This window comes from Zea mays, chromosome 2 (genome assembly GCF_902167145.1).
Source record: "Zea mays cultivar B73 chromosome 2, Zm-B73-REFERENCE-NAM-5.0, whole genome shotgun sequence".
Taxonomy (NCBI): Eukaryota; Viridiplantae; Streptophyta; class Magnoliopsida; order Poales; family Poaceae; genus Zea; species Zea mays.
Window position 1 is genome coordinate 58648023 of NC_050097.1, and position 144179 is coordinate 58792201.

Sequence of the window (144179 nt, forward strand, 5' to 3'; positions counted from 1 at the left end):
ATTACATAATTGACTAACGGACAACAAGTTATACCCGAGCAATTCAACTAAGAACACATTAGATATGGAATGCTCGGATGAAATAGCTATTTTTCCTAGTCCTTTAACCTTGCCTTGATTGCCGTCTCCAAAGATGATCGAATCTTGGGAATCTTTGTTCTTGACGTAGGAGGTGAACATCTTCTTCTCCTCCGTCATGTGGTTTGTGCATCCGCTGTCGATAATCCAGCTTGAGCCCCCGGATGCATAAACCTGCAAGGCAAATTAGGCTTGGGTTTTAGGTACCCAACTCTTGTTGGGTCCTACAAGGTTAGTAACAATAGTCTTAGGGACCCAAATGCAAGTTTTATCTCCCTTGCATTTTGCCCACAATTTCCTAGCAACCACTTTCTTATTTTTACATGAAAGTACAAAATCAGTGTTGCAGGCATGAAAAACAGTAGGAGATTTATTTTGCATTTTCTTAGGCACATGATGAACAACATTGTTTCTAGGCATATTTCTACTATGCACAAAGGAAGAATTTGAAACAATCATGGCATGTGAATCATAAGCATTATAACTCCTATTATGATGAGCATTCCTAGAATATTTTCTATCATAAATAAATGCATGATTCTTTTGACTACTACTAGCCATAGGAGCCTTCCCTTTTTCCTTGTTGAAAATGGGAGCCCTTTGGCTTGTTAAGTTCTTGGCTTCCCTCTTAAAGCCAAGCCCATCCTTAATTGAGGGGTGTCTACCAACAGTGTAGGCATCCCTAGCAAATTTTAATTTATCAAAATCACTTTTGCAAGTCTTAAGTTGAGCATTAAGACTTGCTACTTCATCATTTAATTTAGAAATAGAAATTAAATGTTCATCACAAGCATCAACATTAAAATCCTTGCATCTATTGCAAATTACAACATGCTCTACACAAGGACTAGATTTATTAACTACCTCTAGCTTAGCATTTAAACCATCATTCAAAATCTTCAAGCTAGAAATAGATTAATTGCAAATAGATAATTCAGAAGATAGTAATTCATTCCTTTTAATCTCTAAGGCAAGAGACTTTTGAACACTAACAAATTTGTCATGTTCCTCATACAAGATGTCCTCTTGCCTCTCCAGCAGTCTATCTTTTTCATTCAATGCATCAATCAAATCAATAATCTTTTCTACTTTAGCTCTATCTAATCCTTTGAACAAGCTAGTGTAATCTACTTCATCATCACTAGAGTCCTCATCACTAGAAGTAGAGTACTTAGGAGTTTCTTGAGCGTTTACCTTCTTCTCCTTTGCCATTAGGCAAGTATGGCGCTCGTTGGGAAAGAGCGACAATTTGTTGAAGGCCGAGGCGGCGAGTCCTTCGTCGTCGGAGTCGGACGAAGAACAATCCGAGTCCCACTCTTTGCCAAGGTGTGCCTCGCCCTTCGCCTTCTTGTAAACCTTCTTGTTCTCTCTCTTCCCATGTCTTTCGTCTCCCTGGTCATTTTCATTATCGGGACATTGAGCAATAAAATGACCTGTCTTACCGCACTTGAAGCAGGAACACTTTCCCTTTCCCTTGTTCTTGTTTGAGTACTCCTTGCGTCCCTTCAATGCGGTCTTGAAGCGCTTGATAATAAGGGACATTTCATCCTCATTTAACCCGGCCGCCTCAACTTGCGCCACCTTGCTAGGTAGTGCCTCCCTGCTACTTGTTGCTTTGAGAGCAACTGTTTGAGGCTCGTAGATGGGGATTGGGCCATTCAATGCCTCATCAACGTACCTTGCTTCCTTGATCATCATACGCCCGCTTACGAACTTTCCGAGTATTTCCTCGGGCGTCATCTTGGTGTACCTAGGATTTTCACGGATAGAATTCACAAGATGAGGATCAAGTACAGTGAAGGACCTGAGCATAAGTCGGACGACGTCGTGGTCCGTCCATCTCGTGCTTCCATAGCTCCTGATCTTGTTGACCAGGGTCTTGAACCTGTTGTACGTTTGGGTTGGCTCCTCCCCCCTGATCATTGCGAACCTTCCTAGTTTTCCTTCCACCAACTCCATTTTGGTGATCATGGTGGCGTCATTCCCCTCATGAGAGATCTTGAGGGTGTCCCAAATTTGCTTGGCATTATCCAAGCCGCTCACCTTGTGGTACTCATCCCTGCACAAGCATGCTAGCAAAACAGTGGTAGCTTGTGCATTTTTATGGATTTGCTCATTAATGAAAACGAGATTGTCAGTACTATCAAAAAGCATTCCGTTTTCAACGATCTCCCAAATACTTGGATGGAGAGAGAATAGGTGACTACGCATTTTGTGACTCCAAAATGAGTAGTCTTCTCCATCAAAGTGCGGAGGTTTCCCAAGTGGAATCGAAAGTAAATGAGCATTGGAGTTAGACGGAATACGAGAATAGTCAAAAGAAAAGTTTGAGTTAACCGTTTTCTTTTTCTCGTCGTCGTCGTCTCTTTGGGAAGAGGAAGACTCATCGCTGTCGTAGTAGACTATCTTCTTGATGCGCCTCTTCTTCTTTTCGTCCTTCTTCTTGTGACTTGAGCCAGAGTTAGTGGGCTTATCGTTTCTTGGCTCGTTGAAGACGGATTCCTTCTCCTTATCGTTGACCACCATCCCCTTTCCCTTAGGATCCATCTCTTCGGGCGATTAGTCCCTTTCGTGAAGAGAACGGCTCTGATACCAATTGAGAGCACCTAGAAGGGGGGTGAATAGGTGATCCTGTAAAAAACTTAAAACTTATAGCCACAAAATTTGTTTAAGTGTTAGCACAATGGAATCAAGCGGCTAAAGGACCGAGCTCTTGTGAAACACAATAGTCACAAGGAAAACAAGCACAAGAGACACGGTGATTTATCCCGTGGTTTGGCCAAGTATAACACTTGCCTACTCCACGTTGTGGCGTCCCAATGGACGAGGGTTGCACTCAACCCCTCTCAAGTGATCCAATGATCGACTTGAATACCACGGTGTTTTTCTTTCTTTTACTCTTTCCCGTTTGCAAGGAATCTCCACAACTTGGAGCCTCTCGCCCTTACAATTGTTGATCACAAAGAAGCATGAAAGTAAGGCTGGGAAGAGCAACACACACAAGACTCAAAGCACGAGCACAATCACGCACACAAGCCACAACTTGAGCTCACAACACAACTCAAAGAGTTCTCTACTCAAATGGAGCTCAAGTCACTATCTCAAAGAATCGAATGCGCGAGAATGAAGTCTTTGTGCTTAGGAATGATCAATGAATGCTTGGATGACTCCTCCATGCACTTAGTGGTCCCTTTTATAGCCCCAAGGCAGCTAGGAGCCATTGGAGGCATTCTTGGAAGGCAATTCTTGCCTTCTATCGGGTGGCGCACCGGACATTCCGGTGCACCACCGGACATCCATTGTTCATTGTCCGGTGCGGATCTCCTTCCTAAAATGGCACAGCCGACCATTGCAGAATTGTAGCCGTTGGCGCACCGGACACTGTCCGGTGCACACTGGACAGTCTGGTGCCCCCAGCTGACTGTTGGCTGGGGCCACGCGTCGCGCGTGGATTGCGCGGCCGACTGTTGCGCCAGCGGCTGTTGGCTCACCGAACAGTCCAGTGAATTATAGTCGTACGCCGCCGATGAATTCCCAAGAGTGGCCAGTTCGCCAGAGCTGGCCTGGCGCACCGGACAGTCTGGTGTGCCAGACCGAGCTGAGTCTTGGCTGCTTCCAGCCAAGTCCTTTTCTCTTTCTCTTTTCTCTGATTCTAGCACTTAGACAAATATATTAGTACACAAAAACCAATGTACTAAGTCTAGAGTCATATCTTCTTGTTGATTTGCACTTCATTCATCATTTGGCACGTAATTACTCACTCAATACGTGTTGGGCACTTAATCACCAAAATGTATTAGAAATAGCCCAAGGGCACATTTCCCTTTCAGTAATAAGACTCAAGACTTGCCTCCATCATATATAAAATCGTCATCCTCTGTTTACAAAGTTGTCAGCAACCAAGTGTTTGATCACAAGTGACTGAACACATATAGGTATATGTAGAATATAAACTTCCATTAATTCACATGGCAAAGAGAACTCTTGGTCACATTGAGACATGCAGCCAAGTAGCATAACGAAATCATACAGACACTTTATTTGTAGTTTATATCTAAGTCTAAGATACATATATTAGGATCCCTAAACAATGAGGCCTTTTCAAGAAATCATGTTGCTCATCCGTGTGGACACCATGATGACTTCACTGAAGTGACTAGCAAACCTGATGAACTGAAAGAATATGGCAGATAAGTAGACATAAAAAATTAAATGTTATAGTTGACTACAACAATTAGTTCACATCTCAGATTATTCTTGTAGCTGAAAGTAAATGTTCTAGGTGTCTATCTCATATGGTGTGTCAAAAAATACCCACACTCAAAGCTAGTTTGATGCACGACGAGCAATAATCTCGGTTTGTAGGCTCTTGTAGTATTGCTACAAATTGTCTGCCATTGAAGTAATATTCATTGTCATAATCCTCTCTTCCTCTAACATTCTCTTCACTTGCATTTCATTTTCCTTTATCTCTAACTCTTTTGCCTCATTTGCAGCCCGTACTTGTGAAAGGGAAATGTGCCCTTGGGCCATTTCTAAGTATTTTGGTGATTGAGTGCCAACACAAGTGGTCATGTGTTAATCTATGCCAAATGATGGACAAAGTGAAAATCAACATAAGGGTATGTTTCTAAGACTTAGTACTTTGTTTTAAGGACTAATGTATTGTGTCTAAGTACTGGAAACAGGAGAAATCAATTTGGAAAATACTTGGCTCGAGCAGCCAAAGGCAGTTCAGTCTGGGAGCACCGGACTATCCGGTGGTGCACCGAACTGTGTCCGGTGCGCCAGGCTGGCTCTGGTGAAAAGGCCACTCTCGGGAATTCGCCGGCGGCGTACGACTATAAATCACCGGATGTCCGGTGGTGCACCGGACAGTGTCCGGTGTGTCGGCTGCGGCGAAGTCGCCGCTCTCGGGAACTAAGTCAACAGCGTACGGCTATAATTCACCAGACTGTCCGGTGAGTCACCGGACTGTCCGATGAGCCAACGGTCGGCCGCGCAATCCGCGCGTGACGCGTGGCCGGGCCAACGGTCTGAAGGGGGCACCGGACTGTCCGGTGCGCCAACGGCTCCAAGCCTCCAACGGTCGGCTGCCCTAGAATAGGAAAGAAATCCGCATCGGACAGTGTCCGGTGGTGCACCGGACTGTCCGGTGCGCCAGGCGACAGAAGGCAAGAATTGCCTTCTTGGAATGCTCTCAACGGCTCCTAGCTGCCTTGGGGCTATAAAAGGGACCCCTAGGCGCATGGAGGAAGACACCAAGCATTCTCTAAGCATTCCTAAGCACCAAGGCTCCAATTCCGCACATTTGATTCCTTGTGATAGCAACTAGAGCTCCATTTGAGTAGAGAACTCTTCGGGTTGTGTTGTGAGCTCGAGTTGTGACTTGTGTGCGTATTTGTGCTCTGATTTTGTGTCTTGTGTGTGTTGGTCATCCCAACCTTACTTCCGTGCTTCTTTGTGAACATCAAATTGTAAGGGCGAGAGGCTCCAAGTTGTGGAGATTCCTCGCAAACGGGATATAGTGAAACAAAGCAAAACACCGTGGTATTCAAGTGGGTCTTTGGACCGCTTGAGAGGGGTTGAGTGCAACCCTCGTCCGTTGGGACGCCACAACGTGGAGTAGGCAAGTGTTGGACTTGGCCGAACTACGGGATAAACCACTGTGCCTCTCTGTGTTGATCTCCTTGTGGTTATTGTGTTTTGCAAGAACTCCTCTCTAGCCACTTGGCTTTATTATGCTAACTCCTAATCAAGTTTTGTGACATTAAGTTTCAAGTTTTTACAGGATCACCTATTCACCCCCCCCCCCCCCTCTAGGTGCTCTCAATTGGTATCGGAGACGTTCTCTTCAAAGAAGGGACTAATCGCCCGAAGGGATGGATCCTAAGGGAAAGGGGATAGTGATCAATGACAAGGAGAAGGAGTCCTTCATCAATGAGCCGAAAGACGATAAGCCCACTGACTCAGGCTCAAGTCATAAGAAGAAGGACGGGAAGAAGAAGAGGTGCATCAAGAAGATCATCTACTACGACGACAGCGACGAGTCCTCTTCTTCCCAAAAGGACAACGACGACAACGACTATGAGAAAAAGAAGACGGTTAACTCAAACTTTTCTTTTGATTACTCTCGTATTTCGCATAGTTCAAATGCACATTTGCTTTCCATTCCTCTTGGCAAACCTCCACACTTTGATGGAGAGGACTACGGATTTTGGAGTCACAAAATGCGTAGTCACTTGTTCTCTCTCCATCCAAGTATATGGGAGATAGTAGAAAATGGAATGCAATTTGATAGCACGGAGAGTCCCTTATTCATCAATGAGCAGATTCATAAAAATGCACAAGCTACTACTGTGTTGTTAGCCTCATTGTGCAGGGATGAGTACCATAAGGTGAGCGACTTGGACAATGCCAAGCAGATTTGGGACACCCTCAAGATCTCTCATGAGGGAAATGACGTCACCATGCTCACTAAGATGGAGTTGGTAGAGGGCGAACTTGGGAGATTCGCAATGATCAGGGGAGAGGAGCCAACCCAAACATACAACAGGCTAAAGACCCTCGTCAACAAAATAAGGAGCTATGGAAGCACGCGATGGACGGACCACGACGTCGTCCGCCTAATGCTAAGCTCTTTCACTGTCCTTGATCCACATCTTGTAAATAATATTCGTGAAAATCCTAGGTACACCAAGATGTCGCCCGAAGAAATACTTGGAAAGTTCATAAGCGGGCGGGTGATGATCAAGGAGGCAAGATACGTCGATGAGGCATTGAATGGTCCAATTCATGAGCCTCAAGCCATTGCTCTCAAGGCAACAAATAGCAAGGAGATGCTACCTAGCAAGGTGGCACAAGTTGAGGCGGCGGGGCTCAATGAGGAAGAAATGGCACTCATCATCAAGCGCTTCAAGACGGCGCTAAAGGGTCGCAAGGAGCATCCCAAAAAGAGCAAGACGAAGGGAAAGCGCTCCTGCTTCAAGTGTGGTAAGATTGGTCACTTTATTGCTAAATGTCCCGATAATGATAGTGACCAGGAACAAGGAAAGAATGGGAAAAGAGAGAACAATAAGGTTTACAAGAAGGCTAAAGGCGAGGCACACCTTGGAAAGGAGTGGGATTCGGATTGCTCTTCGTCCGACTCCGACGACGAAGGACTCGCCGCCACCACCTTCAACAAATCGTCTCTCTTCCCCAACGAGCATCACACCTGCCTCATGGCAAAGGAGAAGAAGGTAAGTACTCGAAATGTTGTTACTTATGCTTCTTCTAGTGATGATGAATCTAGCGATGATGAAATAGACTACGCTAGTTTGTTCAAGGGCTTAGATAGAACTAAAATCGATAAGATCAATGAATTGATTGATGCTTTGAATGATAAGAATAGATTGTTAGAAAAGCAAGAGGATCTTTTGTATGAAGAACATGATAAATTGGTAGAGGCACAAAAATCTCTTGCTTTAGAAGTTAAAAGAAATGAAATGCTCTCTTGTGAACTATCTACTTGCCATGAGACCATTTCTAGTTTAAAAAGTATTAATGATGATTTAAATGCTAAACTAGAAGTACCAAATAGATCTAACTCTTGTGTAGAACATGTTGTGATTTGCAATAGGTGTAAAGATCTTAATATTGATGCTTGTAGTGAACACCTAGTTTCTATTGCAAAATTAAAGGATGAAGTGGCTAGTCTTAATGCTCAACTTAAGACTAGCAAAAGTGAATTTGATAAACTAAAATTTGCAAGGGATGCCTACACGATTGGTAGACACCCCTCAATTAAGGATGGACTTGGCTTTAAGAGGGAAGCCAAAAACTTAACCAGTCATAAGGCTCCCATCTCCGCCAAGGAGAAAGGGAAGGCCCCTGTGGCTAATAGCGCTCAAAAGAACCATGCTTTCATGTACCATGACAGGAGATATTCTAGGAATGGTCATAGAAGTTATGATACTTTTGATTCTCATGCCATGATTGCTTCAAGTTCTTCTATTATGCATGATAGAAATTTTGCTAGAAAAAATTTTGTTCATCATATGCCTAGAAGAAATGTTGTTCATGTACCTAGGAAAGTAAGTAATGAACATTCTACAATTTACCATGCTTGCAATGCTTCTTTTGCTATTTGTAGAAAGGATAAGAAAGTGATTGCTAGGAAATTAGGGGCAAAATGCAAGGGAGACAAAACTTGCATTTGGGTTCCTAAGACTATTGTCACTAACCTTGTAGGACCCAACAAGAGTTGGGTACCTAAGACCCAAGCCTAATTTGCCTTGCAGGTTTATGCATCCGGGGGATCTGGATTATCGACAGCGGATGCACAAACCACATGACGGGGGAGAAGAAGATGTTCACCTCCTATGTCAAGAATAAAGATTCCCAAGATTCAATCATATTCAGTGACGGGAATCAAGGCAAGGTTAAAGGCTTAGGCAAGATTGCCATCTCAAATGAGCACTCTATCTCCAATGTATTTCTAGTAGAGTCGCTAGGTTATAATCTTTTATCTGTTAGTCAATTATGCAAAATGGGATATAATTGCTTATTCACAAATGTAGATGTGTCTGTCTTTAGAAGGAGTGACGGTTCATTAGCTTTCAAGGGTGTACTAGACGGCAAACTCTATTTAGTTGATTTTGCAAATGAGGAGGCTGGTCTAGATGCATGCTTAATTGCTAAGACTAGCATGGGCTGGCTGTGGCATCGCCGTCTAGCACATGTGGGGATGAAGAACCTTCACAAACTTCTAAAGGGAGAACATGTGTTAGGACTAACAAATGTGCATTTCGAAAAAGATAGACCTTGTGCAGCTTGTCAAGCAGGTAAACAAGTGGGAAGTGCACATCACAGCAAGAATGTGATGACCACATCAAGACCCCTGGAGCTGTTGCATATGGACCTCTTCGGACCTGTCGCCTACCTCAGCATCGGGGGAAGTAAGTATGGTTTAGTAATTGTTGATGATTTTTCCCGCTTCACTTGGGTATTCTTTTTGCAGGATAAATCTGAAACCCAAGGGACCCTCAAGCGCTTCCTAAGGAGAGCTCAAAATGAGTTTGAGCTCAAGGTGAAGAAGATAAGGAGCGACAACGGGTCCGAATTCAAGAACCTTCAAGTGGAGGAGTACCTTGAGGAGGAAGGAATCAAGCACGAGTTCTCCGCTCCCTACACACCACAGCAAAATGGTGTGGTAGAGAGGAAGAACAGGACACTCATAGACATGGCGAGGACAATGCTTGGAGAATTCAAGACGCCCGAGCGGTTTTGGTCGGACGCCGTGAACACGGCTTGCCACGCCATAAACCGGGTCTACCTTCATCGCCTCCTCAAGAAGACGTCATAGCTACTAACCGGTAACAAACCCAATGTTTCGTATTTTCGAGTTTTTGGGAGTAAATGCTACATTCTAGTAAAGAAGGGTAGGAATTCCAAATTTGCTCCCAAAGCTGTAGAAGGGTTTTTGTTAGGTTATGACTCAAATACAAAGGCGTATAGAGTCTTCAACAAATCATCGGGTTTGGTTGAAGTCTCTAGCGACGTTGTATTTGATGAGACTAATGGCTCTCCAAGAGAGCAAGTTGAGCTTGATGATGTAGATGAGGAAGATGTTCCAACGGACGCGATTCGTACCATGGCGATTGGAGACGTGCGACCGCAGGAACACAAGGAACAAGAGCAGCCTTCTTCCTCAACAACGGTGCACCCCCCAACCCAAGATGATGAACAGGTACCTCAAGAGGAGGCGTGTGATCAAGGGGGAGCACAAGATGTCCAAGTTGAAGAGGAAGAAGCACCACAGGCCCCTCCAACTCAAGTTCGAGCGATGATTCAAAGGAACCATCCCGTCGACCAGATTTTGGGTGACATTAGCAAGGGAGTAACCACTCGCTCTAGATTAGTTAATTTTTGTGAGCATTACTCTTTTGTCTCTTCTATTGAGCCTTTCAGGGTAGAAGAGGCCTTGCTAGATCCGAACTGGGTGTTGGCCATGCAGGAAGAGCTCAACAACTTCAAGCGTAATGAAGTTTGGACACTAGTGCCGCGTCCCAAGCAAAATGTTATGGGAACCAAGTGGGTATTCCGCAATAAACAGGACGAGCACGGGGTGGTGACGAGGAACAAGGCTCGACTTGTGGCAAAAGGTTATGCCCAAGTCGCAGGTTTGGACTTTGAGGAGACTTTTGCTCCTGTGGCTAGGCTAGAGTCGATTCGTATTCTGTTAGCCTATGCCGCTCACCATTCTTTCAGGTTGTACCAAATGGATGTTAAGAGCGCTTTCCTCAACGGGCCAATCAAGGAGGAGGTGTACGTGGAGCAACCCCCTGGCTTTGAGGATGAACGGTACCCCGACCATGTGTGTAAGCTCTCTAAGGCGCTCTATGGACTTAAGCAAGCCCCAAGAGCATGGTATGAATGCCTTAGAGACTTTTTAATTGCTAATGCTTTCAAGGTTGGGAAAGACGATCCAACTCTTTTCACTAAGACATGTGATGGTGACTTATTTGTGTGCCAAATTTATGTCGATGACATAATATTTGGTTCTACTAACCAAAAGTCTTGTGAAGAGTTTAGCAGGGCGATGACTCAAAAATTTGAAATGTCGATGATGGGCGAGTTGAACTACTTCCTTGGGTTCCAAGTGAAGCAACTCAAGGACGGCACTTTCATCTCCCAAACGAAGTATACGCAAGACTTGCTCAAGCGGTTTGGGATGAAGGACGCCAAGCCCACAAAGACTCCAATGGGAACTGACGGACACGTTGACCTCAACAAAGGAGGTAAGTCCGTTGATCAAAAAGCATACCGGTCCATGATAGGTTCCTTGCTTTATTTATGTGCTAGTAGACCGGATATTATGCTTAGTGTATGCATGTGTGCTAGATTTCAATCCGATCCAAGGGAATGTCACTTAATGGCCGTGAAGCGAATTCTTAGATATTTAGTCACTACGCCTTGCTTCGGGATCTGGTATCCAAAGGGGTCTACCTTTGACTTAATTGGATATTCAGACTCCGATTATGCTGGATGTAAGGTCGATAGGAAGAGTACATCAGGGACGTGCCAATTTCTAGGAAGGTCACTGGTGTCATGGAGTTCTAAGAAACAAACCTCCGTTGCCCTGTCCACCGCTGAGGCCGAGTACGTTGCCGCATGACAGTGTTGCGCGCAACTACTTTGGATGAGGCAAACCCTCAGGGACTTTGGCTAGAATCTGAGCAAAGTCCCACTCCTATGTGACAATGAGAGTGCTATCCGCATGGTGGACAATCCTATTGAGCACAGCCGCACAAAGCACATTGACATCCGGCATCACTTTTTAAGAGACCACCAGCAAAAGGGAGATATCGAAGTGTTTTATATTAGCACCGAGAACCAGCTAACCGATATCTTTACCAAGCCTCTAGATGAGAAGACCTTTTGCAGGCTGCGTAGCGAGCTAAATGTCTTAGATTCGCGGAACTTGGATTGATTTATAGCTAACCGATATCTTTACCAAGAAGACCTTTTGCTGGCTGCGTAGCGAGCTAAATGTCTTAGATTCGCGGAACTTGGATTGATTTATAGCATACATGTGTTTTATGCCTTGATCATGTTCTTTATGCATTTTGTTATGTATTTGTGGTGTTCAAGTTGTACAAACACTCCTCGGACCTCACAAGTCCATTTGCAAGTGATGCACACATTTAGGGGGAGTTGTGTTACAACTTGATCCTTTGAGACTAACCATGTGCTTGAGTGTTCGTAATTTAGTTTCAAAGGCAGATTGAAAGGGAAAGGTGGACTTGGACCATGAAAGACTTCCACTGCACTCCGATGAGAGGGTAACTTACTCCAAGTTCATCTCCGTGTCTCTTATTGCCTTTTGCTCTTAATTGACAATTTTGGTGAGGCAATGAGGTTTTAAGGCCAAAAATTATCCCGTTTTGGTGCTTGATGCCAAAGGGGGAGAAATTAAGGCCAAAGCAATAAATGGATTAGCTACCACTTGAGGATTTTGAAAAGAGTAGAGTTAGAGCTTTTGTTTTGGCAAAATACTCTTATTGTCTCTTAGTGCTAAAAGTCTGTCTCTTGTGGGAAGAATGCTTGATTATGGGAAAAAGGGGGAGTTTTTGAATCTTTGATCAATTTCTCTTGGAATACCTCTCTTTATGTCTCTGCAAGTGAATTTGACTTAGAGATAGGAAATTGAGTTTGATTTGCAAAAACAAAACCAAGTGGTGGCAAAGAATGATCCAAATATGCCAAATTTGATTCAAAACAAATCTGTGTTCTTATTTGCATTGATGTTGCACATCTTTGTATTGCTTTTGTTGTGTTGGCATAAATCACCAAAAAGGGGGAGATTGAAAGGAAAATGTGCCCTTGGGCCATTTCTAAGTATTTTGGTGATTGAGTGCCAACACAAGTGGTCATGTGTTAATCTATGCCAAATGATGGACAAAGTGAAAATCAACATAAAGGTATGTTTCTAAGACTTAGTACTTTGTTTTAAGGACTAATGTATTGTGTCTAAGTACTGGAAACAGGAGAAATCAATTTGGAAAATACTTGGCTCGAGCAGCCAAAGACAGTTCAGTCTGGGAGCACCAGGCTGTCCGATGGTGCACCGGACAGTGTCCGGTGGTGCACCGGACAGTGTCCGGTGCGCCAGGCTGGCTCTGGTGAAAAGGCCGCTCTCGGGAATTCGCCGGCGGCGTACGGCTATAAATCACCGGACTATCCGGTGGTGCACCAGACAGTGTCCGGTGTGTCGGCTGTGGCGAAGTCGCCGCTCTCGGGAACTAAGTCAACAGCGTACTGCTATAATTCATCGGACTGTCCGGTGAGTCACCGGACTGTCCGGTGAGCCAACGGTCGGCCGTGCAATCCGCGCGTGACGCGTGGCCGGGCCAACGGTCTGAAGGGGGCACCGGACTGTCCGGTGTGCACCGGACAGTGTCCGAGGCACCAACGGCTCCAAGCCTCCAACGGTCGGCTGCGCCAGAATAGGAAAGAAATCTGCACCGGACAGTGTCCGGTGGTGCACCGGACTGTCCGGTGCGCCATGCGATAGAAGGCAAGAATTGCCTTCTTGGAATGCTCTCAACGGCTCCTAGCTGCCTTGGGGCTATAAAAGGGACCCCTAGGCGCATGGAGGAAGACACCAAGCATTCCTAAGCACCAAGGCTCCAATTCCGTGCATTTGATTCCTTGTGATAGCAACTATAGCTCCATTTGAGTAGAGAACTCTTCGGGTTGTGTTGTGAGCTCGAGTTGTGACTTGTGTGCGTATTTGTGCTCTGATTTTGTGTCTTGTGTGCGTTGGTCATCCCAACCTTACTTCCGTGCTTCTTTGTGAACATCAAATTGTAAGGGCGAGAGGCTCCAAGTTGTGGAAATTCCTCGCAAACGGGATATAGTGAAACGAAGCAAAACACTGTGGTATTCAAGTGGGTCTTTGGACCGCTTGAGAGGGGTTGAGTGCAACCCTCATCCGTTGGGACGCCACAACGTGGAGTAGGCAAGTGTTGGACTTGGCCGAACCACGGGATAAACCACTGTGCCTCTCTGTGTTGATCTCCTTGTGGTTATTGTGTTTTGCAAGAACTCCTCTCTAGCCACTTGGCTTTATTGTGCTAACTCCTAATCAAGTTTTGTGACCTTAAGTTTCAAGTTTTTACAGGATCACCTATCCACCCCCCCCCCCTCTAGGTGCTCTCAACTTGTTCTATAAGAAGCCTCTCTTTTTCTAGTTCATATGATTGATTGAATCTTTCCTGTTTATTCCTTTCTTTCTCTGCATCAACCTCCTTTTTTGCCCAAAAATAATCTGAAGCCTCGATGTAAGCGTCACCACATCGCACTGCTTCTTTGGCCTTCTTTGTACCATTTGGTCTCTTGGGGGCATTAGCTTCTAGAGATGCATTGACATCTACATCTTTGTTCGTACTATCAACAACAATGGTGATTGCATTTCCTGGACTTGAGTTCAAGTTCGACTTCATTTTTTTATTCGGTACTTGTTTAATAGCCTCTATATGCTTGCGCTTCTCATTCCATTTGGGTTGATTCCGCAATACATTCCAACAATGCATGAATTGGAATGATTTATTGTCTTTGTCTTTCCTCTTAAACAAAGCCATTGCTTGAACAAGGTACATATGTCAATCAAAGTATATGTAGTTAACAAAACTTTGTATGTGTCATTTAGCTGTTTCAAAAAACTGAAACAAACATTACCTTATCTTGAAAAGTAACCCCACTTTGCCTTCTATCCTCAATATTTGATACACAGCCACTGTTGGGGGCCTTCGGCTTCCGAAGGTCCTCAAAAACATAATTTGACAATGTTTACCAAGTATGCGAGCAGGTATCTTCGGAATCAGGTTGCGGGTATACAAGAGCATGGTCAAGACGAAGCTTGACTGAAATGGAAGACGATCATGACGAAAGATGAAACGATCACGAAGCTATGTGCAGAAAAGCTTCGGCCTGACAGCAGAAAAGGGGAACCGACTTAAAGATGAAAAGCCAAATTAGACCTCAGAGAATTACTATAGAGTTATTGATAAAAGCAAAGGGCATTAATGTAATTTTACACGGGCTGCGACTCGTGCCTATAAATAGATGAACAGTACCCCCGCACTGTTCACGCTGACTTGGCATTCGCTTTTTGCATCATGCCTGTACCTTTACCTTTCGTCAAACCGAAGGTGCATTTGTAATTAATTGTTGTGAATATGATAATACAAATAAAAGAGAGTTGATGATAATGTTTATATTATTTTTCCTATCTGGTATATAAATTTTTCCTCATTGCTTATTGTGCTCATGAAAGCTTTTCCTTCACAACCTTCGTCCGAAATTCATTATATCCGAAGGGAAATAATGTTCTGAAGGACGAAGGAATTTGATATTTAACATTTTATGTTGCCTTGTTCTTAATTCATAGCATTTGAGAACAAGTCCCCAACATTGGCGCCCACCTCCGGTGAACTCACTTCCATTTCTTGAGCTTTGAACACCTTCGGCAAGCATCACCTTCGTCATGCCGCCGAAAAAAGCTTCAGCGACAGGGGCTGCCACTCTGCAGCCGCTGGACCCCAATCAGGACGTCCTTTCTCTTAGAGAGGCCCGAAGCCAGAAGAGGAAGGCCACCAGTCCAACGCCTCCGGAGGACGACTTGGACCAGGAAATCCAAAACCTGGAGATGCTCCATCAAGAGGTGCAACGAAAGAAGGAGAAGATGGCTCGTCTAGCTGACCTTCAGAGGCAGATAGATGAAGCTTCGGAAGAGGTTCATCATCTTGCTCAAGATGACCAGAACCGAAGGCCTCCGCGCAGAGAGCTTCATCAGGAGGGCTTTTACAATGAGGACGAGTGGTACGAAGATTTCCATCTTGGAAATTTTGCTTTTGATGATGCTTCTCCTCTATCAACAGAATTGCAGGCTACACCATGGCCCCAGTCTTACAAGCCACCCCAGCTCCCCATGTACGACGGTCATTCAGACCCGAAGCAATTCTTGATGAGCTATGAAACAACCATATCTTCGTATGGTGGCAATACTGCAGTCATGGCAAAGTCTTTTGTCATGGCTGTCAAGAGTGTCGCTCAAACCTGGTACTCCTCTCTTCGGCCAGGGACAATCACCTCATGGCAGAAGCTGAAGGATATGTTGATAACCAGCTTCCAAGGGTTTCAGACGAAGCCAGTTACTACTCAAGCTTTATTCCAGTGTACCCAGGACCATGAAGAATACCTTCAGGCGTATGTCCGAAGGTTTCTGCGTCTCAGGGCACAGGCGCCAACAGTGCCCAATGAAATTGTCATTGAGGCCATGATTAAGGGACTTCGGCCGGGACCTTCAGCGCAATACTTTGCCAGGAAGCCACCACAAACTTTGGAGAAGCTGCTCCAGAAGATGGACGAGTATATCCGAGCTGACAATGACTTCCGCCAAAGAAGGGAGGAGGCATTCAGGTTCTCTGAAATGACCAGGGGCTTCGGAGGAAGATTTCATCCGAGGCACGTCAGGTCAATTCATAACTCCACTCAAAGTGATGATAGAGGGAGCCAACAGAAAAGGCCACAATACTCTTCGCAAGCTTCGGGGCAACAGCAAAGCTCTGTTCGGCCACCAGCGCCAAGGGGCAGAGGCGCCAGGGGCTTCGGGGGAAATTTGGGGATCAGCCAAGAAGAATTTATTGCCTATTCTGTGGTGAAGACAAGGGCCATACCACCAGGATGTGCCATGTCACTATCCAGAAGCAAAAGGAGATAGCAGAAGCTGCAGCACAACAGAGTCAGCCGAAGCAGGTCATGCACACTGCTTCGTACCATTCGCCTTACATTCCAGAATATGTAGGCAATCACCCTGCAGCTTCTGTTGCTTCGGCAAGTCAACCCCAAGCATCTTGGCAACAGCCTCCACCGCCACCACCAACGCAGCGGGGTCAGCAGCCAGAAGGGAGTCAGCACACTCACCTTCAGCGGGACTTCAGAGAGGAGTCCGAAGCTCGCACAGTCAATAGCACTGTGCCAGAGTCGAAGCACATTTACTGACAGATATCCTACCTCGACAGCAGTTTTTTTCGCATTTTCACATTCAGTATTACTTTCTTGTTAATAAGGAACAATTATGGGAAGTCTAAGTGTCTTTTATTATTTTTCAATTTCTTGTAACAGTTTCGCCTTTTTGCCATAATGAAAATATATCTTCTCCATAGGCTTCAGTTGCCGAAGCATAAGAATTTATGGTGGCACGAAGGACCTTTGAATTATCAAAAATTTGTTCCAAGGAACACAGCGCAATTTATTCGAAGCAGTAAAAAGTCGTTCCTAAGGGAGCGCAGTGTAAGTTTTCTAAGCCTACAGCGAAAAATAAGCGCTGATTCCACTGAAAGTAAAAGGCGAAGAAGCTCTTAAGGGAGGCTTACAGCGAAAAATAAACGATGATTCCGCTGAAAGTAAAAGGCGAAGAAGCTCCTAAGGGAGGCTTACAGCAAAAAATAAACGCTGATTCCGCTGAAGTAAAAGGCGAAGAAGCTCCTAAGGGAGGCTTACAGCGAAAAGTCAGCGCTGATATAAAAAGATTGTGTGCTCTACTGCACGGATGTGTGTATCTTCGGCATAAATATCATTTTGCATAACATAACATCATCACATCATTTTGCATAACATAAGCATCATACATCATATTGCATGTGGAACAAGAAGGGGATACAGTATTGATCTTCGGAGAATGCTTCGAAAAAGAGAAAATCGTGCTAAGGCACAAGATAAATTGAGAAGAAGTGTAGCTTCATTAAAGAGACAACATAAAACTTTTTTATAGCTTCGGAGAATGTTTTCACGAAGCTTGGATATTCTTCATCAGAGAAGTATGGAAATTCTTGTGATATATAAAAGATTTTCTTCACGAAGCATGAAAAGAAGGGAAGGTGTTTTTTCGCCGAAGGCTCAAAAAATGGTATGTATGCAAAATTTCATGCATCGTAAAGAATTGAACCATAAATAGATTATATATTACATTCAAAGTTACAAAGTGTTACACATGTTGCATTCCAAATGTTTTTACAATAGCATTTAATCTTCCCTAAGAACTACTTCCGCAGCTTCGTTCAGTAGTTGCTCGACAACTTTGTCCATGATGGCTTCGGCCATTTTTCTAATTTCATCGTCCCCCTTCAGGTGGGGGCCCGGAGATGCCTCAGCAGGTTCTGAGGGAGGAGAAGATACGGCTATATTACTATTACAAACCGCGTACAAAGTTTGAAATCAAAAATTACAACACAATAAAAACCACTAGTTAATACCTATTTGCCCTTCGGGCTCTGCGCTTTTCTCAGCAGCCTCTGCTACCTTCCTACCATCATGGATGCCTTTTTCGCTTTTTTGAATGATTTCTTAAGCCATTTCTCGGCCGCCATTGTCCCAGATGTCGGTGAAAAATTTTCCACCAACCAGGCTTGCTTCGGCCGAGGGGTCCTTTATATCTTCGGAAGACAAGGCGGTTTCGGATTGCGCTAAAGATTTCACATGATCACAGCCTTTTCTTTCCAAAACAGTAGCAATCCCCCTGGCGCCTGAAAAAGCACATATGTCTCCGCGGCTATTCAAGATTTCCTCGAAGGCCTCAGTTTCGTGACTGATCCATTCAATCGGACCTTCTGGATTCCCCCTTGTGAAATTTTCTTCGCTAGAGAATGCGCCAACGCTGGCGAAGCTGGATTTTATCTTCTTAACACACTCTATGGATTTATCATAGCACCTTTTCTTGGAAGCACGAAGCTCTTCAACATTTATTTCCAAATGATTTGCCCATTGATCACTAAGTTCTCGTTTTGTTTCTTCAAGTATGCGTTCTTCTTTAGCTCTGGCCAGCTATTTCCGAAGATCCTGAATTTCATGTTTTTGGGCTTCAGCTTGAACCTTAGAGGTAGCTTCGTCTTCCTTTATTTTATCCACCAGTGTAAGCAGAATTTTATCTTTTTCCAAAGCTTCATTCCTCAGCTTAATAACCTCGGTTCGTAGGTTGTTGAAAGCAATATTATAGCTCTCGTCTTCGGCATTCTTTTGCGCTCTCAAAGCGTTGCTTAGTATTAAACCCTATATGAAAAAAGAATTAGTATAAGAATAAAAGAATGATTCAAAAATTGCAAATTTCCAAATATACAATTCTCATACCTTCAGACTATTATATGCAAGGCTATCCGCAAGATCATCTTTCGTCATAGCGCAGAGCCCAGCAGACAGATAATTCTTTGTTGTCTGGGAGGCAGTATAAGAAGTCATCTTCATCGGTGCCGTTGAATACTAAGGCCCCTTTCGGATACTTCAATTCTCGGGCATAGTGATTAGCTTCAAAAATTTCTTCTTCAGATAATTTCTTCCCCGAAGCATGTCGTACAATATAATCAAGTACTTTGGAAGATGCTTCGGGGGCAGCAGTGCCAGCTTCTTCACCCAAAATTTGTTCTGCTATTTCTGCTTTTTCGGCTTCCAGGGATTTCACCTTGGCGGGCTCTGAAGGCCCGGTTTCAATTTCAGATTGTTGCTTTGAAGCTTCGGCGACAAAGGATTCAGTATGTGCTTCGGAAGTTTTAATAATTTTCTTTGGGGTTGTGCTTGAAGATTTAATTGTCTCTAAAACATCTAGCACATTAACCATCCTTTTTCTTTTAGGGGTCACTGCTGGACCCTTTTGGCTTTTTGTTGCCTTAGTTTTTGCCGAAGGACTCAAGATTTCTGATGTCTTTACTTCTTCAGCCCTCGTTTCTTCAGCCCTCGTTTCTTCTATTTTTTCAGTCACTGGCACTTCGGCCAGCCCTTCAATATTTGGCAAGGGAGCTGTCTCTTTAGCTTCAGTGGCCGAGGGAGTTCCACCGACAAATGCAGGCACTGTGGCCGGTTCAATATAACGTGGCCGGTGTGTGAGAACTTTTACCCTTCTCCTCTTCGGCGCCGGCTCGCTAGGAATGGCTAAAGTAGTTTCCTTCACAGAAGATGTTTTCTTTCTTTTTTCACCCCGTGCTGAATAATGGTAGTCGGGGTAGACAAACCCAACTGCATCAAATACTCGGTTAAGCCTCTTCCTTTTTCGGCCTCCGAAGGCCACCGACAATGCAGTATCTTCGGCTTTTGAGTATACACCAAGTAATTCATCACTGATGGCCTCAATGCTTTTCAACCAGTCATCATCTGGCTCAACGAATTTATCTCCGTATTTAAATGTGTATTTCAACCTGACTAGTTCACCTTCGTCAGTTTCTTTAATGGTCTCCTTCGGCATTTCCCATTTTTCCACAAGTGGCCATATTCTGAAGGCAATATGTTCTTGAACTAGGTCCCTTGTCCCAATAAAAGAGCAAACAACACCGAAGGCTCTCTGGCATTTCTCGGCTGCTTCATTCATTTCCACCTTCGGCCTCCGCAGTCCGAAGTGTTGCCAAATGGGACGCATAATGATATTTTTAATATCTTCCTGTAATTTCAAATCATTCTTCACGTAAAACCATTCTGTCATCCAGTCGCTGGGCCACCTCTTTCGAAAGGTTGGCACGGGGCAGCTTGACCCAGACCGGGAGCCGAAGCTGTAGCAGCCGAAGTTGTTGTGATACTGTTCTTTACCCCAGGGCTTTGTCTCGTACAATAACTCATGTATGTTGCAGAAACTTTTTGCATTTGGTTCTAAACCTTGGCTCCTCACAGCCCAGACGAAGATGCCCATCCTTATGATTGATTCCGGAGTAAGTTGATGAAGGTAGATTTCAAATATCTTCAGTACTTCCACGATAAAACTGCTCAAAAGAAAATCGCAGCCCAGCCTTCAAGAAGCTTCGAAAGATTACGACTTCGTTCTCTTCGGGAGTAGGCGTAGTCTTCTCCCCGGCATCTGCCCTCACAATAGACATGTCTCGAAAATACCTTCCCTTCATGCTATCAAGATGACTCTGCTTGATGCTCGATTTTCCGAAGACTGTGTGACTTGGTCGCCACGGTCGATCTTCGGACTCTTCACCACCACTATCCGCATCAAAACTGTCACTGTCACTGGTATCTTCAGATAAACCCTCCAAAATTTCCTTAGTAATCTTCTCTGTATTAGTCTTTGACATTGATTGAAGAAAGCCCAGATGCATCTCCTCAGAAAGACTTAGCTTCGAATCACTAACAGCTTTTTTATCTTCAGACATCCTTGCAAACGCTGAGAAAGTGTTCTCGAAACTGAAGCTTAAAAATCTAAAAAGTCAAGCAAGTGTTGTTGCGCACAGGCTAAAAGTAGGGTGAGTAAAAGCAGTGGGCAAGAGAGCGTGTCAAATAAACTTGTGATGAGCTCTTATTTATACACCCAGTACGTTGAAAACTGGAGGGTCCCGCTTGTCAAAGGTTGTTGCTATTCTAGCAAAGAGAAGGTGTTTTTTCGGACCTTCGGCTTAAGGCCTTCGTCTATATCGCAATATGAATTTATCATTACAGCAAATTAATATTACGAGGGGCTACTATTGGGGGCCTTCGGCTTCCGAAGGTCCTCAAAAACATAATTTGACAATGTTTACCAAGTATGCGAGCAGGTATCTTCGGAATCAGGTTGCGGGTATACAAGAGCATGGTCAAGACGAAGCTTGACTGAAATGGAAGACGATCATGACGAAGGATGAAACGATCACGAAGCTATGTGCAGAAAAGCTTCGGCCTGACAGCAGAAAAGGGGAACCGACTTAAAGATGAAAAGCCAAATTAGACCTCAGAGAATTACTATAGAGTTATTGATAAAAGCAAAGGGCATTAATGTAATTTTACACGGGCTGCGTCCCGTGCCTATAAATAGATGAACAGTACCCCCGCACTGTTCACGCTGACTTGGCATTCGCTTTTTGCATCACGCCTGTACCTTTACCTTTCGTCAAACCGAAGGTGCATTTGTAATTAATTGTTGTGAATATGATAATACAAATAAAAGAGAGTTGATGATAATGTTTATATTATTTTTCCTATCTGGTATATAAATTTTTCCTCATTGCTTATTGTGCTCATGAAAGCTTTTCCTTCACAACCTTCGTCCGAAATTCATTATATCCGAAGGGAAATAATGTTCTGAAGGACGAAGGAATTTGATATTTAACATTTTATGTTGCCTTGTTCTTAATTCATAGCATTTGAGAACAAGTCCCCAACAGCCACAAAACTTGTTCACATTCTCCTGAATGAGTCCCCATCAATGCAATAGTGAACTCTCAGTTCGAGACGATTCGAAAGTCTTGTTCCTGTGGAAGAACTCATAAACTCGCTTCCAAAAAATACCACGAGTCTGATTAGTGCCATGACTTCTTGTTCACTAAAATTATTTGTCATTTTTTGATTGGGTCTTGATAATGGAGTACTCTGAACAATGGGCGATTCCTGCTCATTACTTATTGGATTTCCCTCTAGCAGGAAACTGATGTCATCCAAAGACAAGTTATTATTCGCCTCATCCATCAAACTAGAAAAGTATTTGTATCCTTCCATGGTCAATAACACCTACCAATAATATGAAACAATTCCTAGAATAAGTACAATCTATAGGAAAAACAATAAAGTTGAGCTCAATGTATCAACAAAATTTGAGTGTGTCATATCGCCTCGCCTTGGCTCTCCACATGGCCCCTGTCTCTGCATTCACCCTCACCCACAATAATCCACGACGAACCAAATCGCTTAAGGCACACAACCAACAACTCCCAAGGAACCGAGCCGTTAGCAGGAGAATCCAACAGATTTAGATCACCCATTATGTGAATCCAACAAGTTAAGTGAAACAACAACCCAAAATTTGCACACATGAAATAGGTTGGCTACCTGTTGTTCTCGTCGTCGAGGTGGTGGACCTTTGAGGGCTGCGATGAACAAACTTCCTCTACCGGTCGCAGGTACCTTCCTCCCCTGCTCTCGCACTGAGCTAGCCGCTAGGTACCGTAGGAGGTGGTCCGACGACGTCTAGGCAACGACGTATGCGAAGTGGATGGCCTCGTCGAGGCCGGTGAATTTGTGGCCTGCTCGGCGACGGCAGCACCCTGCAATGAGCTAGCTGCCAGGTACCGTGGGAGGTGGTCCAGCGGCGTCTAGGCAACGACGTACGCGGCATGGATTGCCTCCTCGAGGCCGGCAAATTTGTGGGCTGCATGGCGACGGCGGGGCCCTGCGACACCGACACACAGGAGGTCGACCTGCTGGAACAGGATGAAGAGCGGGGGGCAACGGTCCTGTAGCGGCAGTTCCCTTTCTTGGCACGTAGATGGAGGGAGAAGGTGGGATTTTCTGTTGATTTGCGCTGCAAAGGCGTGAATCGACCGACTGTGCGCGGGAAATCAACAGAAAAAATGAGATTGGGAAGCCTAGGCACGGGCGGTAATTTGAGAAGCCCGACTGCGAATTTGGAGAGCACAGCGAGAAAGGGAATACACATATAGAACTGTTGAAGGCCTTGTTTTTTTTCCTAAAGCGTGAATTTGGAATCGAATTAAATAATTGTTGGAGATGCCCTTAGTTAGTACTAATATGAGAAATAAAGTCATCTCACCAAATTTGAGTAAGCGATTCCTCAAACCAAACACGTCTAAACGTCTACCTCCAAACTCTCATTCCCTATTATCAATTACCTTCAACCAAATGAGCCGGTATGGCCATTTTAAAGAAGGTGTTTGTAATTGCGCTAGCATGAAAATCACATCGAGTCGCTGATGATGCTTCACATGATGAGTATCACGAGAGTCTTCTCTGGCCTTTTGGATTGTTTTAGCTATTGGTGTTCATAAAAGAGCCACGTAGGATATGGCCATAGAGGGTGCCTAACACTTTATTATGCCTTTATCTATCAATCGTGGTTTCCTGGGACAGTTTGGTTAGGTTTGGACTGTGATTCATTTGGCTCCACGTACCTTTACTGCCTCTGTTGGGGAAAGTGGGGTTTTTTCCTTGTCCTTTTGGCTACATTTTGCTTTGTTCCTCTGTTTGTGCACGCCCTTTCCCCCGTGTCAGTTTCAGATCGTGGGTGCAGCAGTGCTTTGTTTGATTGCTGGACCACCATTCAGCACGCAAAGGATCAACACGATGATGAATCGCATGTGCCATGATTTACCGCATACCGCTGTCCGTGCTTCATCCGTGGGGATTTGTTGGACGTCAATTGGCTGCTGTGTTTTTTTTTCGATCAGGCTATGTTCGTTTGATCCTAAAACCATAGAGATTAAGGGTGATTGGAAGAGATTGAAGAGGGTTTTGACTTATAGAGGATTTAATTCCTCTCAATCGCTATATAGATTGGCACAAAACGAAGAGGGCCTCAACGAGAACTGACAGGGGCATCCTTGTGTCTGCTATGTACTATCTGGCCTGGGGCATGACAATTCATGCGCCTGTTTGTTGGTCTAAACTGCCTGAAATATGCAGGGTTAGTATCTAATCGAGGATTCGAGCAAAACCCACATTGGAATTGTGACATCTCACAGCGCTATTCTGAATGTCTTCAGATAATACAGCTAAAAGTTAGTTGAGCTCGAGCTAATACCAATGTTATTAAGAGGATCCAAATAGAGCTTAAGGCCCTATTTGGTCAGTTGCGCACATTGTCTCGCCGCATGTTAGTCATGCTATACCCCGTTTAGATGTAGATGTTGTAGCATAGAATTAAAAATTAAAATCAGTTTTCCTAAATTCTATTGTTTGGTTCCGCGTGGAATTGTGATTTGGAATCAGAGACCCAATTCTCTGGAATTGTAAAACCCTCTCTCCTAATACAAAGCCTCACCCCTCAGTATTGTTATTGTGTGGAATTAGAACGCCTAATTTCAAACTCAAATTCAATGACATCCAAACAATAGAATTGGAATTACATCTCATTTCAATACCATGCCTGATTTGGTATTCAACCCAATTCAAGTCCATCCTCTCCCATATCGACATCCAAACAGAGCACTATAGTTTTTAGACAATTAATTCATTCACAATCATGGCAATGACTATTGCACAAGTCTTAGGTACAAGCGTGTAAACGAGTTTTTTGGATTTTTAGATCATGATTCAACCATAGATTAAATGTTAAGGCAATCTCCAGCAGATCCCTTATCTCATCCCCTATTTCAAACTTCACTCTTCAAACAGTATCATCTGCCGTTCCGCGTCTTCTATTTTACACGATCCACCGAAAACAGCCTAAATATACAACTGCTATTGAATCACGATCTAAAAGTCCAGGTGGTATGCTTGCATGTAAGCCTTACTTGCACAACCGTCGTTGTCATATTTATTTAAGCCTCTTATCTAGGAGGAGTCCCACAGTTGTGTATCTATCTGATCTCTAGAGATTTCTACCTAGCATCAAGCATGGTCACTAAAGGAAACTTAATAACTTCTAAGAGCCTGCACTCTTAGAAGTTTGTTAAAAACATTCGGAAGTTAAACTTCGTCTCGAAAGTTAGGTGATATCGTCAGAAGTTAGCCTCTCAGAATAATACGACTGGAAATGACTCATGGACGGGTGCATGGACGGTCGTAGACGCGAGGGCAGTACGGGGCCATGCTCGGGCATAGGGGAGTTGCAACAGCGTGCACTACGTCGTGGGAGTGGCACAGTGACGGCGCTGTTATCGCAACAGGGTGGAGCTACAACAGCGAGGCGGGCATGATGGGGTGCAGATCATGGGGGTGGCGCGACGGCATGGGAGGTGGCAACAGGAGGCTACAGTGGTGGCGGTAGGCACAAAAAGCCGGGGGCGTGGCCGTCGAATAGCTGGGCTCCGTCTTCGCCCGTTAGGTCATAATAGCTAACTTCAGAAAGTTAGCGATGGTCATCGGAAGTTAGAGAGTAATGGAAGTTACTTAACTTGCGAGAGCTATAATAACCCGTCAGAAGTTAACATGTTGTTGAAAGTTTATGGTTTTGATGTAGTAGATATGATTTTTGTATCCGCTTTTGTTAGAATAACTAGAATATCATGAATATACTATATGTTTTGAAATAGTATGATAATTTATACCTCCTCCATTCCAATTTATAATTTGTTTGACTTTTGTATCCAAATTTGATCGACTTGTCTTATTCAAGAAAGTTATAATTATTGTTAGTTCTTACTATGATATCGTCTACTCTACAATATACTTTAAGTATGGCTTTCAATTTTTCATTTTTTTGCAAATTTTTTTAATAAGACGAGTAGACCAAACTTGGCACAAAAATTAAACGAATTATAAATTGGGACAGAGTGAGTATAAGTTAGTATTAAAGAGCGAGTGACAGAGACAACTTTAAAAACTTGAGAAAACTAAAAATATTAAATTCAAAAAGTAATCATAAGAACTAATTCATGAGTAATTTACAAATATGCTAATTATGTCTAACAAAATGTAGACTCATCTTTTGAGTTTTTATGCTCTACAGCCATCATGTTATAGTAGTATTGTTGAGTATTTTGAATTATTTTCGCTTAATGTAATACACCATTAAATATTGAACAATTAATCTAAAATCATGTTGCACAGTTTACTCTTTTTTTATATTACATAGAAGGCTTTTTAACTGATGTAGAATATGGAAGTAATAATGTGAGGAGTAATAATGTGAGGCCTTAGCTCTCTAAGCCCAGCGGCCCATGCACTACAGTGGTTCTAGGTCTCGTGTGTGTCCCTATGCGGATGAAGGTCTGGGCCAACCCAGCACCCATGCTGCACTGCACCCCTGCCATGTCCCGTGCCACCACAAGATGGCCCGACCAGTAAGGCTGGCACTAGCGCACCTACCCGCGACAGCCTCCCATTTAGAAAAACTAGGTCGTGGTCCAAATTTCAGTTGAGAGGCCACGCTGCCAATAAAAAGGGCCCGCTCAAACATTTCTGTGGGCTCTTGGAAGTTCCGAGCCAGCAACTCGCACGTCTATATAGAAGCTCTTGGCCTGAAATTTCATAAGGGTCTTACAAATTTTGTCCTAAAGAGTAGCAAGCCATCGACGACAATCGTTTTCCACCTTTACTCTATGGTTTTTGCCATCGATTTTAACACTTTTTAGTGCTACCTCAACTAGAAGTGCTAAAGCAAATTAAGCACTAGATAAATCTTTTTGCAAATAATTTTAACGACCTTTCTCATGCACCTCACCACATCAATAAGTGCTTATGCGTATGCAAAAATAAATATACACTTAGTGAAACTAGATAACCATTACAACTAAGAGATTTCCCCTCTTTATAGTGCATCTATCTATTCTAAACGAAGTTAATTATTTCTCTACACAGCCTTTGACGGGTGAAATAATATTCCTACAAGCATGTCTTTCCTTTGCGCGTTCCATTCTATCTCCATGTTGCTGAAGCCACACAAGTCTTCGACCTCCATCAACAGATGATGAACAATGATCATCCATAGGTGTAGCCAATGACTCTACCTTTGATCATTGCCCATAACATGAAGTTTCTTCATCATCCACCCAAAAATGGTATGATCCACTTTATATCATCACATGATCTTATTGTTTCATGAATCAAAACTTCGTGTGCTCTTCACCGTTGCATTTGGTCCATCAGCTCCAAGTCCTTGCTCTAGCTTCACCTCCACATAGTCCATCACACCTAAGTCTCCAACTTGCCCTTTATACTAGCAATTGGTCTATGGTAGCGAAGCCATCTCTCTTGATTTTCTTCACCAAGCCATATGACATCATGTCATATCTTATATGTATTAAGCTCCTATAATCAACATTGTTTGAGCATTGTAACATCGGCGCCAAGTCCTTGTTGTATATTTATCGCCACACGGTTTCACATTCTAGCCTCCACTTGCGGTTCACTATAGCAACATGTTTGTCACAGCCAAGCCATGTATTTTGATCTTCTTCACCTTGCCACATATGATCATGTCATGTCTCATTTGAAATAAACTCCTTCAATGAACAATAGTTTAAGCATTGCAACATAACCAAGCCACATCACTACCATGACTCATATTGCTCACACTAGTGTACGTGTGAACTAATCAACTAAATACCTACGCACCTCAACTCAAACATATATTAGCCTATATAGGTTGTCACTTAATTACCAAAACCAAACTAGGACTTCACCCACCTTCCCTGCCAACTAATTGATTATGATTTCTGTTTTGTACATGGGAGGGACCTTATGGATCTGAATCCAAACTTGCACCTTGCTAGGAATCGCCATCGATGTTGTCATCCCACCATCGAACTTTTCCAACATTTATACATTCCCCTGAAAGATCTAGGGTCTTTCCTAAACAATGGTCTTCAAATCTCGCAAGCATAATGCATGGATCAGAAAACAAGTTTTTCCCTATCGGTCAGAAAGAGATGTGTCATGCGGCCATGTTGTACTCCATGTTGCCATCATGGTTGAAATCAGGAACTGTTCGTTGAACCGCTTTGTCGTTAGTAGCGATGCCACCACCATTCACTTCACTCTAATAGATTGTTCGTGTTTTCATTTGCCAAGATGACACCCTTCCTCTCTATGTCGCTTGAACAACTTCCTTGTGAATCATTCTTAAAAATCCGAATTATATAACAAATCTTATATTTAACATAGAATTTGGTGTTAATTTTTAGTCATGTTACTAAGAATATTATGAAGTACAAGAATAAAGTTTTTGTATAATTTTTTACGTGCATTATTTTCTACCTGCATTAAAAAGGTGGAAAAACACCTGAATCATTATTCGAATTTTATATCAATTGTTTAAAAAAATATAGAACGAAATTGAGGTTTACTTTTTTCGAATATTAATAGGCTCAATACTAAAAACAAGAATATAAATTTATATAGCAAATTATATATGCTATTTGTTCATAATTAAAGAAAGAAGACCTAGTTGTCACACTAGCCAAGCCGATTCTTGTGCTGGGCCCTTTTTCTACCCGTAAAAGGCACACTTCGTACATTTTCTCTATTATTGGGCTGGGAGATCAATGTCATTGTCCATTCCTATTTTTTTTCTCGGGGCAAAGTTTTTTGATTATCCTATCAACTTCCGCTATGGTTCAATTTCCCCCCTTACATGCATAAAAATGGACATTTACCTCTTTAAACTAACTTCTAAAATAATTTGGTTTTCCAAACTCTAGATAGTTTTGAACGGTGTTTTTTGTATGATGTGGCATTACGTCAGCCGTGATGGAGGTAAATCAGCATTGTTGATAGTACAAACTACAAAGGTAAGTCAATCAATAAATACTTTTATCCATAAAAAATATGCAATTAAAATTCTAAAATCTATCTTAATCTTAGAAACTTGATAACGTTATGAAATCATGAACGTTTTTTAAGATTAACAGAAGATAAAAAAACTAGTTTATAAGTGAGGGGGAAATCGACACGAAAAGGTGGGGAGTTGAGAAAAACTTTTTTTTTATCTCCACAAGAGCAGATATATATTGCACAGAGCAAAATGCGAAACTTTCATGCATGCATGGCCCTCCGCGCCTTGTGCATACGCCTCTATGCCTGCTTGGCTTCTTCTCGACACGTTGAAAACCCCACTAGCTAGCCGTCCACGGTCTCATCTCGTGTCATCGGCAGGTGATCTTTGTCGCATGCAGCGCCGCGGAACGGACGGCAGGTGCCCAGTGAACTATCGGTGTCACCAGTCACCACCGAACTGAACAACGTCCAGGTTTGGCGTTGCGCTGTTGCCCATTTGTTGCCACCTTCCAATCTTCCATCAAAGGCAGGTCGACGGCAGCACAACGTCGGGGCAGTATCTCCTCTCCCTCCTCAAATCCTCCATCTGCAGCGTACATGTACACGTGGGTCGGTCTGGTTCGGTACAACACAAGCCCAGTGGCGGAGGACGAACAGAATTTGAGGTATGGCGGATTTTGTACATAACTATATGTACAAATATATATATATATATATATATATATATATATATATATATATATATATATATATATATATATATATATATATATATATATTCTAGTTAAAAACAATTTAAAATGAAACAGTAATTTAAAGTACTTAACAACAAAACAAATGTAAATAAGGACATTGCGATAAAGTATTTAAAACAAAACAAGAGTAACTAAGAGATATGCCTAGTTACGTCTAGGAGACTGAGGCAATTGCATTTGTCTATCTTTCTTCTTTTGAAAAGCCTTTTTAATTTTTTGAAGATCAAGTCCTTTGAATATGTCCCTCTCAATATAGCAAACCATTAAATCATTTAACCAACCATCAGACATCTTATTACGTAATTCAGTCTTGATAACCTTCATTGCTGAGAAGGCCCTTTCAACCGTTGCCGTCGCCACCGGTAATAGCAATGCCAACTCAATAAGACGAAAGACCAATGGGAAAACAATATGTCTTTCAAGTCTAACCATTATTTTGGATAGACTTGCAAGATCATAACAAACTTTGAACTCCTCAAGTCTTCGCACATGAATAATGAAAGTGCGTAACTGATCCTTTATTATCTTGCGATCATCAAAAGAGAAGTCGTCACAATAGATATCCGCAAGCCGAGAAAGCTTATCTACATCAAACTTGGAGAATGAGTCTCTTGGATCAAGACAAGCAAAACAAACCAACAACTCCGAGGATGTCTCATTGAAGCGATGATCAAACTCAGTGGTAATAGCATCTATAGCAGCATAGAAGGTATCAATACGAAAAAAATGATCTTGAGTGATATTGTTTCTCCCACCTTTTCTTGATCGACCAAATCGTGGTACCATATCCTCCATATTTGGTATTGGGATATCATTTTCCAAACAAAATGTTTTGGTTTCTTCAAACAATGGCTCCCAACCTTCACTTCTCAAATTAATCAAAAGTGTCTTCACATCAACAACTAAAGACATAGCTTGAACAATATTTTGATGTTTCCTTTGCAAGATCAAAGACAACTCATTTGATCAATGCATCTTTGCTATAACTTGAAACCTTATGTTTTATGCTTGACCTTTGGTTATCAAAATCATGAAATGATGTTGATGCAACATTGTGTATGCTACTAGGCCCACCAACATGTTTTGGAAGTGCAAGATAAGCATTTTTCCATTGTGAGAACCCAGCTTTTGTAAAGGCATCATAACCAAATTTGTCATCCATTCGATCATTCTTAAAAAGGTAGCAATAGAAGCAATATGCCTTATTCTTCTCCACACTATATTCCAACCAACTATATTGACTAAACCACTTTTTCTGAAAGCTCCTTTTATCACTTGATGGAGGAAATCTATGACCGGTTGGTTGGGTTGGACCTTTAGCTATAAAAGCTCTCCTAACTTCATCTCTAATATTTGCATAAAATCTTTCGATTGGAATACGAAGACCCGGACCAGAAATAATGTGATTCGGGTTGAAGTCAGTTATACCTTCTTGAACTTGTTCTTCTTCTTCATCATGTTCTACAGATGGCAATACATTTTCTTCTAAAGGCACATCTTCTACAATAGCAACTACGCCGCTGCCATGAGTACTTAGACTTGAGCCACTGGAACCTTGGCTAAAATAGCTCTTCAAATCTGTAAAAAAATCAATCATACATGTTTAGTACTTTACTAGCTTAATAAAGTAGCTCAAATATTTCTTCACAAATTACATAATATACCTTTTTGTGAAGCCTTATTCTTTCCCTTCTTATTTCCAACCATTGCTCAAATAATTAAATCACCAGTTTAAATCTAGGCAACAGAAATACTTAATCAGTTCACTTCACACATTTGTAATTTATATTTTGACTACATCTAAACTGAACAAAGGGGTTCAGGAAATAAGGGTTCTGCTTACCCAGTTGTCCACAGCTGACAGCAGCGAGCGACAGTGCTGAAACTGAAACCTTGTCGGTCTGCTGTCTGCAGAGGGCCAGCGACTCGTTTGGCGCCTTGGCGGGGTGAGGACAGACCGGCAATGAGCTGCGAGCACCGAGCAGGTCTGCAGCCGTGCAGGTGAGGAGAGCAGGAGGCAGGAGCAGAGTAGCAGCGAGCGAGCAGGAGCAAGGAAGAAAGGCGGCGTCAGGCGAGCAGGGAAGAAAGGCGGCGGCCGGTGCGGTGCAGAGTTGCTATTGCTAATGATTAAATGAGTAATGACCTAGATACTAATTGCTAATTGGGCTGGGCCAAGGTATGGCTTGGGCCATACCTCGCCACATAGGGTCCTCCGCCCCTGCACAAGCCTATCTAGACACGGCCCGCTAAAACACAATCTTAATTATAAACCGTGCCGTGCCGGCACATGGGCCGAGCCAGCGGTCCATGGTACGACCCACAATTACTTATGTGTGCCGGATCGGCTCAAAAAGACTAAGGTGTCGTATTGTGCTAGTGTTGGAACTTGCTCTCAGTTGCAAGGGGATCCAACAAGGGAGAACAATGACGTAAGCAGGGCTCTCGCGCGTGTGGGCAATAGCTCTGTTAATCTGGCCTCTCACGGGCACTGTGCGGGGGTATTTATAGGTACCTGAGCGCCCAGCGCCTTGTGTTAAGGACGCATGTGCCCTCAGCTACCTAGGTTATCCCCAGAATATTCCCATAAAGCAGGGTTACATACTGTAATTACAGGGACGCCTTTACAAATTAGGCCCGTAACACGCGGCGGCCACGCAGGGCCCGTTACAATGGGCCGGATCGCACGTGGGCCTCTGAGTTGGGCGAGGCTGCACTGTGGGATGACGCCGTCGCAGGCCTTCGTCTGGTGCCGAATAGAGCGAAGGGTGTCCCTGCCCGTTTTGTCTCTGTCAGTCCAGCGACTGCAGCGAAGGCCTCGAGCGAAGGGTGGCGTCTTTGCCTTCGCCCCAACATTTGCCCTCCGAGGGACCAGTTCGACAAAGTCACCTGGTGCCAAAGACGTCGCTAGATGGCGGAGACACTGCCCTCGCTCGAAGTGGTTCCGCGGGGGTTTTTGACATGACCGTTGATTCACAGCGTATTGTTGGATTGCGGGTTTCCCGAAGCACCGCGCCCTGTTGGACTGTGGGTTTCCCGAAGAGCCGCGCCCTGTCTATAAAAGGGGGCGGGGGTCGGTGCTTTTTGAACTTCACTTTCCGCGCTCCGTGAAAACCCTAGCCGCCTTTTTTCACCGTCTTGTTGCTCGTCTGCCCGTCGTGCTCTTGTTCGCCGGAGATCTGGCTCGAGTGAAGCAGACCGCCCGCCGCCGCCGACGGTACGTAGCGATGCTGACCTCCTCTTCTTCCGCTGCCGCTACGCCGCCGGCCGACGCCTCGCCGCCGGCCAACGCCTCGTCTGAGGAGACGCTGAGTAGTTTGATGGCGGAGGAGTTGCGCGCCGGCGATTCTGTGGATTTTGGCGTGTCGCTGATGTCGTCGGTCCGCGTGCAAGATATGCAGCGGTTGGGTTACTTCAGCGGCGGAGTTGCTCGTGTCCCGGGGACGGAGGAAGTCCCCGAGCCGGAGGGCGAGTTGGTTGTGTTCGAGGCGTTCTTCGCCGCCGGTCTCCGCCTGCCTGCGCACCGATTTGTTGGCGAAGTCCTGCGCAGGTTTAACGTTCAGATACATCAGCTGACACCGAACGCCGTGGTGGCTCTGTCGAAGTATGTCTGGGCGACGACTTCGTACGGCGGACAGCCATCGGTCGAAGTCTTTGCGAAGTATTATTGCTTGCACTGGCAGAAGAGGATGATTGGAGATGAAGTTGCTCAGTTTGGGTCCTGCACGTTTACGCCGAAGACCGGCAAGACCACGATGCAGGTAGTCGAGTTGGTTCCTTGCGCCCGCAACAAGTGGGGCAACTGGAATGAGTTTTGGTTTTACGTTGCTGAGGGTACCGTCGAAGACCATGAGGGACTCCCCGTGTCCGAGATGTGTTCTCATTTTTACTCAGCGTACCCGCCCTTTGAGGTGGCGGAGGAGGATGCGGACAAAGGGGCCCTTCGGTGCGCCGCCGGCCTGAGCAGTGGGCGCGATTTGGTGGAAGAATTTGTGGCGTACGGGGTATGGCCCTTGGCGCATGGCTGGGCGTTGGGCGAAGTGTGCCCTCGCCAGATGCCTTTCCACGGTGGGAGGGTGGTGCGAAGTCCCGCCTTCGCGCTGAATCTGCAAAGCCGCGATCCGGCCGCCTTTGTGCGTGAGGCAGGGGATGGGGTGGTGCGGCTCGTTGGTCGTTACGTGCCGAGGACAGAGGGCCAGCGTAGCTGGGAAATCCGCGGGTCGAATGACCGTCTGAACAGGGTTTTTGAATTGAATCAACTGCCGTATGATGGCTATCCTGGTCAAGACGATGTGGACCGCCGTGGGAAGAAGCCGGTGGTGGAGACTAGAGACGACCCTGCGCCGGCGGCCGCCCCATCCTCTAAGAAGAGGAAACTAGGTACTGCCATGGGAGGACTTGGGGTTTCCGATGGTTTTGCTAGAGAATTGATGAGGACATGCGCGGCCCCGGGGGGAAGGATGTCTTCGCCCGAGCTCCGGGAGTCTTCGGCTCGGATGCTGAGGGTTACCGGGGGTTGTTGGCCTAGGAATGTTCCTATCCCCCGCGCGGCTGGCGAGGACTTTTTTACATATCGCATGGTTCGTGAATGGAGAGTTTTTCCTTACGGGCGGAATATTGCTGCTGTTGTGTCGGCAGTGATGGACAAGGATCGCCAGGGAGCTGCACAAAAGCGCCAGGCGGTTGTCAGGCTCGTTGAAGCCAGGCCGAAGAGGCAGCGGGGGGCTGCGAAGGCTTTGGCCCCCGGCGGAGGCAAGCCGCCGCTGGCGGCGAAGTTGGGCGTCCCTGCATCTAGCAAGGCGCCGGAGGCAACGGCAGGCGCCGGAGGCTCCAAATCGACGAAGGTTGTGCTGCCGTCCAGCAGAGTGCCGGAGGTCGCGAAGGCGGCCCGAGCGTTGCCGTCGTCAGGCAAGCGTGTCGCCGACTTCGCCACCGATATTAGTGTGGATGACTATCTTGGTGGTAAGTCGTTGGCTCGTTTTTTTAATTTATTCGTTGATACGTCGCAGGGTCGGACGAAGGCCAACTTGCTATAGTTGCGCCTGCCGCGGCGACCACGACGGCTGCCGTGGTGCCGAAGGCGAAGGGCGGGGCTCTTAGCGCCGGAGGCGAGGTGTCGGCCCTCGCGGCTGTCAGGGATGAGGCGGGCGCTGTGTCCCGCTGGCTGAAGGAGGTGAAGGAGGCACTAAGTCAGGTCCGTTGAGCTAGGCTTCGGGGTTTTTTTTGTTGGCTTTGCTGGGGCCGCGGTCTTACGTGTGTTTTGCAGGAGGCTGACTTCGTCGACCGTACAGCGTCGGGGGCGCTCACGGCAGTTGTGTCTGCCGAAGTCGAGAGACTTCGGACGCAACATGCTGACGCCGTCCGTGAAAAATCAGCCGCCGACAGTAAGTGCCGCAAGCTGGCGGACAAGGTGGCCGCACTGGAGAGGGAGAAGACTGACCTCCAGCGCCAACTGGCGGGGGAGAGGAGGGAGACCAACGAGGCCCTCGCCAAGGCGCAGGCTGCGCAGGCGAAGGCTAAATTGGCGCGGGCGGAGGGCAATGTTGCCAGGGAGCGTGCCGAGCAGCTGCAGGAGCGGCTCACCGCCCTGGAGAGCCGCGTGGAGAGGGCCGAGGCCGCGTCGCGCGCGGAGGCAGAGCGGACGCGCAAACAGCTTATGGATACATACCATGAGCTGGGCGCGCGGACCGGTGACTTCGAAGTGCCGGACCGAGAGCCCGGACTTCGCTGCCTGGAATGGGTGCAGGAGGAGTTGCAGGCACTCCCCACTGTCGTGGAGGGGTTTATGTCGTATGCCTCCCTGGTCACCTGCGAGGGGGCGATGAACGCGCTCTCCCGCGAAGGGTGCCAGCACTTCGAGGTCTTCGACCAAGCCGATGAAGATTTTGAGCGAGATATATATAAGGTTGAGGACCCCATAGTGAAGGAATCCGCCGGAGCTATCTACGACCGGATGTGGGGTCCGCACAGTCGCGAGATGGTCAGGGAGCGGGCCGAGACGGCGAGGGCTCAGGTAACGTTTTCGTTTGTTTGGCGTTTGCTGGATGTGGGCAATGTGTGGGTTTGCTGAATTTTGTGTGTTGTGTCTTAGGCGGCGCGTGGCGAGAGGGTGGACGACTTCGGGGCGTTGAACAGCGCGCTGCCTGACCCAGAGCCGACCCCGGCGGAGGCCACGTCCGGGGCCGCCCTGGAGCCGCCCCTGGAGACTGCGGAAGGCGCACCGGATGCCCCCGCATCCACTGCGGCCGGCGGAGACCTGCCCCCAGAGACCGCCCAAGGCGCGCCTGATGCCCCCGCAGCCGCTGCGCCGAGTGCTGAAGATCCTGCGACGGTGGCGGCGGAAGCGACAGCGGAGGCAACGACGGAGTCTCCCGCAACGACAGGGTCTTCGCAGGTGGCGTAGTGGGTGTAGATAGTTAGGGAATTTTGGATATGTTGCTGAATTTTGGTTGCTGCGCAGGTTCAAGATTTTGGGCCTGCGCACGCAACCGCCACTACTAAATTTTTGGCGGCTTCGACCGTGGATGGTGGTAATAAATGTGATGGTTCTGCATCTGAGTTTTCTGATTTTGCTGACTCTGGGAGCTCGGTTGAGTGGACTGAGGAGTCGTCGGAGGAGGATTTGGACTATTTTGCGGCCTTGGATGTGGCTGCGGCGGAGGCTTCACCGCACGCTGCGGACACAGAAGATGTGCCTGGTCCTAGTACTGGGCGCCGGCGACGAAGGGCGGTTGCGAAACGCAGAGTGAGTGAAGCGGAGGGAGGTCGGCTTCGTGTGAGTAGGGCTGGCCGGCAGGAACTATTGTCTTTGCCAGCCGCCGTGAGTACAGGTGAAGGGGAATTGCGAAGTCTTTTTGCGGGTGAGGAGCTTAGGATAATGTTATTTAATTATAGGGAGATGGGAATTAATTCCTAAGGTTGAGCCGATGTAGAGTGTGGTGCCCTCGCTTGTACATGTGTAAAGGCTTGTATGATGAGGTTGTGTGCCCCCGCACACTTGGCTATGCTTGCAAAGGCTTTATTCCTCTGGTGTGTTTTGTTATGCTGTGCTGGTGCGCATATAGTGGGTCTTGGCGCGGACAGTTTGGTGTTGTCGTTTTTGCTTTTGTTGTGCTAGTCCGGCTGCACCCTTAGGCGACTTCTGTGCGGATAGTCTTCGCGGTAGACTTCGGTTTTTACGCACTTGTTGTGCTAGTCCGGCTGCACCCTTAGGCGACTTCTGCGCGGGTAGTCTTCGCGGTAGACTTCGGTTTTTACGCACTTGTTGTGCTAGTCCGGCTGCACCCTTAGGCGACTTCTGCGCGGATAGTCTTCGCGGAAGACTTCGATTTTTGCGCACTTGTTGTGCTAGTCCGGCTGCACCCTTAGGCGACTTCTGCGCGGATAGTCTTCGCGGAAGACTTCGATTTTTACGCACTTGTTGTGCTAGTCCGGCTGCACCCTTAGGCGACTTCTGCGCGGATAGTCTTCGCGGAAGACTTCGATTTTTACGCACTTGTTGTGCTAGTCCGACTGCACCCTTAGGCGACTTCTGCGCGGATTTGTCGCACGCGAGGGTGGCTAGCGCTGAGCCTCGCGGTGACCTCGTAGTGGTCGAATGTCGAAGGCCGTCGTCGCGGTCTTTTTTCGACGCATGTTTTTGCGGGGGATTTTTCACTTGTATATTACATGGCTCCGCCTCGTAAAAAACCTCACCCCCCGGGAGGAAAAGAGTGCGGGCCAGAATAAAATTGTTTTTACGAATTACAAGGGCGAATCGGCCCTGATGAGTCAAACAAAAAATTTGCGGAGGTTGTCAATATTCCAGGAGTGCTCCAAGTCTTCGCCGTTTGGCGTCGCGAGCCTGTAAGCGCTGGGGGAAGCTTTCGTCTTGACAATGAAGGGGCCTTCCCACTTGGGCTCTAGCTTGCCCCTGGACTCTGTCCGAGCTGTTCGGACGAGTACGAGGTCTCCTTCGCTGAACTCCCTCGGGATGACTGAGTGGTCGCGCCATGCTTTTGTCTGGGCTTGGTATTTGTTTAGTGCCTGTAAGGCGAAGACTCGGTCTCCGTCGATGAGATCCTTTGAGGTTGGCTCGTCCACGTCGGGGACGGCTGACGGAGCCGTTCGTGGGGACCCATGTTTTATTTCTTGTGGGGTCATGGCCTCCGATCCGTATAGAAGGCGGAAAGGAGTGAACCCGGTCGCCCTGCACTCAGTCGTGTTTAGTGCCCAGACCGCCTCGGGTAATAATTCGGTCCATCTGCCCTTCTTTTCGTCGAGGAGCATCTTTTTGACGGCTGTGAAGATTTTTCCATTGGCGCGCTCCACAACTCCGTTGGACTGCAGGTGGTAAACTGAAGCGAAGGCAAGCTTGGTGCCAATGGAGAAACAAAAATCCTTGAAGTCTTGGCTGTCAAACTGCTTGTCGTTGTCAACTGTTAGTTCGGACGGTACTCCGAAGCGGCAAACAATGTTTTGCCAGAAGAATTTTTGGGCAGTCTTTGATGTTATTGTGGAAACAGCCCTTGCCTCGATCCATTTGGTGAAGTACTCGACAGCGACGAAGGCGAACTTAAGGTTCCCCTGAGCGGTGGGCAGGGGCCCGACAATGTCCAGGCCCCAGCGCTGGAGAGGCCATGTGTGGGCGATCAGCTTTGTATACTGCGAGGGGCTGCCTGACCGAGGAGAAAACTTCTGGCAGGCTTCGCAGGACCTTGTGACCCGATTTGCGGCGCAGATTATTGCGGGCCAGTAAAAGCCTTGGCAGATCACCTTGGCAGCTAGGGCCCTTGGCCCTGCGTGTGAGCCGCACGTGCCACTGTGGACTTCGCGTAGGATCTGGATGCCTTCGGTTTCGGTGACGCACTTAAGCATTGGCTGACTGACCCCTTTCTTGTAGAGTTGGCCTTCGATCAATGCAAAGTCCCGGCTTCGATGTCTGAGGCGCTTGGCCTCGCTGATGTCGGTTGGATGATAGTACCCCTGTAGGAACAGGGTTATTGGTGCCCGCCAGTCTTCGGTCATGATTAGGTTGACTATGCGGTGGCCCTCACTGTCATTAGTTATTTGGAGCCCTTCGGGGCTCCGGACGGCTGGCGTGCCGATGATGTGAAAGAACACGTCGGAGGGCAAGAACTCGCCCCTGGCGGCGGCCTTGGCCAATGCGTCGGCCTCTTCATTCTTGGCCCTATCCACATGCTGCAAGGTGAATCCCTTGAATTGTCTCTCGAGACTTCGGATAGCCGCGAGGTATTGCATAAGTGCGGGGTCCTTTGCTGCGTAGTCTTTCTCGACCTGGCCGGCAACTACCTTGGAGTCTGTTTTGATGATGCAGGTGGTGACTCCGAGGGCCCTTAGCTTGCGGAGGCCGAGGATGACTGCTTCATATTCTGCTATATTATTTGTGCTTCTGTCGGATTCCAGAGCGAAGCTGAGGCGTGCTGCATATCTGTGCTTGACCCCGGTTGGTGAGGTGATGACTGCAGCGGCGCCTGCCCCCGCATGGCACCATGCGCCGTCGCAATGGATCGTCCAAACCTTCTCTGCGGACGGGTCTGGTTGTGTTATTGGCCCAGTCCAGTCGACGACGAAGTCTGCCAGGACTTGTGACTTGATGGCTGTCCTGGGCTCAAAGCTGATGTGGTAGCCGGATAGTTCGGCTGCCCACTTGGCAATCCTCACCGATGCCTCTGGGTTTCTGAATAATTCGCCGAGTCCCCTGTCTGAGGTGACTCGGACCTTGAATGCTTCGAAGTAGTGGCGCAGTTTACGCGAAGACATAACGACCGCGTAGGCAATCTTCTCCAGCTCTGTCATGTTGCACTTGGACGGTGTCAGTACTTCAGAGACATAGTAAACAGGGCACTGCCTGACCACGCCCTCAATTGTCTGCTCCTGCACTAGTGCCGCGCTGACCGCATGCGGCGAAGCCGCGACGTAGAGCAATAGGGGGAGCGAGGAGTCGGGGCTTGTGAGGACGGCCAACTCCGACTGGTACTGTTTTAGCGAGGCGAAGGCCGCTGCCTGCTCTGGTCCCCAGGCGAAGTCTTTTGCACCGCGGAGTGTTTTGAGGAAGGGGAGACTTCGCTCGGCAGACCTGGAGATGAATCTGTTGAGAGCGGCCAATCTGCCTGTCAGGCGCTGGACGTCCCTGGCGGACTGCGGAGGCGTCATGTTTATGATGGCCTGGATCTTGGTTGGGCTGGCCTCGATGCCGCGGTGTGATACCAGGTAGCCCAATATTTTGCCTTGGCGAACGCCGAAGACGCACTTTTCCGGGTTTAGGCGGAGTCGTGCGTCTCGCATGTTCGCGAATGTCTCGACGAGGTCAGCGAGATGGTCCTCCTTGCTCTTGCTGGCGACGACGATGTCGTCCACATATGTAAATATATTTCTGCCAACTTGCCCTTCGAGCACTGTTTTGGTGAGTCTGGAGAAGGTGGACCCGGCGTTCTTGAGTCCCTCCGGCATTCTGATGAAGCAATATGTGCCGAAGGGTGTTATAAAGCTGGTGCTAGCCTTGTCTTCCTCCTTCATGTATATCTGGTGGTAACCGGAGAAGCAGTCGAGGAGTGACATGACCTCGCATCCGGCCGCGCTATCGACTATTTTGTCGATCCGCAGCAACGGGAAATTGTCCTTTGGGCAGGCCTTGTTGAGACTGGTGAAGTCTATGCACATTCGCCACTTCCCACTTTTTTTCTGCACCATTACAACATTGGAGAGCCACGTGGGGTAAGCCACCGGCTCGATGAATTTAGCCTCCAGGAGGCGGTGCACCTCCGCCTTGGCGGCCTCTGTCTTTTCGTCGGACATTTTGCAAAGCCTCTGCTTTTTTGGTCGCACCGAAGGGTCAATTCCCAAGCTGTGCTCAATTATGGATCGGCTGACTCCGACCAGGTCGAGGGTGGACCAGGCGAAGACATCTTTATTCTTGGACAGGCAGCAGAGGAGTTTCTCTTCTTCATGCGAGGTGAGGTCTTCGTTGATAGTGACTGTCTGCTTGGGCGTGGCCTGATCGAGGGGGACAGTCTTGGTCCCGTCTTGGCTCTGCAGCTGTGCCTTGTCATGCTGTTTATCGGTTGTGCTGGCGGGCGCGGGGACCTCGCGCTGGGTCGTGAGGCAGTGCACGTTTCTCTGACCGGGCACGAAGTCCCGCTCTATGTTGCGCGCCGTCTGTTGGTTGCCGTAGACCGTAATGACGCCTAGCGGACCTGGTATCTTCATACATAGGTACAGTCCGTGAATGGCGGCTTCGAACTTATTGATGGAGCCCCGACCCATGATGGCGTTGTATGGATATACCATATCCACGATATCAAAAGTCACTTGCTCACTTCGGGCATTGGGTGCTACACCGAAGGAGAGGGGCAACTCTATTTTGCCGACAAGAAAAGTGCCCTTGCCGCCGAAGCCATACAACGGGTTGTCCGAAGGCTTGAGCAGGCTGTGGCTTATACCCATGCGGTCGAAGGCGTGGAGGAAGATGATGTCCGCCTGACTGCCATTGTCGACTAGAACTTTGTGTAGGTCCTAGCCTGCCACGCTGCAATTGATAACCATGGTGTCGATGTGGGGGGCGCTGCGCAGGTCGACGTCTCGTGCGTCGAAGGTTAGCGGTATGTGGGACCACTTTGTCTGCACGACTGGGCCAGTGACGGCGACGTGGTTGATGCTGCGGTAGTGGTCCCGCTTCTGCCGCTTGGTGTCGAAGTCAGTGCTGGACCCCCCCCCCGTTATCATGTGAATGACTCCGCGATACGGTTGATCGGCGAAGTCTTCCTGCTTTGGGGCGTGGGGGATGTTTTGGTGTTGCTGGTGTGGTGGTGGGGGTGGGGGAGGTATGATTTGTACTTCCTGATGGTGTTGGTAAGCGTGGTGCGGTGGATGCGGGGCGGGGGCGTGGATATATGGTGGAGGGGGTTGCTGGTAAGTGTGTGCGACAACTCTGGGGTTGTCAGCTGGCTGCGCCCGTGCCATTCTGTCTCTGGTGGCCTTCGTTTCGAGGCAGTCTTTGGTTTGGTGGGCGCAGTCTTCGCCATGGAAGAGGCAGTAGAATCGGCGTGGCGGCTGCGCACGCCCTCGACCCCTACCACGAGTCCCATTTCTGCGGCCCTCAGGGGGATATTCCTGGCGACGAGAGGGGTCAGCAGCGGGGTGCTGGTTGGCGATGTTGTGCACTTGCTGCTGACTGCGGCCGTCTCGATCGGAGTCTGGCTGCGGAGGCCTCGTCCACGTGCGGCTGGACTGTGGAGCATCTTTGGGTTTCCGCTGCGACTCAACCTTGCGCTGGTGGAGCTCTTCGGATTTGGCATATTTTTCAAAGAGCTGGTATAGTTCCTGGAGGTTCTTGGGTGGATCTCTGATACAGTGGCTGTAGAGGACGCCGGCGCGAAGGCCACTGATAGCGTAGTGGATAGCGATCTGATCATCGATTGAGGGCAGCTGTGACTTGAGTGTTAAAAATTTGCGGTAATACTCCCGCAGAGTCTCCTTTTCCAGCTGCTTGCAGAGCGAGAGTTCGGCCAATGCGTCGGTGTCTGGGCGGTACCCTTGGAAGTTGAGCAGGAACTTGTCCCTGAGGCTTCTCCAGGAATCAATGGACAACGGAGGCAACCTGGTGAACCAGGTGAGAGCTGGGCTCTCTAGGGCGATGATGAAAGACTTCGCCATTGTGGCGTCGTCCCCTCTGGAAGATGCAACGGCGACCTGATAACTCATTATGTATTGCGCCGGGTCGGTGCTGCCGTTGTACTTGGGATAGGTCCCTGCCCGGAAGTTAGCTGGCCAAGGCGTCACTTGCAGGTGTGGCGCCAGGGGACTTCGCTCGTCGAGATAGTTGACCCCTTGGAATGGCGCGGCGTGCGGGAAAGTGTGATCGCGCTGGGGGAAACGCGGGTCTTCCGGTTGTGCGCGGTGTTGCAGGGGTGGCCCATGCTGCAGGCTGAGGTGGCCTTCGCGCGTGTCTTCTAGTTGTGCGCGCTGCTGGAGGGGTGGCCCTTGCTGCAGGCCAAGGTGGCCTTCGCGCTGCATCAGCGCGATCTCCCGCTCGAGGTCCTGGGCCTTCTGCTCTTCGTCGCGTATCATTTGCCGCACTTTGGCTAGTGCGGACACGCGCTGGCGCTTGGCCTCGAGTATCTCCTTCTGCCTCTAGAGATTGCGGTTCTTGAGGCGCAGGGCGCGCAGCTGTAGCTGTTCTTCCGCTGAGACGCCGAGGACTTCACCATCCTCGGTGAGGTCCGCGCCCTCCAGTGGGGCGAAGCCTGAGGGTGGCTGCGATTGTCCTTCAGGGCCGCAGGTGCGGGGAGTGTCGTCTTCGCAGGTGCGGGGAACGTTGTCTTCAGTGGCCTCTTGGTGGGTGGATTGGGTGAGGGCGAGGGCCTTGCCCTTTCTTGCAGCGAGCAGTGCTGCCTTCGCAGCCTCGTCAGCCTTCGGGATAGCTCTCTAGGGTGCCATCGTGGGTGGTTTTCTCGTAGCACGAATGGTGGGCGCCAAATGTTGGAACTTGCTCTCAGTTGCAAGGGGATCCAACAAGGGAGAACAATGACGTAAGCAGGGCTCTCGCGCGTGTGGGCAATAGCTCTGTTAATCTGGCCTCTCACGGGCACTGTGCGGGGGTATTTATAGGTACCTAAGTGCCCAGCGCCTTGTGTTAAGGACGCATATGCCCTCAGCTACCTAGGTTATCCCCAGAATATTCCCATAAAGCAGGGTTACAGACTGTAATTACAGGGACGCCTTTACAAATTAGGCTCGTAACACGCGGCGGCCACGCAGGGCCCGTTACAATGGGCCAGATCGCACGTGGGCCTCTGAGCTGGGCGAGGCTGCACTATGGGATGACGCCTTGCGCAGGCCTTTGTCTGGTGCCGAATAGAGCGAAGGGTGTCCCTACCCGTTTTGTCTCTGTCAGACCAGCGACTGCAGCGAAGGCCTCGAGCGAAGGGTGGCGTCTTTGCCTTCGCCCCAACAGCTAGGCAGTGGCAGAGCACCCATTATGGCTTACTATGGCTGAAGCCATACCTAAAAAACATGTTTGGTGTAGTGGTAAGTACATACTGTTGGTGATCAATAGGTTCCAAGTTTCGAACCTATGTGTTGCATTTTTTCTTCTTTTTTATCCTTTTTCAGCCATACCTAATTATTATTCCGTCCTCCACCACTGGTGCTAGGGCGCTCCATGTATATAAAACAGTAATACATATACATATAAGATACAAAAATAATACAAAATAGAGGTACAAAACATATATGACCAAATAAAATTAAGCTATTTTGTGGTTGACTCATTAAAAACCTTTGATGAGAAGGGAAAAATAGTACAGCCAGCTCAAAAATAATATTTAGTTCGATGTTTAGACGGGGGACAGGATAGGGAAGAGCCGGCGCCGAGAGCGAGCGGGTCGAGACGAGGGGACAGGAGGGGAGAGCCGACGCCGAGGACGTCGGGTCAGTCGGACGAGGACGCCGAGAGCGAGTGGATCGAGGAGGGCCGGAGGAGATGGCCGGATGAGGGAACATGAGGGGAGGGGAGGATGAAAGTCGCCTAGAGGGGGGTGAATAGGGCGAATCTGAAATTTACAAACTTGATCACAACTACAAGCCGGGTTAGCGTTAGAAATATAATCAAGTCTGAGAGAGAGGATGCAAAACAAATCGCAAGCGAACAAAGAGTGTGACACGCGGATTTGTTTTACCGAGGTTCGGTTCTCGCAAACCTACTCCCCGTTGAGGCGGTCACAAAGACCGGGTCTCTTTCAACCCTTTCCCTCTCTCAAACGGTCCCTCGAACCGAGTGAGCTTCTCTTCTCAAATCAAATGGGAATCAAACTTCCCGCAAGGACCACCACACAATTGGTGTCTCTTGCCTTGCTTACAAATGAGATGATCGCAAGAAAGAATGAAAGAAAGAAGCAATCCAAGCACAAGAGCTCAAAAGAACACAATAAATCTCTCTCACTAATCACTAAAGCCTTGTGTGGAATTGGGAGAGGATTTGATCACTTGGGTGTGTCTTGTATTGAATGCTTAGCTCTTGTAAGTAGTTGGAAGGTGGAAAACTTGGATAACTTGAATGTGGGGTGGTTAGGGGTATTTATAACCCCAACCACCAAACTAGCTGTTTGGTGGAGGCTGCTGTCGCATGGTGCACCGGACAGTCCGGTGCGCCACCGGACACTGTCCGGTGCGCCAGCCACGTCACCAGGCCATTGGGTTCCGACCGTTGGAGCTCTGACTTGTGGGCCCACATGGCTGTCCGGTGGCGCACCGGACAAGTCCTGTAGACTGTCCGGTGTGCCACCCGCGCGTGCACTGCTCCTCTACGCGCCCAGGCGCGCATTTAATGCGTTGCAGTCGACCGTTAGCGCGAAGTAGTCGTTGCTCCGCTAGCTCACCGGACAGTCCGGTGTGCACCGGACATGTCCGGTGAATTATAGCGGAGCGGATTCCCGAAGCTGGTGAGTTCAGAGTCGCTCTTCCTTGGAGCACCGGACAGTCCGGTGAATTATAGCGAAGCGCTTCTGAAAATTCCCGAAGGTGATGAGTTGAGCTTGGAGTTCCCTGGTGCACCGGACATTGTCCGGTGGCACACCGGACAGTCCGGTGCGCCAGACCAGGGCACACTTCGGTTGTCCCTTGCTCTCTTTGTTGAACCCTTTTCTCGGTCTTTTTATTGGCTTATTGTGAACCTTTGGCACCTGTATAACTTATAGACTAGAGCAAACTAGTTAGTCCAATTATTTGTGTTGGGCAATTCAGCCACCAAAATCAATTAGGAAATAGGTGTAAGCCTAATTCCCTTTCATTCTCCCCCTTTTTGGTGATTGATGCCAACACAAACCAAAGCAAGTATAGAAGTGCATAATTTAACTAGTTTGCATAATGTAAGTGCAAAGGTTACTTAGAATTGAGCCAATATAACTACTCATAGGATATGCATGGATTGTTCCTTTGTTTTTAACATTTTGGACCACGCTTGCACCACATGTTTTGTTTTTGCAAATTCTTTTGTAAATCCTTTTCAAAGTCCTTTTGCAATATAGTCAAAGGTAAATGAATAAGATTTTGAGAAGCATTTTCAAGATTTGAAATTTTATCCCCTTGTTTCAAATGCTTTTCCTTTGACTAGACAAAACTCCCCCTTAATGAAATCCTCCTCTTAGTGTTCAAGAGGGTATACCAATTTGAAAATACTTCTTTAAACCAAATTGAAAGACTAAAATTTTTGAAATTGGTGGTGGTGCGGTCCTTTTGCTTTGGGCTCATGCTCTCTCCCCCTTTGGCATAAATCGCCAAAACGGAACCATTATAGCCCTTTTCTAGCTACTTCTTCCCCTTTGGCAAATAAAACATGAGTGAAGATTATACCAAAGGCGGAGAGTTGCCCGGAGCTACGGCGAAGGATTAGTTACGGAGTGGAAGCCTTTGTCTTCGCCGAAGACTCCAATTCCCTTTCAATACACCTATGACTTGGTTTGAAATTCACTTGAAAACACATTAGTCATAGCATATGAAAGATACATGATCAAGGGTATATTGATGAGCTATATGTGCAAAATATCAAAAGAAATTCCTAGAATCAAGAATATTTAGCTCATGCCTAAGTTTGTTAAAAGTTTGTTCATCTAGTGGCTTGGTAAAGATATCGGCTAATTGATCTTTAGTGTTAATATATGCAATCTCGATATCTCCCTTTTTTTGGTGATCCCTTAGAAAATGATATTGAATGGCTATTTGTTTAGTGCGGCTATGCTCAACGGGATTATCCGCCATGCGGATTGCACTCTCATTATCACATAGAAGAGGAACTTCGGTTAATTTGTAACCATAATCCCTAAGGGTTTGCCTCATCCAAAGCAATTGCGCGCAACAATGACCTGCGGCAATATACTCGGCTTCGGCGGTAGAAAGAGCTACGAAATTTTGCTTCTTTGAAGCCCAAGACACCAAGGATCTTCCCAAGAACTGGCAAGTCCCCGATGTGCTCTTTCTATTGATTTTACACCCCGCCCAATCGGCATCTGAGTAACCAATTAAATCAAAATTGGATCCCCTAGGATACCAAAGCCCAAACATAGGAGTATAAGCCAAATATCTCAAGATTCGTTTTACGGCCGTAAGGTGAGCTTCCTTAGGGTCGGCTTGGAATCTTGCACACATGCATACGAAAAGCATAATGTCCGGTCGAGATGCACATAAATAAAGTAAAGAGCCTATCATCGACCGGTATACCTTTTGATCGACGGATTTACCTTCCGTGTCGAGGTCGAGATGCCCATTGGTTCCCATGGGTGTCTTGATGGGTTTGGCATCCTTCATCCCAAACTTGCTTAGAATATCTTGAATATACTTTGTTTGGCTAATGAAGGTGCCCTCTTGGAGTTGCTTCACTTGAAATCCTAAGAAGTACTTTAACTCCCCCATCATAGACATCTCGAATTTATGTGTCATGATCCTACTAAACTCTTCACATGTAGATTCGTTAGTAGACCCAAATATAATATCATCAACATAAATTTGGCATACAAACAAATCATTTTCAAGTGTTTTGGTAAAGAGTGTAGGATCGGCCTTTCCGACTTTGAATCCATTAGTGATAAGGAAATCTCTAAGGCATTCATACCATGCTCTTGGGGCTTGCTTGAGCCCATAAAGCGCCTTAGAGAGTTTATAGACATGGTTAGGGTACTCACTATCTTCAAAGCCGGGAGGTTGCTCAACATAGACTTCTTCTTTGATTGGTCCATTGAGGAAGGCACTTTTCACGTCCATGTGATAGAGCTTAAAGCCATGGTAAGTAGCATAGGCAAGTAATATACGAATTGATTCAAGCCTAGCTACGGGTGCATAGGTTTCACCAAAATCCAAACCTTCGACGTGTGAGTGTCCTTTGGCCATAAGTCGGGCTTTGTTCCTTGTCACCACACCATGCTCGTCTTGCTTGTTGCGGAACACCCATTTGGTTCCTACAACATTTTGATTAGGACGTGGAACCAAATGTCATACCTCATTCCTAGTGAAATTGTTGAGCTCCTCTTGCATTGCCACCACCCAATCCGAATCTTGTAGTGATTCCTCTATCCTGTGTGGCTCAATAGAGGAAACAAAAGAGTAATGTTGACAAAAATGAGCAACACGAGATCTAGTGGTTACCCCCTTATGAATGTCGCCGAGGATGGTGTCGACGGGGTGATCTCGTTGGATTGCTTGGTGGACTCTTGGGTGTGGCGGCCTTGGTTCTTCATCCTCCTTGTCTTGATCATTTGCATCTCCCCCTTGATCATTGCCGTCATCTTGAGGTGGCTCATTTTCTTGATCTTCTTCTTCATCAACTTGAGCCTCATCCTCATTTTGAGTTGGTGGAGATGCTTGCGTGGAGGAGGATGGTTGATCTTGTGCATTTGGAGGCTCTTTGGATTCCTTAGGACACACATCCCCAATGGACATATTTCTTAGAGCGATGCACGGAGCCTCTTCATCAACTATCTCATCAAGATCAACTTGCTCTACTTGAGAGCCGTTAGTCTCATCAAACACAACGTCACAAGAAACTTCAACTTGTCCAGTGGACTTGTTAAAGACTCTATATGCCCTTGTGTTTGAATCATATCCTAGTAAAAAGCCTTCTAAAGTCTTAGGAGCAAATTTAGATTTTCTACCTCTTTTAATAAGAATAAAGCATTTGCTACCAAAGACACTAAAATATGAAATATTGGGCTTTTTACCGGTTAGGAGTTCGTATGATGTCTTCTTGAGGATTCGGTGTAGATACAACCGGTTGATGGCATAGCAGGCGGTGTTGACTGCCTCGGCCCAAAACTGATCCAAAGTCTTGTACTCATCAAGCATGGTTCTTGCCATGTCCAAAAGAGTTCTATTTTTCCTCTCCACTACACCATTTTGTTGTGGCGTGTAGGGAAAAGAGAACTCATGCTTGATGCCTTCCTCCTCAAGGAAGCCTTCGATTTGTGAGTTCTTGAACTTCGTCCCGTTGTCGCTTCTAATTTTCTTGATCCTTAAGCCGAACTCGTTTTGAGCCCGTCTCAAGAATCCCTTTAATGTCTCTTGGGTATGAGATTTTTCCTGCAAAAAAGAATACCCAAGTGAAGCGAGAATAATCATCCACAATAACTAGACAGTACTTACTCCCACCGATGCTTATGTAAGCTATCGGGTCGAATAGGTCTATGTGTAGGAGCTCCAGTGGCCTGTCAGTCGTCATGATGTTCTTATGTGGATGATGAGCACCAACTTGCTTTCCTTCTTGGCATGCGCTACAAATCCTGTCTTTCTCAAAAGGAACATTTGTTAATCCTAAAATGTGCTCTCCCTTTAGAAGCTTATGAAGATTCTTCATCCCAACATGGGCTAGTCGGTGGTGCCAAAGCCAACCCATGTTAGTCTTAGCAATTAAGCAAGTGTCGAGTTCAGCTCTATCAAAATCTACCAAGTATAGCTGACCCTCTAACACTCCCTTAAATGCTACTAAATCATCACTTCTTCTAAAGACAGTGACACCTACATTAGTAAAAAGACAGTTGTAGCCCATTTGACATAATTGTGAAACGGAAAGCAAATTATAATCTAAGGAATCTACAAGAAAAACATTGGAAATTGAATGGTCAGGAGATATAGCAATTTTACCCAATCCTTTGACCAAACCTTGGTTTCCATCCCCGAATGTGATAGCTCGTTGGGGATCTTGGTTTTTCTCGTAGGAGGAGAACATCTTCTTCTCCCCTGTCATGTGGTTTGTGCACCCGCTATCGATGATCCAACTTGAGCCCCCGGATGCATAAACCGACAAAACAATTTTAGTTCTTGACTTTAGGTACCCAAATGGTTTTGGGTCCTTTGGCATTAGACACAAGAACTTTGAGTACCCAAACACAAGTTTTTGACCCCTTGTGCTTGCCCCCAACATACTTGGCAACTACCTTGCCGGATTTGTTAGTTAAAACATATGAAGCTTCAAAAGTTTTAAATGAAATGCTATGTTCATTTGATGCACTAGGAGTTTTCTTCATAGGCAACTTAGCACGGGTTGGTTGCCTAGAGCTAGATGTCTCACCCTTATACATAAAAGCATAATTAGGGCCAGAGTGAGACTTCCTAGAGTGAATTCTCCTAATTTTGCTCTCGGGATAACCGGCAGGGTACAAAATGTACCCTTGTTATCCTGAGGCATGGGAGCCTTGCCCTTAACAAAATTAGACAATCTTTTAGGAGGGGCATTAAGTTTGACATTGTCTCCCCTTTGGAAACCAATGCCATCCTTTATGCCAGGGCGTCTCCCACTATAGAGCATGCTTCTAGCAAATTTAAATTTTTCATTTTCTAAGTCATGCTCACTAATCTTAGCATTAAGTTGAGCTATGTGATCATTTTGTTTCTTAATTAAGGCTAGGTGATCATGGATAGCATCAACATTAATATCTCTACATCTAGTACAAATAGTGACATGCTCAATGGTAGATGTAGAGGGTTTGCAAGAATTAAGTTCAACAATCTTAGCACGCAATATATCATTTTTATCTCTAAGATTGGAAATTGTAATATTGCAAACATCAAGTTCTTTAGCCTTAGCAAGCAATTTTTCATTCTCAATCCTAAGGCTAGCAAGAGAAATGTTTAATTCTTCAATCTTAGCAAGCAAATCATCATTATCATTTCTAAGATTGGGAATTGAAACATCACAAACATTTGAATCAACCTTAGTTAACAAATTAGCATTCTCATTTCTAAGGTTGTCTATAGTCTCATGGCAAGTGCTTAGCTCACTAGATAGTTTTTCACATTTTTCTACTTCTAGAGCGTAAGCATTTTTAACCTTAACATGCTTTTTGTTCTCTTTAATAAGGAAGTCCTCGTGGGTGTCCAAGAGATCATCCTTCTCATGAATAGCACTAATCAATTCATTTAATTTTTCTTTTTGTTGCATGTTTAGGTTGGCAAAAAGAATGCGCAAGTTATCCTCCTCATTGCTAGCATCATCCTCATCACTAGAGGTTTCATATTTAGTGGAGGATCTCGATTTTACCTTCTTCTTTTTGCCATCCTTTGCCATGAGACACTTGTGGCCGACGTTGGGGAAGAGAAGACCCTTGGTGACGGCGATGTTTGCGGCGTCTTCATCGGAGGAGGAGTCGGTGGAGCTCTCGTCGGAGTCCCACTCCCGGCAAACATGGGCATCGCCGCCCTTCTTCTTGTAGTACTTCTTCTTCTCCTTTCTTCTCCCCTTCTTGTCGCCGCCCCTGTCACTATCACTAGAAATAGGACATTTTGCAATAAAATGACCAAGCTTACCACATTTGTAGCATACTTTCTTGGCGCGGGGCTTGTAATCCTTCCCCCTCCTTTGCTTGAGGATTTGGCGGAAGCTCTTGATGACGAGCGCCATCTCCTCATTGTCGAGCTTTGAGGCGTCGATTGGTTGTCTACTTGATGTAGACTCCTCTTTCTTTTCCTCCGTCGCCTTGAATGCGACCGGTTGAGCTTCGGACGTGGAGGGGCCGTCAAGCTCATTGATCTTCTTTGAGCCTTTGATCATCAATTCAAAGCTCACAAAATTCCCTATTACTTCCTCGGGAGTCATTAGTGTATATCTAGGATTGCCACGAATTAATTGAACTTGAGTAGGGTTAAGGAAAACAAGTGATCTTAAAATAACCTTAACCATTTCGTGGTCATCCCATTTTTTGCTCCCGAGGTTGCGCACTTGGTTCACCAAGGTTTTGAGCCGGTTGTACATGTCTTGTGGCTCCTCCCCTTGGCGAAGTCGGAAGCGACCGAGCTCCCCCTCGATCGTTTCCCGCTTGGTGATTTTGGTCACCTCGTCTCCTTCGTGCGCGGTCTTTAACGTGTCCCAAATCTCCTTAGCATTTTTCAACCCTTGCACCTTATTATACTCCTCTCGACTTAGAGAGGCGAGGAGTATAGTTGAGGCTTGGGAGTTGAAGTGTTGGATTTGAGCCACTTCGTCCTCATCATAATCCTCATCCCCTACGGATGGTACCTGTACACCAAACTCAACAACATCCCATATACTTTTGTGGAGTGAGGTTAGATGAAATCGCATCAAATCACTCCACCTAGCATAATCTTCACCATCAAACGTTGGTGGTTTGCCTAATGGGACGGAAAGTAAAGGCGTATGTTTAGGAATGTGAGGATAGCATAGGGGGATCTTACTAAACTTCTTGCGCTCATGGCGCTTAGAAGTGATGGACGACGCATCGGAGCCGGAGGTGGGTGGCGATGAGGTGTCGGTTTCGTAGTAGACCACCTTCCTCATCTTCTTTTTCTTGTCGCCACTCCGATGCGACTTGTGGGAAGAGGATTTCTTCTCCTTCCCCTTGTTGCGGGACTCTTCCGATGAAGCTTTCTCGTGGCTTGTAGTGGGCTTGTCTCCGGTCACCATTTCCTTCTTGGGTGATCTCCCAACATCACTTCGAGCGGTTAGGCTCTAATGAAGCACCGGGCTCCGATACCAATTGAAAGTCGCCTAGAGGGGGGGTGAATAGGGCGAATCTGAAATTTACAAACTTAATCACAACTACAAGCCGGGTTAGCGTTAGAAATATAATCAAGTCCGAGAGAGAGGGTGCAAAACAAATCGCAAGCGAATAAAGAGTGTGACACGCGGATTTGTTTTACCGAGGTTCGGTTCTCGCAAACCTACTCCCCGTTGAGGTGGTCACAAAGACCAGGTCTCTTTCAACCCTTTCTCTCTCTCAAACGGTCCCTCGGACCGAGTGAGCTTCTCTTCTCAAATCAAATGGGAATCAAACTTCCCGCAAGGACCACCACACAATTGGTATCTCTTGCCTTGCTTACAAATGAGATGATCTCAAGAAAGAATGAAAGAAAGAAGCAATCCAAGCGCAAGAGCTCAAAAGAACACAATAAATCTCTCTCACTAATCACTAAAGCCTTGTGTGGAATTGGGAGAGGATTTGATCACTTGGGTGTGTCTTGTATTGAATGCTTAGCTCTTGTAAGTAGTTGGAAGGTGGAAAACTTGGATGACTTGAATGTGGGGTGGTTGGGGGTATTTATAACCCCAACCACCAAACTAGTCGTTTGGTGGCGGCTGCTGTTGCATGGCGCACCGGACAGTCCGGTGCGCCAGCCACGTCACCAGGCCGTTGGGTTTCGACCGTTGGAGCTCTGACTTGTGGGCCCGCCTGGCTGTGCGGTGGCGCACCGGACAAGTCCTGTAGACTGTCCGGTGTGCCACCCGCGCGTGCACTGCTCCTCTGCACGCGCAGACGCGCATTTAATGCGTTGCAGTCGACCGTTGGCGCGAAGTAGTCGTTGCTCCGCTGGCTCACCGGACAGTCCGGTGTGCACCGGACATGTCCGGTGAATTATAGCGGAGCGGATTCCCGAAGCTTGCGAGTTCAGAGTCGCTCTTCCTTGGAGCACCGGACACTGTCCGGTGGTGCACCGGACAGTCCGGTGAATTATAGCGAAGCGCTTCTAAAAATTCCCGAAGGTGATGAGTTGAGCTTGGAGTTCCCTGGTGCACCGGACACTGTCCGGTGCGCCAGACCAGGGCACACTTCGGTTGTCCCTTGCTCTCTTTGTTGAACCCTTTTCTCGGTCTTTTTATTGGCTTATTGTGAACCTTTGGCACCTTTATAACTTATAGACTAGAGCAAACTAGTTAGTCCAATTATTTGTGTTGGGCAATTCAGCCACCAAAATCAATTAGGAAATAGGTGTAAGCCTAATTCCCTTTCAGAGGAGATAACCGGACGAGGGGAGGGACCGAGACGGCGAGACCGAGGGAGAAGACCGGGATTGTAATTTCGCGATTTAGGGTTAGGAGAATACCAGGTGGGTGGGCGGTGGGCGGCTGACGGATGGAATGGACTGCACATACTTAGGGTTTCTATCACAATTTTTATATACAGTCTATGTTTAGTGGGACTTAGTTAAATGGGTCGTATCAGGTCAGCCTGTGGGCTTGAGTTGAGGCCCTGGCATGACCAATACATTGTGCCAGGCCGGCCCAGATCCACAAATAGGTTGGGTTGTGCTAGGCCTGGGTCGTGCCTGGAATTATGTGCTTTGGGCCAGCCTATTAGGTACAGCCTAAATGTACATCTATAATCATGGTGTCTATCGCATGGTTATAGTGTAGACAGATTTCAGCAGAGTCCGGTAAACCTCTCATAAGTCATATCCTATATAAGATTTTTCCCTCTATACGTTTCAACAATGATTCCTCAAACATATAGAGGACGTTCTCCATATGTGTATACATAGAGAGAGTGCTCTTCTTCTCGATCTGTTTTTATACTTTAGATAATAGATTAAGCAAAACAAAAATATATAAGACATTTACGAGTATAACAAATATGTATGTACATAAATTAGAGCAAAATATATCTCTAATATGTGTGTTTAACTTATATAGGACTAGATATAGAAGACATTGTTAGAGGAAAAAGATATAGAGGATGTTGTTCACTTGTTCTCGAATGTTGTAGATCAAGAACAATACAACATAATCGTCAATTATTATGGACCTTCATCTTCCGAAGCTTTATCCTCACATGGGAATAACGCTCATCAGACGAAGGTCGAGAAGGACTTACCTTCCTCATTTAATATGTAAAGGGAAATGTAAAATGGTGAGGACAGTAACTGCATTTCATTAATTCATACATATTTGCATCCCATAAAACATGTATGAATACAGAAAGTATTAGTATTACATTGATACCTTCGGCTTGTTTGAAGGTGATGGCGCGACAGAGTGATTACAATTCAGCGTGAACAATACGATGTTACTGTTCATCTATTTATAGACACGGGACACAGCCCGAGAAAAATTACATTCATGCCCTCGAGCATTTGTTTATAAACAACTTAAACTAAGAAGGTCTATCTAGTCTTTTCCTTCTTTGCTTGATCTGAGCTGAAGTTATTGGTGGCTTCGGCGTTCTGCATTGTTGCTCCTTCCCGAGGTCTTTGTCTTGAGAACCTTCGGCATAAGGCAGGCGGACTTCTTGTTGCACTTTGACGAAGGTGTTTATGTCTTGAGGACCTTCGTCGGAGAAGAAGACCCCCAATAGTAGCCCATTCGCGGTGCTAGATCGTTTTTTCGTAACGAGCTCAGTCCGCGAAAACACGACAACTTCGGAATGCCGAAGGTCCAAAAAACACCTTCCCTGAGCTTGTTATTAAAAACGATTAAAATATTCCGAGCGTTGATCGGTCCACCGTTCAGCCAATGTACACGTTCTGGCGGTTCGCCTTCTTCACATGCAGCACTATATAAACAGACATGTTAGTGAGAAGTTACCACAACATTCATTGCCATCGCACTGTTGCGCTGTTGAAAATTTTAACCGGAGCCGAAGCTTTCTGCTTTACGCTTTCGAAAAAGTGCTTCGCTGCTTGAGATCAGCTTCATCTTAAAGAGACTGAAAACTGAAATGGCCAGAGTAAGATCCACTGCTAGGGTGTCTCGTGAGGGAGACGAAACCGAAGTATCTGAGATAGCACCGATACCAGAGGTGATGAGACGATCAGGTTTGGTTGTACTAGAAGAAACTACTGCCAAAGGTGATACTGCCGACACTAAACAGACTATGGCCGAAGACAGAAGTGACGACGAAAGTGAGGAAGACAGCAGCATTCTGAATCCAATGAAGCCTAGCCATATTGAGTTTGGGAGATCCACCGTAACATCAGGGGCTTGGTTGTGATGAAAAAGTTGTGCTATTTTGGGGAAAGCGATGATAAACTGATCCGCTTTGCTAAGGAAGAAATAGTTCCAGAGCCAAAGAAAGATGAGGTCGTTGTGTTTAAAAGCTTCTTCAGAGCAGGGCTTCGGTTCCCCCTGTACGATATGATAGGGGAGGTTTTGAAAAGGTTTGAAATATATCTCCATTAGCTGACACTGAATGCCATTGTTAGGCTCAGTATTTACATATGGGCTCTCCAAAGCCAAGGCAAAAGTGTGAATGACGAAGGGTTTTGCCGAGTGCATGAACTGCACTATCAGACGAAGGCCAGAGCCGATGGTCTACATAAGAACTTCGGGTGCTATAATTTTGCATACCGGAAGGGTACCAAGGCCCCGATGATTGGCTACCATACTAAATGGCCAACCGGGTGGACTAGTGAATGGTTTTACGTGAAGGCTGGTGAGAAAAGGAGAGAAAAGCTCATGACTATGGTAATGAGTCCTCTGAGATTAAGCTTCGGCATGACGAGGCCTTTATGCAACATGTAACTTGGCTCCCCATGCCAGCTGGCCGAGGTAGAATTCAGGGTGGTAGCTGGTCATATTAGCACAGAGACTTAGTGCAGGAATACCTGGCAAACAAAACTTTCCCAACTTCTAGCGGATGGGGGATGCCGAAGAAGAAGGATGGAGGGAAAAATATGAACTTGTTCGACTTCCCTACCGTTTCAAATTTCAGAAGAGATTTAAAGAACCATGCTCTGAATGGTTAGAAATAATAGAAACCATGTGCAATGAGATCCTCGAAAATTATACAAAGAAAGAAGACCAGTTAATGACTGCTGCCTTCGGCACCTTGCCAAAACGAAGGTTGAATATGGTGATGGATGCTCTGAACTTTGAATACCCAAACTACGACATACTTGATGAAGGGGCCGGGGGGCGAAAATAAAGAGGATTGTGAGTATTCTGGTCAGTCAAGCCATCCGGTCCGTCAAATAAGACCAAGAAACTTTGAAGAAGATGAAAACAATGACGGAGCCGAAGGTGTCGGCTCCTAAAAAACAGAAACTTGCTGAAAAAACTTCTGAGAAGATGAAGACACAAGATGCGGTGGAACCAACTGCAAGCCCTTTGTCTTCTGCTGCTGAAGTCTCAGAAATTTTGAAGGTAATGATCGAGTCCTTCCCATTCACACTGCTAAGTCCTCTGGGATTGGAACTGACCAGCCTCTTACAGAAAAAGGAAATCTCTTCGGCTGCTGATCGGAGAGACAAGGGCCAGAAAAAGCAGCGCATGATGAATATACTACAAGCGATTGAGCAAATGCCGCCCCCAGCTTCGGCAAATAAAGCTACCAAACCGATCGATGCCAAAGCAACCGCTACAGTCGAAGATGAAAACCTCATAACCACTCTGTCTGAAATTGACAGACTGATATCAGATGTGGTTGTGGAGAAGGAGGTGGTCACGGCAGCTTCAGACAAGGGAAAGAAAATTGATGAAACCTCTTCAGAGGGAGCGGATTTCGACCTACGGCACTTGGGCGGCCAACAACTCTCTAAAGAGGACAAATCGGAGTTGAAAGAATTTGCGATGTCCTATGGTTACCAGCCGGGGTCAATGCTCTTTGGCGGAGTCAACGAAGAGGTTGTGGGATGCATCCGCGGCCATGTTGGTGCTAAAATTATAAGTACCCTGTCTAAGAGTGTTGGATTCCCGAAGCTTGAGAGGGACATCAGTTGCTATAGGCGTCAACATATCATAGGCAGCCTGTTTTATTCTAACTTCAAAGTAAGAACCTTTTTTACATGTTATCAGAGATATGTGCGTACTATCTTAAGTATTCTAATTTTGAGTTTGCTTTTTCCAGAGTTTGTTACTAAGCAAAGCTCTAAAGATGCAACAAGATGATGAAGATAGGAAGAATGAAGTTATTGTAAAGGGTTTGGAGGACAAAATCAAAAAACTTGAGGATTCTTTAAAAGAAAAAATATGAATTGTTGTGCTCAGCCGAAGGCTCCCTTGCTGAAGCGCAAGTTCAAAATAAGAAGTTGGGCAAGGAGCTAGTGGATGCCCAGACACTTTTAGAGGAAACTTCCGGCCGATTCAACCGTGAATCTGAAGCTTTGAAAATGACACTTAAGGTTGAGGTTGAGAAGAACACGAAGATCAGTGAAGCATTGAGAGCTCTTAAGGAGAGATGCTTTAAATTTGCAAGCCAATGCACCACTCGATTGAAAAGCATATTCAATTCAGTTGGAGTTGCATCTGAAGAAGCTAGCTTATCTGTCGAAGATATCCTCGGGGCCCTTGAATGGGTAGAGAAAGAAGTTGATGTCCTTGATGAAGTTATCACCGGCCATGGAGACTTCTGTGTGCTAGTGGCTTCTCGTGGTACAGCCGCTGCTTTCATAAAGGCTGGGTGTAATCACACAAAGGTTGTCAATAGGACGAACTTTAGCCTTTCATCATCGCATCTAGTTAACGTTCTAGCCTAAGCCTAAAGCATAGGGAACAGGTTCATTACTCAAATTTGGGCTAAGGGCGGATGCGAGTTGGCTGGAGACGAAGCCCGGAACCTACTTAACAAAGTATAGCTCCTTTACCTTTGTTATTTTTACCTGGCTCCTTATCAGATTCCTCATTACCCAGTTCCTTCGTCATTCTCCAGGGTGACGGCGTCGAAGGTCAATGAACTGAAGCTAAATCTGAAGCTTTAGGGTATGTTTGGTACGGCTCTGCTCCACCCCAGAGCAGCTCTACTCTAAAACTCCGGGTGAAGCAGCTCTGCTCCAGAGTTTAGATTGTTTCTCATAACAGGTGGCAATGACGGGTAAATAACTCCAAACTCCATGACTAGGTTGCTTTTTTGGAGTTTTCAGAGCAGCAAAAGAGGTACTCCAAAAAATGTACTGTAGCTCCAAAAACTCCATAGAGTTTACAACTCTGGAGTTAGGGTGTTTGGCATGCCCTGGCCAGCTCCTCCTTAGAGTTTAGCTCTGGAGCCATTCCAAACACGCCCTTAGAGTAGTCTTTTTAGAATCCTCCTTGATTTCTGTATAGACACTCTGGGAATTCTTTTGCGCAAGAAATGTAATATTTGTAACTGAAATGCGTATAGAATTGTAAATGTTTGTAAATACTTTGTAATACTTTTTTACCTTGCATTCGTGTACCTACTGCTTTGTTATGGACGAAACCAATGCTTGTAATTTTTGAGCCGAAGGCGAAAAACACCTTCCCTTCTTTTCGTTCACGTCAAAGCATCTCTTGTGTAAAATCAAGAGTCGGGTTCTTGTGATCAACGAAATTTTCTCTGAGGCGAAGCTTCTTTGTATACACAAAGGTTTATCTCGTTGAAGGCAGAAATCCTCGCTTTTCCTGTTAATGCATTATGCTTTATGTCATGATGATGATCCTACTAATGTCTAATGTATGTTTGTATGAATGCAAAAGATGATGTGATGAAGTATGCAAATGTATGCCAAAAGTAAAAAACTCACACGAATACACATCCAGACTCTGCATCCCCTTAGGAATGACTTTGGAGTCTCCTCACCTTTTACTTAGGTGGTATTTCAGCTCTACATTCCCTTAGTAACGACTTTGGAGCTAAGCTCTGCATCCCCTTAGGAACGACTTTGAAGCTTCTTCACCTTTGACTTAGGTGGCATTTAAGCTCTGCATCCCCTTAGGAACGACTTTGGAGCTTCTTCACCTTTGACTTAGGTGGCATTTAAGCTCTGCATCCCCTTAGAAACGACTTTGGAGATTCTTTGTAGTTTCTTACACTCGATGGTGTAGTCCCAGATTTTATATTTTACATGTGGGGGAATTTGGCCCTTGTATTGCACAGGGCTGCACAAGAAAAAATGACAATTACAACCTATGGCCCTATTAAAAACCTTTCTCCCCTTCTGAAAGGAAAAGGGTGTCATAGGGAAGAAGTAAGAAAATTACATGGTTTACACATAATATCTCCGAAGCTCATTCGCATTCCAAGACCTTGGAATGTCGTTGCCGTCCAAGTCTTTCAATCTGTATGATCCAGGTCTTGACGAGGATATCACCAAGAAGGGACCTTCCCACTTAAGCTGAAGCTTCCCCACTGTATCCAGGTTGGCCATCCTCCGAAGCACTAGGTGCCCTAGCCTGATGTTCTTCAATTTTACCTTCTGAACACGCCATTTAATTGTTTCAGCCTAATACTTATTGATGTGGTCTACTGCTTGAAGCCTGGTCCCTTCTATGGTGTCTTTTGTTATTTTGCAGTTCTCTTCATCTTCTGTCGAAGCTAAGGTCCTTATTGAGCCTTTTCTTGCTTCTTCCGGTGTTATTGCTTCGTCACCGAACAAAAGCTTGAACGGGGTAAAATTCGTTGACCTAGAGACAGCAGTGTTGTGGTTCCACACCATTCACCTTTATTAGTATTACATTGATACCTTCGGCTTGTTTGAAGGTGATGACGCGATAGAGTGATTACAATTCAGCGTGAACAGTACGATGTTACTGTTCATATATTTATAGGCACGGGACACAGGCCGGGAAAAATTACATCCATGCCCTCGAGCATTTGTTTATAAACAACTTAAACTAATAAGGTCTATCTAGTCTTTTTCTTCTTTGCTTGATCTAAGCCGAAGATATTGGTGGCTTCTGCGTTCTGCATTGTTGATCCTTCCTGAGGTCTTTGTCTTGAGAACCTTCGGCATAAGGAGGGCGGACTTCTTGTGGCACTTTGCCAAAGGTGTTTATGTCTTGAGGACCTTCGGCGGAGAAGAAGACCCCCAACAGAAGAGAATATATTTTTTGAGGAGTCTGTAAATAAGATATACATAAGGAATATAGAGTATATGGTTGGAGATAGTCTTACACTCACCGCAAACTACATTGTTGGGGAGAAGGCTTTTACAAAGGTCCTCTTGTAACAAAACATGTTATCTTAAGTATGTTTCAGGAAGCAAGTCATCGAGTCTTCAGACTTCTGCTTCGGGTTTATAGAGGGTGAAATGAAGTCGCATCGTCAAATGAACACCTGCTTTGGGAGCGGAGGGCCAAGCACCTCTTCCCGCTCTAGACCATAGAGAGATATAGGGAGCTACAAGAGACATATATAACACGTCTTGGCAAAAGGATGAAAACACCCTTCAATGATCTTATAGATCATGTATATAGGATCTGTTGCATTGATGTAAATATCATACAAAGTTGTATCAACGTGCCCCTATAAATAGATGAATAGTACCCATGAAGAGGGATGAGTTTTTTTACTCCTGAGCATGTGCAACCTTCGAAGAGCTCTGCCTTCAAAGCTCAATTGTTGTATTCTCCTTTGAACTCCTTGTACACATTTCAAAGGTACATGTAATTAATGTTGTATATGCAGTAACATCTAAAGGAAGTTTAAAAAAAGAGAGAGAAAAGAATATGCAATATCTCATTTATTGGTCTGTTTCACCATGTGTGATTTAAGTGTGTTTATCTCTTTATTGCTTTGCCCATCTCCTTTTACCCTTTTACTTATAAGGGCAAGGACATAAGGTTCTATCGTATTAATTGTGTTGTCCTATTATGGTTCCTTGCATGAACTTTAATAGGTTACCAACATTTGGTGCCCACCTTCGGTGAACTCACAAACAACTATGATCATCATGCCTCTCAAGAGGTCTAGGCTAGCCATACCAATTCTAATCTCAATCAAGAAGATCACGAGCAACTCGAAGTTGTTTATCCACCTAAGGTCAAAAACCAAAGGTGGGAGAAGAGAAATGCACTAATGTCGCCACCACAGGACAATGTCAATGAGGAGATCGAAAGCTTTGCAATCATTCTGATTCATGCCATCTCTATAGCACGAAGGACGAACGAACGTAAAACATAGTGTGTTGTGGGAACAAGATTATGCGAGCTTCAGAGACATAGCAAAACAAAACAGCAAGGTGATTGAAAAGCAATAAATGCTATGTGCCCTATAGTGGGGGTCGTTGGCTTATATAGAGAAAACAACACGACAAATGAGGGTTGAGGAGTCATGACCCTTATACCATCTTTTTTTGCAATTTAGCCCTTTTTGGGTTCTATTTTCACAAATATGCCCTTTCCAGTTTCATTTCAAAAAATGGACCCCTAGCTCGGTGCCGTCACTATTGGCGTCGAGTTACAACGTGTCGGTGCCAATTATTTTGGCGTGTACATGTAAGACTCGACGCCAATGTGGACCTGACGTGGCAGCACATCAGCGCCATGGATCTTGGCGCCGACCTACGTGTCTATAAATATCTCACTTCGTTCGTCAGTTCTTTCTACTCATTTCTCTTCTTCCAAACGACAAACATCAACCTAAATCAGCGACCTAGATCCATTGTTCCTATGTATCAAGGTAATCTCCCTCCCTTTTTCCTCTTTTGTTATGTCTGATTAATTGGCTAATTTAATACCTCGTTCAACGACGCAGACTCGGAGGTCAATGACGATTGCGGGTATGGCGGCCAGCCGGGGGCGACGAGGGCGGCGAAGCCAGCTGGGGGCGTGGGCAACGCAGCCGGGGCTAGGGGCGGGCACAGCTGGTGGCGGGGTCGGCGAGGGTGGCTGGGGGCGTGGGAGGCGAGGTCGGTCGGTGGGGAACGGAGAAGAGTGACTTGGAGAGAGAGAGGGAGTAGAACCGGTATATAGGGGGTCGGCGCTAAGATCCATGGCATCGACCCCCCCCCCGCATCGATCTGCGCCCAAGATCCATGGCGCCGAGATAGGGGCCATTGATCTTGGTGCCTGCCTCGGCGCCAAGGGTCATGGCGCTGAGGTGCTGCCACATTAGCGTCGATTCTTATATGTACACGCCAAAATAATTGGTGTCGATACGTTGTAGCTCGGCGCCGAGCTAGGGGTCCATTTTTTTAAAATGAAGCTGGAAAGGGCGTATTTGTGAAAATAAAACCCCAAAAGGGCTAAATTCCAAAAAAGGGAAGCTTATACATGCTACCCGGTGGCTTGTTTATGTCTTCTCTGTTTTCAATCGCATGAAGCGTATCTGATAAGTATCTATTATCAATAACGAACTCAATGGAAGGTGTTTTTTGACCTTCGTTGTAAAGCCCTCTACGTTTGTGTTTCATGCTTTGAGCTCGTTAAAGAAAACAAACTAATCCCATGAGACTGTAGTTGAGGAGCTTCTCCTTTGGTGCAGGTCCTCATGTAACAAAACCTGTTGTCTTAAGTCTGTTTTAGGAGGCAAGTCATCCAGGCTTCAGACATTTGCTTCGTGTTTATAGAGGATGAAATGAATCTGTGTCGCCAAATGAACACCTGCTTCGAGGAGCGGAGGGCCAAACAAGGCTTCGCGACTCCAAACCATAAATAGACAATAAGAGCTAGAAGTGATGACACGACATGTCTTGTTGGCAAAAAAAATGAAAACGCCCTTCAATGGTCTCATAGATCATGTATATAGGATATATGGCATTGATATAATTTCATACAAATGTGTATATCGTTATGCCCCTATAAATAGGTGAACAATATCTATACAGAGGGACAGTTTTTTGGACTCTTAAGCCTATGCAATCATGGAAGAGCTCTACCTTTGAAGCTCAATCGTTGTATTGTCCTTCTAACGCCCTGTGCGCATTTTGAAGGTACCTGTAATTAATGTTGTGTATGCAATAACATCTTAAAAAAGTTTAATAAAAGAGAGAACATGATATGCAATATCTCATTTCTTGGTTGATCTCATCATGTATGATTTTAGCATGTTTATCTCTTCATTGCTTTGCCCTTCTTTTGCCCTTTTACCTATAATGGCAAGGGAGAAGATTCTATCATCTTAATTGTGTTGCCCTGTTATGGTTCCTTACTAAAGCTTTAACCAACATGCACTAAGTGGTGAGGGAGGCTAAACTACATCTTCCTCTCATATCGCTTGTTTTAAAGAATTAGTCACGATCTTCTAAAAATAAGTTAATTACGGTGGAGATCTCGACGTTAACCATTTAAGGCTTTGAGCGAATGACTTATCATAATCAATACACCACTACTCCATTAGTTATCACCCATGCCACTCGGATTACCACACCAAGAAAACTTATCCATATAGGAGCAATCAAGAACATCAAAAAGAACAGAAAACATGCAATCAACGGTATTCATTATGAAAGTGGGGTTTAACAAAACGATAATCGATGATATTGTTCTTGACAGATTGAATCTAAGCTAAAATCTGAATCTTAACATGGGTGACGAAGACTAAATATATAGTCTAAAGAGCATGCAAGGGCCCCTATTCATGCATCTAAGAGCTCCAACACGTTAGGCTGACTCCAGTAGCTCTCCTATGTGAATGTGTAGTATGCAAAGTGTGTGGCTGCATGCGACCACGTAAAAATGTAGCGCTTCTAGGAGTATGTGCATCGGATATTCGGATGTGCATCGTCACCGCAAAGGAGAGAGAAACATGCAGATATGCGCGACTGAGTGGTTGAACACTCATTTTACGCATCCTCGTTAGCGATTTGCTGGAAGCGTGAATAGTTCAATATGGTCGCGAAACTTGTGCATCTGCGACCGAACACGTGATTTGATGGGGATAGCCTTACAAGGACCAAACAACCCAAAATAAGGTAATGACACATGAAAGTCGCCTAGAGGGGGGTGAATAGGGCGAAACTGAAATTTACAAAGTTAATCACAACTACAAGTCGGGTTAGCGTTAGAAATATAATCGAGTCTGAGAGAGGGCGTAAAAACAAATCGCAATCGAATAAGGAAGTGAGACACAAGGATTTGTTTTACCGAGGTTCGGTTCTCGCAAACCTACTCCCCGTTGAGGAGGCCACAAAGGTCGGGTCTTTTTCAACCCTTTCCCTCTCTCAAACGGTCCCTCGGACCGAGTGAGCTTTCTCTTCTCAAATCAACCGGGAACAAAACTTCCCCGCAAGGACCACCACACAATTGATGTCTCTTGCCTCGGTTACAAGTGAGTATTGATCTCAAGAAAGATTGAGAAAGAAGAAAGCAATCCAAGCGCAAGAGCTCAAAAGAACACAACAAATCACTCTCACTTAACACTAAAGCTTTTGTGGAATTTGGAGAGGATTTGATCACTTGGGTGTGTCTTGTATTGAATGCCTAGCTCTTGTAAGAGGTTGGAAGGTTGAAAACTTGGATGACTTGAATGTGGGGTGGTTGGGGGTATTTATAACCCCAACCACCAAACTAGCCGTTTGGTGGAGGCTGTCTGTCGCATGGTGCACCGGACAGTCCGGTGCGCCAGCCACGTCACCAGGCCGTTGGGTTCCGACCGTTGGAGCTCTGACTGCTGGGCCCGCCTGGATGTCCGGTGGCACACCGGACATGTACTGTAGAGTGTCCGGTGCGCCACTTCGCGCGTGCCTAACTTCTGCGCACTCTGGCGCGCATTAAATGACTCTGCAGGTGACCGTTGGCGCGAAGTAGTCGTTGCTCCGCTGGCTCACCGGACAGTCCGGTGTACACCGGACATGTCCGGTGAATTATAGCGGAGCGGATTCCCGAAGTTGGCGAGTTCAGAGTCGCTCTCCTCTGGAGCACCGGACAGTCCGGTGAATTATAGTGAAGCGCCTCTGAAAATTCCTGAAGGTGAAGAGTTTGGCTTGGAGTTCCCTGGTGCACCGAACACTGTCCGGTGGCACACCGGACAGTCCGGTGCGCCAGACCAGGGCTGCCTTCGGTTATTCCTTGCTCTCTTTGTTGAACTCAATTCTTGGTCTTTTTATTGGCTAAGTGTGAACCTTTGGCACCTATATAACTTATAGACTAAAGCAAGCTAGTTAGTCCAATTATTTGTGTTGGGCAATTCAACCACCAAAATTAATTAGGAAATAGGTGTAAGCGTAATTCTCTTTCAATCTCCCCCTTTTTGGTGATTGATGCCAACACAAACCAAAGCAAATATAGAAGTGCATAATTGAACTAGCTTGCATAATGTAAGTGCAAATGTTGCTTGGAATTGAGCCAATATAAATACTTATAAGATACGCATGGATTGTTTCTTCAATTTTTTGACATTTTGGACCACGCTTGCACCACGTGTTTTGGTTTTGCAAATTATTTTGTAAATTCTTTTCAAAGTCCTTTTGCAAATAGTCAACGGTGAAAGAATAAGATTTTGCTAAGCATTTTCAAGATTTGAAATTTTCTCCCCTTGATTCAAATGTTTTTCCTTTGACTAAACAAAACTCCCCCTTGATAAATTCCTCCTCTTAGTGTTCAAGAGGGTTTTAAGATATTGATTTTGAAAATACTACTCTCTCCCCTTTTTGAACACAAGGAGACACCAATTTGAAAAACATACCAATTGAAAAACTCTTTTAAAATTAGGGTGGTGGTGCGGTCCTTTTGCTTTGGGCTAATACACTCTCCCCCTTTGGCATGAATCGCCAAAAATGGAGTCATTAGAGCCCTTCCATAAATACTTTCTCACCTTTGGCAAATAGAACATATGAGTGAAGATTATACCAAAGCCGGAGAGATGCTCGGAGCGACGGCGAAGGATGAGTTACGGAGTGGAAGCCTTTGTCTTCGCCGAAGACTCCAATTCCCTTTCAATACACCTATGACTTGTTTTGAAATATACTTGAAAACACATTAGTCATGGCATATAAAAGAGACAAGATCAAAGGTATATGAACGAGCTATGTGTGTAAATCAACAAAAGAAGTTCCTAGAATCAAGAACATTTAGCTCATGCCTAAGTTTGTTAAAGGTTTGTTCATCGAGTGGCTTGGTAAAGATATCGGTTAATTGATCTTTAGTATTAATGTATGAAATCTCGATATCTCCCTTTTGTTGGTGATCCCTTAGAAAATGATACCGAATGGCTATGTGTTTAGTGCGACTATGCTCAACGGGATTATCCGCCATGCGGATTGCACTCTCATTATCACATAAAAGAGGAACTTTGGTTAATTTGTAACCATAGTCCCTGAGGGTTTGCCTCATCCAAAGCAATTGCGCGCAACAATGGCCTGCGGCAATATACTCGGCTTCGGTGGTAGAAAGAGCAACGGAATTTTGCTTCTTTGAAGCCTAAGACACCAAGGATCTTCCCAAGAACTGGCAAGTCCCTGACGTGCTCTTTCTATTGATCTTACACCCCGCCCAATCGGCATCCGAATAACCAATCAAATCAAATGTGAATCTCTAGGATACCAAAGCCCAAACTTAGGAGTATAAACTAAATATCTCAAGATTCGTTTTACGACCGTAAGGTGAGCTTCCTTAGGGTCGGCTTGGAATCTTGCACACATGCATACGGAGAGCATAATATCCGGTCGAGATGCACATAAGTAGAGTAAAGAACCTATCATCGACCGGTATACCTTTTGATCCATGGACTTACCTTCCGTGTCGAGGTCGAGATGCCCATTGGTTCCCATGGGTGTCTTGATGGGTTTGGCATCCTTCATCCCAAACTTGCTTAGAATATCTTGAGTATACTTCGTTTGGCTTAGGAAGGTGCCCTCTTGGAGTTGCTTCACTTGAAATCCTAAGAAATACTTCAACTCCCCCATCATAGACATCTCGAATTTTTGTGTCATGATCCTACTAAATTCTTCACATGTAGACTCGTTAGTAGACCCAAATATAATATCATCAACATAAATTTGGCATACGAACAAGTCATTTTCAAGAGTTTTAGTGAATAGAGTAGGATCGGCTTTTCCGACTTTGAATCCATTAGTGATAAGAAAATCTCTTAGGCATTCATACCATACTCTTGGGGCTTGCTTGAGCCCATAAAGCGCCTTAGATAGTTTATAAACATGGTTAGGGTACTCACTATCTTCAAAGCCGGGAGGTTGCTCAACATAGACCTCTTCCTTGATCGGTCCATTAAGGAAGGCACTTTTCACGTCCATTTGATAAAGCTTGAAGCCATGGTAAGTAGCATAGGCTAATAATATACGAATTGACTCAAGCCTAGCTACAGGTGCATAGGTTTCACCGAAATCCAAACCTTCGACTTGGGAGTATCCCTTGGCCACAAGTCAGGCTTTGTTCCTTGTCACCACACCATGCTCGTCTTGCTTGTTGCGGAACACCCATTTGGTTCCTACAACATTTTGATTAGAACGTGGAACTAAATGCCATACCTCATTCCTAGTGAAGTTGTTGAGCTCCTCTTGCATCGCCACCACTCAATCTGAATCTTGAAGTGCTTCCTCTATCCTGTGTGGCTCAATAGAGGAAACGAAAGAGTAATGCTCACAAAAATGTGCAACACGAGATCTAGTGGTTACCCCCTTATGAATGTCGCCTAGGATGGTGTCGACGGGGTGATCTCGTTGGATTGCTTGGTGGACTCTTGGGTGTGGCGGCCTTGGTTCTTCATCCTCCTTGTTTTGATCATTTGCATCTCCCCCTTGATCATTGTCGTCATCTTGAGGTGGCTCATTTGTTTGATTTTCTCCTTCATCAACTTGAGCCTCATCCTCATTTTGAGTTGGTGGAGATGCTTGCGTGGAGGAGGATGGTTGATCTTGTGCATTTGGAGGCTCTTCGGATTCCTTAGGACACACATCCCCAATGGACATGTTCCTTAGCGCGATGCACGGAGCCTCTTCATCACCTATCTCATCAAGATCAACTTGCTCTACTTGAGAGCCGTTAGTCTCATCAAACACAACGTCACAAGAAACTTCAACTTGTCCAGAGGACTTGTTAAAGACTCTATATGCCCTTGTGTTTGAATCATATCCTAATAAAAAGCCTTCTACAGTCTTAGGAGCAAATTTAGATTTTCTTCCTCTTTTAACAAGAATAAAGCATTTGCTACCAAAGACTCTAAAATATGAAATATTGGGCTTTTTACCGGTAAGGAGTTCGTATGATGTCTTCTTGAGGATTCAGTGTAGATATAATCAGTTGATGGCGTAGCAAGCAGTGTTGACCGCCTCGGCCCAAAACCGATCCGAAGTATTGTACTCATCAAGCATGGTTCTTGCCATGTCCAATAGAGTTCTATTCTTCCTCTCCACTACACCATTTTGTTGTGGAGTGTAGGGAGAAGAGAACTCATGCTTGATGCCCTCCTCCTCAAGGAAGCCTTCAATTTGAGAGTTCTTGAACTCCGTCCCGTTGTCGCTTCTAATTTTCTTGATCCTTAAGCCGAACTCATTTTGAGCCTGTCTCAAGAATCCCTTTAAGATATCTTGGGTATGAGATTTTTCCTGCAAAAAGAACACCCAAGTGAAGCGAGAATAATCATCCACAATAACTAGACAATACTTACTCCCGTCGATGCTTATGTAAGCTATCGGGCCGAATAGATCCATGTGTAGGAGCTCCAGTGGCCTGTCAGTCGTCATGATGTTCTTGTGTGGATGATGGGTTCCAACTTGCTTCCCTGCTTGGAATGCGCTACAAATCCTGTGTTTCTCAAAATGAACATTTGCTAATCCTAAAATGTGTTCTCCCTTTAGAAGCTTATGAAGATTCTTCATCCCAACATGGGCTAGTCGGCGGTGCCAGAGCCAACCCATGTTAGTCTTAGCAATTAAGCAAGTGTCGAGTTCAGCTCTATCAAAATCTACCAAGTATAGCTGACCCTCTAACACTCCCTTAAATGCTATTGAATCATCACTTCTTCTAAAGACAGTGACACCTACATCAGTGAATAGACAGTTGTAGCCCATTTGACATAATTGAGAAACGGAAAGCAAATTGTAATCTAAAGAATCTACAAGAAAAACATTGGAAATGGAATGGTCAGGTGATATAGCAATTTTACCCAATCCTTTGACCAAACCTTGGTTTCCATCCCCGAATGTGATAGCTCTTTGGGGATCTTGGTTTTTCTCGTAGGAGGAGAACATCTTCTTCTCCCCTGTCATGTGGTTTGTGCACTCGCTGTCGATGATCCAACTTGAGCCCCCGGATGCATAAACCTACAAAACATGTTTAGTTCTTGACTTTAGGTACCCAAATGGTTTTGGGTCCTTTGGCATTAGATACAAGAACTTTGGGTACCCAAACACAAGTCTTTGACCCCTTGTGCTTGCCCCCAACATACTTGGCAACTATCTTGCCCGATTTGTTAGTTAAAACATATGATGCATCAAAAGTTTTTAATGAAATGTTATGATCTTTTGATGCACTAGGAGTTTTCTTCTTAGGCAACTTAGCACGGGTTGGTTGCCTAGAACTAGATGTCTCACCCTTATATATAAATGCATGGTTAGGGCCAGAGTGAGACTTCCTAGAGTGAATTCTCCTAATTTTGCTCTCGGGATAACCGGCAGGGTATAAAATGTAACCCTCGTTATCCTAAGGCATGGGAGTCTTGCCCTTAACAAAGTTGGACAATTTCTTAGGAGGGGCATTAAGTTTGACATTGTCTCCCTTTTGGAAGCCAATGCCATCCTTGATGCCAGGGCGTCTCCCACTATAGAGCATGCTTCTAGCAAATTTAAACTTTTCATTTTCTAAGTCATGCTCGGCAATTTTAGCATCTAAAATTCTATATCCTCTAGCTCTTCGTGACCTGTTGTGTCTGCCCTCGACTTAGCCTAGCCGTCTTAGAATAGAAAGGTTTCTAACCGTTGAAAAAAGGATACTTCTAAACGTTAAGGGGCGCTCAACCTTCCACTCAAATCCTTTTTGGAGTGAGCTGTGCGATGAACCTGCTGATATACTCTATCCTTCCCAGGAATCCTCTTCTTTCCTTTCTTTTCGGATCAATGAGACAAATCTTTGAGGTAGTTCAAGCTGTCGTTAGGGTCTTTGGCAAAGGAATGGAAATGGGACCCCCTCGACTTCTTTTGCTATATGATCATTTTGTTGTTTAATTAAAGCCATGTGATCATGAATAGCATCAATGTTAATATCTCTACATCTAGTACAAATGGAAAAATGTTCAACGGTAGCTGTAGAGGGTTTGCAAGATTTTAATTCTACAACCTTAGCATGCAATATATCATTTTTACTTCTAAGGTCGAAAATTGTAACATTGCAAACATCTAGTTCTTTAGCCTTAGCAAGCATTTTTTTTATTTTCAATTCTAAGGCTAGCAAGAGAAATGTTCAATTCTTTAATCTTAGCAAGCAAATCATCATTATTATTTCTAGGATTGGGAATTGAAACATTACAAACATTTGAATCAACCTTAGCCACCAAATTAGCATTTTCATTTCTAAGGTTGTCCATAGTCTTATGGCAAGTGCTTAGCTCACTAGATAGTTTTTCACATTTCTCTACTTCTAGAGCGTAAGCATTTTTAACTTTAACATGCTTCTTGTTTTCTTTAATAAGGAAGTCCTCTTGGGAGTCCAAGAGATCATCCTTCTCATGGATAACACTAATCAATTCATTTAATTTTTCTTTTTGTTGCATGTTTAAGTTGGCAAAAAGCGTACACAAATTATCTTCCTCATCACTAGCATTATCATCGCTAGAGGACTCATATCTAGTGAAGGATTTGGATTTAACCTTCTTTTTGTCGTCCTTTGCCATGAGACACTTGTGGCCGACGTTGGGGAAGAGAAGTCCCTTGGTGATGGCGATGTTGGCGGCGTCCTCGTCGTCGGAGGAGTCGGAGGAGCTCTCGTCCGAGTCCCACTCGCGGCATACGTGGACGTCGCCACCCTTCTTCTTGTAGTATTTCTTCTTCTCCTTTCTTCTCCCCTTCTTGTCGTCGCCCCTGTCACTGTCACTAGATATAGGACACTTTGCAATAAAATGACCGGGCTTACCACATTTGTAGCAAACCTTCTTGGAGCGGGGCTTGTAATCTTTCCCCCTCCTTTGCTTGAGGATTTGGCGGAAGCTCTTGATGACGAGCGCCATTTCCTCGTTGTCGAGCTTTGAGGCGTCGATTGGTTGTCTACTTGGTGTAGACTCCTCCTTCTTCTCCTTCGTCGCCTTGAATGCGACCGGTTGTGCTTCGGACGTGGAGGGATCATCTAGCTCGTTGATTTTCTTTGAGCCCTTGATCATGTACTCAAAGCTCACAAAATTCCCGATTACTTCCTCAGGGGTCATTAGTGTATATCTAGGATTACCACGAATTAATTGAACTTGAGTAGGGTTAAGAAAAATAAGTGATCTAAGAATAACCTTAACCATTTCGTGGTCATCCCACTTTTTGCTCCCGAGGTTGCGCACTTGGTTCACCAAGGTTTTGAGCCGGTTGTACATATCTTGTGGCTCTTCCCCTTTGCGAAGCCAGAAGCGACCGAGCTCCCCCTCGATCGTCTCCCGCTTGGTGATCTTGGTTAGCTCATCTCCTTCGTGCGCGGTCTTGAGCACGTCCCATACTTCATTGGCGCTCTTTAAACCTTGCACCTTGTTGTACTCCTCTCTACTTAGAGAGGCAAGGAGTATGGTTATGGCTTGGGAGTTGAAGTGCTGATTTGGGCCACTTCATCCACATCATAATCTTCATCCCCTACGGATGGTACCTGTACACCAAACTCAACAACATCCCATATACTTTTGTGGAGTGAGGTTAGATGAAATCGCATTAAATCACTCCACCTAGCATAATCTTCACCATCAAAAGTTGGTGGTTTGCCTAATGGGACGGAAAGTAGAGGTGTATGTTTAGGAATGCGAGGGTAGCGTAAGGGGATCTTACTAAACTTCTTGCGCTCATGGCGCTTAGAAGTTACGGAGGGCGCATCGGAGCTGGAGGTGGAAGGTGATGAAGTGTCGGTCTCGTAGTAGACCACCTTCCTCATCTTCTTTATCTTGTCGCCACTCCGATGCGACTTGTGGGAAGAGGCTTTCTTCTCCTTCCCCTTTCCCTTTTTGCGGGACTCTTCCGATGAAGCCTTCCCGTGGCTTGTAGTGGGCTTTTCGCCGGTCTCCATCTCCTTCTTGGCGTGATCTCCCGACATCACTTCAAGCGGTTAGGCTCTAATGAAGCACCGGGCTCTGATACCAATTGAAAGTCGCCTAGAGGGGGGTGAATAGGGCGAAACTGAAATTTACAAAGTTAATCACAACTACAAGCCGGGTTAGCGTTAGAAATATAATCGAGTCCGAGAGAGGGCGTAAAAACAAATCGCAATCGAATAAGGAAGTGAGACACAAGGATTTGTTTTACCGTGGTTCGGTTCTCGCAAACCTACTCCCCGTTGAGGAGGCCACAAAGGCCGGGTCTTTTTCAACCCTTTCCCTCTCTCAAACGGTCCCTCGGACCGAGTGAGCTTTCTCTTCTCAAATCAACCGGGAACAAAACTTCCCCGCAAGGACCACCACACAATTGGTGTCTCTTGCCTCGGTTATAAGTGAGTATTGATCTCAAGAAAGATTGAGAAAGAAGAAAGCAATCCAAGCGCAAGAGCTCAAAAGAACACAACAAATCACTCTCACTTAACACTAAAGCTTTTGTGGAATTTGGAGAGGATTTGATCACTTGGGTGTATCTTGTATTGAATGCCTAGCTCTTGTAAGAGGTTGGAAGGTTGAAAACTTGGATGACTTGAATGTGGGGTGGTTGGGGGTATTTATAACTCCAACCACCAAACTAGTCGTTTGGTGGAGGCTGTCTGTCGCATGGTGCACCGGACAGTCCGGTGCACACCGGACAGTGTCTGGTGCGCCAGCCACGTCACCAGGCTGTTGGGTTCCGACCGTTGGAGCTCTGACTGCTGGGCCCGCCTGGATGTCCGGTGGCACACCGGACATGTACTGTAGAGTGTCCGGTGCGCCACTTTGCGCGTGCCTGACTTCTGCGCGCTCTGGCGCGCATTAAATGACTCTGCAGGTGACCGTTGGCGCGAAGTAGCCGTTGCTCCGGACACCGGACATGTCCGGTGAATTATAGCGGAGCGGATTCCCGAAGCTGGCGAGTTCAAAGTTGCTCTCCTCTGGAGCACCGGACACTGTCCGGTGGAGCACCAGACAGTCCGGTGAATTATAGCGAAGCGCCTCTGAAAATTCCCGAAGGTGAAGAGTTTGGCTTGGAGTTCCCTGCACCGGACAGTGTCCGGTGCACCAGACGAGGGCTGCCTTCGGTCATTCCTTGCTCTCTTCGTTGAACCCAATTCTTGGTCTTTTTATTGGCTAAGTGTGAATCTTTGGCACCTGTATAACTTATAGACTAAAGCAAGCTAGTTAGTCCAATTATTTGTGTTGGGCAATTCAACCACCAAAATTAATTAAGAAATAGATGTAAGCCTAATTCCCTTTCAACACACCCTAACAAATTCTAGATGCTGACTTATTTTATCAATTTCTATTGACTCCCATAAAATTTGGACCTCAAACCAACTCCATTAGTTCGGTATTGAAATTGGGTTTCTACTCATATGTGGATCATCGAAAATGAAGTATGTATGTATCCTGAGCGTCCATTTTTACTACAGGTTACTTCTGAATTCCGAGAAGAACTCTAACAAGACAAAGATTGTGACTCTAACGTTCCAAAGATGGTGGGTAATGAGGAGAACGTCCAGAAACTTTTCTTTTGTGTTTGTCATCTTCTTGGGACATGATTCGACTTAGGCTAGGATTCCAGGACTGAATGGTAAGCATATGAAGATGTCACAACGCCCAACAGAACTAGTAGTAGATTATCGTGATAATTTGAAGACCTTTGTGATGTGATATTAAGGTAGGTTCTGGTTTATTTGAAAACCTATCAAATAAGTTTTTCATGAAATGCTCATGGACACCGATGACAAACTAAAACTTAAATTTTGATAGACTTGTACTTTAAAATTTATATTATCGCTGTGGCTTGTTGCGTCTTTAATCTGGCTGCGGTTGCGGCTTCTACGCTATTTTGTCTCTATAGATTGCAGCTCCGGCAGTCTGAACAGCTGTAGCAGGTGTGGCTGCAGGTGCAGGACAACCGAACAACTAATTTTAAAAATATTACTAATCATATTTATATCATCCTTATATATGTCAATGTTACTAATCATATTTGAAATGTCAATATTATGTAACAACTATTTTTTGGTTTTATGTAAATATAGAAATGAGTTTACCATTATATCGATAGATGTTAAGTTTTCACCGTTTAGGGCATATTCGTTTTAGGGTGGATTATAGAGGTTTGGAGGAGATTAAATCCATTTCTATTCATTTTCCTTCAAACCCCTTACAACCGAACATGGCCTTAATCAGAGATCTACTAAATGGTTGACACAAGCGGAGCAGCAACTGGGCGCCGTCAGACTGCGTGCAACTTGCGCTGGTTCACCTACTCGCCGGACGACAAGCATCTTCGAGCTGGCGGGCACCACCTACCCGATCGAGCTCCCTGCACTTTCGCCACAGCCACTTCGCCACGATCCCGCCGTCCGTGGACTGTCGCGTCGGCGGTGACTCGTTCTGCTGTGGTCCGTCCATTCGTCACGGTAGCTAGCTATGGCCGCAATTTGGCGTCCGCCGGCTCGGCCTGCAACGCTCCACTTCCCCAAGCCGGATCTTTGTTGGCAATCAATCGTTTGGCGTGGCGTGCGTACACTTGCATACATGCCGGAATTGGGTATAGGAGGCCTGCTCTGCCGTGCCCTGCCCTGCCCTGCCCTGCCCACGATGCTGCATGCCGCAGAGGCAGATGAGATGAGATGAGAGCGGTGGGGGCTGCGTGCCACTAGGAGCCGGCCGGCCAGGTCTCGCGGCTAGTGGGCGTGCGGCGGTGCGTGCGTGCGTGCTACTTGGGATTCAGCGTAGTGGAGGAGCGGGACCGGATCTGGAACGACGCAAGGAGTACGCCTGGATGCTTCCGATGTGCCTTCGCTCTGAATTTCTGAATCTGTTCCTCCATGGTGCCTTGGACACGGGCGGATTGGCGGCCTCTCATCGGCTGGAACCAGAACCACCCCCTTTCAAACGGGGCTGCTGCCATGAGCATGCCTGCATGGCTGCATATGTCGAGCCGATCAGACCAATAAACCCTACGTACGTGCGGGTTTGGTAACTAAAAATAACTAGTAAACTAACCTTCACGTACGGCTTCACCTTAATGTTGCGAATGAGCTAGATTATCGATATCCAAATTGGAGCAAGATCGACGATTATAAAAAATAATTGTTAGGGCAGGGCAACAGAGGACGATCGAATGCTCACCATGAAAAGGAGAAAAAGAGAAAAGCAAGTATATATATATATATATATATATATATATATATATATATATATATATATATATATATATATATATATATATATATATATATATATATATATAAAGGATTCAAGAGGAGTCAAGACAAAGCTAGGCATAGCTATGGCATTTCATTTTTGTCAATCAAGACATAATAGCGCGCGTGATCGGATTTAGGACAAATATAGTTGTACCGCTAAAAAGAAGAGCTAGATAATTCAGTATGCGTGTCGGAATCATACACATTACGTACAGACCTAAGCGGCACACACATAAGAGCAACCGATTGCTTTCATAAGATACATGTGCACGCTTGGTAAAATATTTTGAGAATTAGAATGCTTGACAAGACATGGGAAAATATTTTCATAAGATACATGTGCACCGGCTACAAAGTCAACTCATACATATTGCACAGATTTCAACCGAGCACAGTGCATGCAGTCCGATGTTTGTACGTGGTGCATTATACATGGTTGTTGCATCTCGTGATACTAGCTGAGCAGATTAGACTAGTTCTACTCTTATTACTCTTAGTGATTACTGTCACCTAGACGATCCCGGATTTATGGGACCATTGAATGACTATTTTGTAGCGGAGAAGGATAAGCCAGTATAGAGCATTTGGTCTATGTGTGTGGATCAAGGAGGCAACTAGCTAGACCCTTGCATGTGTGCTTCAATATGAGACAACTTGGGAGTCTTGACCCTTCGATATCTCACAAAACATCAAAGTTTTCATAACCCTCTTTATATTACGCATTTATTTTTATGCATTTTACATTCCTAGAGTTATCATGTTAGTGTAGGGTTGGTACCTAAGGTGCAAAGCTTATGTATAAGCAATAGAACACCGGTTAGGAACAACAGGTCAATTTAGCTAAGCGATACATCCCATGAAAATTTTAGATTAGTCGAATTCACCCCATCCTCTTATCTTGGACATCTTGATCCTTTTATAATGGTCTCCAAAAAGTGGATTCTCGAAGAGTCACAGTCACATATGATTGTTTGGCTTCTAATTTGTCTCCACTAATTCGGTCTTTACTCTATATTGATAAGCCCGAATGATGTATCATTTGTTGAGTTGTAAACCAGATTTGACAAGCATTCTATCAAATACACATGGACATATAGAGCTATTAGTAATAAATAGTCATGGTCCCTCTATTGTGCTTTGAACTTTGCATCCTATTGGTCCAATTATAGGAGTCCAAAATTATTGTTGTTGATCTCCCATGTCACATATTCTCATCCTCTTCATATGTAAACCTAAGCACCACCAATGTAGAATATTAATTAGGTAGCATAATATGCTCATAATATGCTCATAATATGCTCAGATATATTCAAATCAGATTTAGCTAGGAGTGAATTCACGTACTGTCATAGTTTTTGGCATAACTTTGTGTAAGTGACCCTTGATTTATATATCATTTGTGTGTGATGGTGAATGGTTGACATACGATGTATGATGTACCTATCACAAGGTGTCTTCTATGTTTTTTTAAAAAAACAATATAGTACTTCTTTTGGTCATAAATATGACATTCAAGGAGTATGTCCTGTTGGTAAAGCAACTATATTTACTCTAAATATCAGATAATAAAAAACGAGATATGTTAACAGTGTATGATTGAGTTGAATAAATTCATCGTGTAAATATATTTTTATATATGGTCATGAATAAGGCATAGATCATAATAAAGGTGGCTTTCAATATATTGATAAAAAATAGTTAGTGTCGTAAACATTGGTACCCTGTGTAAAGTTGGTTGAATTTGAGATAATTTGAATTACAACAAAGCTAAAATGCCACTCTTTTGCGGGATGGATATAATAAAATGACTACTCCCTCCACCCTAAAATAAACGCATATTTTACGTCGTTTGAATAGAAACCTAGAAAATAATATCATATTTATATCTCTAAATAAATTTGTTATAAAATTACATTTTGTCGGGGACCATAATTAGGGGTACCCTCAAGACTCCTACAGCGGGTAACCCCCATCAGCATAAAGCTGCTAAGGCCTGATGGGTGCGATTAAGTCAGGGATCAGTCCGTTCGAGCGACTCGATCACGCCTCGCCCGAGCCTAGCCTCGGACAAGGGCAGCCGACCCCGGAGGATTTCCGTCTCGCCCGAGGCCCCCCTCCAATGGCGAACATATTTCCGGCTCGCCCGAGGCCCTGCCTTCGCTAAGAAGCAACCCTGACTAAATCACTGCACTGACCGACCAAATCGCAGGAGCATTTAATGCAAAGGTGGTCTGACACCTTTATCCTGACGCGCGCGCCCCGGCAGAGCCGAAGTGACCGCCGTCACTTCGCTGCTCCACTGACCGGCCTGACAGAAGGACAGTGCCGCCTGCGCCACTCCGACTGCAGTGCCACTTGATAGAGTGAGACTGACAGGCAGTCAGGCCCTGCCGAAGGCACCATAGGAAGCTCCGCTTCGCCCGACCCAGGGCTCGGACTCGGGCTAAGTCCCGGAAGACGGTGAACTCCGCTCCGCCCGACCCAGGGCTCGGACTCGGGCTAAGTCCCGGAAGACGGCGAACTCCGCTCCGCCCGACCCAGGGCTCGGACTCGGGCTAAGTCCCGGAAAACGGCGAACTCCGCTCCGCCCGACCCAGGGCTCGGACTCGGGCTAAGTCCCGGAAGACGGCGAACTCCGCTCCGCCCGACCCAGGGCTCGGACTCGGGCTCAGCCCCAGAAGACGACGAACTCCGCTCCGCCCGACCCAGGGCTCGGACTCGGGCTCAGCCCCAGAAGACGACGAACTCCGCTTCGCCCAACCCCAGGGCTCGGACTCCGCCCTGGCCTCAGCCGACGGCCTCTGCCTCACCCGACCCAGGGGCTCGGACTCGGCCTCGGCCACAGAAGACAGACTCGACCTCGGCTTCGGAGGAGCCTCCACATCGCCCAACCTAGGGCGCAGGCCAGCCACATCAACAGGAGGCGCCATCATCACCCTACCCCGAGCTGACTCGGGCCGCAGGGAACAAGACCGGCGTCCCATCTGGCTAGCTCCGCCAGATAGGCAATGATGGCGCCCGCATACTCTGTGACGACGGCGGCTCTCAGCCCCCTTACGGAAGCAAGAGGACGTCAGCAAGGACCCAACCGCTCCGACAGCTGTCCCTCCGCCAGGCTCCATCGCTCCTCCGACGGCCACGACATCACACCAGCTGGGTGCCAAAGTCTCCCCGGCTGCCACAACGGCATGTACTTAGGGCGCTAGCTCTCCTCCGCTAGACACGTAGCACTCTGCTACACCCCCCATTGTACACCTGGATCCTCTCCTTACGCCTATAAAAGGAAGGACTAGGGCCCTCTTAGAGAGGGTTGGCCGCGCGGGGACGAGGACGAGACAGGCGCTCGCCTGGAGCCGCTCGCTCCCTCTCCCGCGTGGACGCTTGTAACCCCCTACTGCAAGCGCACCCGACCGGGGCGCGGGACGAACATGAAGGCCGCGGGATTCCCACCTCTCTCACGCCGGTCTCCGGCCGCCTCGCTCTCCCCCCTTCGCGCTCGCCCTCGCTCTCGACCCATCTGGGCTGGGGCACGCGGCGACACTCACTCGTCGGCCCAGGGACCCCCCGGTCTCGAAACGCCGACAGTTGGCGCGCCAGGTAGGGGCCTGCTGCGTGTTGACGAACAGCTTCCCGTCAAGCTCCAGATGGGCAGTCTCCAGCAACCTCTCCAACCCGGGACGGTGCTCCGTTTCGGGAGTCTTGAGTTCATGTCCCTCGACGGCAGCTACGACATGATACTCCTTCCACCGCCGCGCGACAACGACAATGGTGGCCGACAGCCCGCCCGCCGGCGGCGGAATCGACGACGTCTTCCCCGCGTGGTGGAAGAACAACCTTCGAGCTCATTCCGCCCTCTTCCCCGCCGACGGAGGGGAAGGCAGGGCAACCAAGGCCAAGCAGGAGGCAGCGCCTCGTCGGCTGTCGAGCAAGTCGACAGCGCCGGCACCCCAACGGGGGGCGCACCGGGTATCGACTTCGCGCTTGAGACGAAGACGAACGCCGTCTCCCCGCGACACGCCAATCCCGAGCAAGCGGACGACGCCAGCGCGCTTGCGAAAAGCTTGTTGGGCGTCGCCCTCGTACCTGAGACGACGGTGTAGTCAGTCCCCGACGTGACTTTATCGCCGCTCGTCGACCAAGAGGTACCGACCGATTCCCATCCCACATCATTTGGATTCAGCCTCAACCCGCCTAGCGACCTCGCTTTGGCGGGCGCTCTCGTAGAGGCGAGTCCAAACCCTCTGGGGTTTCGCATGCGGTCGCCTTGGGACCGGCTGACGGACGTCTCGACCTACGGGCCCTCTGGGTCCGAGGAAGACGACGAGCCCAGCATCTGTTGGGATTTCTCTGGACTTGGCAACCCCATGGCCATGCGGGACTTCATGACCGCATGTGACTACTGCCTCTCCGACTGTTCCGACGGTAGCCGCAGCCTCGGCGACGAGGACTGCGGTCCAAGCCGCGAGTTTTTCCACGTCGATCTAGGGGGTCCCTCCGAAGGCAATCATCTCGGCATGCCGGAGGACGGTGATCTCCCTAGGCCGGTACCCCGCGTTGACATCCCACGGGAGCTAGCTGTGGTCCCCGTTCGGGCGGGGGGGCATGACCCACAGCTCGAGCAAATCCGCGGGGTGCAGGCCAGGCTCGACGAGGGAGCAGGAGCGCTTGAGCCGATCCGCCGGGACGTCGGGCAGGCATGGGCGGGCCAACCCCCGGCCGGAGAAATACGTCATCTGCCCCAGGGCTTCCAGCACCGCGTCGCCGACGACGTCAGGGTCAGGCCACCACCCGCATCTAGTGGGGTCGGCCAGAACCTGGCCGCAGCAGCGATGCTTCTCCGCGCGATGCCGGAGCCACCAACCACCGAGGGCCGGTGAATCCAGGGGGAGCTCAAGAATCTCCTGGAAGGCGCTGCGGTCCGACGGGCCGAGAGTTCTGCCTCCCGAAGGCAGGGGTACCCCTCGGAACCTCATGCCGCGACTTCCCGATTCATGCGGGAAGCCTCGGTCTACACCGGGCGCACGCGCAACACCGCGCCTGCGGCTCCGGGCCGCCTCGGCAACGAGCACCATCACCGCGACCGTCGGGCCCACCTCGACGAGAGGGTGCGCCGAGGCTACCACCCCAGGCGTGGGGGACGCTACGACAGCGGGGAGGATCGGAGTCCCTCGCCCGAGCCACCCGGTCCGCAGGCCTTCAGCCGGGCCATCCGACGGGCACCGTTCCCGACCCGGTTCCGACCCCCGACTACTATCACAAAGTACTCGGGGGAGATGAGACCGGAACTGTGGCTCGCGGACTACCGTCTGGCCTGCCAGCTGGGTGGAACGGACGATGACAACCTCGTCATCCGCAACCTCCCCCTGTTCCTCTCCGACACCGCTCGCGCCTGGTTGGAGCACCTGCCTCCGGGGCAGATCTCCAACTGGGACGACCTAGTCCAAGCTTTCGCCGGCAATTTCCAGGGCACGTACGTGCGCCCCGGGAATTCTTGGGACCTCCGAAGCTACCGGCAGCAGCCGGGAGAGTCTCTCCGGGACTACATCCGGCGATTCTCGAAGCAGCGCACCGAGCTGCCCAACATCACCGACTCGGATATCATCGGCGTGTTCCTCGCCAGCACCACCTGCCGTGACCTGGTGAGCAAGTTGGGTCGCAAGACCCCCACCAGAGCGAGCGAGCTGATGGACATCGCCACCAAGTTCGCCTCCGGCCAGGAGGCGGTCGAGGCTATCTTTCGAAAGGACAAGCAGCCCCAGGGCCGCCCATCGGAAGATGCTCCGGAGGCGTCGACTCAGCGCGGCACCAAGAAGAAAGGCAAAAAGAAGTCGCAAGCGAAACGCGACGCCGCCGACGCGGACCTTGTCGCCGCCGCCGAGTACAAGAACCCTCGGAAGCCCCCCGGAGGTGCCAACCTCTTCGACAAGATGCTCAAGGAGCCGTGCCCCTATCACCAGGGGCCCGTCAAGCACACCCTTGAGGAGTGCGTCATGCTTCGGCGCCACTTCCACAGGGCCGGGCCACCCGCGGAGGGTGGCAGGGCCCGCGACGATGACAAGAAGGAAGATCACCAAGCAGGAGAGTTCCCCGAGGTCCGCGACTGCTTCATGATCTACGGTGGGCAAGCGGCGAACGCCTCGGCTCGGCACCGCAAACAAGAGCGTCGGGAGGTCTGCTCGGTGAAGGTGGCGGCGCCAGTCTACCTAGACTGGTCCGACAAGCCCATCACCTTCGACCAAGCCGACCACCCCGACCACGTGCCGAGCCCGGGGAAATACCCGCTCGTCGTCGACCCCGTCATCGGCGACGTCAGGCTCACCAAGGTCCTTATGGATGGAGGCAGCAGCCTCAACATCATCTACGCCGAGACCCTCGGGCTCCTGTGTGTCGATCTGTCCTCCGTCCGAGCAGGCGCTGCGCCCTTCCATGGGATGATTCCCGGGAAGCGCGTCCAGCCCCTCGGACAACTCGACCTCCCCGTCTGCTTCGGAACACCCTCCAACTTTCGAAGGGAGACCCTGACGTTCGAGGTGGTCGGGTTCCGAGGAACCTACCACGCGGTACTGGGAAGACCATGCTACGCGAAGTTCATGGCCGTCCCCAACTACACCTACCTGAAGCTCAAGATGCCGGGCCCCAACGGGGTCATCACCGTCGGCCCCACGTACAAACACGCGTTCGAATGCGACGTGGAGTGCGTGGAGTACGCCGAGGCCCTCGCCGAGTCCGAGGCCCTCATCGCCGACTTGGAAAACCTCTCTAAGGAGGTGCCAGACGTGAAGCGTCATGCCGGCAACTTCGAGCCAGTGGAGACGGTTAAGGCCGTCCCCCTCGACCCCAGCGGCGACACCTCCAAGCAGATCCGGATCGGCTCCGGGCTCGATCCCAAATAGGAAGCAGTGCTCGTCGACTTTCTCCGCGCGAACGCCGACGTCTTCGCGTGGAGTCCCTCGGACATGCCCGGCATACCGAGGGATGTCGCCGAGCACTCGCTGGACATTCGAGCCGGAGCTCGACCCGTCAAGCAGCCTCTGCGCCGATTCGACGAAGAGAAGCGCAGAGCCATAGGCGAGGAGATCCACAAGCTAATGGCGGCAGGGTTCATCAAAGAGGTATTCCATCCCGAATGGCTTGCCAACCCTGTGCTTGTGAGAAAGAAAGGGGGGAAATGGCGGATGTGTGTAGACTACACTGGTCTCAACAAAGCATGTCCGAAGGTTCCCTACCCTCTGCCTCGCATCGATCAAATCGTGGATTCCACTGCTGGGTGTGAAACCCTGTCTTTCCTCGATGCCTACTCAGGGTATCATCAAATCAGGATGAAAGAGTCCGACCAGCTCGCGACTTCTTTCATCACGCCCTTCGGCATGTACTGCTATGTCACCATGCCGTTCGGTTTGAGGAATGCGGGCACGACGTACCAGCGGTGCATGAACCATGTGTTCGGCGAACACATTGGCCGCACGGTCGAAGCCTACGTCGATGACATCGTAGTCAAGACGAGGGAAGCTTCCGACCTCCTTTCCGACCTTTAAGTGACATTCCGATGCCTCAAGGCGAAAGGCGTCAAGCTCAATCCCGAGAAGTGTGTCTTCGGGGTGCCCCGAGGCATGCTCTTGGGGTTCATCGTCTCCGAGCGGGGCATCGAAGCCAACCCGGAGAAGATCGCAGCCATCACCAGCATGGGGCCTATCAAGGACTTGAAAGGCGTACAGAGGGTCATGGGATGTCTCGCGGCTCTGAGCCGTTTCATCTCACGCCTCGGCGAAAGAGGTCTACCTCTGTACCGCCTCTTAAGGAAGGCCGAGTGCTTCACTTGGACCCCCGAGGCCGAGGAAGCTCTCGAGAACTTGAAGGCGCTCCTCACAAAGGCGCCTATCTTGGTGCCTCCAGCTGCCGGAGAAGCCCTCTTGGTCTACGTCGCCGCGACCACTCAGGTGGTTAGCGCCGCGATTGTGATCGAGAGGCAGGAAGAGGGGCATGCGCTGCCCGTTCAGAGGCCAGTTTACTTCGTCAGCGAAGTACTGTCCGAAACCAAGGTCCGCTACCCACAAGTTCAGAAGCTGCTGTATGCAGTGATCCTGACACGACGGAAGTTGCGACACTACTTCGAGTCTCATCCAGTAACTGTGGTGTCATCCTTCCCCCTAGGGGAGATCATCCAGTGTCGAGAGGCCTCGGGTAGGATTGCAAAGTGGGCGGTGGAAATCATGGGCGAGACAATCTCGTTCGCCCCTCGGAAGGCCATCAAGTCCCAGGTCTTGGCGGACTTCGTAGCCGAATGGGTCGACACCCAGCTACCGATGGCTCCAATCCAACCAGAGCTCTAGACCATATTTTTCGACGGGTCGTTGATGAAGACGGGAGCCGGCGCAGGCCTACTCTTCATCTCGCCCCTCGGGAAACACCTACGCTATGTGCTACGCCTCCACTTCCCGGCGTCCAACAATGTGGCTGAGTATGAGGCTCTGGTCAACGGGTTGCGAATCGCCATCGAGCTAGGGGTCCGGCGCCTCGACGCCCGCGGTGACTCGCAGCTCGTCATCGACCAAGTCATGAAGAACTCCCACTGTCGCGACCCGAAGATGGAGGCCTACTGCGATGAGGTTCGGCGCCTGGAAGACAAGTTCTACGGGCTCGAGCTCAACCACATCGCTCGGCGCTACAACGAGACTGCGGACGAGCTGGCTAAAATAGCCTCAGGGCGAACAACGGTTCCCCCGGACGTCTTCTCCCGGGATCTGCACCAACCCTCCATCAAGATCGACGACACGCCCGAGCCTGAGGCGCCCTCGGCCCAGTCCGAGGTACCTTCGGCCCAGCCCGAGGTACCCTCGGCACAGCCTGAGGCACCCTCAGCTTGGCCCGAGGCGCCCTCGGTTCAGCCCGAGGTACCCTCGGCCCCCGAGGGTGAGGCACTGCGCGTCGAGGAGGAGCGAAGCGGGGCCACGCCTGATCGAGACTGGCAGACCCCGTACCTGCAATTTCTCCACCAAGGAGAGCTACCCCTCGACCGAGCCGAGGCTCGACGGGTGGCGCGGCGCGCCAAGTCATTCGTCTTGCTGGGCGAAGAGAAGGAGCTCTACCACCGCAGCCCCTCATGCATCCTCCAGCGATGCATCTCCGTCGCCGAAGGTCAGGAACTCCTGCGGGAGATACACTCGGGGGCTTGCGGCCATCACGCAGCGCCTCGAGCCCTTGTCGGGAATGCTTTCCGACAAGGCTTCTACTGGCCCACGGCGGTGGCCGACGCCACTAGAATTGTCCGCACCTGCGAAGGGTGTCAATTCTATGCGAAGCAGACCCACCTGCCCGCTCAGGCTCTGCAGACGATACCCATCACCTGGCCCTTTGCTGTGTGGGGTCTGGACCTCGTCGGCCCCTTACAGAAGGCGCCCGGGGGCTACACGCACCTGCTGGTCGCCATCGACAAATTCTCCAAGTGGATCGAGGTCCGACCTCTGAACAGCATCAGGTCCGAGCAGGCAGTGGTGTTCTTCACCAACATCATCCATCGCTTCGGGGTCCCAAACTCCATCATCACCGACAACGGCACCCAGTTCACCGGCAGAAAGTTCTTGGACTTCTGCGAGGATCACCACATCCGGGTGGACTGGGCCGCCGTGGCTCATCCCAGGTCAAATGGGCAAGTAGAGCGTGCCAACGGCATGATTCTACAAGGGCTCAAGCCTCGGATCTACAACGACCTCAACAAGTTCGGCAAGCGATGAATGAAGGAACTCCCCTCGGTGGTCTGGAGCCTGAGGACAACGCCGAGCCGAGCCACGGGTTTCACGCCGTTCTTCCTAGTCTACGGGGCCGAGGCCGTCTTGCCCATAGACCTGGAATACGGCTCCCCGAGGACGAAGGCCTACAGCGATCAAAGCAACCAAGCTAGCCGAGAAGACTCGCTGGACCAGCTGGAAGAGGCTCGGGACAAGGCCTTACTACACTCGGCGCGGTACCAGCAGTCCCTGCGACGCTACCACGCCCGAGGGGTCCGGTCCCGAGACCTCCAGGTGGGCGACCTGGTGCTTCGGCTGCGACAAGACGCCCGAGGGAGGCACAAGCTCACACCCCCCTGGGAGGGACCGTTCGTCATCGCCAAGGTTCTGAAGCCCGGAACGTACAAGCTGGCCAACAGTCAAGGCGAGGTCTACGGCAACGCTTGGAACATCCAACAGCTATGTCGCTTCTACCCTTAAGCTGTTTTCAAGTTGTTCATATACCTCGCACCCACGCAAAGTTTAGTCATCAAGGAAGGGTCGGCCTCGCCTCGGCAAAGCCCGACCCTCCCTCGGGGGCTAAAGGGGGGGGAACCCCCTCTGCGTTGAAATTTTCCTCGAAAAAAGATCTCTTCTGCCAGAATGTCTTTCGTGCTTTTTGACTACTTCGAAAAGTGGATCCTGAAAACGACGGAGTACACGTAAGCAGCCAAGGCTGACCGAGCTGAGGGACTCCTACGCCTCCAGGATACGGATACCTCACTCATCACCTTCTGCGATAAGTAACTCACGTTCGGATAAGTGATTCCGCGGACCGAACAAGTCTTCACGTTCGGAAGTTCTTCTGCCGAAGCGATCCTTCGAACCTTCTCGACTGAGTCGGTGACAGAGCCTCATGGACGGGTAAAAGGGCGCGTAAGCGGCAAGGCCGACCGAGCCGAGGGACTCCTATGCCTCCGAGATATGGATACCTCACTCATCACCTTCCGCGAGAAGCAACTCTCGCTCGCACAAACATCCCTGTTGCCGACAAAAAAGTCCAGATACTCGAAACAAGAGGAAAAGAGACGCAGCTTTACAACACAGCGAGGGTGTGTGTTATGGCCTCAGCGGCCGCAGGAGACACACGCTACAAGACAATCCGATCCTGCAGGCTCGGGTCTTGACGCTGGAAGGGGGCAGCAACACCCTCGGCATCGACGACATCTTCGGCGAGGTCCGACCTAGCCTCGGACGGCGACGCGGTCCGAGGATCTCCGCTCTAAAGGACGACGTCATCACCACGCCCGGGCAATCGCTGCCAGGGTCTTCTCCGGGAATCCGGCCCGAGCAGGCGGCTCGGCCGGTCGCCCCGGGGCCTCGGCCAGCCGTCCTCAGAGGGCGCCAGCCCGACCCGAGGCTTCGGCTGGTCAACTCCAACATCGGTCCCGCCGACGGACGACCCGGCTAGGCTCCGGCCAACCAGGTTTCATTTTCGAGCCAACTCTGCCCCTGTTCATGCTGATATCGCTACCCCTGGCCTCGGCTCATCCAAGAGCGGCCAAGGGGTCCCTTTAACTAAGCTAGAGGAGCCTCAGACAACAAGGCCGACCGAGCCGAGGGACTCCTACGCCTCCGGGATACGGATACCTCACTCGTCACCTTGACACGGGGCGACTCACGCTTGGTGAAGCGGTTCAGACAACCAACAGGCGAGTCTTAGTGCTCGAAAATGAGGAAAAAACACGGCTCCGTGCCAAAATTACATACATGTTCAGGCCTCGACAGCCACAATGAACAAAAACACTGGCATTCAAAGTGCCATTACAAACGGAACTCCGGTTCCACCTCCGCAGGTACGAACAACCCCACTCGATGGGGGAGGGCCTGCGGAGCAACAGAAGACCGACGAACGGCGCGCCGTCGCCCGCTCCAGCAGCAGCGACGACGACGACTTCTGCTCCGGGGGACCGAACAGCGGCAGCACTGACCTCAGGGCGGATGCTGCTGCCAAGAGGCCCCCGCCCATGCCCAAACTCGTGAGGCAAGGACGGGCAGAAGGCCGTAGAGTTGGAGGTCGGTCCGTGGGCGGCCCTGGCTATCTCGTCGGCGGAAGAACCTCTTCCAGCTGTCGTGGCAGACGCCGGCGCCGCGAGCGGCTCCGAAGCCACTCGCGTCCGAGAGCCAGGCACGGTGCAGCTGCCAGCGCCACGGACGACGACCGCCCTTCCCTCCGATCACTGAGTGAAGGAGCGGGCCACCACCCACGCAGGGGCCGACCCCAACTCGGCACACTCCCCTCCCCAGCCCTGGTGATGAAAATCCTTGAGGCTGAGGGAGGGGCAGAGGCCGCAGCCCGGCTCGCTTTCCCCCACCATCAAGCTGGAGGTCACCATCTTGGGTGACCGCCGGCGGAGGGGTGCAGCTGGGCTGCATGATGAAAATCCTTGAAGCCGAACAATGGCTTAAAGGTACCAACTCCCACGGAGTTGCGTTCCTCCGACGATGAGGCGGAAAGACGGCGGGTATCCCCCATCCGGGGGCTTGGAAGGTGGAAAGACACGATGCATAAGGGAGAGCGAAGACATGGTCGCCTTCCGAAGGGGGTCACCCTCCTTTTAAAGGCAACTCTCCCTACTTGCGCCCCCGACCGTCGCGGGCTGAGTCTTCTCCAACACACTCCAAGGTCCTCCCCTGCGGCGCGGGGGCTGGGTCCCACACGTCATGCAAACCGGCTGAGAGCAGAAGAAGCCAAACCGCCGTGCGCGGTGCGCCCAAGCGCCCAGCGGTTGCAAGTGACCCTCCACTTTTGCCCAGACCAACGGGCGAAAGGGGCGGGCAGCCATGCAGGCGGCATGCAACCGCGCCAAATGGGCGCGCTTCTCCGACTCCCGACACGCCCAGCATGGAGGCCCAGGCCCACGCGTCACGCAACCGGTGCGCCGGATGCTTCGTGCAAGCAACTGCACCGCCGCTCGCGCCACTACCGCGCCTCCTCGACTGCGGAACCAATACCGCGGCTCGAGGCGACCCAGCGCACGACCCAGCAGCGCCAGCCTGGCGCGACGGTCAATGCGGCCAAAAATGGGCCGGCCGTAACGGCGGTAGCAGGCGGGCAGGAGCAGCAGTCACGTCGTCAGCCAAGCTCACGTCCCATCTGGGGGCAGCGAGAGAACCCTCTCTCACGGCGTGAAGACAATGCGCCCGTGTTCCGTTCCTCGAACGGCTCGCGCATGCGCAACGATCGCCCCGCCAACCACTCGCCCCGTCGCATTAACTCCGCGGCGGGACAGGCGGCGCCTCAGGCAGAAGAAGCGGGCGACACTTCGCCCTCGCCGTAATGACCGCGTCAGTAAAGGTACGCCGCGTCGTTCGATTTCGTATCCTTTTCCTTTTTTCCTCTTTCTCTCTCTTGCAACAGGGACCGGGAAAGGGGGATACCCCGAAAAGGATCCTTCCCCGTGAAGAAACCAGGCTCCGAGCCTCCCTACTGATCAGAGGTTCGAAGGCTGGCCCCCTGGAAGGGTTCGACAGCCGCCTCAGATCGCGTGGACCCTACACCCACTACTGGTCAGAGGTTCGAAGGCCGGCCCCTCGGAAGGGTACCACGGCCGCCTCAGGCTACTCGGGCTCCGCGCCCATTATTGATCAGGGGTTCGAAGGCTGGCCCCCGAAGGGTTCACAGCCGCCTCAGACGCCGAGCGAGGGATGACCATGGGTACGTTCGATACATAACCAAGGCTCGGGCTACGCTCCCGAGGTACCCTAGGACATTTCCGAGACCAGCGGGAGCGATCTTGTAACGGAATCCCATCAGAGGGAGGCATCGAGCCCTCGGACCCCGTCGCCAGGGGACCGGGTCCGGCAGATCACCCGCAGGTACTTTTGGGCGTGCCTCTGGGCCCCTAGCCGACCCCTAACGAACGGGGCACGGACGTCCACTCGGATTACCCGCTTGCAGCTCACCGGAGACACCATGTTCGGCGCCCATCGAGGGCAACATGGCGCTTCCCCCCCCTCTTCCTTGCGGGAAGGCGACGCAGGGGCGTATGTAAAAAAGCCGAGTCTGTCCCTGATCGCCCTCTCGCCCTGTGCGGAGGCTCGGGGGCTGCTCTCGCAAACCCGGCCCCGGCCGAACCGTTGACAGCGTCAACATACCAGCCCGAGAACTTGGGACCCGACCGTACACCCGGGCTACGGCCAGCTCGCATGAGAGAACAACCAGACCAGCCGAAGCATTACGCGAGGCATTAAGACCTCAAAGGAGTGAAACCACTCCTCCGAGGCCTCGGGGGCTACACCCGGCGGGTGCGCTCGCGCGCACCCACCGGAACAAAATGCAACCGAGAAAGGCTGGTCCCCTTGCAAAAAAGTGCGACGAAAGCCTCCAAGCGAGTGCTAACACTCCCTTCGAGGCTCGGGGGCTACTGTCGGGGACCATAATTAGGGGTACCCTCAAGACTCCTAATTCTCAGCTGGTAACCCCCATCAGCATAAAGCTGCTAAGGCCTGATGGGTGCGATTAAGTCAGGGATTAGTCCGTTCGAGCGACTCGATCACGCCTCGCCCGAGCCTAGCCTCGGACAAGGGCAGCCGACCCCGAAGGATTTCCGTCTCGCCCGAGGCCCCCCTCCAACGGCGAACATATTTCCGGCTCGCCCGAGCCCTGCCTTCGCTAAGAAGCAACCCTGACTAAATCACCGCACCGACCGACCAAATCGCAGGAGCATTTAATGCAAAGGTGGCCTGACACCTTTATCCTGACGCGCGCCCCCCGGCAGAGCCGAAGTGACCGCCGTCACTTCGCCGCTCCACTGACCGGCCTGACAGAAGGACAGCGTCGCCTGCGCCACTCTGACTGCAGTGCCACTTGACAGAGTGAGACTGACAGGCAGTCAGGCCCTGCCGAAGGCACCATAGGAAGCTCCGCTTCGCCCGACCCAGGGCTCGGACTCGGGCTAAGTCCCGGAAGACGGCGAACTCCGCTCCGCCCGACCCAGGGCTCGGACTCGGGCTAAGTCCCGGAAGACGGCGAACTCCGCTCCGCCCGACCCAGGGCTCGGACTCGGGCTAAGTCCCGGAAGACGGCGAACTCCGCTCCGCCCGACCCAGGGCTCGGACTCGGGCTCAGCCCCAGAAGACGACGAACTCCGCTTCGCCCGACCCAGGGCTCGGACTCCGCCCTGGCCTCAGCCGACGGCCTCCGCCTCGCCCGACCCAGGGGCTCGGACTCGGCCTCGGCCACGGAAGACAGACTCGACCTCGGCTTCGGAGGAGCCTCCACATCGCCCAACCTAGGGCGCAGGCCAGCCACGTCAACAGGAGGCGCCATCATCACCCTACCCCGAGCTGACTCGGGCCGCAGGGAACAAGACCGGCGTCCCATCTGGCTAGCTCCGCCAGATAGGCAATGATGGCGCCCCGCATACTCTGTAACGACGGCGGCTCTCAGCCCCCTTACGGAAGCAAGAGGACGTCAGCAAGGACCCAACCGCTCCGACAGCTGTCCCTCCGCCAGGCTCCATCGCTCCTCCGACGGCCACGACATCACACCAGCTGGGTGCCAAAGTCTCTCCGTCTGCCACAACGGCATGTACTTAGGGCGCTAGCTCTCCTCCGCTAGACACGTAGCACTCTGCTACACCCCCCATTGTACACCTGGATCCTCTCCTTACGCCTATAAAAGGAAGGACCAGGGCCCTCTTGGAGAGGGTTGGCCGCGCGGGGACGAGGACGAGACAGGCGCTCGCCTGGAGCCGCTCGCTCCCTCTCCCGCGTGGACGCTTGTAACCCCCTACTGCAAGCGCACCCGACCGGGGCGCGGGACGAACATGAAGGCCGCGGGATTCCCACCTCTCTCACGCCGGTCTCCGGCCGCCTCGCTCTCCCCCCTTCGCGCTCGCCCTCGCGCTCGACCCATCTGGGCTGGGGCACGCGGCGACACTCACTCGTCGGCCCAGGGACCCCCCGGTCTCGAAACGTCGACACATTTAATGCTTAATCTAACAATAATTACTTTTATATATTTGATCGAACTTTAAAAGATTTGGCTCCTCAGAAAGATAGACGATGTGCATTTATTTTAGAAATGATAGGATATATTTAAGGCGACATATGGAATAGACAGGTTGGGATGGAGTAGATATATATAGATTCATACGACTAAAGTTGTGTTCAGCAGATCATATATATAGCTATGCAAAACACTATTTTACACTGTAGATAGCAATATTTATGTTGTTTAGAGAGTGAATTTTGAAATAAGAGGTGAGATAGAGAATGTGATATGGCAGCTAAGAGCTAGTTTTCAACAAGTTTGTTTCTATAATAGTATAGCTAGATAGACAGACACGTAGCTAAAATGGTCAACTGACCTTCGTACAAAAAAAAACTTTAATCCAGAGATATAGCAATATATGCTTATAACTCCAGACCTCAGAGTCAACCCACAGATTTTTGTATATTCGTCAAAAAGATCCACAGATTTGTGGTAGAGAGTATGTTTTAGTAGTAGTGGTATATCTCCCTTGTGGGACGACGAAGCAGCCGGTCAGCCGGCGCTCCGGCCGGCCGGCCGGCCTGCGCCTGCACAGTACAAATAGCACCCCCCGTCCTCCAGTTGGCTGCATCCTTCTAGCTTCGATCTCTATATACCTCTGTATGTGAGTGAGGCCAATGAGAGCCCTCGTAGTCGTAAGTTTCGCTTCGGCGTGCTTGCTGCTGCTGTTGCAGCTCGCAGGAGCGTCGCATGTCGTCTACAACTACAAGGACCTCGAAGCCGAGGCTGCTGCGGCGACGGACCAGGTGCCGCCGTCCATCGTCAACCCCCTGCTCAGGACGGGGTACCACTTCCAGCCCCCCAAGAACTGGATCAATGGTAATGTAAAGCTACTAACTAATCCACCACCCAACGTCGTTTGAAGGTGATGTGTGTGTTAAGCATCTCCTGAAATATATAAGAGAGCGAGGCTAGTAATCGGCTTGTTGTTCAGGGTTTTGGTTTACCACTTGTAGCCTCAACTAATAAAGCTATATATATGAGAGCGACGAGAGAGAAGAGACAAAACATTCATGAGTATGGTCAGACAGACTAGCTAGCTAGACACGGCAGAGAAATTACGAGAGTTAAAAAAAATGCGCTTGAAGGGTGAACCAAAACAAAACAACTTTAGTACTATGCGTCAACAAAGCTGTGTTCATGTGTCAGCTAGCACTAGAGTCATAGTGCGTGGCCAGTGAGCTGTTGTCTAGCAACCAACGCGAACTGAAGTTTGAGAGCGTACTCGTGTTCTCGATCTCTTGCAGCGCAAAGGTCTTCGTACGTGATCAGGAATATTGCACCATTTACTGCTTAATTAATTAAGTACGTACGTACTGTACGTTTGGCTCTACCTCATCTTCTAATCTTTTCGGTGCTGTCTTGTGCTCTCTCGGCTCTGATTGCATCGATCGGCGGCGGCGTGAACTTTGCAACGGCGGCAGATCCCAACGGTAATAAGTCGTTTTCCCCACCCTTTTTATTTCCTCTAATAATGCATCAATATTCCAACTGGGTGCATATGCATGCGCGCAGCGCCCATGTACTACAAGGGGTGGTACCATTTCTTCTACCAATACAATCCCAAGGGCGCCGTATGGGGCAACATCGTGTGGGCGCACTCGGTGTCGCGAGACCTCATCAACTGGGTGGCGCTAGAGCCGGCGCTCAGACCAAGCATCCCGGGCGACAGGTACGGCTGCTGGTCCGGGTCGGCGACGGTGCTGCCCGACGGCGGCGGCCCGGTGATCATGTACACGGGCGTGGACCACCCGGACATCAACTACCAGGTCCAGAACGTGGCGTACCCGAAGAACGTGTCGGACCCGCTGCTCCGGGAGTGGGTGAAGCCCTCGCACAACCCCGTCATCGTCCCCGAGGGCGGCATCAACGCGACGCAGTTCCGCGACCCGACCACGGCCTGGCGCGGCCCCGGCCCCGAGCAGTGGCGGCTGCTCGTGGGCAGCGCGGCGGGGTCGTCGCCCCGCGGCGTGGCGTACGTGTACCGCAGCCGCGACTTCCGGCGGTGGAGGCGGGTGCGGCGGCCGCTGCACTCGGCGGCCACGGGGATGTGGGAGTGCCCCGACTTCTACCCGGTGAGCAAGGGCGGCGCGCCGCGCGCGGGGCTCGAGACGTCCGTGCCGCCCGGCCCAAGGGTGAAGCACGTGCTCAAGAACAGCCTCGACCTCCGGCGGTACGACTACTACACCGTGGGCACGTACCACCCGAGGGCCGAGCGGTACGTGCCGGACGACCCCGCCGGCGACGAGCACCGCCTGCGCTACGACTACGGCAACTTCTACGCGTCCAAGACGTTCTACGACCCGGCCAAGCGGCGCCGCATCCTGTGGGGCTGGGCTAACGAGTCCGACTCCGCCGCCGACGATGTGGCCAAAGGCTGGGCTGGAATCCAGGTGCGTGCGTGCATGCCTGCGCTAGCTCGGCTGTTCATCCATACGTATATGACTGCACTGCACGGTTGTCACGTTGACTCCTTTCAACGACGATGATATGACAGGCGATTCCAAGGACGGTGTGGCTGGACCCCAGCGGGAAGCAGCTGCTGCAGTGGCCTATCGAGGAGGTGGAGGCGCTGAGAGAAAAGTCGGTCACTCTCAAGAACAGGTTAATCAAGGCAGGACATCACGTCGAGGTGACCGGGATACAAACGGCACAGGTACGTACGTACGCGTCTACTTTTTTTTTTTTTGTTCCTTTGCGTGGCCACAGAACTACACCGAGCTTCCTGTTCGCCTGCATGCAGGCTGACGTGGAGGTGAGCTTCGAGGTGTCGCCGGCGGCCCTGGCCGGTGCCGAGACGCTGGACCCGGCGCTGGCCTACGACGCGGAGAAGCTGTGCGGCGTGAAGCGCGCGGACGTGAGGGGCGGCGTGGGGCCGTTCGGGCTGTGGGTGCTGGCCTCCGCCAACCGCAAGGAGAGAACCGCCGTGTTCTTCAGGGTGTTCAAGCCCGCCGCCGGCAGCGACAAGCCCGTGGTGCTCATGTGCACCGACCCTACCAAGTAAGTGCTAGCGCTGTAGCTGAGCGCAAACCAGCAGCAAAAGCCCGTGGTCGTCCATGCACACTGACTTGTGTTTTTTTTTTGTTGCTCGCACAACTGCAGGTCGTCCCTGAACCCGAACCTGTACCGCCCGACATTTGCAGGATTTGTCGACACGGACATCTCGAACGGCAAGATATCCCTGAGAAGCCTGGTACGCGTAGCAGTACAACAAGTTTTTTTTTTCGTGCAACAACTCCGCCGCGTTTACGACGTTTTCATTCTCAGCGCTGTGTCGGCTCGTTACTTCTTCTTCCTGCTGCAGATCGACCGGTCGGTCGTTGAGAGCTTCGGAGCCGGGGGCAAGACCTGCATCCTCTCCAGGGTCTACCCGTCGCTGGCCATCGGCAAGGACGCTCGCCTCTACGTGTTCAACAACGGGAGGGCGCACGTCAAGGTGTCCCGTCTCACCGCGTGGGAGATGAAGAAGCCGGTCATGAACGGGGCCTGAAGATCTTGAATAAATATATCACCCATGCATGACATAGTGGCGCCTGAGGAATCTTTCCTTTTTTTAAAAAACATATTTTAGATGTCGTTTATTAAGAGTTGATTGTCCATACTAAAGGGCGCCCCGTTATATGTTACAATGGTACCAGCTGCACTTCTAGTAACAAAGACAAATTGACTATTTGTTGTTCACTTGCACCGTTGCACAATATTTAAAGTACTTTTCAATTTCAGATGCCTACAGAAAAACACAAAGTTCTAATAAAGTACATCTCGGACTCATAAAGGATATGTGAAATAATATTATGACTAGTGTTCGAACAAATGGTGGAGACAACTCTGACGACTTTCCAATTAGAATAGGACATCGAAGATCAAGTTTGAGCCCCTTACCTTTTTTTCTTTGATAATAGATAATGTCACAAGGGACATAAAATGAGATATCATTTGGTGTATGCCTTTTGCATACGTGAATGCTAGTTGATAAAAGTCCGTCAGAAGTAATTTGGAAGCTAGAGTTACGGTAGGATACTCTAGAGTCCAAAGAATTTATACTTAGTAGAACTAAAGCTGAATCTATGAGATGTAACTTCGTCACTACTACATATAAGGAAGGAGATGTAAGTTTGGAACGTCAAGTAGTGTCTAAAAAGATTTTTTTTAAAAAAAAAAATAGGATCAATGCTACAAATAGACAAATATTATGATAAAAATATTAAACATAGAATCAAAGAAGGATGAATAAAGCTATCCATGAAAATAAGCATATTCAAGCTATCCATTCAAAAACAAAAGGGAGACGATGGGCTTTTTCGTTGTCCATTTAGCTCTCGCTTGCGACTAGATTATCCAAGCATTCGATCCTCCGAAAATATTAATTATCCAGCTTTATAGTTTTTTCAATATCCGCAGCATATCCAGATTTCTTATCTGGATAGAATAGTTCGGATATAAGATATGGATATGGGATGACCGATATCCATCATATTTCGGATATCTTTCCGTATATTCGGATATATTTTTTCGAATGGTTGTGCGCATTTTGAAGATTTTTTAATAAAAAAATTAATAATACACAAATAGTCTCAAGAATTCATAACATTTTATAGAGGCGTAACATATATCCATATATTTTCCTAAAAAATGTTTGGACCCTAAAATCCATAAGATGCCATCGTTTTTCCATTTCACTTTCACTTGTTGAGTGAGTTACACATGAAATCACTCTAAGTATCCAAGTTTTAACATAATCAATACTTCACTTTATCATTTTCATGTGAGGACTTGATGTTATCTTATTATAGATTGTTTATTAGTCTTGGTAACTTATTTATAATTTTTGGTCGACTCTACAATATTTTATGAATTTGTTTGTTTTTATGATTTTCTGCATAAAGAAATTAATAATAGACTTATAAATTCATGATTTTTTACAGAAGCACAACATATGTCCACGTATAATCCTAAAAATGCTTGGACCATAAAATCCACAGTATGCCAACGTTTTTCTATTTCACTTCCACTTGTTGCATGAGTTACACGTCAAATCAATCTAAGTATCCAAGTTTCAACAAAATCAATACTTCACTTTACCATTTTCATGTGGGGACTTTAGGTTATCTTCTTATTGAATGTTTATTAGTCTTGGTAACTTATTTATAATTTTCGGCCAAAACTAGAATATTTTATAAATTTAATTGTATTTTGATGATTTTCTGTATAAAGAAACTAATAATACACTAATAGCCTCAGAAATTTTCATGAATTTTGCAGAGGCATAAAATATGTCCACATATAGTTCTAAAAATGTTTGGAATTAAGGAGTGACTAAATATTTGCAACAACCGTGATATGTGTGGAATGATGTCTTACACGGTATCCAATAATAAAATCGTTATCGAGCTAGGGTGCGTTCAACTGCTAGAGTCACACGCGACGGGGAGGAGGCCGAAGCTGCCGAGACTGCACCAATCTCCGAAGTTATGAGACAGTCGGGACTGGTCATAACAGAGGGCGCCTCTGACGAAGGTGCGCCTGCTGCCGAAGCTGAACAACCAGATATTGAAGAGGGTGAGGCTGATGAAGAAGAGATAGATTATTCCATCATGCCATCTAAACCCAGCCACCTAGAATTTGGAAAGTCTACTGTCTCCGAGGCCGACATGCCCATGATGACAAAGCTAGGCTACTTCGGGGAAACCGAGAAGAAGCTGATTCGTTTTGGCGGAGAAGAAATCACTCCGAAGCCAGAAAAAGATGAGGTGGTTGTTTTCAGAAGTTTCTTTAAAGCGGGATTGAGGTTCCCTCTACATGGAATGATTGCGGATGTTTTGGAAAATTTCGAAATTTATCTTCATCAGCTGACTCCTAACGCTATCGTTAGGTTCAGCGTCTTTATCTGGGCTCTCCAAAGCCAAGGAGTGGAGTCGCTTGCCGAAGCCTTCTGCCGGGTGCACGAACTTCACTATCAGACGAAGGCTAGAGAAAATGGATTGCACGAGAATTTCGGCTGTTACAACTTTGCCTACCGCAAAGACATGAAGACACCGGTGGTTAGCTACCGCAACAAATGGCCATCCGGTTGGAAAACTGAGTGGTTTTATGTTAAGATTGATGAGAAAAAGGAGAAGCTAGTTCAGAGCCCGCTGGACCTAACCTTTGAGTTGACTAGGCCTTAGTGCCGCATGACGCCGGGGTCATCATGCCCAGAAGCTGTGGGCGAATTTAGAGTTGTTGAGAGCACCCAGAGGGGGGGTGAATAGGTGATCCTGTAAAAACTTGAAGCTTAATGCCACAAAACTTGATTAGGAGTTCGCACAATAAAGCCAAGTGGCTAGAGAGGAGTTCTTGCAAAACATAATAACCACAAGGAGATCAACACAGAGAGGCACAGTGGTTTATCCCGTGGTTCGGCCAAGTCCAACACTTGCCTACTCCACGTTGTGGCGTCCAACGGACGAGGGTTGCACTCAACCCCTCTCAAGCGGTCCAAAGACCCACTTGAATACCACGGTGTTTTGCTTTGTTTCACTATGTCCCGCTTGCGAGGAATCTCCACAACTTGGAGCCTCTCGCCCTTACAATTTGATTATCACAAAGAAGCACGGAAGTAAGGTTGGGATGAGCAACACACACAAGACACAAAATCAGAGCAACAATATGCAGACAAGTCACAACACGAGCTCTCAACACAAGCTCTAGTTGCTATCAAAAAGAATCGAATGCGCGGAAATGAGGTCTTGGTGCTTAGGAATGCTCAAAGGATGCTTGGTGTACTCCTCCATGCGCCTTGGGGTCCCTTTTATAGCCCCAAGGCAGCTAGGAGCCGTTGAGAGCAATCCAGGAAGGGAATTCTTGCCTTCTGTCGACTGGCGCACCAGACAGTCCGGTGCACCACCGGACACTATCCGGTGCAGATTTCTTTCCTGTTTTGGCGCAGCCGACCGTTGGCGATTTGGAGCCGTTGGCGCACCGGACAGTCCGGTGCCCCCTTCAGACCGTTGGCTCGGCCACGCGTCACGCGCGGATTGCTTGGCCGACCGTTGGCTCACCGGACAGTCCGGTGCACACCGGACAATCCGGTGAATTTTAGCCATACGCCGCCGATGAAATCCCGAGAGCGGCCTTTTCACCAGAGCCAGCCTGGCGCACCGGACACTGTCCGGTGCACCCAGACTGAGCAGAGTCTTGGCTGCTCGAGCCAAGTCTTTTCCAATTGTCTTTTCTCTGATTCTAGCACTTAAACAAATATGTTAGTACACAATAACCAATGTACTAAGTCTAGAATCATACCTTTGTATTGTTTTGCACTTTGTCCACCATTTGGCATAGTTTAATATTAAGCACTTGTGTTGGACACTAAATCACCAAAATACTTAGAAATGGCCCAAGGGCACATTTCCCTTTCAATCTCCCCCTTTTTGGTGATTTATGCCAACACAACATAAAGCAACTAAAAGAAGTGCAATATCAATGCAATTTCAAACAAGAAATGATTTTGATTCAAATTTGGTTTATTTGGATCATTCTTTGCCACCACTTGGTTTGTTTTTGCAAATCAAACTCAATTTCCTATCTCTAAGTCAAATTCACTTGAAGAGACATAAAGAGAGGTATTCCGAGAGAAATTGATCAAAGATTAAAAAAACTCCCCCTTTTTCCCATAATCAAACATTCTCCCCACAAGAGACAGACTTTTAGCACTAAGAGACAATAAGAAAACTCTACTCTTCTATTTTCAAAATTCTCAAGTGGTAGCTAATCCATTTCTTGCTTTGGCCTTATTTTCTCCCCTTTAGGCATCAAGCACCAAAACGGGATCAATCTTGGCCCTTAAACCCCATTGCCTCACCAAAATCTTCAACTAAGAGTAAAAAGGCAATAAGAATATGAAGACGAACTTGGAGTGAGTTACCCTCTCATCGGAGTGCAGTGGAAGTCTTGCATGGTCCAAGTTCACCTTTCCCTTTCAATCTACCTTTGAGACTAAATCAAGTAAACTCAAGCACACGGTTAGTCTCAAGGGGTCAGGTTGTAGCATGCCTCCCCCTAAATAAGTGCATCACTTGCAATTGGACTTGTGAGGTCCGGGGATCATGAGTACAACTTGAGCACCAAAAGTAAACAACAAAATGCATAAGGAACGTGATCAAAGGCATAAAACACATGTATGTTATAGATCAATCCAAGTTCCACGAATCTAAGACATTTAGCTCACTACGTAGCCTGCAAAAGGTCTTCTCATCTAGAGGCTTGGTAAAGATATTGACTAGCTGGTTATCGGTGCTAACATAAAACACTTCGATATCCCCCTTTTGCCGGTGGTCTCTCAAAAAGTGATACCGGATGTCTATGTGCTTTGTGCGGCTGTGTTCAATAGGATTATCCGCCATGCGGATAGCACTCTCATTATCGCATAGGAGTGGGACTTTGCTCAGATTGTAGCCAAAGTCCTGGAGTGTTTGCCTCATCCAAAGTAGTTGCGCGCAACACTGTCCTGCGGCAACGTACTCGGCCTCAGCGGTGGATAGGGCAACGGAAGTGTCGGGGACCATAATTAGGGGTACCCTCAAGACTCCTAAATCTCAGCTGGTAACCCCCATCAGCACAAAGCTGCAAAGGCCTGATGGGTGCGACTAAGTCAAGGATCGGTCCATTCGAGGGACGCGATCACGCCTCGCCCGAGCCCAGCCTCGGGCAAGGGCAGCCGACCCCGGAGGATCTACGTCTCGCCCGAGGCCCCCCTCCAGCAACAGACACACCTTCGGCTCGCCCGAGGCCCAGTCTTCACCAAGAAGCAACCTAGGCCAAATCGCCACGCCAACCGACCAAATCGCAGGGGCATTTAATGCAAAGGTGGCCTGACACCTTTATCCTGACGCACGCCCTCCAGTCGACAGAGCCGAAGTGACCGCAGTCACTTCGCCGCTCCACTGACCGGTCTGACAAGAGGACAGCGCCGCCTGCGCCGCACCGACTGCTGAGCCGCTCGACAGAGTGAGGCTGACAGCAGCCAAGTCCGGCCCTAGGCGCCATGGGAAACTCCGCTCCGCTCGACCCCAGGGCTCGGACTTGGGCTCAGCCCCGGAAGACGACGAACTCCGCTCCGCCTGACCCCAGGGCTCGGACTCGGGCTCAGCCCCGGAAGACGGCGAACTCCGCTCCGCCCGACCCCAGGGCTCGGACTTGGGCTCAGCCCAGGAAGACGACGAACTCCGCTCCGCCCGACCCCAGGGCTCGGACTCGGGCTCAGCCCCAGAAGACGGCGAACTCCGCTCCGCCCGACCCCAGGGCTCGGACTCGGGCTCAGCCCCGGAAGACGGCGAACTCCGCTCCGCCCGACCCTAGGGCTCGGACTTGGGCTCGGCCCCGGAAGACGACGAACTCCGCTCCGCCCGACCCCAGGGCTCGGACTTGGGCTCAGCCCCGGAAGACGACGAACTCCGCTCCGCCCGACCCCAGGGCTCGGACTCGGGCTCAGCCCCGAAGGACGATGAACTCCGCTTCGCCCGACCCCAGGGCTCGGACTCAGCCCTGGCATCCGCCGACGGTCTCCGCCTCGTCCGACCCGGGGGCTCGGACTCGACCTCGAGCTTGGAAGACAGACTCGACCTCGACCTCGGAGGAGCCTCCACCTCGCCCAACCTAGGGCACGGACCGACCACGTCAACAGGAGGCGCCATCATTACCCTGCCCCAAGCTGACTCAGGCTACGGGGAACAAGACCGGCGTCCCATCTGGCTCGCTCCGCCAGACAAGTAATGATGTTGCCCCGCACGCTCTATGACGACGGCAGCTCTTAGCCCCCTTACGGAAGCAAGAGGACGTCAGCAAGGACTCGACAGCCCCGACAGCTTTCCTTCCGCCAGGCTCCAGCGCTCCTTCGACGGCCACGACACCACACGAACCGGGTGCCAAAACCTCTCCGGCTGCCACGATGGCATGTACTTAGGGCGCTAGCTCTCCTTCGCTAGACACGTTAGCACACTGCTACACCCCCCATTGTACACCTGGATCCTCTCCTTGCGCCTATAAAAGGAAGGACCAGGGCCCTCTTACAGAGGGTTGGCCGCGCGGGGAAGGACGGGACGGCGCTCGCGTGAGGCCGCTCGCTCCCTCCCGCGTGGACGCTTGTAACCCCCTACTGCAAGCGCACTTGACCTGGGCGCAGGACAAACACGAAGGCCACGGGATTCCACCTCTCACGCCCGTCTCCCTCCGGCTTCCTCCCCCCTTTGTGCTCCATCTCGCGCCGACCCATCTGGGCTGGGGCACGCGGTGACAATTTACTCGTCGGTCCAGGGACCCCCCGGGTCTCGAAACGCCGACAGTTGGCGCGCCAGGTAGGGGCCTGCTGCGTGTTGACGAACAGCTTCCCGTCAAGCTCCAGATGGGCAGTCTCCAGCAACCTTTCCAGCCCGGGACGGTACTCCGTTTCGGGAGTCTTGAGTTCATGTCCCTCGACGACAGCTACGACATGATACTCCTTCCCCCGCCGTGCGACAGCGACAATGGCGGCCGACAGCCCGCCCGCCGGCGGCGGAATCGACGACGTCTTCCCCGCGTGGTGGAAGTACAACATTCAAGCTCGCCCCGTCCCCTCCCCCGCCGATGGAGGAGGAGGCGGGGCAACCAAGGCCAAGCAGGAGGCGGCACCTCGTCGGCTGTCGAGCGAGTCGACGGCGCCGACGCCCCAACGGGGGGCACGTCGGGCATCGACCTCGCGTCTGAGACGAAGACGAGCGCCGTCTCCCCACAACACGCCAATCCCAAGCAAACGGACGACGCCAGCACGCTCGCGAAGGACTTGCTGGGCGTCACCCTCGTACCCGAGACGGCGGTGCAGTCTGCTCCGTACGTGACTTCGTCACCGCCCGTCGACCAAGAGGTACCAACCGATTTCCATCTCACGCCTTTTGGATTCAGCCTCGACCCACCAAGCGACTTCGCTTTGGTGGACGCCCTCGTAGAGGCGAGTCCAAACCCTCTTGGGTATCGTATGCGGTCACCCTGGGACCGGCTGACGGACGTCTCGACCTACGGGCCCTCGGGGTCCGAGGAAGATGACGAGCTCGACTTCTGTTGGGATTTCTCCGGACTTGGTAACCCCAGTGCCATGCGGGACTTTATGACCGCGTGCGACTACTGCCTTTCCGACTGTTCTGACGGTAGCCGCAGCCTCGGCGACGAGGACTGCGGCCCAAGTCGTGAATGTTTCCACGTCGATCTAGGGGGTCCCTCCGAAGGCAACCATCTTGGTATGCCGGAGAACGGTGATCTCCCTAGGCCTGTGCCTCGCGTTGACATTCTACGGGAGCTAGCTGTGGTCCCCGTTCCGGCGGGGGGTCATGACCCACAGCTCGAGCAAATCCGCGGGGTGCAGGCCAGGCTCGACGAGGGAGCAGGAACACTTGAGCCGATCCGCCGGGACATCGGGCAGGAATGGGCGGGCCAACCTCCGGCCGGAGAAGTGCGTCACCTACCCCAGGGTATCCAGCACCGCATCGCCGACGATGTCAGGGTAAGGCCGCCACCGACTTCCAGAGGAGTCGGCCAGAACCTGGCTGCAGCGGCAATGCTTCTCTGCACGATGCCGGAGCCATCAACCACCGAGGGGCGGCGTATCCAGGGAGAGCTCAAGAATCTCCTGGAGGACGCCGCGGTCCGACGGGCTGAAAGCTCCGCCTCTCGGAGGCAGGGGTACCCCTCGGAACATCGCGCCGCGACTTCCCGATTCATGCGGGAAGCCTCGGTCCACACCGGGCGCACGCGCAACACAGCGCCTGCGACCCCAGGTCGCCTCGGCAACGAGCACCACCACCGCAACCGTCGGGCCCACCTCGACGAGAGGGTGCGCCGAGGCTACCAACCCAGGCATGGGGGACGCTACGACAGCGGGGAGGATCGGAGTCCCTCGCCCGAACCACCCGGTCCGCAGGCTTTCAGCCGCGCCATACAACGGGCGCCGTTCCCGACCCGGTTCCGAACCCCGACTACTATCACAAAGTACTCAGGGGAGACGAGACCGGAACTGTGGCTCGCGGACTACTGGCTGGCTTGCCAACTGGGTGGAACGGACGATGACAACCTCATCATCCGCAACCTCCCCCTGTTCCTCTCCGACACCGCTCGCGCCTGGTTGGAGCACCTGCCTCCGGGGCAGATCTCCAACTGGGACGACCTGGTCCAAGCCTTCACCGGCAATTTCCAGGGCACGTACGTGCGCCCTGGGAACTCCTGGGGTCTCCGAAGCTGTCGACAGCAGCCGGGAGAGTCTCTTCGGGACTACATCCGACGATTCTCGAAGCAGCGCACCGAGCTGCCCAACATCACCGATTTAGATGTCATCGGCGCGTTCCTCACCGGCACCACCTGCCGCGACCTGGTGAGCAAGCTGGGTCGCAAGACCCCCACCAGGGCGAGCGAGCTGATGGACATCGCCACAAAGTTCGCCTCTGGCCAGGAGGCGGTTGAGGCCATCTTCCGGAAGGACTAGCAGCCCCAGGGCCACCCACCGGAAGATGTCCCCGAGGCGTCAACTCAGCGCGGCGCCAAGAAGAAAGGCAAGAAGAAGTCGCAAGCGAAGCGCGACGCCGCCGACGCGGACCTTGTCGCCGCCACCGAGTACAAGAACCCTCGGAAATCCCCCGGAGGTGCCAACCTCTTCGACAAGATGCTCAAGGAGCAGTGCCCCTATCGTCAGGGACCAGTCAAGCACACCCTTGAGGAGTGCGCCATGCTTCGGCGCCACTTTCACAAGGCCGGGCCACCCGCGGAGGGTGGCAGGGCTCGCGACGACGATAAGAAGGAAGATCACCAGGCAGGAGAATTCCCCGAGGTCCGCGACTGCTTCATGATCTACGGTGGGCAAGCGGCGAACGCCTCGGCTCGGCACCACAAGCAAGAGCGTCGGGAGGTCTGTTCGGTAAAAGTGGCGGCGCCAGTTGTTGGGGGCCTTCGGCTTCCGAAGGTCCTCAAAAACGTAATTTGACTATGTTTTCCAAGAGAAATATGTGAACAGGTACCTTCGAAGGCAGATTGCGAGTATACGAGAACATGGTTAAGATGAAGCTTGACTGGGACGGCGATCACGACGAAGGATAAGACAATCACGAAGCTGTGTGCAGAAGAGCTTCGGTATAACGGCAGGAAGAGGAAACCGACTTAAAGATGAAAAGCCGAATCATACCTTGAAGAATTACTATAGAGTTATTGATAAATGTAAAGGGCATTAATGTAATTTTGCATGGGCTGCGACCCGTGCCTATAAATAGGTGAACAGTATTCCCGTACTACAGGCGCTGACTTGGCATCTACTTTTGCGTCACACCTGTATTCTTATTCCTTCAAGCCGAAGGTACACTTGTAATTTATTATTGTTTACACAAGTAATATAAATAAAAATAGGTTGATAATTATGTTTATCTAAATTATGTTACTCCTTATACTTTGCATGAATATTGTCCATTTCTTTATCATGATCATGAAGGTATGTCCTTCATGACCTTTGTCCTAGATTCAATATATCCGAAGGGAAATAATGATTCAAAGGACGAAGGGCTTTGATATTTAACATTTTATGTTGCCTTGTTCTTAATTCATAGCATTTGAGAACGAGTCTCCAACATTGGCGCCCACCTCCGGTGAACTCACTTCCATTTTTTGAGTCTTGAACACTTTCGGCAAGCATCACCTTTGTCATGCCGCCGAAAAAAGCTTCAGCGACAGGGGCTGGTACTTTACAGCCGCTGGATCCCAATCAGGATGTCCTTTCTCTTAGAGAGGCCCGAAGCCAGAAGAGGAAGGCTGTCAGTCCAACACCTCCGGAGGATGACCTAGATCAGGAAATCCAAAACCTGGAGATCCTTCAGCAGCAGGTTCAACGCAAGAAGGAGAAGATGGCTCGTCTAGCTGATCTTCAGAGACAGATAGACGAAGCTTCTGAAGAGGTTCGTCATCTTGTTCAAGATGATCAAAGCCGAAGGCCTCCACGCAGAGAGCTTCATCAGGAAGGCTTCCACAATGAGGATGACTGGTATGAAGATTTCCATCATGGAAATTTTGCTTTTGATGATGCTTCTCCTCTTTCAACAGAATTGCAGGCTACACCATGGCCACAGTCTTACAAGCCACCCCAGCTCCCCATGTATGACGGTCACACAGACCCGAAGCAATTCCTAATGAGCTATGAAGCGACAATATCTTCGTATGGTGGCAATACGACAGTCATGGCAAAATCTTTTGTCATGGCCGTCAGGAGCGTTGCTCAGACTTGGTACTCATCCCTTCGGCCAGGGACAATCACTTCTTGGCAGAAATTGAAGGATATGCTGATAACTAGCTTCCAAGGGTTTCAGACGAAGCCAGTCACCGCTCAGGCTCTCTTCCAATGTACCCAGGACCACGAAGAGTACCTTCAGGCGTATGTCCGGAGGTTTCTGCGTCTGAGGGCACAAGCGCCAACAGTGCCCAATGAAATTGTCATTGAGGCCATGATTAAGGGGCTTCGGCCGGGGCCATCAACGCAGTATTTTGCCAGGAAGCCACCACAAACGTTGGAGAAGCTGCTCCAGAAGATGGACGAATACATTCGAGCTGACAATGACTTCCGTCAAAGAAGGGAGGAAGCATTCAGGTTTTCTGAAATGACCAGGGGCTTCGGAGGAAGATTTCACCCGAGGCATGTTAGGTCAATCCATAACTCTGCTCAAACTGATGATCGAGGAAGCCAGCAGCAAAGGCCACAACACTCTTCACAAGCTTCGGCCCAACAGCAGAGTTCTTTTCGGCCGCCAGCGCCAAGGGGCAGAGGCGCCAGGGGCTTCGGAGGAAGGTTTGGAGACCAGCCAAGAAAAATATATTGCCTGTTCTGTGGTGAAGACAAGGGCCATACTACCAGGATGTGCCATGTTACCATCCAGAAGCAGAAGGAAATAGCGGAAGCAGCAGCGCAACAGAGTCAGCCAAAGTAGGTCATGCATACTGCTTTGTATCACTCACCTTATATTCCAGAATATGTAGGCAACCACCCTACAACTTCTGTTGCTTCGGCAAGCCAATCCCAAGCATCCTGGCAGCAACCTCCACCGCCACCGCCGATTCAAAGAGGTCAGCAGCCAGAAGGGAGTCAGCGCACTAACCTTCAGCGGGACTTCAGAGAGGAGTCCGAAGCTCGCACAGTCAATAGCACTGTGCCAGAGTCGAAGCACATTTACTGACGAATATCCTACCTCAACAGCAGTTCTTTTGCGTTTTTTACATTCCCTATTACCCTTTTAAGGAACAATCATGAAGAGTTTAAATGTCTTTAATTGAATTTCAATTTCTTGTAATACTTCCGTCTTTTACCATAATAAAAATATGTTTTTTCCATAGGCTCGAGTTGTCGAAGCATACGAACTTATACTGATTTGAAGGATCTTTGTATTATCAAAAATTTTGATCTAATGGACACAGTACAAATTGTTCGAAGCAGTAAAAAGTTGTTCCTAAGGGAGCGCAATGTAAGTTTTCTAAACGTACAACGAAAAATAAACGCTGATTCCGCTGAAAAGTAAAAGGCGAAGAAGCTCCTAAGGGAGGCTTACAGCGAAAAATAAACGCTGATTCCGCTGAAAGTAAAAGGCAAAGAAGCTCCTAAGGGAGGCTTACAGCGAAAAATAAATGCTGATTCCGCTGAAAGTAAAAGGCGAAGAAGCTCCTAAGGGAGGCTTACAGCGAAAAGTCAGCGCTGATATAAAAAGTGTGTGTGCTTTATCACAGGGATATGTATCTACGGCACAAATATCATTTTGCATAACATAACATCATCACATCATTTTGCATAACATAAGCATCATACAGCATAATGCATCTGGAACAAGAAGGGGATACAGTATTGACCTTCGGAACATATTTTGGGAAAGAGAAAATCGCGCTAAGGCACAAGGCAAATCGGCATGAAGTGTAGCCTCTTCGGAAAAGCAACACAAAACTTTTTTACAGCTTCGAAGAATATTTCACGAAGCTTGGACATTTTTATCAGAAAAGTAAGCAAATTCTTATAGAGAAGATTTTCTTCACGAAGCATGAAAAGAAGGGAAGGTGTTTTTTCGCCGAAGGCTCAAAAAATGGTATGTATGCAAAGTTTCATGCATCGTAAAGAATTAAACTATAAATAGATTGTATATCACATTTAAAGTTACAATATATTACACATTTTTACATTTCAAATGTTTCTACAATGGCATTCAATCCTCTTTAAGCACTATTTCTGCAGCTTCGTTCAAAAGTTGGTTGACAACCTTATCCATAATAGCTTCGGCCATTTCTCTAATTTCATCGCCCCCCTTCGGGTGGGGGCCCAGAGATGCCTCAGCAGGTTCTGAGGGGAGAAAAGATACGGCTATATTACTATTACAAACCAAGAACAGAGTTTGGAATTAAAAATTACAGCATGATAAAACCACTAATTAATACCTATTTGCCCTTCAGGCTCTGTACTCCTCTCGGCAGCTTCCGCTACTTTTCTAGCATCATGGATGCCTTTTTCACTCTTTTGGATAATCTCTTGCGCCAATTCTCGGCCGTCGTTATCCCAGATATCGGTGAAGAATTTCCCACCGATCACGCTTGCTTCGGGCGAGGGGTCTTTTATGTCATCAGTGGACAAGGTAGCTTCGGTCTGCGCTAAGGATTTTACGTGCTCACAGCCTTTCTTCTCCAAGACAGCAGCAATCCCTCTAGCACCCGAAAAAGCGCAGATGTCGCCGCGGCTATTCAGAATTTCCTCGAAGGCTTCTGCTTCGTGACTAATCCATTCCATTGGACCTTCAGGATTGCCTCTTGAAAAGTTCTCTTCACTAGAAAACGCGCCAACGCTGGCGAAGCTAGATTTTATCTTTTTGACGCACTCTATGGACTTTACATAGCATTTCCTCTAGGAGGCACGAAGCTCTTTGACACTTAACTCTAAATGATTGGCCAGTTGATCACTAAGCTCTCGTTTTGTTTCTTCAAGTATACGCTCTTCTTTAGCTCTAGCTAGCTGTTTCTGAAGATCTTTAATTTCATGTCTTTGGGCTTCGGCCTTGGCCTTTGAGGCAGCTTCGTCCTTTTTCACCTTATCCACCAATGTAAGCAGAATTTTATCCTTTTCCAGAGCTTCATTTCTCAATTTAATAACTTCGGATCGTAGGTTGTTGAATGCAATTTCATAGCTCTCGTCTTCGGCACTCTTTTGTGCTCTCAATGCGTTGCTTAAAATTAAGCCCTATATGTAAAAGAGTTCGTATAAGAATAAAAGAATGAGTTACGAATTGTAAAATTTTCAAACGAACAATCCCCATACCTTCAGGCTATTGTACGCAAGACTGTCCGCGAGGTCCTCCTTCGTCATGGCACTTAATCCAGCTTCGAGCTTCGGAAACCCCATGCTTCTAGACATCTCCCGGCAGACGGATAATTCTTTATTGTCTGGGAGGCAATATAGGAAATCCTCTTCATCCGTCCCATTGAATACTAATGCCCCCTTCGGATATTTCAATTCTTTGGCATAGTGATTGGCTTCAAAAACTTCTTCTTCCGATAACTTTTTCCCTGAAGCATGACGCATAATATAATCGTACATTTTGGAAGATGCTTCGGGGACAGCAGTATCAATTTCTTCGACCAAAATAGGCTCTGACATTTTTATTTCTTCAGTTGCCTTTTCAATTCTTGCTTCTTCTGCTTCCAAAGGTTTTACCTTGGTTGGTTCTGAGGGCTCAGTTTCAACTACGGTCTGTTGCTTCGGAGCCTTAGCAACGGATACTTCCGCAGGTGCCTCAGAAATTTCAGCAGTCTTCTTGGGAGTTGTGCTTGGAAGTTTAATTGTTTCCAAAACATCCAACACATTGACCATTCTTTTTCTTTTCGGGGTCACTGTTGGCCCCTTTTTAATTCTTGCTACTTCAATTTCTACTGAAGGACTTAAAATTTCTGATATTTTTGCTCTTTCAGTTGATCCTTTTGCTTCTTCCATCTTTTCTGTCGATGGCCCTTCGGCCATCTCTTTGGTTTCTGGTAATAAAACCTTTGGTTCCTCCAATTCTTTTGTTGTTGGCGCTTCGGCCATTTCTGCGACTTCTGGCAGCAGGGTTGGCTCTTCAGCCTCGGTGGCCGAAGAGGTCTCTCCGGTGAACTCAGGCACCGAGGCTGGTTCAATATAGCGTGGTCGATGTGTGAGAACCTTTATCCTTTTTCTTTTCGGTGCTGGCTCACTAGGAGCAGCTGCAGCTTCTTCCTTCGCAGAAGTTGTGCCTTTTCTTTTCTGCCCTCGAATGGGATAACGATAGTCGGGGTAGACGAACCCGATTGCATCAAATACCCGGTTGAGTCTTTTCCTCTTTCGGCCTCCGAAGGCCGCTGACAAAGCAGTATCTTCGGCCTTCGAATATGTCCCAAGCAATTCATCACTTACAGTCTCAATGCTCTTTAACCAATCATCATCTGGTTCAACAAATTTGTCTCCATACTTGAATGTGTACTTCAGCCGGACTAGCCCACCTTCGTCAGTTTCTTTAATAGTTTCTTTCGGCATTTCCCAATTATCCGCAAGAGGCCACACTCTAAAGGCAATATGTTCTTGTGTTAAATCCCTCGTCCCAATAAAAGAGCAGACAACTCCGAAGGCTCTCTGGCATTCTTCGGCTGCTTCATTCATTTCCACCTTCGGCCTTCGCAGGCCGAAGCGTTGCCAGATGGGATACATAATGATCTTCTTTATATCCTCTCGAGATTTCAAGTCATTTTTCACGTAAAACCATTCCGTCGTCCAGTCGCCAGGCCATCTCTTTCGAAAGGTCGGCACTGGGCAGCTTGACCCAGACCGAGAGCCGAAGCTGTAACAGCCAAAGTTGTTGTGATATTGTTCCTTACCCCAGGGTTTTGTCTCGTATAACAATTCGTGCATGTTGTAGAAGCTTTTTGCATCAGGTTCCAAGCCTTGGCTCCTCACAGCCCACACAAAAATATTCATCCTTATGATCGCTTCGGGGATAAGCTGGTGAAGGTGGATTTCAAATATCTTCAGCACCTCCACAACAAAGTGGCTCAGGGGAAATCGTAGTCTAGCTTTCAAGAAGCTTCGAAATATTACGACTTCATCTTCCTCAGGAGTTGGGCAAGTCTTCTCTCCTTCGTCGACCCTTACAACAGACAAATCCCGGAAATATCTTCCCCTCATGTTGACAAGATGATTTTCTTTAATACTTGATTTGCCAAAAACCGCATGGCTTGGCCGCCAAGGGCGATCTTCGGAGTCTTCACCACCACTATCTGCATCATAACTGTCGCTATCACTAGTGTCTTCAGATAAACCTTCCAAAATTTCTTTAGTGATCTTTTCTGTATTGGTCTTCGACATAGATCGAAGAAAACCTAGATGCATCTCTTCAGAAAGACTCAACTTCATTTCGGCAGCAACCTTCTTCTCCTCAGACATCTCTTCGGAATTCTTGCCTTTCGCTTCCGAAGCTTAAAACTAGGAAAGCAACAAAATATTTGTGCGCAGAAAACTAATTGAGCAGGCAAAACAGATGGCAAGGGAGCGTGCCGAATAAATTGTGGCGAGCCCGTATTTATAAACCCATTATGTCGGAGGCTGGAAGGCCCCATTTGCCATTGACTGTTGCTATTCTAGCAAAGGGAAGGTGTTTTTCGGACCTTCGGCTCGAAGCCTTCGTCCATGTCGCAATATAAATTTGTTATTCCAGCAAATTAATATTGCGAGGGGCTACTGTTGGGGGCCTTCGGCTTCCGAAGGTCCTCAAAAACGTAATTTGACTATGTTTTCCAAGAGAAATATGTGAACAGGTACCTTCGAAGGCAGATTGTGAGTATACGAGAACATGGTTAAGGCGAAGCTTGACTGGGACGGCGATCACGACGAAGGATAAGACAATCACGAAGCTGTGTGCAGAAGAGCTTCGGTATAACGGCAGGAAGAGGAAACCGACTTAAAGATGAAAAGCCGAATCAGACCTTGAAGAATTACTATAGAGTTATTGATAAATGTAAAGGGCATTAATGTAATTTTGCATGGGCTGCGACCCGTGCCTATAAATAGGTGAACAGTATTCCCGTACTACAGGCGCTGACTTGGCATCTACTTTTGCGTCACACCTGTATTCTTATTCCTTCAAGCCGAAGGTACACTTGTAATTTATTATTGTTTACACAAGTAATATAAATAAAAATAGGTTGATAATTATGTTTATCTAAATTATGTTACTCCTTATACTTTGCATGAATATTGTCCATTTCTTTATCATGACCATGAAGGTATGTCCTTCATGACCTTCGTCCTAGATTCAATATATCCGAAGGGAAATAATGATTCAAAGGACGAAGGGCTTTGATATTTAACATTTTATGTTGCCTTGTTCTTAATTCATAGCATTTGAGAACGAGTCTCCAACACCAGTCTACCTAGACTAGTCCGACAAGCCCATCACCTTCGACCAAGCCGACCACCCCGACCGCGTGCCGAGCCCGGGAAAATACCCGCTCGTTGTCGACCCCGTCATCGGCGACGTCAGGCTCACCAAGGTCCTCATGGACGGAGGCAGTAGCCTCAACATCATCTACGCCGAGACCCTCGGGCTCCTGCGTGTTGATCTGTCCTCGGTCCGGGCAGGCGCTGCGCCTTTCCACGGGAACATCCCCAGGAAGCGCGTCCAGCCCCTCGGACAACTCGATCTTCCCGTCTGCTTTGGGACGCCCTCCAACTTCCGAAGGGAGACCCTCACGTTCGAGGTGGTCGGGTTCCGAGGAACCTACCACGCGGTACTGGGGAGGCCATGCTACGCGAAGTTCATGGCCATCCCCAACTACACCTACCTCAAGCTCAAGATGCCGGGCCCCAACGGGGTCATCACCGTCGGCCCCACGTACCGACATGCGTACGAATGCGACGTGGAATGCGTGGAGTACGCCGAGGCCCTCATCGCCGACCTGGAGAGCCTCTCTAAGGAGGCGCCAGACGTGAAGCGCCACGCCGGCAACTTCGAGCCGGCAGAGACGATTAAATCCGTCCCTCTTGACCCCAGCAGCGACGCCTCCAAGCAGATACGGATCGGCTCCGAGCTCGATCCCAAATAGGAAGCAGTGCTCATCGACTTTCTCCACGCAAACGCCGACGTTTTCGCGTGGAGTCCCTCGGACATGCCCGGCATACCGAGGGATGTCGCCGAGCACTCGCTGGATATACGAGCTGGAGCCCGACCCGTGAAGCAGCCTCTGCGCCGATTCGATGAAGAAAAGCGCAGAGCCATAGGCGAGGAGATCCACAAGCTAATGGCGGCAGGGTTAATCAAAGAGGTATTCCATCCCGAATGGCTTGCCAACCCTGTGCTTGTGAGAAAGAAAGGAGGGAAATGGCGGATGTGTGTAGACTATACTGGTCTAAATAAAGCATGTCCGAAAGTTCCCTACCCTCTGCCTCGCATCGATCAAATCGTGGATTCCACTGCTGGGTGCGAAACCCTGTCTTTCCTCGATGCCTACTCAGGGTATCACCAGATCAGGATGAAAGAGTCCGACCAGCTCGTGACCTCTTTCATCACACCCTTCGGCATGTACTGCTATGTTACCATGTCGTTCGGCTTGAGGAATGCGGGTGCAACGTACCAACGCTGCATGAACCATGTGTTCGGCGAACACATTGGCCGAACGGTCGAGGCCTACGTCGATGACATCGTAGTCAAGACGAGGAAAGCCTCCGACCTCCATTCCGACCTTGAAGTGACATTCCGATGTCGCAAGGCGAAAGGCGTGAAGCTCAATCCCGAAAAGTGTGTCTTCGGGGTCCCCCGAGGCATGCTCTTGGGGTTCATCGTCTCCGAGCGGGGCATCGAGGCCAACCCGGAGAAGATCGCAGCCATCACCAGCATTGGGCCCATCAAGGACTTGAAAGGCGTACAGAGAGTCATGGGATGCCTTGCAGCTCTGAGCCGCTTCATCTCGCGCCTCGGCGAAAGAGGCCTGTCTCTGTACCGCCTCTTAAGGAAGGCCGAGTGCTTCACTTGGACCCCTGAGGCCGAGGAAGCCCTCGGGAACCTGAAGGCGCGCCTTACAAACGTGCCCATCTTGGTGCCCCCCGCTGCCGGAGAAGCCCTCTTGATCTACGTCGCCGCAACCACTCAGGTGGTTAGCGCCACGATTGTGGTTGAGAGACGAGAAGAGGGGCATGCATTGCCCGTCCAGAGGCCAGTCTACTTCATCGGCGAGGTACTGTCCGAGACCAAGATCCGCTACCCACAAATTCAGAAGCTGCTGTACGCGGTGATCCTGACGCGACGGAAGTTGCGGCACTACTTCGAGTCTCATCCGGTAACTGTGGTGTCATCCTTCCCCCTGGGGGAGATCATCCAGTGCCGAGAGGCCTCGGGTGGAATTGCAAAGTGGGCGGTGGAAATCATGGGCGAGACGATCTCGTTCGCCCCTCGGAAGGCCATCAAGTCCTAGGTCCTGGCGGACTTCGTGGCTGAATGGGTCGACACCCAGTTCCCAACAGCTCCAATCCAACCGGAACTCTGGACCATGTTCTTCGACGGGTCGCTGATGAAGACAGGAGCGGGCGCAGGCCTGCTCTTCATCTCGCCCCTCGGGAAGCACCTGCGCTACGTGCTACGCCTCCATTTCCCAGCGTCCAACAATGTGGCTGAGTACGAGGCTCTGGTCAACGGGTTGCGCATCGCCATCGAGCTAGGGGTCCGACGCCTCGACGCTCGCGGTGACTCGCAGCTCGTCATCGACCAAGTCATGAAGAACTCCCACTGCCGCGACCCGAAGATGGAAGCCTACTGCGATGAGGTTCGGTGCCTGGAAGACAAGTTCTACGGGCTCGAACTCAACCACATCGCCCGACGCTACAACGAGACTGCGGACGAGCTGGCTAAAATAGCCTCGGGACGAACAACGGTTCCCCCGGACGTCTTCTCCCGAGACCTGCACCGACCCTCCGTCAAGATCGACGACACGCCTGAGCCCGAGGCACCCTCGGCCCAGTCCGAGGCACCCTCGGCTCAGCCCGAGGCACCCTCGGCTCCCGAGGGTGAGGCACTGCGCGTCGAGGAGGAGCGGAGCGGGGTCACGCCTGATCGAAACTAGCAGACCCCGTACCTGCAATATCTCCACCGAGGAGAGCTACCCCTCGACCAAGCCGAAGCTCGGCGGTTGGCGCGGCGCGCCAAGTCGTTCGTCTTGCTAGGAGATAGGAAGGAGCTCTACCACCTCAGGCCCTCAGGCATCCTCCAGCGATGCATTCCCATCGCCGAAGGTCAGGAGCTCCTACAAGAGATACACTCGGGGGCTTGTGGCCATCACGCAGCACCTCGAACCCTTGTCGGAAACGCCTTCCGACAAGGTTTCTACTGGCCGACGGCGGTGGCCGACGCCACTAGAATTGTCCGCACCTGCGAAGGGTGTCAGTTCTACGTGAGGCAGACCCACCTGCCCGCTCAGGCCCTGCAGACGATACCCATCACCTGGACTTTTGCTGTGTGGGGTCTGGACCTCGTTGGCCCCTTGCAGAAGGCACCCGGGGGCTACGCGCACCTGTTGGTCGCCATCGACAAATTCTCCAAGTGGATCGAGGTCCGACCCCTAAACAGCATCAGGTTCGAACAGGCGGTGGCATTCTTCACCAACATCATCCATCGCTTTGGGGTCCCGAACTCCATCATCATCGACAACGGCACCCAGTTCACCGGCAGGAAGTTCCTGGACTTCTGCGAGGATCACCACATCCGGGTGGACTGGGCCGCCATGGCTCACCCCATGACGAATGGGCAAGTAGAGCGTGCCAACGGCATGATCCTGCAAGGGCTCAAGCCGCGGATCTACAACGACCTCAACAAGTTCGGCAAGCGGTGGATGAAGGAACTCCCCTCGGTGGTTTGGAGCCTGAGGACAACGCCGAGCCGAGCCACGGGCTTCACACCGTTCTTTCTAGTCTATGGGGCCGAGGCCATCTTGCCCACAAACTTAGAATACGGTTCCCCGAGGACGAGGGCCTACGCCGACCAAAGCAATCAAGCTAATCGAGAAGACTCACTGGACCAGCTGGCAGAGGCTCGGGACATGGCCTTACTACACTCGGCGCGGTACCAGCAGTCCCTGCGACGCTACCACGCCTGAGGGGTTCGGCCCCGAGACCTCCAGGTGGGCGACCTGGTGCTTCGGCTACGACAAGACGCCCGAGAGCGGCATAAGCTCACGCCTCCCTGGGAAGGGCCGTTCGTCATCGCCAAAGTTCTGAATCCCAGAACGTACAAGCTAGCCAACAATCAAGGCGAGGTCTACAGCAACGCTTGGAACATCCAACAGCTACGTTGCTTTTACCCTTAAGATGCTTTCAAGTCGTTCGTATGCCTCGTTCCCACGCAAAGTTTAGTCATCAAGGAAGGGTCAGCCTTGCCTCGGCAAAGCCCGACCCTCCCTCGGGGGCTAAAAGGGGGGAACCCCCTCTGCGCCGAAATTTTCCTCGGAAAAAGATCTTTTTCGCCAAAATGTCTTTCGTGCTTTTCGACTACTTCGAAAGTGGATCCTGAAAACGACGTAGTACACGTAAGCAGCCAAGGCTGACCGAGCCGAGGGACTCCTACGCCTCCGGGATACGGATACCTCACTCATCACCTTCTGCGATAAGTAACTCGCGCTCGGATAAGTGATTCCGCGGACCGAACAAGTCTTCACGCTCGAAAGCTCCTCTGCCGGAACGATTTTTCAGGCCTTCTCGACTGCGTCGGTGACAGAACCCTATGGACGACCGAGCGAGCCGAGGGATTCCTACGCCTCTGGGATACGGATACCTCACTCATCACCTTCCGTGAAAAGCAACTCTCGCTCGCACAAACAATTCTGTTACCGACAAATAAGTCCAGATACTCGAAACAAGAGGAAAAGAAACGCAGCTTTACAACACGACGATGGTGTGTTTGGGCCTCGGCGGCCACAGAAAACATACACACACTACAAGATAATCTGATCCTACAGGCTCGGATCTTGACAGTTGAAGGGAGCAGCAGCACCCTCGGCGTCAACTACACCTTCGGCGAGGTCCGACCTAGCCTCGGACGGCGACGCGGTCGGAGAATCTCCACTCTGAAGGACGACATCAGCACCACACCCAGGCCATCGCCGCCAGGGTCTTCTCCAGGAATCCGGCTCGAGCAGACGGCTCGGCCGACCACTCCGAGGCCTCGGCCGGCTGTCCCCCGAAGACATGAGCCCGGCCCGTGGCCTCGGCAACTCAACTCCGGCGTCGGTCCCGCCAGCGGACGACCCGGCCAGGCTCCGGCCGACCAAGTCTTCTTTTCGAAGCCAACTCTGCTTCTGTTCGAGCTGACACCGCTACCCCCGGCCTCGGCTCATCGAAGAGCGGTCGAGGGGTTCCTTTAACTAAGCAAGAGAAGCCTCGGACAGCAAGGCCGACCGAGCCGAGGGACTCCTACGCCTCCGGGATACGGATACCTCACTCGTCACCTTCGCACGAGGCGACTCACGCTTGGTGAAGCGGTTCAGATAACCAACAGGCGAGTCTTAGTGCTCGAAAATGAGGAAAAAACACGGCTCCGCGTCGAAAATACATACATGTTCAGGCCCCGACAGCCGCAATGAACAAAAAGACCGGCATTCAAGGTGCCATTACAAACGGAACTCCGGTTCCGTCCCCGCAGGTATGAACAACCTCCACGCCGGGGAGCCTGCGGGGCGACAAGTTCCGGGCGACTCGCCAGCGACCTCTGCAGCAGCAGCTATGGTCCCAGGACGGACGCGGCCACCGGAAGGCTCTCGTTCGCGTCCCCGCTCGAGGGACGCGAACCAGATATCAAAGCCAAAGAGTCGGAGGCCGGCCCATAGGCGACACTGACGGCCTCGACGGTGGAGAAGCTTCCCCCGGCCGCCACCACGTCAGCACCGACGGCGGCGTCCGCCTCTCCACCAACGCCGCACCGGCGAACGCGGGCCGCTCCAAAGCGCACCGGCAGGTCCTCGCTCCCGTCCTCGCCACGAAAGCGAGGAAGAGGGCGGAATGTTGCATCCTAGCTGGGCAGCAACAGTTCGCCTTCCCCGGCATGGCTGGAGGACGCCTCCTCCGCAGAGCTGGGGGATGGTTTCCACCACCAGAAGCTGGAAGAGGAGGTGGCCAGCCGACCCGTGCGGGAGGTAGAGCCCCGACTCGCCTCGCTCTCCGCCCCAGCAAGGATGGTAAACATCCTTGAAGCTGAGGAAGGGGCAGGGGCCGCAGCCCGGCTTGCTTCTCCCCATCCAGGGGCTGGTGGTCACTGTCTTAGGTGACCGCCGGCGAGGGGGTGCAGCCGGGCTGCATGATGAAAATCCTCGAAGCCGAACGATGGCTGAGAGGTACCAACTTCCACGAAGTTGCGTTCCTCCAACGACAAGGCGGAAGGATTGCGTGTGTTCCCCATCCGGGGGCTCGGAAGGTGGAAAGACACGATGCATGAGGGAGCACGAAGACATGGTCGCTTTCCAAGGGGGTCACCCTCCTTTTAAAGGCGACTCTCCCTACTTGCGTCCCCAGCCGTCGTGGGCTGAGTCTTCTCCAACACGCTCCAAGGTCCTCCCCCTATGGCGCGAGGGCTGGGTCCCACGCGTCATGCAAGCTGGCCCAGGGCAGAAGAAGCCAAACCGCCGCGCGCGGTGCATGCAACTGCCCAGCGGTTACAAGCATTCCTCCACTTTCGCCCAGACCAGCGGGTGAAAGGGCGGACAGCCATGCAGTCGGCACGCAACCGCGCCAAGTGGGCGCACCCCTTCGACTTCCAACGCACCCAGCATGGAGGCCTAGGCCCACGCGTCATGCAACCGGCGCGCCGGTTACTACGTGCGAGCAACTGCACCGCCACTCGCACCACTACCACGCCTCCTCGACTGAGGAACCAGTACCGCGACTCGAGGCAACCCTGCGTATGACCCAGCAGTGCCAGCCAGGCGCGATGGTCAATACGGCCAAAAATGGGCTGGCAGTAATGGCGGTGGCAGGCAGGCAGGAGCAGCGGTCACGTCGTCAGCCAAGCTTAGGTCCCATCCAGGGGCAGTGAGAGAACCCTCTCTCACGGCGTGAAGACGACGCGCCCGTGTTCCGTTCCTCGAATGGCTCGCGCACGCGCAACGACCGCCTCGCGAACCACTCGCCCCGTCGCATTAACTCCGCGGCGGGACAGGCGGCGCCTCAGGCAGGAGAAGCAAGCGACGCTTCGCCTTCGCCATAATGACCGCATCAAAAAAAGTACGCCACGTCATTCGATTTCGTATCCTTTTCCTTTTCCTCTTTCTCTCTCTTACAACAGGGACCAGGAAAGGGGGATACCCCGAAAAGGATCCTTCTCCGTGAAGGAAACAGGCCCCGAGCCTCCCTACTGATCAGAGGTTCAAAGGCTGGCCCCTCGGAGGGATTCAACAGCCGCCTCAGAGCGCTTGGGTTCCGCGCCCACTACTAGTCAGAGGTTCGAAGGCCGGCCCCTCGGAAGGGTTCAACGGCCGCCTCAGGCCACTCAGGCTCCGCGCCCACTACTGATCAGGGGTTCGTAGGCTGGCCCTCGAAGGGTTCACAGCCGCCTCAGACACAGAGCGAGGGATGACCCTGGGTACGTTCGATACATAACCGAGGCTCGGGCTACGCTCCCGAGGTACCCTAGGACATTTCCGAGACCAGCGGGAACGATCTTGTAACAGAATCCCATCAGAGGGAGGCATCGAGCCCTCGGACCCCGTCGAAAGGGGACCGGGTCCGGCAGATCACCCGCAGGTACTTTTGGAGCGCGCCTCCGGGCCTCTAGCCGACCCCTAACAAATGGGGCACGGGCGTCCACTCGGATTACCCGCCAGCAGCTCACCGGAGACACCATGTTCGGCGCCCTCCGAGGGCAACATGGCGCTTCCCCCCCTCCTCCTTGCGGAAAGGCGACGCATGGGCGTATGTAAAAAAGTCGAGTCTGTCCTTGACTGTCCTCTCGCCCTGTGCAGAGGCTCGGGGGCTGCTCTCGCGAACCCGGCTCCGGTCAAACCGTTGACAGCGTCAACATACCAGCCCGAGAACTTGGGACCCGACCGTGCACCCGGGCTATGGCCAGCTCGCATGAGGGAACGACCAGACCAGCCGAAGCATTGCGCGAGGCATTAAGACCTCGGAGGAGTCAAACCACTCCTCCGAGGCCTCGGGGGCTACACCCGGTGGGTGCGCTCGCGCGCACCCACCGGAACAAAACGCAACCGAGAAAGGCTGGTCCCCTTGCAAAAAAGTGCGAAAAAAGCCTCCAAGCGAGTATTAACACTCCCTTCGAGGCTCGGGGGCTACTGTCGGGGAACATAATTAGGTGTACCCTCAAGACTCCTAAATCTCAGCTGGTAACCCCCATCAGCACAAAGCTACAAAGGCCTGATGGGTGTGACTAAGTCAAGGATCGGTCCATTCGAGGGACGCGATCACGCCTCGCCCAAGCCCAGCCTCGGGCAAAGGCAGCCGACCCCGGAGGATCTACGTCTCGTCCGAAGCCCCCCTCCAGCAACGGACACACCTTCGGCTCACCCGAGGCCCAGTCTTCACCAAGAAGCAACCTAGGCCAAATCGCCACGCCAACTGACCAAATCGCAGGGGCATTTAATGCAAAGGTGGCCTAACACCTTTATCCTGACGCACGCCCTCCAGTCGACAGAGCCGAAGTGACCGCAGTCACTTCGCCGATCCACTGGCCGGTCTGACAAGAGGACAGTGCCGCCTGCGCCGCACCGACTGCTGAGCCGCTCGACAGAGTGAGGCTGACAGCAGCCAAGTCCGGCCCTAGGCGCCATGGGAAACTCTGCTCCGCCCGACCCCAGGGCTCGGACTTGGGCTCAGCCCCGGAAGACGACGAACTCCGCTCCGCCCGACCCCAGGGCTCGGACTCGGGCTCAGCCCCGGAAGACGGCGAACTCCGCTCCGCCCGACCCCAGGGCTCGGACTTGGGCTCAGCCCCGGAAGACGACGAACTCCGCTCCGCCCGACCCCAGGGCTCGGACTCGGGCTTAGCCCCGGAAGATGGCGAACTCCGCTCCGCCCGACCCCAGGGCTCGGACTTGGGCTCAGCCCCGGAAGACGACGAACTCCGCTCCGCCCGACCCCAGGGCTCGGACTCGGGCTTAGCCCCGGAAGACGGCGAACTCCGCTCCGCCCGACCCCAGGGCTCGGACTCGGGCTCAGCCCCGGAAGACGGCGAACTCCACTCCGCCCGACCCCAGGGCTCAGACTTGGGCTCGGCTCCGGAAGACGACGAACTCCGCTCCGCCCGACCCCAGGGCTCGGACTTGGGCTCAGCCCCGGAAGATGGCGAATTCCGCTCCGCCCGACCCCAGGGCTCGGACTTGGGCTCAGCCCGGAAGACAACGAACTCCGCTCCGCCCGACCCCAGGGCTCGGACTCGGGCTCAGCCCCGGAAGACGGCGAACTCTGCTCCGCCCGACCCCAGGGCTTGGACTCGGCCTCAGCCCCAGAAGACGGCGAACTCCGCTCCGCCCGACCCCAGGGCTCGGACTTGGGCTCGGCTTCGGAAGACGACGAACTCCGCTTCGCCCGACCCCAGGGCTCGGACTTGGGCTCAGCCCCGGAAGACGACGAACTCCGCCCCGCCCGACCCCAGGGCTCGGACTCGGGCTCAGCCCCGAAGGACGATGAACTCCGCTTTGCCCGACCCCAGGGCTCGGACTCAGCCATGGCATCCGCCGACGGTCTCCGCCTCGTCCGACCCGGGGGCTCGGACTCGACCTCGACCTTGGAAGACAGACTCGACCTCGACCTCGGAGGAGCCTCCACCTCGCCCAACCTAGGGCACGGACCGACCACGTCAACAGGAGGCGCCATCATTACCCTGCCCCAAGCTGACTCAGGCTACGGGGAACAAGACCGGCGTCCCATCTGGCTCGCTCCGCCAGACAAGTAATGATGGCGCCCCGCACGCTCTATGACGACGGCGGCTCTCAGCCCCCTTACGGAAGCAAGAGGACGTCAGCAAGGACTCGACAGCCCCGACAGCTGTCCTTCCGCCAGGCTCCAGCGCTCCTCCGACGGCCACGACACCACACGAACCGGGTGCCAAAACATCTCCGGCTGCCACGATGGCATGTACTTAGGGCGCTAGCTCTCCTTCGCTAGACACGTTAGCACACTGCTACACCCCCCATTTTACACCTGGATCCTCTCCTTGCGCCTATAAAAGGAAGGACCAGGGCCCTCTTACAGAGGGTTGGCCGCACGGGGAAGGACGGGACGACGCTCGCGTGAGGCCGCTCGCTCCCTCCCGCGTGGACGCTTGTAACCCCCTACTGCAAGCGCACCCGACCTGGGCGCGGGACAAACACGAAGGCCGCGGGATTCCACCTCTCACGGCTGTCTCCCTCCGGCTTCCTCCCCCCTTCGCGCTCCGTCTCGCGCCGACCCATCTGGGCTGGGGCACGCGGCGACAATTTACTCGTCGGTCCAGGGACCCCCCGGGTCTCGAAACGCCGACAGGAAGTTTGTTTCTTCGAACTCCATGACACCAGGGACCTTCCTAAGAATTGGCACGTCCCCGATGTACTCTTCCTATTGACCTTACATCCAGCATAGTCGGAGTCTGAATATCCAATCAAGTCAAAGGTAGACCCCTTTGGATACCAGATCCCGAAGCAAGGCGTAGCAACTAAATATCTAAGAATTCGCTTCACGGCCACTAAGTGACATTCCCTTGGATCGGATTGAATCTAGAACACATGCATACACTAAGCATAATATCCGGTCTACTAGCACATAAGTAAAGCAAGGAACCTATCATAGACCGGTATGCTTTTTGATCAACGGACTTACCTCCTTTGTTGAGGTCGGTGTGTCCGTCAGTTCCCATTGGAGTCTTTGCGGGCTTGGCGTCCTTCATCCCAAACCTCTTGAGCAAGTCTTGTGTATACTTCGTTTGTGAGATGAAGGTGCCATCTTTGAGTTGCTTCACTTGGAACCCAAGGAAGTAGTTCAACTCTCCCATCATCGACATCTCGAATTTCTGAGTCATCACCCTGCTAAACTCTTCACAAGACTTTTGGTTAGTAGAACCAAATATTATGTCATCGACATAAATTTGGCACACAAAAAGATCACCATCACAAGTCTTAGTGAATAAAGTTGGATCGGCTTTCCCAACCTTGAAAGCATTAGCAAATAAAAAGTCTCTAAGGCATTCATACCATGATCTTGGGGCTTGCTTAAGTCCATAAAGCGCCTTAGAGAGCTTACATACGTGGTCGGGGTACCGTTCATCCTCGAAGCCAGGGGGTTGCTTCACGTACACCTCCTCCTTGATTGGCCCGTTGAGGAAAGCGCTCTTCACATCCATTTGGAACAACCTGAAAGAATGGTGAGCGGCATAGGCTAACAATATGCGAATTGACTCTAGCCTAGCCACAGGAGCAAAAGTCTCCTCAAAGTCCAAACCTGCGACTTGGGCATAACCTTTTGCCACAAGTCTAGCCTTGTTCCTTGTCACCACTCCGTGCTCGTCTTGTTTGTTGCAGAACACCCACTTGGTTCCCACAACGTTTTGCTTGGGACGTGGCACCAGTGTCCAAACTTCATTTCTCTTGAAATTGTTGAGCTCTTCCTGTATGGCCAACACCCAGTCCGGATCTAGCAAGGCTTCTTCTACCCTGAAAGGCTCAATAGAAGAGACAAAAGAGTAATGCTCACAAAAATTAACTAATCTAGAGCGAGTAGTTACTCCCTTGCTAATATCACCCAATATCTGATCGACGGGATGATTCCTTTGAATCGTCGCTTGAACTTGAGTTGGAGGTACATGTTGTGCTTCTTCCTCATTAACATGATCATCTTGTGCTCCCCCTTGATCACACGCCTCTTCTTGATGAACCTGTTCATCGTCTTGAGTTGGGGGATACACCATTGTTGAGGATGAAGGTTGATCTTGCTCTTGGTGTTCCTGTGGTCGCACATCACCAATCGCCATGGTACGTATGGCGGTCGTTGGAACATCTCCTTCATCTACATCATCAAGATCAACAACTTGCTCTCTTGGAGAGCCATTAGTCTCATCAAATACAACGTCGCTAGTGAAAGGGAAATGTGCCCTTGGGCCATTTCTAAGTATTTTGGTGATTAAGTGTCCAACACAAGTGCCTAAGTGTTAAATTGTGCCAAGGACTCAAGAAGTGCAAATCAAGATTAAAGGTATGTTTCTAGACTTAGTACATTGTTTTGAAGACTAATGCATTGTGTCTAAGTGCTAGAAACAGGAGAAACAATTTTGGAGAAGTTGGTTGTGTACAACCAAAAGGCTGCTCGGTCTGGGTGCACCGGACTGTCCGGTGGTGCACCGGATAGTGTCTGGTGCGCCAGGCTGGCGACTGTCAACTGGCTGTTCTCGGGACTTCGACGGCGGTGTATGGCTATAAATCACCGGACTGTCCGGTGGTGCACCGGACTGTCCGGTGAGCCAACAGTCGGCCCAGCCAACGGTCGGCCGCGTAATCCGCACGCGACGCGTGGCAGAGCCAACAGTCAGAAGGGGGCACCGGACTGTTCGGTGTGCACCGGACAGTGTCCGGTGCGCCAACGGCTCTGAACCGCCAACGGTCGGCTTCACCAAAGAAGGAAAGAAATCTGCACCGGACAATGTCCGGTGGTGCACCGGATTGTCCGGTGCGCCAGGCGACAGAAGGCAAGAATTGCCTTCCTGGAATGCTCTCAACGGCTCCTAGCTGCCTTGGGGCTATAAAAGGGACCCCTAGGCGCATGGAGGAGTACAAAAAGCAACCTTTGAGCATTGTTGATCATTCACACTTCATTCTTGCACACTTGTTCGACATTCTTAGTGATTTGAGCTCCGTACTAGTGAGAACCTTGTGATACTTTTTGAGCTCAAGTCTTGGTCTTGTGTGTGCGTATTTGCTGTGGATTTGAGTGTGTTGCTTCCCTCCCTTACTCTAGTGCTTCATTGTGATTCTTATTGTAAGGGCGAGAGACTCCAAGTTGTGGAGATTCCTCGCAAATGGGAAAGAGTAAAGTAAAGAAGAACACCGTGGTATTCAAGTTGATCATTGGATCACTTGAGAGGAGTTGAGTGCAACTCTCGTCCGTTGGGACGCCACAACGTGGAGTAGGCAAGTTTTGTACTTGGCCGAACCACGGGATAAATCCTCGTGTCTCTTGTGCTTGTCCTTATTGTGTTTATTGTGCTTCACAAGAGCTCTCCTCTCTACTCACTTGATTTCATTGTTCTAACTCTTAATCAAGTTTGTGGTGTTAAGATTTAAGTTTTACAGGATCACCTATTCACCCCCCTCTAGGTGCTATCAATTGGTATCGGAGCCGTTCTCTTCAAGAAAGGGACTAATCGCCCGAAGAGATGGATCCTAAGGGCAAGGGGATGGTGGTCAATGATAAGGAGAAGGAGTCCTTCGTCAATGATCCAAAGGATGACAAGCCTACTGAATCAGGCTCGGGTCACAAAAGAAAAGACGGGAGGAAGAAGAAAACAAGGCGCATCAAGGAGATAGTCTACTACGACAGCGACAAATCTTCCTCTTCCCAAAAGGACGATGACAACGACTACGAGAAAAAGAAGACGGTTAATTCAAACTTTTCCTTTGATTATTCTCATATTCCGCAAAGTTCCAATGCTCATTTGCTTTCCATTCCCCTCGAAACCCCCCCCCCACTTTGATGGAGAGGACTACGGATTTTGGAGTCACAAAATGCGTAGCCACTTGTTCTCTCTCCATCCAAGTATATGGGAGATAGTGGAAAATGCAATGCACTTTGATAGTACGGATAGTCCCATGTTCATTAATGAGCAAATTCACAAAAATGCACAAGCTACTACTATTCTTCTAGCTTCATTATGCAGGGATGAATACCATAAGGTGAGTGGCTTGGATAACGCCAAGCAGATTTGGGACACCCTCAAGATCTCTCATGAGGGGAACGACATCACCATGCTCACCAAGATGGAGTTGGTGGAGGGTGAACTTGGGAGATTCGCAATGATCAGGGGCGAGGAGCCAACCCAAACGTACAACCGGCTCAAGACCCTCGTCAACAAAATAAGGAGCTATGGAAGCACGCGATGGACGGACCACGACGTCGTCCGCCTAATGCTAAGGTCTTTTACTGTCCTTGATCCACATCTTGTGAACAATATTCGTGAGAATCCTAGGTACACCAAGATGACGCCCGAGGAGATACTTGGAAAGTTCGTAAGCGGACGGATGATGATCAAGGAGGCTAGATACGTTGATGATGCGTTGAATGGCCCAATCCAAGAGCCTCAAACCATTGCTCTCAAAGCAACGAGGAGCAAGGAGGCGCTACCTAGCAAGGTGGCACAAGTTGAGGCGGCTGGGCTTAATGATGAAGAAATGGCCCTCATCATCAAGCGTTTCAAGACGGCGCTAAGGGGTCACAAGGAGCATCCCAACAAGACCAAGACGAAGGGGAAGCGCTCATGCTTCAAATGTGGTAAGATTGGTCATTTTATCGCTAATTGTCCCGATAATGATAGTGACCAGGAACAAGGGAACAAGAGGGAAAAGAAGAAGACTTACAAGAAGGCTAAGGGCGAGGCACACCTTGGAAAGGAGTGGGACTCGGATTGTTCGTCGTCCGACTCCGACAACGAAGGACTCGCCGCCACCGCCTTCAACAAGTCGGCCCTCTTCCCCAACGAGCATCACACCTGCCTCATGGCAAGGGAAAAGAAGGTAAGCACTCGTGATACTAGTCTTACGCTTCCTCAAGTGATGAAGAATCTAGCGATGATGAAATAGACTATTCATGTTTATTCAAGGGCCTAGATAGAACTAAGGTTGATAAGATTAATGAATTAATTGACACATTGAATGATAAGAATAGGTTATTAGAAAAGCAAGAGGATCTTTTATATGAAGAACATGATAAGTTTGTAGAGGCACAAAAATCCCTTGCTTTAGAAATTAAAAGGAATGAAATGATTTCTTGTGAATTGTCTACATGCCATGATGTAACACCCAAATTCTGAATTTGAGATTGGTAGAAGAAATCTGAGCAAAGTACCCTTGATAAATAATTAAACTTTATAATTCACCCCTTTTAAAGGTAAATGATCATAATAAAATAACGATGGTTAAAATAAATAATAATAGAGATTATACATTGGAAAAATGTTCCTATCAAAACAAAGGGGGGGACTTTTGAATATACCTTTAATCCAACTACACACTCAATAATGTGGTGTGTGTACTTCATGTTGAAAACCTAGCCTAAATAAAATAAATAAATAAATAAAGTAACTGAATAAATAAATATAATGTAGAAATTATGCATCATGTGGAATTTTTCTTGTGCAAAAATTTGAAATTTAGAATTTAAACATGGTTTGAATTGGATTTGAAATAAGAAAAGAAAAAAAAGGGAAAAGGGTAAAACGCTGCTTGGGCCGGCTCAACCTCAGTTCGGCCCATTCCTCTCCCATTTCCCTCTTCCGCGCGGCCCACTTCCCCTCAGCCCCGTGTGCCCTCTACTGTCGCTGTGCCGTGGGCCCGTGCCATCAGTGTCTGCCGCCGGCTTGCGTCGCGCGCGCTCGCAATCTCTGGCAAATGGGGCCACCTCGTCAGGTTTTCTTCCTCAACAAACTTCCGCCATCCGTGCGCTGGTGTGGTCGGAATCCTCAAGTCTCGCCTTACACCGATAGGTCGGTCACCGCCTTGTGTGTCCCTGTTGTCAGCACGTCGTGGCACACCACTGATGTGCGGGCCCCACTAGGTAGACCTGCCCCTGCCCTGGTCATGCCCAACTCCGTCGGGCGGATTGCAACAAATCGCGCTCGCGGGGGAATCGCAACAACCATCGATGGAAATCCCTCGAAACCAGGCAAGCTCCGTCCCTCCTCGTGCCTCGCTCGGACTTCGCCACTGGAGTATAAATCGGGCGTCGCAGTCTCCTCGTTCTCCCCAACCCAATGCCGCCATTGCAAAAGATGTGAGAGAACGGTGGATGTCGTCGTCGTTAGTCGTGCGATTTGTCGTCTCCCTGACCTCAACAACCGACCTGAACTCCTCCTTGGGTCGCCTGGAGCTTGCTCGTTACCTCAAATAGCGAAATAAATGGTGGGGGAGCCCGGGATTGCTCGCCGCAGCTCCATGGCCGCCGCGGAACCATGCGTCATCGTGGTCGGGACCCTCTACACCATCACCGGAGGTATGAATCTCGTCCCCTGTTCCGCCATCGTGTTAGCTTCGAGATGTGCTATCCGTACCTTAGGTTAGTGCACTGTGGCGCCTGGGCGCTTCACACCGGCGATGGCCTCCGCCGTGGCCCTGTGCAAACGCCGCCGCCTGGTTGCGGCGCGGGGAAGAGAAGGCGTGGAGCATTGATCTTGTGATCAACGGCTCCGGTTGGACGATATTGTGATGAGCCACGGACCGTTGATCTCGAACTGACTGGTCTAGATTAAACCTATGTACCGCTTCGTGGTAGGGTTGCGGTGGCCGTTGATCTAACCGTGGACGCCTCATATTGGATCGCGGTCATTTAAAATCCAAGCCCTTGATCGCTGATCCGGTGGTCCAGATCGCGTACCCCTTCATAGATTAAATCAAGCCGTTGATCTCTAATCCTGCGATCAGTATTGCATAACGGTTGGATTCAAATGATCGATCTGATCTGGCGCATCCGTTCCTAATCGGACGGCTGGGGATTGCCCATACCCCTTCGCCGAGCCAGTTTCACAAATAAGTCCCTGTTATTTTTATAAATTAACCCACGGTCCAGTCCATTGATAGCCTGAGTCTTGTACTCTTTTTCACCAAGGCCCCTGCGCTTTCCTATAATTGACGCCCAGTCCAGGAAATTAGAAAATCAGGAAAAATGAAATTGGAATTTATTTTTAATGCAAAAATAAAATACTAGAACTTGTGTAAATCATAGAAAATTCTTTTTAACTCGTTTTTGACCCGTTCCAATTTCTATAATTTTGTATTAATATTGTTTAGCACTTAATGACTCTGTTTTAGCATGAAAACTATATTAAATTTGACCACTTAAGTATTTCCGTATGAAACACATGAAACCCTAGGAAAATCATAACTAATCCGTTTTAACTCCGAATTGAGCCGTTCAAGTTGCGTTAGTCTTGTAGCAACGCGTAGGTCATTATTAAAGCAGTATATTCTTATGTTTGGTGTGATGTTAATTTTATCTATACTATGTTTGTTTGTATTACTACGACTAGCAGTGAGGTCACGAGAATCTGAAGATCATCCTGGTACCTGGAATCTCAAGTCTCAGGCAAGTTGTGCCCTTGATCACTTCTTTTACCCACTCATGTTCTAATTAATCATAATGATCTGCATAGGTTAATTTTGATGGGACCTAATAGGTTACCCTAGTTTGTTTATCCTGAATACCTTGTTTAACCCCTGAATCACTTGGGTAGTTCTGCTACTTCTTTATATGGTTTTGGGTTAATATTTCATATATCTATATTCCAATTATGTTGTTATTTTATTTATGTTCATGACAAGATCATTAAATGTTAATTGGAACATAGAGCTTAACTTGAGAAACACGTGCCACCACAAGGGTTTATGGACGCCCTTGGCTGATTAATTAGGAAAGCTAGTGGAGGACTACCTTACCCGAAAGGGGCAAGGGCAGTAGGGGAGTGGTCAGTGTGGGGAGGCCCTCGGGAGGATTTTGCTGTGATGGCGGTCCTGCAAGGGATTCCTGCATTGGAGCTTCCTATAAACTGTAGCGGGTTTTCTGAAGCTAGTGGAACTTTGTAAAGGCCTTGTAGTGTTACCCTGCCTCGCCTCCTCGGTAGAGGTGTATGGGAAGTCGCGATCCCTTGGCAGATGGGTAACATGACTTGTGGGTAAAGGGTACCACCTCTGCAGAGTGTAAAACTGGTATACTAGCCGAGCTCGTGGTCATGAGCAGCTCAGGACTCTCTGATGATTAAATTATGGAACTTAAACTCAATTTGTCATATGCATTGCATCGCAGGTGAGGTTGTTACTTTTGTTCTACTACTTAATTGGGTTGGTATTTACTTATACTTAGTAATTGCTAATAAAATTTTGACCAACTTTAAAAGCAATGCTCAGCTCTAACCATCCTCTTTGGTAAGCCTTACACTTCACGTGAGCTCCCACCTTTGGCGAGTTCATGCACATTATTCCCCACAACTTGTTGAGCGATGAACGTATGTGAGCTCACTCTTGCTGTCTCACACCCCCCCCCACAGGTCAAGAACAGGTACCGCAGGATGAGGCGCATGGAGGATGCTGCGATGAGTTCGTGAGAGAGATCTAGGCCGTCGTCTCCCAGTCAACTTTGGGTTGCTGGACCGTTGTCTCCATATAATGTAATTATTTATTTATTTTGTACAAAACTCCTATTATATAGTAAAGATGTGACATTCGATCCTGTGCCATGATTCATCATATGTGTGAGACTTGGTCCCAGCACACCTGGTGATTATGTTTACGCCCGGGCTTTGGACCCCTAAAACCCGGGTGTGACAGAAGTGGTATCAGAGGAATGTTGACTGTAGGACGAAGCCTAGATAGAACTGGACAACCATTATCTACTTACCTTTGCTACTCTGATTCTTTTCTAAACTTTTCTAATTCCTTTCTCATCTATTTCCGCTTTACTCTGATTATTCTTACCTTTTCTCTCTAAAGACAAAAGTGGATTTCACACTTTGAAATCCTGTGCCTAAAGTGACCTTTAGGAATGGGAGACCTACTCTTAGGAACAAAAACAAAAACTATTTTTTTAGTATCTATGTGCTTCAATGTTTGTTCTTATGATACTTGTTTGATTTGGATCTTTGATTGAGTGTGATGAGTTGTGGAGTAATTTCCACAATTACATCTGCATATACATAATGCTTATAAAACTAACTAGACAAACTAGATTATCCCTCATTAAAGTATCTAGCCTAACAATATCCATTTCATCTTAAAAGATTCTATCCTACACTCATAGATCCATCTTATCTTAAAAGATACTCATCTTGAAAAGACCATATGTCATCCTAATAGATCTAACTGACCTCAAAGGATTCAACTTCTACCTTATCCTTATGGATTTATCTTGTTCTAATAGGCATACCTATCCCATTCTACAGTAACAACCTTGATCTAGCCTAAATAAATAGATCTTATCTAGTTATTCCAATCTAATCTAGATTCTATCTAATCTATTATGATCTAATCTAGAGTAAGTTACTTAATGCTGGTACAAAGGATAAAGTCAAACTCCAAATCCACTTAAACTTAAACTAGTGACCTAGATCAACTCGGCCGTACCCAACAACTTGACCTACATAACAGATGTATCTTAGCCTCTTGTCCCAAACCCGGATGGAGACACCAAAGACCAAGACTGGAGAAGAAAAGGATCAACGACATCAAGAAAGGATAAGCACCAACTCAAGTCTTCAAAGATCAAGTTGAATCGCCAGCGGAATCAAGATACACAATCCTGGATAGAGTCTTTCCTAGCCCTACCCTTTCATAACTAAACCTATCTATACTTTAAAGACATCTTGTTATCCTACATAATAAAGTGGATATTCATATATAGACCCATGCTTTCCTAATCGCCTACTAATTTGTGTTATAAACTTGAAACAAAAAAACTTTATCTAAAACTACTTAGAAATTGAAACCTAGACTACAAACCAAACTTGCTGCATCCTCTTTCTACTAATCTCGAGGACGAGATTATTTTTAAGGGGGGTAGAATTTGTAACACCCAAATTCTGAATTTGAGATTGGTAGAAGAAATCCGAGCAAAGTACCCTTGATAAATAATTAAACTTTATAATTCACCCCTTTTAAAGATAAATGATCATAATAAAATAACGATGGTTAAAATAAATAATAATAGAGATTATACATTGGAAAAATGTTCCTATCAAAACAAAGGGGGGGGACTTTTGAATATACCTTTAATCCAACTACACACTCAATAATGTGGTGTGTGTACTTCATGTTGAAAACCTAGCCTAAGTAAAATAAATAAATAAATAAAGTAACTGAATAAATAAATATAATGTAGAAATTATGCATCATGTGGAATTTTTCTTGTGCAAAAATTTGAAATTTAGAATTTAAACATGGTTTGAATTGGATTTGAAATAAGAAAAGAAAAAAAAGGGAAAAGGGTAAAACGCTGCTTGGGCCGGCTCAACCTCAGTTCGGCCCATTCCTCTCCCATTTCCCTCTTCCGCGCGGCCCACTTCCCCTCAGCCCCGTGTGCCCTCTACTGTCGCTGTGCCGTGGGCCCGTGCCATCAGTGTCTGCCGCCGGCTTGCGTCGCGCGCGCTCGCAATCTCTGGCAAATGGGGCCACCTCGTCAGGTCTTCTTCCTCAACAAACTTCCGCCATCCGTGCGCTGGTGTGGTCGGAATCCTCAAGTCTCGCCTTACACCGATAGGTCGGTCACCGCCTTGTGTGTCCCTGTTGTCAGCACGTCGTGGCACACCACTGATGTGCGGGCCCCACTAGGTAGACCTGCCCCTGCCCTGGTCATGCCCAACTCCGTCGGGCGGATTGCAACAAATCGCGCTCGCGGGGGAATCGCAACAACCATCGATGGAAATCCCTCGAAACCAGGCAAGCTCCGTCCCTCCTCGTGCCTCGCTCGGACTTCGCCACTGGAGTATAAATCGGGCGTCGCAGTCTCCTCGTTCTCCCCAACCCAATGCCGCCATTGCAAGAGATGTGAGAGAACGGTGGATGTCGTCGTCGTTAGCCGTGCGATTTGTCGTCTCCCTGACCTCAACAACCGACCTGAACTCCTCCTTGGGTCGCCTGGAGCTTGCTCGTTACCTCAAACAGCGAAATAAATGGCGGGGGAGCCCGGGATTGCTCGCCGCAGCTCCATGGCCGCCGCGGAACCATGCGTCATCGTGGTCGGGACCCTCTGCACCATCACCGGAGGTATGAATCTCGTCCCCTGTTCCGCCATCGTGTTAGCTTCGAGATGTGCTATCCGTACCTTAGGTTAGTGCACTGTGGCGCCTGGGTGCTTCACACCGGCGATGGCCTCCGCCGTGGCCCTGTGCAAACGCCGCCGCCTGGTTGCGGTGCGGGGAAGAGAAGGCGTGGAGCATTGATCTTGTGATCAACGGCTCCGGTTGGACGATATTGTGATGAGCCACGGACCGTTGATCTCGAACTGACTGGTCTAGATTAAACCTATGTACCGCTTCGTGGTAGGGTTGCGGTGGCCGTTGATCTAACCGTGGACGCCTCATATTGGATCGCGGTCATTTAAAATCCAAGCCCTTGATCGCTGATCCGGTGGTCCAGATCGCGTACCCCTTCATAGATTAAATCAAGCCGTTGATCTCTAATCCTGCGATCAGTATTGCATAACGGTTGGATTCAAATGATCGATCTGATCTGGCGCATCCGTTCCTAATCGGACGGCTGGGGATTGCCCATACCCCTTCGCCGAGCCAGTTTCACAAATAAGTCCCTGTTATTTTTATAAATTAACCCGCGGTCCAGTCCATTGATAGCCTGAGTCTTGTACTCTTTTTCACCAAGGCCCCTGCGCTTTCCTATAATTGACGCCCAGTCCAGGAAATTAGAAAATCAGGAAAAATGAAATTGGAATTTATTTTTAATGCAAAAATAAAATACTAGAACTTGTGTAAATCATAGAAAATTCATTTTAACTCGTTTTTGACCCGTTCCAATTTCTATAATTTTGTATTAATATTGTTTAGCACTTAATGACTCTGTTTTAGCATGAAAACTATATTAAATTTGACCACTTAAGTATTTCCGTATGAAACACATGAAACCCTAGGAAAATCATAACTAATCCGTTTTAACTCCGAATTGAGCCGTTCAAGTTGCGTTAGTCTTGTAGTAACGCGTAGGTCATTATTAAAGCAGTATATTCTTATGTTTGGTGTGATGTTAATTTTATCTATACTATGTTTGTTTGTATTACTACGACTAGCAGTGAGGTCACGAGAATCTGAAGATCATCCTGGTACCTGGAATCTCAAGTCTCAGGCAAGTTGTGCCCTTGATCACTTCTTTTACCCACTCATGTTCTAATTAATCATAATGATCTGCATAGGTTAATTTTGATGGGACCTAATAGGTTACCCTAGTTTGTTTATCCTGAATACCTTGTTTAACCCCTGAATCACTTGGGTAGTTCTGCTACTGCTTTATATGGTTTTGGGTTAATATTTCATTATATCTATGTTCCAATTTTGTTGTTATTTTATTTATGTTCATGACAAGATCATTAAATGTTAATTGGAACATAGAGCTTAACTTGAGAAACACGTGCCACCACAAGGGTTTATGGACGCCCTTGGCTGATTAATTAGGAAAGCTAGTGGAGGACTACCTTACCCGAAAGGGGCAAGGGCAGTAGGGGAGTGGTCAGTGTAGGGAGGCCCTCGGGAGGATTTTGCTGTGATGGCGGTCCTGCAAGGGATTCCTGCATTGGAGCTTCCTATAAACTGTAGCGGGTTTTCTGAAGCTAGTGGAACTTTGTAAAGGCCTCGTAGTGTTACCCTGCCTCGCCTCCTCGGTAGAGGTGTATGGGAAGTCGCGATCCCTTGGCAGATGGGTAACATGACTTGTGGGTAAAGGGTACCACCTCTGCAGAGTGTAAAACTGGTATACTAGCCGAGCTCGCGGTCATGAGCAGCTCAGGACTCTCTGATGATTAAATTATGGAACTTAAACTCAATTTGTCATATGCATTGCATCGCAGGTGAGGTTGTTACTTTTGTTCTACTACTTAATTGGGTTGGTATTTACTTATACTTAGTAATTGCTAATAAAATTTTGACCAACTTTAAAAGCAATGCTCAGCTCTAACCATCCTCTTTGGTAAGCCTTACACTTCACGTGAGCTCCCACCTTTGGCGAGTTCATGCACATTATTCCCCACAACTTGTTGAGCGATGAACGTATGTGAGCTCACTCTTGCTGTCTCACACCCCCCCCACAGGTCAAGAACAGGTACCGCAGGATGAGGCGCATGGAGGATGCTGCGATGAGTTCGTGAGAGAGATCTAGGCCATCGTCTCCCAGTCAACTTTGGGTTGCTGGACCGTTGTCTCCATATAATGTAATTATTTATTTATTTTGTACAAAACTCCTATTATATAGTAAAGATGTGACATTCGATCCTGTGCCATGATTCATCATATGTGTGAGACTTGGTCCCAGCACACCTGGTGATTATGTTTACGCCCGGGCTTTGGACCCCTAAAACCCGGGTGTGACACATGACTCTATTTCTAACTTAAAGAGCATAAATGATGATTTGAATGCTAAGTTAGAAATAGCTAATAAATCAACATCTTGTGTAGAACATGTTGCAATTTGCAATAGGTGTAAAGATTTTAATGTTGATGCTTGTAGTGAACACCTAGTTTTAATTTCTAAATTGAATGATGAAGTGGCTAGTCTTAATGCCCAACTTAAGACTAGCAAGAGTGAATTTGAGAAACTAAAATTTGCAAGGGATGCCTACACGGTTGGTAGACACCCCTCAATTAAGGATGGTCTTGGCTTCAAAAGGGAAGTCAAGAACTTAACAAGTCATAAGGCTTCCATCTCCGCAAAGGAGAAAGGGAAGGCCCCTATGGCTAGTAGTGCTCAAAAGAACCATGCTTTCATGTATCATGATAGGAGATATTCTAGGAATGTTCATCATGATAGAAGTTGCAATGATATTGTTTCACATGCTTATGATTCAAATACAATGTTTGCTTCAAGTTCTTCTATGATGTATGATAGAAGTTTGGCTAAGAAAAATGTCATTCATCATGTGCCTAGGAGAAATGCTCATGTACCTAGGAAAACAAGTAATGAACCTTCTACAATTTATCATGCATTAAATGCTTCCTTTGCTATTTGTAGAAAGGATAAGAAGGTGGTTGCTAGAAAATTAAGGGCAAAATGCAAGGGAGATAAAACTTGCATTTGGGTCCCTAAGGCTATTTGTACTAACCTTGTAGGACCCAACAAGAGTTGGGTACCTAAGACCCAAGCCTAAATTGCCTTGCAGGTTTATGCATCCGGGGGCTCAAGCTGGATTATGGACAGCGGATGCACAAACCACATGACGGGGGAGAAGAGGATGTTCTCTTCCTATGTCAAGAACAAGGATCCCCAAGATTCAATCATATTCGGTGATGGGAACCAAGGCAAGGTGAAAGGGTTAGGAAAAATTGCTATTTCATCCGAGCACTCTATTTCTAATGTGTTCTTAGTTGAGTCGCTTGGATATAACTTGTTGTCTGTGAGTCAACTTTGTAATATGGGATATAACTGTTTATTCACAAATGTAGATGTGTCTGTCTTTAGAAGAAGTGATGGTTCATTAGCTTTTAAGGGTGCACTAGACGACAAACTTTATTTAGTTGATTTTGCAAAAGAGGAGGCCGGTCTAGATGCATGTTTAATTGCTAAGACTAGCATGGGTTGGCTGTGGCATCGCCGTTTAGCACATGTGGGGATGAAGAACCTTCACAAGCTTCTAAAGGGAGAACACGTGATAGGTCTAACCAATGTAACTTTCGAAAAAGATAGACCTTGTGCAGCTTGTCAAGCAGGTAAATAGGTGGGAAGCTCTCATCATGCCAAAAATGTGATGACAACATCAAGACCCCTGGAGTTACTTCATATGGACCTCTTCGGATCCGTCGCCTATCTAAGCATAGGAGGAAGTAAGTATGGTCTTGTTATAGTTGATGATTTTTCTCGCTTCACTTGGGTATTCTTTTTGCAGGATAAAATTGAAACCCAAGGGATCCTCAAGCGCTTCCTAAGGAGAGCCCAAAACGAGTTTGAGCTCAAAGTGAAGAAGATAAGGAGCGACATTGGGTCCGAGTTCAAGAACCTTCAAGTGGAGGAGTATCTTGAGGAGGAAGGAATCAAGCACGAGTTCTCTGCTCCCTACACACCACAGCAAAATGGTGTGGTAGAGAGGAAGAACAGGACACTACTAGACATGGCGAGGACGATGCTTGGTGAATTCAAGACACCCGAACGGTTTTGGATGGAAGCCGTGAGCACGGCTTGCCACGCCATAAACCGGGTCTACCTTCATCGCCTCCTCAAGAAAACTTCATATGAGCTTCTAACCGGTAACAAACCCAATGTGTCTTACTTTCGTGTATTTGGGAGCAAATGTTACATTCTAGTGAAGAAAGGTAGGAATTCTAAGTTTGCTCCCAAAGCTGTAGAAGGGTTTTTGTTAGGTTATGACTCAAATACAAAGGCGTATAGAGTCTTCAACAAATCATCGGGTTTGGTTGAAGTCTCTAGCGACGTTGTATTTGATGAGACTAATGGCTCTCGAAGAGAGCAAGTTGTTGGTCTTGATGATGTAGATGAAGAAGACGTTCCAACGACCGCAATGCGCACCATGGCGATTGGAGATGTGAGGCCACTGGAACAAAAGGAGCAAGATCAACCTTCTTCCTCAACAACGGTGCATCCCCCAACTCAAGAAGATGAACAGGTTCATCAAGAGGAGGCGTGTGATCAAGGGGGAGCACAAGATGATCATTTAATGGAGGAAGAAGCACAACCGGCACCTCCAACCCAAGTTCGAGCGACGATTCAAAGGAATCATCCCGTCGACCAAATATTGGGTGACATAAGCAAGGGAGTAACTACTCATTCTAGATTAGTTAATTTTTGTGAGCATTACTCCTTTGTCTCTTCTATTGAGCCTTTCAGGGTAGAAGAGGCCTTGCTAGATCCGGACTGGGTGTTGGCCATGCAAGAGGAGCTCAACAACTTCAAGAGAAATGAAGTTTGGCCACTGGTGCCTCGTCCCAAGCAAAACGTTGTGGGAACCAAGTGGGTGTTCCGCAACAAACAAGACGAGCACGGGGTGGTGACAAGGAACAAGGCATGACTTGTGGCAAAAGGTTATGCCCAAGTCGCAGGTTTGGACTTTGAGGAGACTTTTGCTCCTGTGGCTAGGCTAGAGTCAATTTGCATATTGTTAGCCTATGCTACTCACCATTCTTTCAGGTTGTTCCAAATGGATGTGAAGAGCGCTTTCCTCAACGGGCCAATCAAGGAGGAGGTGTACGTGGAGCAACCCCCTGGCTTTGAGGATGAACGATACCCCGACCACGTGTGTAAGCTCTCTAAGGCGCTCTATGGACTTAAGCAAGCCCCAAGAGCATGGTATGAATGCCTTAGAGACTTTTTAATTACTAATGCTTTCAAGGTTGGGAAAGCTGATCCAACGTTATTCACTAAGACTTGTGATGGTGATCTTTTTGTGTGCCAAATTTATGTCGATGACATAATATTTGGTTCTACTAACCAAAAGCCTTGTGAAGAGTTTAGCAGGGTGATGACTCAAAAGTTTGAGATGTCGATGATGGGGGAGTTAAGGTATTTCCTTGGGTTCCAAGTGAAGCAACTCAAGGATGGGACCTTCATCTCCCAAACGAAGTACACGCAAGACTTGATCAAGCGGTTTGGGATGAAGGACGCCAAGCCAGCAAAGACTCCAATGGGAACCGACGGACACACCGACCTCAACAAAGGAGGTAAGTCCGTTGATCAAAAGGCATACCGGTCTATGATAGGGTCCTTACTTTATTTATGTGCTAGTAGACCGGATATTATGCTTAGTGTATGCATGTATGCTAGATTTCAATCCAATCCAAGAGAGTGTCACTTAGTGGCCGTGAAGCGAATTCTTAGATATTTAGTCGCTACGCCTTGCTTCGGGATCTGGTATCCAAAGGGGTCTACCTTTGACTTAATTGGATATTCAGACTCCGACTATGCTGGATGTAAGGTCGATAGGAAGAGTACATCAGGGACGTGCCAATTCTTAGGAAGGTCCCTGGTGTCGTGGAGTTCTAATAAACAAACTTCTGTTGCCCTATCCACCGCTGAGGCCGAGTATGTTGCCGCAGGACAGTGTTGCGCGCAACTACTTTGGATGAGGCAAACCCTCAGGGACTTTGGCTACAATCTGAGCAAAGTCCCACTCCTATGTGATAATGAGAGTGCTATCTGCATGGCGGATAATCCTGTTGAACACAGCCACACAAAGCACATTGACATCCAGCATCACTTTTTGAGAGACCACCAGCAAAAGGGAGATATCGAAGTGTCTCATGTTAGCACCGAGAACCAGCTAGCCGATATCTTTACCAAGCCTCGAGATGAGTCAACCTTTTGCAAGCTGCGTAGTGAGCTAAATGTCTTAGATTCGCAGAACCTGGATTGATTTATAGCATACATGTGTTTTATGCCTTGGTCATGTTCCTTAATGCATTTTGTTGTCTATTTATGGTGCTCAAGTTGTACAAGCACTCCCCGGACCTCACAAGTCCATTTGCAAGTGATGCACATATTTAGGGGGAGATGTGCTACAACTTGACCCTTTGAGACTAACTGTGTGCTTGAGTTTGCTTAATTTAGTCTCAAAGGAGGTTTGAAAGGGAAAATGTGGACTTGGACCATGCAAGACTTCCACTGCACTCCGATGAAAGAGTAACTGACTCCAAGTTCAACTTTGTACTCTTATTGCCTTTTTACTCTTAGTTGAAGATTTTGGTGAGGCAATGGGGTTAAAGGGCCAAAATTGATCCCGTTTTGGTGCTTGATGCCAAAGGGGGAGAAAATAAGGCCAAAGCAACAAATGGATCAGCTACCACTTGAGAATTTTGAAAATAGTAGAATAGAGTTTTTGATTTGTCAAAAACCTCTTATTGTCTCTTGTGTCAAAAGTTGCCCTCTTGTGGGGAGAATGGTTGATTATGGGAAAAGGGGGAGTTTTTGAAATCTGTGATCAATTTCTCTTGGAACAACTCTCTGTATGTCTCAACAAGTGTGTTTGACTTAGAGATAGGAAATTGAGGTTGATTTGCAAAAACAAACCAAGTGGTGGCAAAGAATGATCCAAATATGCCAAATTTGAATCAAAACAAATTTGAGTTTTCATTTGCATTGATGTTGCACTTCTTTTAGTTGCCTTTTATTGTGTTGGCATAAATCACCAAAAAGGGGGAGGTTGAAAGGGAAATGTGCCCTTGGGCCATTTCTAAGTATTTTGGTGATTAAGTGTCCAACACAAGTGCCTAAGTGTTAAATTGTGCCAAGGACTCAAGAAGTGCAAATCAAGATTAAAGGTATGTTTCTAGACTAAGTACATTGTTTTGAAGACTAATGCATTGTGTCTAAGTGCTAGAAACAGGAGAAACAATTTTGGAGAAGTTGGTTGTGTACAGCCAAAAGGCTGCTCGGTCTGGGTGCACCAGACTGTCCGGTGGTGCACCGGACACTGTCCGGTGCGCCAGGCTGGCGACTGTCAACTGGCTGCTCTCGGGACTTCGACGGCGGTGTACGGCTATAAATCACCGGACTGTCCGGTGAGCCAACAGTCGGCCCAGCCAACGGTCGGCCGCGTAATCCGCGCGCGACGCGTGGCAGAGCCAACGGTCAGAAGGGGGCACCGGACTGTCCGGTGTGCACCGGACAGTGTCCGGTGCGCCAACGGCTCTGAACCGCCAACGGTCGGCTTCACCAAAGAAGGAAAGAAATCCACACCGGACAATGTCCGGTGGTGCACCGGACTGTCCGGTGCGCCAGGCGACAGAAGGCAAGAATTGCCTTCCTGGAATGCTCTCAACGGCTCCTAGCTGCCTTGGGGCTATAAAAGGGACCCCTAGGCGCATGGAGGAGTAAAAAAAGCAACCTTTGAGCATTGTTGATCATTCACACTTTATTCTTGCACACTTGTTCGACATTCTTAGTGATTTGAGCTCCGTTCTAGTGAGAACCTTGTGATACTCTTTTGAGCTCAAGGCTTGGTCTTGTGTGTGCGTATTTGCTGTGGATTTGAGTGTGTTGCTTCCCTCCCTTACTCTAGTGCTTCATTGTGATTCTTATTGTAAGGGCGAGAGACTCCAAGTTGTGGAGATTCCTCGCAAACGGGAAAGAGTAAAGTAAAGAAGAACATCGTGGTATTCAAGTTGATCATTGGATCACTTGAGAGGAGTTGAGTGCAATTCTCGTCCGTTGGGACGCCACAACGTGGAGTAGGCAAGTTTTGTACTTGGCCGAACCACGGGATAAATCCTCGTGTTTCTTGTGCTTGTCCTTATTGTGTTTATTGTGCTTCACAAGAGCTCTCCTCTCTACTCACTTGATTTCATTGTTCTAACTATTAATCAAGTTTGTGGTGTTAAGATTTAAGTTTTACAGGATCACCTATTCACCCCCCTCTAGGTGCTCTCAGCTAGAGACTTCAACCAAACCCGATGATTTGTTGAAGACCCTATACGCCTTTGTATTTGAGTCATAACCTAACAGAAACCCTTCTACAGCTTTGGGAGCAAACTTAGAATTTCTACCCTTCTTTACTAGAATATAACACTTACTCCCAAATACACGAAAGTATGAAACATTGGGTTTGTTACCGGTTAGAAGTTCATATGAAGTCTTCTTGAGGAGGCGATGAAGATAGACCCGATTTATGGCGTGGCAAGCCGTGTTCACAGCTTCCGACCAAAACCGCTCGGGCGTCTTGAATTCTCCAAGCATTGTCCTCGCCATGTCTATGAGCGTCCTGTTCTTTCTCTCTACCACACCATTTTGCTGTGGTATGTAGGGGGCGGAGAACTCGTGCTTGATTCCTTCCTCCTCAAGGTACTCCTCCACTAGAAGGTTCTTGAACTCGGACCCTTTGTCGCTCCTTATCTTCTTCACCTTGAGCTCAAACTCATTTTGAGCTCTCCTTAGGAAGCGCTTGAGGGTCCCTTGGGTTTCAAATTTATCCTGCAAAAAGAATACCCAAGTGAAGCGGGAAAAATCATCAACAATTACTAAACCATACTTACTTCTCCCGATGCTAAGGTAGGCGATGGGTCCGAAGAGGTCCATATGCAGCAGCTCCAGGGGTCTTGATGTGGTCATCACGTTCTTGCTGTGATGAGCATTTCCCACTTGTTTACCTGCTTGACAAGCTGCACAAGGTCTATCTTTTTCGAAAGTCACATTAGTTAGACCTAACACATGTTCTCCCTTTAGAAGCTTGTGAAGGTTCTTCATCCCCACATGTGCTAAGCGGCGATGCCACAGCCAGCGCATGCTAGTCTTAGCAATTAAGCATGCATCTAGACCGGCCTCCTCTTTTGAAAAATCAACTAAATAAAGTTTGTCGTCTAGTACACCCTTAAAAGCTAATGAACCATCACTTCTTCTAAAGACAGACACATCTACATTTGTGAATAAGCAATTATAACCCATATTACATAGTTGACTAACAGACAACAGATTATATCCGAGCAATTCTACTAAAAACACATTAGAAATGGAGTGCTCGGATGAAATAGCAATCTTTCCTAGTCCTTTAACCTTGCCTTGGTTCCCATCACCGAATATGATTGAATCTTGGGAATCTTTGTTCTTGACGTAGGAGGTGAACATCTTCTTCTCCCCTGTCATGTGATTTGTGCATCCGCTGTCGATAATCCAGCTTGAGCCCCCGGATGCATAAACCTGCAAGGCAAATTTAGGCTTGGGTCTTAGGTACCCAACTCTTGTTGGGTCCTACAAGGTTAGTAACAATAGCCTTAGGGACCCAAATGCAAGTCTTGTCTCCCTTGCATTTGGCCCCCACCTTCTTAGCAATCACCTTTTTATTTTTGCATGAAAGAACAAATCTAGTATTGCATGCAAGAAATACAGTGGTAGATTCATTACAAACTTTCCTAGGAGCATGAACAACATTTTTCCTAGGCATATTTCTACCATACACATTAGAGGAACTTGAAGCAGTCATGGCATGTGAAACAAACGCATTATAGCTTCTATTATAATGAACATCCCTAGAATGTCTCCTATCATGGTACATGAAAGCATGGTTCTTTTGAACACTATTTGCCATAGGGGCCTTCCCTTTCTCCTTGGCGGAGATGGGAGCCTTATGACTTGTCATGTTCTTGGCTTCCCTCTTAAAGCCAAGCCCATCATTAATTGAGGGGTGTCTACCAATAGTGTAGGCATCCCTTGCAAATTTTAGTTTGTCAAATTCATTCTTGCTAGTCTTAAGTTGGGCATTAAGACTAGCCACTTCATCATTTAATTTAGAGATGGCAACTAGGTGTTCACTACAAGCATCAACATTAAAATCTTTACACCTATTGCAAATCACAACATGTTCTACACCAGAGTTTGATTCATTAATTATTTCTAACTTAGCATTCAAGTCATCATTTATAATCTTTAAGCTAGAAATGGATTCATGGCATGTAGACAATTCACTTGAAAGCATTTCATTTCTTTTAACTTCTAAAGCAAGAGAATTCTGTGCACTTACAAATTTATCATGCTCTTCATATAAAAGATCTTCTTGCTTTTCTAAAAGTCTATTCTTTTCATTCAAAGCATCAATCAATTCATTGATCTTATCAATTTTAGTTCTATCTAATCCTTTGAATAAACACGCATAGTCTATTTCATCATCACTAGACTCATCATCACTTGAAGAAGCATATGTAATAGTACTTCTACTATTTACCTTCTTTTCCTTTGCCATGAGGCATGTGTGATGCTCGTTGGGGAAGAGAGCCGACTTGTTGAAAGCTGAGGCGGCGAGTCCTTCATTGTCAGAGTCGAACGAGGAGCAATCTGAATCCCACTCCTTTCCAAGATGTGCCTCGCCCTTTGCCTTCTTGTAGGTCTTCTTCTTTTCCCACTTTCCGCTCTTTTCTTGATCCTGGTCACTATCATTGTCGGGACAATTAGCAATAAAATGACCAATCTTACCACACTTGAAGCAGGAGCGCTTTCCCTTCGTCTTGCTCTTGTTGGGATGCTCCTTGCGACCTTTGAGCGCCGTCTTGAAACGCTTAATGACGAGAGCCATTTCTTCCTTGTTAAGCCTGGCCGCCTCAACTTGCACCACTTTGCTAGGTAGCGACTCCCTGCTCCTTGTTGCTTTGAGAGCAATGGTTTGAGGCTCGTGGATTGGGCCATTCAACGCATCATCAACGTATCTTGCCTCCTTGATCATCATCCGCCCGCTTACAAACTTTCCAAGTATTTCTTCGGGCGTCATCTTGGTGTACCTAGGATTCTCACTAATAGAGTTAACAAGATGAGGATCAAGGACGGTGAAAGACCTTAGCATGAGTCGGACGAAGTCGTGGTCCGTCCATCGCGTGCTTCCATAGCTCCTTATTTTGTTGATGAGGGTCTTGAGCCTCTTGTACGTTTGGGTTGGCTCCTCTCCCCTGATCATCGCGAACCTTCCTAGTTCGCCTTCCACCAATTCCATCTTGGTGAGCATGGTGACGTCGTTCCCCTCATGTGAGATCTTGAGGGTGTCCCAGATCTGCTTGGCATTGTCCAAGCCGCTCACCTTATTGTATTCTTCCCTGCACAAAGATGCTAAAAGGACAGTAGTAGCTTGTGCATTCTTATGGATTTGTTCATTAATAAACATAGAATTATCCGAACTATCAAATTGCATTCCGTTTTCTACTATCTCCCATATACTTGGATGAAGAGAAAACAAATGACTACGCATTTTGTGACTCCAAAATCCGTAGTCCTCTCCATCAAAGTGAGGAGGTTTACCGAGTGGAATAGAGAGAAAATGAGTATTAGAATTATGTGGAATGCGAGAGTAATCAAAGGAAAAGTTCGAGTTAACCGTTTTCTTTTTCTCCTCGCATTCATCGTCCTTTTGAGAAGACGAAGATTCGTCGCTGTCGTAGTAGACAACCTTCCTGATGCGCCTCTTCTTCTTTCCATCTTTCTTCTTTGACTCGAGCCGGAGTCATTGACTTTGTCGTCCCTTGGCTCGTTGAAGATGGACTCCTTCTCATTGTCGTTGACCACCAACCCCTTTCCCTTAGGATCCATCTCTTCGGGCGATTAGTCCCTTTCTTGAAGAGAACGGCTTCGATACCAATTGAGAGCACCTAGAGGGGGGTGAATAGGTGATCCTGTAAAAACTTGAAGCTTAATACCACAAAACTTGATTAGGAGTTAGCACAATAAAGCCAAGTGGCTAGAGAGGA

General features: G+C 48.7%; 2 protein-coding genes across 2 annotated transcripts; one reads left to right on the forward strand and one right to left on the reverse strand.

Annotated features, from left to right (window-relative positions):
• Positions 1-30462: 30462 nt before the first annotated feature.
• Positions 30463-74521, reverse strand: LOC109944191 (uncharacterized). Its single transcript, XM_020548872.2, has 4 exons — positions 74420-74521; positions 31348-31618; positions 31169-31213; positions 30463-31082 (listed from the first exon to the last, which is right to left on the reverse strand). Exons 1-4 carry the CDS (start codon positions 74519-74521, stop codon positions 30463-30465), a joined length of 1038 nt encoding a protein of 345 aa, XP_020404461.2.
• Positions 74522-91652: 17131 nt separating this feature from the next.
• On the forward strand, positions 91653-94764 carry LOC542590 (miniature seed 1). The gene is made up of 7 exons (NM_001112126.2): positions 91653-91902; positions 92508-92516; positions 92599-93476; positions 93581-93739; positions 93827-94083; positions 94186-94276; positions 94388-94764. Exons 1-7 carry the CDS (start codon positions 91701-91703, stop codon positions 94571-94573), a joined length of 1782 nt encoding a protein of 593 aa, NP_001105596.2. The 5' UTR covers positions 91653-91700; the 3' UTR covers positions 94574-94764.
• Positions 94765-144179: the final 49415 nt, after the last annotated feature.

What these genes read in the sequence shown, in the direction of transcription:
- LOC542590 (NM_001112126.2), top strand. Translation starts at nt 91,701, where the DNA reads ATGAGAGCCCTCGTAGTCGTAAGTTTCGCTTCGGCGTGCTTGCTGCTG. An exon ending in AAGGCTGGGCTGGAATCCAG is followed by an intron (nt 93,477 to 93,580) that starts GTGCGTGCGTGC and finishes ATGATATGACAG; the next exon opens with GCGATTCCAAGGACGGTGTG. An exon ending in AGATATCCCTGAGAAGCCTG is followed by an intron (nt 94,277 to 94,387) that starts GTACGCGTAGCA and finishes TTCCTGCTGCAG; the next exon opens with ATCGACCGGTCGGTCGTTGA.
- LOC109944191 (XM_020548872.2), bottom strand. Translation starts at nt 74,521, where the DNA reads ATGGACGGACCACAGCAGAACGAGTCACCGCCGACGCGACAGTCCACG. An exon ending in AGTGCAGGGAGCTCGATCGG is followed by an intron (nt 31,619 to 74,419) that starts GTAGGTGGTGCC and finishes CATTAGCAATAG; the next exon opens with CAACTCTGCACCGCACCGGC. An exon ending in TGTCAGCTGTGGACAACTGG is followed by an intron (nt 31,214 to 31,347) that starts GTAAGCAGAACC and finishes TAATTATTTGAG; the next exon opens with CAATGGTTGGAAATAAGAAG.